We start from the raw sequence: 100,953 nt of genomic DNA, 5'->3' as shown, positions 1-100,953 counted from the left end.
ATTGGTGCTTTACAATTCCAGGCACATGTGAAGGCCCTGAAAACCAGCTGAAATATAAACATGTTGAATAAAACACAGTACACTGATAAAGTTTACCTGCAATTATTCACAAAAAATGAGTTGTACAGGCAGAGAATTTGAACTTTGGTGTGTAGACTTTTGTGGCAATGCTGTGTAGTTTATATATATATATATATATATATATATATATATATATATATATATATATATATATATATATATATATATATATATATACATACATACATATATATATATATATTTATATATAAAAACATACTAGATGTTATATTATATATCACACACACATACATGCTAGATTTATGTGCCAATATTTGTGTCCTGCTGGTCAAATTAATGTTTTGAAAATTACACATCCTCTATAAAGAACACTGTTCTCATCAATTTAATGCACAATTTCTGTTTATTTGTTGAATTTAACATATTCCTAAAAAAACACAACAACATGTGGCTTGTGCAAAGCCTGTGGAACATTTTAGATTTTTTGTTGAATTTAAAAAAAAAAAAATTACTAAAACTAAATCCAAACTCAGCAAATAAATAGAAAGTGTGCACTAAATATTGCCAGATAAACGTGATATTTAAAGCTGGTTTCTTGTAGAGGGTGTGTTAACTTAAACAAAAAATTGGACACCATATGTAATTTGGTGGTCAGTATTTAAATTTTTGCCCATGACTGCCATTTTTTTGCCGTATTTTTTGCAGTTCCTTTACATATATTTTTCTTACTATTCTTACTATTTTAAAAGTCTAACTAAATCAGCACCTTAGGTCAACCAACTGGAATAAAACTGTACAGAGTAAAACCATTTAGCTTTCCTACAGCATGGATTCTGTTAAAACGTCTTTGTAAAAGTATTTTTTGTGGGCTCACAGCTTAGTTTTTGCACTGACTCATTCTTTTCAAGTATTTCCTTGAGATTAAACCTACAGTACAAGGAAGAGAACACGAATGCTTGTCAAAAGACACAAAAGAGTCCCTTCTCATCACACATGAAACAGCATCCCATCAATGGTCCACTGAGCTAAAAGACAACGAGAGAAAATGTGGATGACACTGTATCTCTAAAAGCCGCCTCGCCCTGGCAGCATTGATGTTACTATTGAAAACAAAACCTAAAACAAAATCTAGAAAACTAGATTGAAGAGTGTAGAAACCACAAAGCTGAAATTAAAACTCAAAGTCAATGTCGTCTGATCTTTGTGATCTTTGGCATGACTGACTCCTTTTTTTAGTCCCATGCAGAAATCCACTAGTTTTAAATGGACATCTCTGACATTTTGGCGAATTTCTGACATTTCACTTGTTTTATTTGAAACAAAAAAGGTTACGGTACTTTAAAATGTTTTTTTCTATTCAAAATATTAAAGCAGTCTCTCGACAGTGACAGTAAGTCAGAGGAACTGAATGTCCATTCTGGAAAACGGACCGCAAACAAAGAGAGATGTCCTTGCAGAAATATACTAATATAATTTTTAGATACCAGTGTATTTGATATTCAGTGTCTGCTTACTCTGAAACTTTTGGGGGAAAAAAACACTCTGGTATATAACTTATACAATGCCCTATAATCCTCAGTGCACGACCGTCAAGTGAAATATTAGCTTATTTGCCAGAATGTCAGCTTTGTCCACTGAGATGAGATCTTCAAACCTGTCCAACAGACTTTTTGTCCATAAAAAGGTAGAAAAGGCACCACCATGAGAATTAGCTCCCTGAAAATGAAGTACTAATGTGTAGCACTTTACCAGCTTGAATTTGCTTCATGGTCAGAAAATGGCATCCTTGTCTTCCCTTCAGCAGGGCTTTTGAAAATAAAACGCAAGGCTCATTGGCTCACAGCTACAGCACCGCCTGCTGGACAAAAGCTTACTTGGGCTGCTTTAAAGTTATCCTCTCTCTGGAAATGAAACGGCGACGGAGCCTCACATGCTCCTCAGTATTTTGTGAGGCCGTTCAGTGCCCCGTTTTGTGATGTGAAAGCAGTGTGACATTGGGCTCAGTGGATGGGGATTTCTTTTTTCCGGGCAGTTATTCGCAGGCGAAGTAGTCCTTCAGTGGGGCGAACAGGTGCCGGATCACTGGCACACTCCAGGCGCGACCCAGCAGCTTCTGCCGGGCACCACGGCCCATGTTGGACACGTCTGTGTAATGCACCGGAAACCCGAAAATCCTAGAAGATAGAGAGAGGCATGTCTGTTAGAATTCAAGATTCTACAACAGCAGCGTCCAAACCCAACCAGTACAAAAATCTCAACAAATTCCTGGGTCAAGAAAAAAAATAGTTGTATTATAACCCAAACTGGCCACTGTTTATTAAAAATACGCAAAACCTTCATCAGTAAAATACAAAAAATGAAATATTCTAAATTTGAGTGTTCCCCGGAGCTCGGTCATTTAAACCTGTTTGCTTAATTTAGACACCTGGCATCTCTTTGCTGCAAGTTCGTTAATACTTGGACTCAATTCAATTCAATTCAATTCAATTCAATTCAACTTTATTGTCATTATACAATACAGGATAGTACAGTATAACGAAACACTATCGGGCTAACTTTCCAGTGCAGTAATAAAAGATGCATAGTAAACAGAGCAAAGACAAAGACAGTAAAAGACAGACAAAATGTGCAGTCAGTAGCTACAGGTGTCAAACGTAGACAAGATGTGCATAGGCAAGTGTTATAGGTGTATTGGACGTATAGACAGTTAGTGCACAGTCAGATATTCAAGTGTATCATGTATTTTAGTTCAGCTCAGTTTCTGAGCTGCTGAGCTGATGTTCATGTCAGTTGAACTGCAGCTAGTATTTTTGGTGATATGATGGTGTGGAACTGTATAAAACTGAGGTGTAAACGCTGTCCCATAGATTGATGTCTGGATAGGACAGTCGAAGTGCGTATTACGCTGCAGTGCATGCTGGGTACTGTAGAGCAATGCATCGTGAAACAGGCTAATATTAATAGAAAGTTAGAATACTTTTGCGGGCGGGATGGAACTGTGTCAAGGGCCTGACTTGGCCTGTGAGCCATGGGTTTGACAAAAATACTAAAATTGAAGAACCAAGCAACTCTGTTTACATTTGAAATATATCGGCAACATTTTCCTATGGACAGTTTTACTTATGAAGCAGTTCTTATCTATAAAATGTAGGCAAAAGTAAAGGCAGTATTCAGGCTTGATGGCTGCTGCTACTGTTTTTAATTGTCTGTGGTGACACAATGAAGTCTTTTTGAAATTATTTAACAATTCAACATGATTTGAGGCCAGTGTGTGAAGATTTACACACTTAGTTTGTTAGATGCTATGGTATCGGCTTACTTGTAAAACACTAACTGGTAAAGTATCAGCTTAATTGATAGCTACATTAGCCTCAAAGCTTTAGCACAATACTAAAGCAAACATCGCATTTCTAAACTTAGTTTGTCCAACTGACTTCTTTTAGGGAAAACTGATTACGTTTAAGGGGAAAGTTTTCTTTTTTTTTAGTTTAAGGAAATACAGAGCCATGTTACAAATGAAAGAATTATCTAATGATGATGATGTAGAAGCACTGAAGGAGGTCTTGTGGCTACTCATGCACAAAAGAACAGTCTGGATAGGCGTTTGTTGAGTTTGCTCTGCATTGGTGCATAAAAGCTGAAAGAAATCTAACTGGATACTGACAGAGGGAAAGACAGAGCGCACAGCCTTAGTGACTCACGTTGGAAGCTCATCTTGAGTTTGTCTTTGGTTTTGGCAGTTTTCATGAAGTTTTTATTTCAAAGAAAGAAAGTTCATGTACATATTTCAAAGTGTGCCTCATGAGTTCTTCAGATTTTTGGGTCTGCATCATGTCCAGTGGCCTCTCTTATGGTCCGTGCCTCTCGAAATTCGACCAGTCAAACTCATTAACATTATTTAATTCTGGGAGCAAAAAACTGACAATGCTACTGAATTAAGAGATGTTTGGGGCCCAAGAGGGTCTGTTCCTATTGGTGAGCTCAGCCAATTGATCTGACTCACCAAAAAAAGCTGGAATGCCCATCACTAATAGCCACATTTACAGAGCTATGCAGTAACATCACTTTATATCCTAAAATACTGCCAGAAAATGTGGCTTTTCATTATGATGAGCATCGCTCAACCTTTCCCATTTCCAACTATTCAGTGTAGGCCTGGAAGAGAACATGTACACACTCATGTGTTCCAATAAAAACTAATTTTATTTTGTTCTACTGTTAATTTTTTTATTGGTTCATATTTAGCAAGTAAATGCAGCTTCTTTTCTAATGAATAGAAATGAATACTAAAAGGTGATGGTCAGAGAAATAGTATGTCAACTGTAGCCCACCAAGGTACATTAGGGGCCTGCCTGAAATTACTTAACCATGGAAGGCGGTAGGTAGGCCAGCTGTATTGTTGTTTATATAAAATTAGTGAAAGTGATTTCACTGTCTTGATTGGTCTAACATGGCGCTCACCTCTCCAGCTCTGTACACCACAGGATGTCCTCTTTGCCGTTCATGATGACGGGGAAGTGCTGGTCCTTACCCTGCTTGATGGAGTTGGAGCGGGTTGTGATGGTACGCACCTTTCCAAACTTCAGAAAAGAAAAATAAATAAATAAAAAAAGATGAAATAGATGCACATGAATAGTACATAACAGTAAAAGTGTACATATCTTGTGGCAACGGTGGCATCCCATGACAGTACCGAGCTCTTCAGTATGACCCATTCTACTGTGAGTGTTTGTCTATGGAGCTATGGAGACCGCGTGGTTATGTACTTGATTGTGGCTGAAACACCTGAACTCAATTACAAATAAGTACGTCCACATACTTCTGGCCACACAAACAATAAAATGCCTGTAATTCTCATTTCTGAAGCTGGTCCTCTGTGTGCAGGCTGCTTTACCATATCTATAGTAAGATGGTATGCCGAAAGAAATGTTACCTTGGCAACGCGGCCATGCTCCAAACAGTCCTGCAGCTCAAGCTTATCCATCCCGGAGGCACAGAGAGGCCTGCAAACACATCATTGTCTTACATGTAGCTTCGCAGTAGTGTGCCATGTATGTGCTTTCAAGAAAAAGGCTGATCCAGGCTAATCTACAGAAGTCTTCCAGCAACCAGTCCATTTCAGTAATTCTTAAATTAGCCTGAAACCTAAGGGTGCAATGAGACTGAGATAACACTGAATAGCTGGAAAGTCTACACATACAGTACCTATTCATTCCTGGCAGGTTGCCCCAGAAGTATCTTGCTCTGTGAGCAGCTGACACTTCAATGGCGTCTATCATCACTGGATTACACTGTAAAACATACACAAACATGGTGTTTTAAATACACGCGCAATAGTGAAACCAGTGATTCTATGTAAGCATAACTGCTAAATATGGCTCTCAGATGCCAGTTCCAGGAGGCAAGTAGGGCTGCAATTAGCAAACCATTTAAATGGCTTTTCCAGTTTTTGAATATTTTAATAATGGAATTTTATCAAATTGTGCAAACTGGTTAAAGAGGTTCACTGCTAAGTCAATTACTTGGGAGAAACCCAAACCTCAAGGAAGCGGGAGATGTCTCGTTTATCATTGACGCCCATTGCAACCACATTCTCGAACATCCAGAAGAAGGGCCGGTCTTCTCCTTCCTTTGGCTTTGCTTCGCTCAGCAGACGATAGAACTCGAAGAACAGGCGGCCAGTCCCCTCTACAAACAGGAAACGGATATTGTCAGCTATAACTGATAATGAATGAACAATTCTTTGAGACGAATGGCTTAGCTGGTCAATAGAACCTTTTTAGCTGCACAACAAAAGTTCATGGCCAGCACTGCACAGGAACACTTATCTTTAACTCAACTGATGTCCATTTCTGAAATTCTGAAGTCCATTTATGAGACTTGTCAAAGTTTGTGCCCAAAACTGTCTTAATAATTTTTACATGACCATTTCTCTTCATCTCTTAGAATTAAACCATTTTCATTACTGTGCCTTTAACCTTTTCAACTCCTTGAGACCACCGGTGGTTCCAAAACGCAGTTCGTCATGTTCTTCATAACTCTCATATTTCATAAGCTACATTCAGAAGCTGGGCGTCGTGTGAGGCTGTAGCTCTTCTCTCCAGTCTAATAGATGGTGATGTCATTTTAAACCCTAAGAAGCTCAGCTCAGTTTGTTTTTCTGCTGAAAGTCGACCCGTTTTCCCCCAAATCTGGGCTCTAAACTATAAACAGCCGGCGTCTCTTCAGTGATCTGCTCTGGAAACATTACTTTTAGAAAATAAAAGAGAGATTTTTGGCATTCAGCTGTAAATTGTAAGCATATAGCGACATGTGTGATAATAAAAAACATTTTCTGTTCATTTGAGGGGAGATTTTACAAAAAAAAATAAATAAATAGAACAAAAATTTGCATTTATTTCATGCATTTACTGAACAATTAGCCTTACAGTTTGGGCATATAAAGTCAGATGGAAAAACCAAAATATACCCTGGAGAATAAGAATAAGAAGTTAAGATTGATGTATGTAAACTACATCTGTTTCTGATTGGCTGCCCTGTATTTTGCCTCATTAAATATGCATTCTGCTCTGAAACACTCCTTATTACTTCAATATGAACAGGCAAGTCTTTTATTACAAGTTTTTCATTTTTGTGTGATACATGCCTTTCACAAATTGTCTTTTGGTTACATAGGCCTACCAGTTCTGACAGAACAATAAATAATCCAAATCTGGTTATGAATAAATGCCTAACAATGGTACTTATTCAATATGCCAAGATACAACTACAAACTTCCTCACTTTAGACCATCACAGGTTCTGTGGCTGTTTTCTTGTTGAATGGGTTTAAAAAACTGGTCATGGCTCTTACAGAAACACTTACTGACCACAGCAGGCTATGTCCTGTGATCGGCTATGACTCTCAACCTGATGGTCAGTGGCAGGCAGTCTTACAGTTCTCACGAGGCATTTAAGAACAGTTGAAATGTCGTAGATTTCAGGATGAAGATCCAGGCAATGTGCAAACTTTTCCTCACAAGGTTAAGATCAAGATCTACCACTCAAACGAAGAAAGTGATGTGTTCTCACCATAAAGGCCTTTCCTGGCTGGGTTAACTATTGAGAGATCATTACAGGGGCTTCCACCAATCACCAAGTCAAACGGTCCCCACTCAGCAATCTGTAGAAGACAACAGCACCACCTAGTGTTAATATGAGTACAGCACATGCTCACCATCTCTGCCCAGCACGGGAGCTCTCCAGCTCACTGTGGCAGCTGATGACCCAGCCTGTTAATGTCTTTACTTAATGTAAACATATGCAAACCAGCATGTAATTATACAGTCATATGCAAAAGTCTGGGCACCCCTGGTCAAAATCTATGTTGTGTTGACCTTCTAGGTGAAAATAAGTTAATACATCATCTACATAGAACCCACATTTTTAACACACTGTTTATCTGCTAATTGTAGGTGCAGGACCACAAAAACAAGTGCATACAAATACATGCATGCAAAGCACACTGCATTGAGAACTGCCTGATATCAGAGTCACATCTGTCCATGTCTGTGAAAGAGAGTGTATGCAGCTGGGCCCTATTCAGCCTCTTCTAATGCTTTCTTTTCCTCACATACCTCCCCCCAACCCCTCCCCAGGCTCTGATCCAGCCCTCCATCTCCTCTCTTCTGTCTCAGAGCCTTTTCATTCCCCCCCTTTCTGCCCTCCCACCACAATCCTACCTCCAGTGTACGTTCACAATGGGGTGAATGGGTGACCGAGCGAGTGAATCAATGAACGAACGAAAGGCTGCACGGCTGAGTGAAAGGGTGAAGGAGTAAAGGGGGGATTTGGGATTGCTTTGTGCTCCGGCATTTAGACTTGAGCAAGCAGCGGGCGTATGTGTGTGTGCATGTTTGATGGTGGGTAGGAGAAAGGGGAGCCAGAAACTGAAAACCAAACAGAAGTAGAAGCAGGAGGGATTAGAAAGGACAGAATCTGCTCTGGTGGGGTCGCTTATCAAGAGCTGCTGGAACATGCACCTCACTACTAGAACTGCAAGAAATGGACAAAGTTATCATGCTCTATATCGTGATATTGTACAATTGTAATATGCCTTGCAATATATTTAAGGGCCTATATCATGGAAAACAACTTTCCCTTGCTTTTTTGAAATAAAGGAGTATGAAGTATTAAGCAACATGATAAGTTTCAAAACATACCATTCACTACACACTCCAATGCTGCAAAACAGCCCGTTTTGAATTCATTGCATCTATGAAGCCACAAGAAGCAACTAATTCATATATATCTGCCTATTCAGCCCATAGCAGTTCATCTCCACCCATTCACACTGAAGTTGCAAAACATTATTTACGTATATTACGCTGGAATTCACTGAGCTCCTGAGAGCGACCCATTCTCTCACTAATGTCTGTAGAAGCAGTCTGCAGGCCTAGGGGCTCGGCTTTATACACCTGTGGCATGGAAGTGATTGGAACACCTGAATTCAATGATTTGGATACATTTGGAAATATAGTATATGTAAATGACCTCTGTTCTCATTGGTTGCCCTGTACTGCGTTCGTTAAAAACTCCCCATATAACAAGTAGATATATAAAATTCAAATTTAGTTTTTTTGAGAGATCACGAAAGACAAAAAATTAAAAATAGGCTTTTTTGCAGGTTGGTTTCCATATGTGAACTGTATGCAGTGTGAAGCAGGCATTTTGTAGGTTTCTTTACAGTCTTTACATCAAGGTTTTGTTTAATCTCAAAAACAAATTTATTTTCACATGATATGGGCCCTATAAAGCCCTTAAAGGGCCCACTTCCTGCATTTTCCTTGTATTTTATTCATATTCCTTGAGTCATGCATCCCTCCAGCACTGAGACTCCCACATACTCCATCTCCCAGAACCCTCTGGGGGATCATATGACCGATGACACATCTCAGTGCTCCAATTATTGATCATGATATCGATTCACCTGAATACTAATCCTGTACACCTGTTTCTTCCACACATGAGTCTACAGCTGGATGTAGTATAAACCCCAGGCTTTGAAACTTTGTGAGGTATTCCTTCTTTGAGTTACTGAGCAGTTTTTTTTGGCTGCCCTCTTGTTAACGTTTTAGCCTACCTTTTTTGACTATGTTTCTGCCCCTTTGGACTTGGTTGTCCGGTTGTTATGATTTTTTTTGCCTTTGGATCTTTCTGGATTTGACCTCTGCCTGTGTCACGACCGTGAGGGTTGCCAAAGCCTTGAAAAATTGCAAGCATCTGATTCGTCTGGTTGCGCTACACCTTGTTTGTGTATGTGACCATTTTCCAACCTTTTCTTTAGTCCTCGAATTGGACAGGCTGTTTTTGTTACTGTACCTTTAAGACTATATGTAAATGAGGTCTGTCCCAGTTGTTCTGAATTGTACTTTGGAAAGAACTGTACTTTAAAAGAATTCTGGGCTGAAGTGCTATAACTTCATGGTGAATGTTACAGGGAGGCGGACCCAAATGCAAAACTGAAACCCAGAAAGAAGGGTAAGGAGATATATGGGGACAACTAAGCGTGCACCTAACGCAGCAAAAAAAACCCAAAAAACGGTGCCACCGTGAGCCAGGTCCGAAACTGCCGCTGTACGGATTGACGGTCCGTGATGTTACCGCTGTGCCACTGGGGCACACAAGCAGCCTCAGTTGAAGCCCTTCAAGGAAGGGAGAAAAAAAAAGGCAGGAACAAACGACAAACAAAGGAAACGCCACAACCGGCGTGCTCAAACAAAGGCTTAGTTGAAAAAGGGCCAAATAAAAAAACAATCAGAGAGCAGGACACCTCCTCTGCAATTTTGAGAGGAAGGTCAGCTTTAGGATTTGCAGGTTTGCAAACACTTTAGCATGGCTTGGAGCCTTCTTTTGAGCTCTTAGTAGTTTTGGGGCCGTTTCCCTCTTTTGTCTTTCCAGCTCTTTCCTTTTCTTTTCACTGAGCACCATCATTGGCGTTTGCTGCCACCTTAAATAGCCTGATTAGTCCATGGCGCCTTGCTGCCGTCGCCCTCTGCTGGCAGCAAGCGGTGAAGGCCGGGCGCCTTGCTGCTGTCGCCTCCTGCTGGCAGCAGGTGGTGCAGGCCGGGGGCCTTGCTGCCGACGCCCTCTGCTGGCAGCAGGTGGTGCAGGCTGAACCCTTACAGTGAATGGGTGGGGCTAAACTGCAGTAGCCTGAATAGGCAGATATATGTAAATATGACATGATATCAGAAAAAATATGAAATCAAAACGCTATTTATGCACCTTAGTGTCCACAAATGGACTGTGTGGACTGGAAGTGAATGTCTGAAAGTATGTTTTAAAACACTGTTTACTAAATACATCAAATTCTTTCAATTCAAAAATGAAAATGTATTTTTTCTTCATTTTACCATATACATTCATTCAGGCACCCACAGAAACCCATGTGCAACAGCCACATTTGATCAGAAAGCTCACAGCACACAATAAAAAACTGCACATCACAGCCTTCATCAACTTTGCAGATATCACAATAATGACTAACAAACACATTACGAAGCCCTATTAACTACAAAGAAAATAAAAGGCTGTAGTCTGTATGCGACATGAAATGAGTGCACCACTTCAACAGTTAGTGAGTCTGACATAAGCGGTGTAGAGTTCGCATTCAGGATGACTCACACAGTTCTCTGCTGATAGAGAATATCGCCAGAGGCACGTACACTTCTCCACTTACATTTTTCCGGGTGATGTTACGAACATCGTGCACATATTTGATTCTTCCTTCATGTCGGACAACCCCCACAGATATAGAGTCCTCACACACTTCTGAGGCGATGTACATGTCCACCTTAAAGCCCAAGTCCTTCAGCACCAGATAACCTGCAACAGTCAGCACATTAAAAACCTTTCTTTACAGCTTTTGCTTAAGTTTAACTGGAAACTAAGCGAACCTTGAGATTTAACAGGGCTATTACACCAATTTCTCAAAGTTTCTGCACGAGTAAAAGGTTAAGATGTAAACAGTCTGAAGTGATTAATTATTATTGTGACAAATTATTAATGTTAGAATATTAAATACTAGCTTGCTTTTGGCTAAAAGGAAGTACTGGATATATGCTACTGTGTTTCAGGTGTCCGTTCAGCCCACATAGTTTAGCTTCTTGTTTAAAAAGTCTAATAAATATCAGTAAAACTCAGCCACTGGCCAATGTTGCTTGAAAGAAAATTGAATTGGCCTTAAACTTCATGCTTGGTGCATCCCCTCTAACTAGATGGGTCAATATTTTACTAATCCTGAAGTAAACTGCTCTGTTAGCACAGCACCAAGAAAAAAAATGTACAAATCACTGACTTGTAATAGATGAGCTATAACATTGACAGAATTTATAAGACGCTCAAAAGAGACAAACACCATTATGGGTTGTCGAACATTGATATCTGATATGATCTGTGCTACGAACGAGATTTTTAAACATATCACTGTTGTCGGAAGAAAACCTTGCATCTCCAAAATAGAAACTTTACAGGAGAAGGAAAGAACATACTTCACATTTTACTTTACGTTCATCAAGACATTTACAAACAATGGAAAGAGCAACAGGCATTCTCAAAGGCCAAAAATTGAAAAATGGAAACGTGGAAAAAAAATGGAAATTCCAAAGGGAATTGTAGGCAGGATAACACTGTTTACATACGTTTAAATTAAAAGCTCAACTTACAGTCGCATGCAAAAATTTGGGCACCCCTGGTCAATTATGTCTTAAGTAGCAAATAGGTATGCAGACTTTCCAGATAATTACTTATTTGCTGAATTTAACTAATAAAACAAAACGTAAAATCTGTTAAACTCAAATAATTAGACGTTGTGCAACAAAATCTTTAGAATGCCACATTCTGAGTGAGTTCTCTGGGTTCACTTATTTTCTCTCATGAGGCATACTGACTCACCTGTGGCGATGCCGTCGAACAGAGAGAGAACTCTAATTGGACGTCTTTGCTCTGCTGGGACTGCTGGGTAAATTTTTGGGCTTTCCTAAAAAAAAAGGCAAAACCACAAAACGTCAACAAAAGCATAACAAAGCCAAAGTTACAGAAGCACAATAGGGTGGATGTCCTGTCTCAGTCTTTCATAATGTTGGTCCTGGAGTTCTGCACATTTTAGTGGGTTCTTAATGAACTGATAGGCTGATCGTGTGTTAGAGCAGATCAGGGTTTCTCCAAGACCCAGACTGAGAACCAGTGAACTATCCTGATCGAGTCATGTGGGACTCACAAACTCCTGTCCGTTGTCGTTGACGAAGAACTCCTGCAGTTTGAGGCTCCAGTCATGCCGTCTCTTCAGCACTCCGTACTGCTGCGGCGGCTGGCACATGTAACACAGCCACGGGTCCAAATCCCGCGCACTGTTTGATGCTCCAGCGCCCACCAGCAGGTCCAGACAGTCCACACAGAAACACCTGATAAGAAAGAGAGGATTGAGAATAAACAATGAGAAGAATATCACTGTTATTATAGTATCCTAATAATAATAATAATAATAATATTAACTGTAGTACATCAAGAGAAATGAAGAGATTCATATCAATATGCTGCATATAAGATTTTTCATTAAAATAAAGGTGGTATTAATCCTGACATTTCTGAAGTGCAGTGCAAAGCCTGTATATAAGAAATAATAATATTAAAAGTGATATGTGAATGAAACCCTTCAAATATGTCATGGTTAATGAAGGAACGCAGGCATGAAAGAGTGCATAAGAGAGTACAGGGATGAGAGAAGGGCAGAAACGAGAAAGAAAAAAGAAAGCAAAAAGTAGTTGGCCTTGGCAGAACTGATACTGCAGACGGTTGAAAGTTGCAGATAAGCCCTCAAACCAATCGTGTTGTGTGTGCTGAGCATCTTGACCATTCACAGTTCAATACAAGTGTTTCTGTGAGTCTTTCAATGAATGAAGGTTCATTTACTGCAACAAAATGAAAGATCACTGCTGTTGAAACAAAACCTCATATCTGCAAAATGATAACTTCACGGGAGACGGACCAAACATACCTTACTTTTAATGTAAGTCAACGTCCAAGTTATTTTTGGGCCATTTCATTTGGTCCATTCATCATGAAATTTACACATAATGTAAAGGACAACAGGCTTTTTCAAATTATGTCAAAAACTGAAAAACAACAAAAGTGGAGATATGAGGTTTTCTTCCAACAGTAGCGATACACTGTATACACGGGCAGCAAGAAAACAAAAAGATGCTGGATATATTAAAATGAACAATGATTTCATTTTTGTTGTCACACGGTAATGGTCCATCTCCACTGCCCCCGTTACATTGCTTAATTGAAGGGACTGACCACTGAACTGAGCCGCATTGAAGTCGCCTTTTTTTGTCAATCTACCCAATATGCAAATTTACTTTAATCCCTTAAACTTTTAATCCTTCAAAAATGTATCACACACTACTATAACCTAAGAATAGCTCAGACATTTTACACTGAAGTCCCTGTAATTACTGAATAATAAGCCTAAGTACGTAATAAGCCTGGAATTTTAAGTGACTAATAAAAAACTTTTTTTCCTTTTAGTCCAGCTGCAGCTCTGTCTCCCTCATTATTCGCCAACTTGGCTCCAAAAGGGACTCTGACGGTCCCTTTATCAAAAAACGTTACTAATGCTGCAGCAGTGGGAAACAAAGCTCCAAGCACCTAAAGAAGTAATTCAAACTGTAGCTGTTTTCTGTAATTTGAATGGCATGAAGGTAAAACGAAAAACGATTACTGTGTGAAAGTGTGTGTACGGATGGTGTTTGAGTGTTTGTGAGGGATCCGAGTGTGAAAGTGTGTGTATGGATGGTGTTTAGGAGTGTATGTGAGGGATCCGAGTGTGAAAGTGTGTGTATGGATGGTGTTTAGGAGTGTTTGTGAGGGATCTGAGTGTGAAAGTGTGTGTATGGATGGTGTTTGAGTGTATGTGAGGGGTCTGAGTGTGAAAGTTTGTGTATGGATGGTGTTTGAATGTATGTGAGGGGTCTGAGTGTGAAGGTGTGTATATGGATGGTGTCTGAGAGTGTTTGTGAGGGGTCTGAGAGTGAAAGTGTGTGTACGGATGGTGTTTAGGAGTGTTTGTGAGGGATCTGAGTGTGAAAGTGTGTGTATAGATGGTGTTTAGGAGTGTTTGTGAGGGATCTGAGTGTGAAAGTGTGTGTACGGATGGTGTTTGAGTGTTTGTGAGGGATCTGAGTGTGAAAGTTTGTGTATGGATGGTGTTTAGGAGTGTTTGTGAGGGATCTGAGTGTGAAAGTGTGTGTATGGATGGTGTTTAGGAGTGTTTGTGAGGGATCTGAGTGTGAAAGTGTGTGTACGGATGGTGTTTGAGTGTATGTGAGGGATCTGAGTGTGAAAGTGTGTGTATGGATGGTGTTTAGGAGTGTTTGTGAGGGGTCTGAGCGTGAAAGTGTGTGTACGGATGGTGTTTGAGTGTATGTGAGGGATCTGAGTGTGAAAGTGTGTGTACGGATGGTGTTTGAGTGTATGTGAGGGATCTGAGTGTGAAAGTGTGTGTACGGATGGTGTTTAGGAGTGTTTGTGAGGGATCTGAGTGTGAAAGTGTGTGTGTGGATGGTGTTTGAGAGTGTTTGTGAGGGATCTGAGTGTGAAAGTGTGTGTATGGATGGTGTTTGAGTGTATGTGAGGGATCTGAGTGTGAAAGTGTGTGTACGGATGGTGTTTGAGTGTTTGTGAGGGATCCGAGTGTGAAAGTGTGTGTATGGATGGTGTTTAGGAGTGTTTGTGAGGGATCTGAGTGTGAAAGTGTGTGTATGGATGGTGTTTGAGTGTATGTGAGGGGTCTGAGTGTGAAAGTTTGTGTATGGATGGTGTTTGAATGTATGTGAGGGGTCTGAGTGTGAAGGTGTGTATATGGATGGTGTGTGTGAGTGTTTGTGAGGGGTCTGAGAGTGAAAGTGTGTGTACGGATGGTGTTTAGGAGTGTTTGTGAGGGATCTGAGTGTGAAAGTGTGTGTATAGATGGTGTTTAGGAGTGTTTGTGAGGGATCTGAGTGTGAAAGTGTGTGTACGGATGGTGTTTAGGAGTGTTTGTGAGGGATCTGAGTGTGAAAGTGTGTGTACGGATGGTGTTTGAGTGTATGTGAGGGATCTGAGTGTGAAAGTGTGTGTATGGATGGTGTTTGAGTGTATGTGAGGGATCTGAGTGTGAAAGTGTGTGTACGGATGGTGTTTGAGTGTTTGTGAGGGATCCGAGTGTGAAAGTGTGTGTATGGATGGTGTTTAGGAGTGTATGTGAGGGATCCGAGTGTGAAAGTGTGTGTATGGATGGTGTTTAGGAGTGTTTGTGAGGGATCTGAGTGTGAAAGTGTGTGTATGGATGGTGTTTGAGTGTATGTGAGGGGTCTGAGTGTGAAAGTTTGTGTATGGATGGTGTTTGAATGTATGTGAGGGGTCTGAGTGTGAAGGTGTGTATATGGATGGTGTCTGAGAGTGTTTGTGAGGGGTCTGAGAGTGAAAGTGTGTGTACGGATGGTGTTTAGGAGTGTTTGTGAGGGATCTGAGTGTGAAAGTGTGTGTATAGATGGTGTTTAGGAGTGTTTGTGAGGGATCTGAGTGTGAAAGTGTGTGTACGGATGGTGTTTGAGTGTTTGTGAGGGATCCGAGTGTGAAAGTGTGTGTATGGATGGTGTTTAGGAGTGTTTGTGAGGGATCTGAGTGTGAAAGTGTGTGTATGGATGGTGTTTAGGAGTGTTTGTGAGGGATCTGAGTGTGAAAGTGTGTGTACGGATGGTGTTTGAGTGTATGTGAGGGATCTGAGTGTGAAAGTGTGTGTATGGATGGTGTTTAGGAGTGTTTGTGAGGGGTCTGAGCGTGAAAGTGTGTGTACGGATGGTGTTTGAGTGTATGTGAGGGATCTGAGAGTGAAAGTGTGTGTACGGATGGTGTTTGAGTGTATGTGAGGGATCTGAGTGTGAAAGTGTGTGTACGGATGGTGTTTAGGAGTGTTTGTGAGGGATCTGAGTGTGAAAGTGTGTGTGTGGATGGTGTTTGAGAGTGTTTGTGAGGGATCTGAGTGTGAAAGTGTGTGTATGGATGGTGTTTGAGTGTATGTGAGGGATCTGAGTGTGAAAGTGTGTGTACGGATGGTGTTTGAGTGTTTGTGAGGGATCCGAGTGTGAAAGTGTGTGTATGGATGGTGTTTAGGAGTGTTTGTGAGGGATCTGAGTGTGAAAGTGTGTGTATGGATGGTGTTTGAGTGTATGTGAGGGGTCTGAGTGTGAAAGTTTGTGTATGGATGGTGTTTGAATGTATGTGAGGGGTCTGAGTGTGAAGGTGTGTATATGGATGGTGTCTGAGAGTGTTTGTGAGGGGTCTGAGAGTGAAAGTGTGTGTACGGATGGTGTTTAGGAGTGTTTGTGAGGGATCTGAGTGTGAAAGTGTGTGTATAGATGGTGTTTAGGAGTGTTTGTGAGGGATCTGAGTGTGAAAGTGTGTGTACGGATGGTGTTTAGGAGTGTTTGTGAGGGATCTGAGTGTGAAAGTGTGTGTACGGATGGTGTTTGAGTGTATGTGAGGGATCTGAGTGTGAAAGTGTGTGTATGGATGGTGTTTGAGTGTATGTGAGGGATCTGAGTGTGAAAGTGTGTGTACGGATGGTGTTTGAGTGTTTGTGAGGGATCCGAGTGTGAAAGTGTGTGTATGAATGGTGTTTAGGAGTGTATGTGAGGGATCCGAGTGTGAAAGTGTGTGTATGGATGGTGTTTAGGAGTGTTTGTGAGGGATCTGAGTGTGAAAGTGTGTGTATGGATGGTGTTTGAGTGTATGTGAGGGATCTGAGTGTGAAAGTTTGTGTATGGATGGTGTTTGAATGTATGTGAGGGGTCTGAGTGTGAAGGTGTGTATATGGATGGTGTCTGAGAGTGTTTGTGAGGGGTCTGAGAGTGAAAGTGTGTGTACGGATGGTGTTTAGGAGTGTTTGTGAGGGATCTGAGTGTGAAAGTGTGTGTATAGATGGTGTTTAGGAGTGTTTGTGAGGGATCTGAGTGTGAAAGTGTGTGTACGGATGGTGTTTGAGTGTTTGTGAGGGATCCGAGTGTGAAAGTGTGTGTATGGATGGTGTTTAGGAGTGTTTGTGAGGGATCTGAGTGTGAAAGTGTGTGTAAGGATGGTGTTTGAGTGTATGTGAGGGGTCTGAGTGTGAAAGTGTGTATATGGATGGTGTCTGAGAGTGTTTGTGAGGGATCTGAGTGGGAAAGTGTGTGTATGGATGGTGTTTGAGTGTTTGTGAGGGATCCGAGTGTGAAAGTGTGTGTATGGATGGTGTTTGAATGTATGTGAGGGGTCTGAGTGTGAAGGTGTGTATATGGATGGTGTCTGAGAGTGTTTGTGAGGGGTCTGAGAGTGAAAGTGTGTGTACGGATGGTGTTTAGGAGTGTTTGTGAGGGATCTGAGTGTGAAAGTGTGTGTATAGATGGTGTTTAGGAGTGTTTGTGAGGGATCTGAGTGTGAAAGTGTGTGTACGGATGGTGTTTGAGTGTTTGTGAGGGATCCGAGTGTGAAAGTGTGTGTATGGATGGTGTTTAGGAGTGTTTGTGAGGGATCTGAGTGTGAAAGTGTGTGTATGGATGGTGTTTGAGAGTGTTTGTGAGGGATTTGAGCATCAGAGTATGTGTAAGGATGGTGATTGAGTGTTTGTGTGGAGTCTTAGCATGAGAGCAGGTGTATGGATGGTGTTTGACAGTGTTTGTGAGGAGTCTTGAGAGTAAGAGCATGCGCATGGGTGGGGTTTGGCAACGTTTGTGAGGGCATCGGTATGAATGGAGTGTTTTTGAAGGGTCTAAGCATGAGTGTGTGTGTGTGGTTGGTGTTTGAGGGTTATTGTGAGGGGTCTGACCATAACAGCATGTATATGAATGGTGCGTGTGTAGCATTCAACCTGCAGCAGTTGGCGTTCCCACACAGCAACACCTCTCGGCCTCCACAGCACACCGTGCAATACGACTGGTATCCATCATCATCGTACATGTAGGAGATCTCTAGATATATATCCTAACACAAACAGAAAGACTTAATTGCTTTCACAGCCAATGATTTACTACGATGACAGCACCCATACAACTCTTAAAATGACAGCCTGCTGTATGAATTACAGCAGGCATAAACTGGATGACTAAAAAGCTCTAGGCTATATATATTTCTTCCCTTCTCAGCTCACAACTGACATGACCCACTTTAATAACAAAAAATGATCATATTTAAATGTGTAATATTATCTAATGTTCTATTTTTCCTCTTGGATCGGTTAGCTGCGGTATCGTTGATGGCTCCTGTTTGTGCTTGTCTGAGTGCACGAATTCTCAGGGATCTGAATGCAGGGCTCAGCTTGATGGAGCTGTTACCTTGCACGCTTGGCAAAGGCCTCCTTCAAACAGCGGGTGGAAGGTTGCTGCTCTCGTCTTCCCGCAGGACAGGCAGAACTCTGATAGAGAGGGAGAAAGAGAGAAAATTAGCACTATGCACAGAAGAATTCAGTGTGAGTAGCACGTGAGTCTTTCGGCAAACATCTTACCTTCTATACTTCTGTGATTCTTCAAGACTTCATGAACCATTTGTTCTGAAAAGAAGCAAATGAACACCAGGTCAAGTAGCAGAACTGATTAAAGAAGGATTCTTCTGTATCATAAGGTGTTACATACCATAGATATCCCAGTTGCTGCCGACAATCAAAAGCGTGCTGTAGTTTTATGCTCATTTCATACCCATGAATTCGTTAAAACGAGTGGAACAAGTGAATGTTTTAAGTGACACTCTGTCACTGTAAGCAGAATAGGAGATATTTTATTGCGATATGAATTTAACTGAGACACACATTACTGTGTGTACCGTCTTGTACTGCAGATTAAGAGAGCATGCTTTCCAGTTTTACCAGGATTTTGTTCAGTATTGAAACAAACAGAAAAAAAAGACTCGAATTTTATTATTTTATTTGTAATCATAACTTTAATTATGTAGACACTACAATATACCTTTAGATGTTTCATTCAATATTTCTAGCATTTTGAGAGCAACAAGAATTTCTATAAAGATAAATAATCAAGTGTAATTCTCCATTTAGAGCCATTTTTGTAAGGTTTTCTGCTTTGAGATTTGCTCATCCCTTTTTTAAAACGGCGCATTCTGCACATTAATTTTATTAAAACATCAGTCTTATGCTAAAAAACTTATTTTAGAATAATTCACAACTCAATTCACTGTTCAAAACGTGAAGTTGCACAGGACTAACGTACCAGATTCATCTTATATACTTTTCTGTAACAAAAATGACTTTTATTAAACTTTTTTAATAGAAAAATTTATTCTAGTGAAGATGAACAAACAGTATTGAAATAAAATGTAATTCATTGTATTGTGGTGTAATTCACTGTAAACTAAATATGGAGCAAAATTACTTTATTTACTTGACTCATTCATCTGGCACCTTTTTCAAACTCAAGAAAGCTTTACAATAGTACAAAATACACCATCAACAGTAAACCAAACAACCTACGATATTTATACAATATACATACACACACAAGTTCTACCACTGGCTGGAGGGAAAATCCCTACATAACTAAGCATAGTTCTTGCTCTGTGTGAACTCTAACCTCTGCTGTAGATGTCCTCGTTGGAGGTCTTGGCCTTGCAGAGGCTGAGACGGGCTCTCTTGGCGGATGGCGCAAGTTCTGGTGGATTGGACTCCAGCAGCTGAGCCTGCAGCGTCCCACTCTCCGGAGCTGCCGGGAACAAGCAGCACTCAGCTGCAAAAGACACACACACACACCCAAACTTCATAACGAAGCACTCATGAGAGAAAACACACCTGGACCCTGACTGACCTCTCCAGTGCTAATCACGCAGTCTACAAGTCTAGACACTAGTTATCTCTGATAATTATACTACTAACTACTTATTTCTAATCCAGTCAGGGCTCGATGACAGGGCTAATGAACATTCTGTACTTTCATTGCTGGGTGCAGTGGTGTTTAGAGGCAAGACTAATTTTGCATTAAAAACATAAAATATAGAGATTTTTTTCAAGAAATATTTGACAGTACTTCTTTGTTACATGCTAAGGTGTTGAAAATGCAAAGGGGGGACAGCCTGTCTTGTGTGTACCACCCAACTGCCACACTCTGAAGTCACGCAGCATCACGGATTTGTCTGTGACAGAAAAATGAATGGGATTTTTTTTTAAAATTGCTGTTATCATGGCCTGTGGTACCTGAAAAGTTTCTAAACAGAATCAAATAATGCTTAGGTAGCTGCACCATTCGGGAGCCGTTTTTCTCTGTTTTCTGCTTTTTAAAGCAAGTTTTAGCTTCTTTAGCAACACTGAAAGCAAAAAGTAGCAAAGTGGTATTTTTTACTGTGGACAGTATAAGCAGCCATGTTGGTATGATGATATAACCTGATCCTGAATTTCGCTGTAGGAACTCCCAGATGAGGCTATTCTGACTTATGAGCTTCAGTCGAACATAGCATTTTCCTGCAGGGCTGCATTACAGCTATAATCATATCCACATGATTCTCATACTCAAAGGCTTTATTAACTGAATCATGTATGTTTAATTAGGCGTCTGTTAAAGCAATAAGCCACAAGAGGCCATGCGTTACTGTGATTTTTAACTGGAAGGGTGCTTTTAGCCACAATGTGAAGCTGAGTGCCTAAAACTCCCCTGTGAAAAAAAATCAGTGCTGGGGCTGGATCTCAAATGGCTCCCTGCTCCCTATATAGTGCACTACACAGGACTTTAAATACTGGATACTGAACTTCAACGGTGCAACGGTGCAAAATATAGCAAAAAAACAGTAATTTGGGAACAATATTTATTATTATTGGGACTCAATAATTATTAGGAAAGTGTTTATTAGTAAAGTGTTTATTTTTACATAAATGGCTGCAACTGTAACAACTGCAATTTCCCCCTGGGATCAATAAATGAATCTGAATCTGAATAAATGATGCAGTGTTTGGAGAGCCTGTAGAGCCTAGAATTTCTAAGCTTTCATAGCTAGCACACTATTTAGGGAATATGGAGCCGTTTGGGATTCAGCCTGGATGATACACAAACATCTGACGCATGTAAGACATTCAAGTGACATTTTTAGACTTTCATACTGCTGTTTTACAGTAAATCATACCGTAAGTGCGTAATATCAAGCCTGTGATACTAATGATGGAGTAGGTTAGGCTGTTAGCTATCTTTTAGCCTGTTAGTTAGCTGACCAGCCTAGTTCTAGTTAAGAATATAAGTCGCCAGCCCCTCAGTTTACACCCAGAATGGGTTCTTACTTCATCAATATACTCGGCAGTCCATGCAAGCGGCATGAGAGTCAAAGATTATTCCATTAATGGCACAAGGGCAAAGTAACATACTATTCAGCTGCTGTGAGGCATCATAGGTGTGCATATATTGTGGATTTTACAACAGCTTCAAACGCTGCTCAGCCAATTAGATTTTAGGACTGGAACTGTTCCAGTTTATTTTATACCAATAAACATGTTGCATTAGGTGTATTGTTGGCTAACTCACCTTAAACTTTAAAAATCACTATTTGCTTCCATACATTCGGCCTGTAGTGACGTCTTAATGGTATTAGTATTGAGTATAAGCATAGCAGTCCTCTTGTCACTCACAAGCACGCCGTTTCAACACACAGGCCTGGTGCTTCTTGTCAGTTTTCCTGTCAGCTTCAAAAGCCCCACCCAAACTCAGTTTGAGGACAACCCCACTCCCCAAGGCACCTATCGCGAAGACGGCATCCAAACATCTACAGCTAACATCTCACCACTGTTTAATTTCACTCAGTCAGGATTCGTCTTGTAAAATCAAACTATGTAACTGTGTCACAGCATGAATTAATGTATGTTTTAAAGCAGCGGACAGTTGCATCACACATCACACCGCCATACTTGTCTCCACTAGTGTGCAGATCTAGCTTCCTGTTCAAGGTCAAGCAGTGAAGTGAGAGTGGCTTTTTCTCACAGTGAAAGTTCCACGGCTTTAAACCAGACAGAATGTCTGAGTGAGTAAATCACAATTGGAACAAATTACTCTGCAACCAGAATACAAGCTAACTGTTACTTACCGAGAACTTAAAAGAGAATATGAGACGACCCATAGAGAAAAGCCAGCAGTCTCTGAGTAATCTCATATTTCAGCAGTGAATCATGCGTAAGGTAAGCACACTAAACAAACACAGGGTTTTTCCTACTGTTTGTGTTTCCTCATCTGCACTAGTCGTTAGTTGTGCAGCTGTTGGAGCAAAAGAGCAGCTTTGTGTGTTGGGGGGATGTATATGGTATGTGTTGCATGAGCAATTTCTGTGAGTTCAGAGGAAAAGTGGATAGATTCGTTAGATTTGCACAACCTGGTTTGCCCTCTCAGGACCAGGGCATTCTGCTGAAAGTGCAGATTGTAAGCATTGAATCCATACCACATTTTGTAGGTAGAAAAGTCATTGTTATGTGTCTTACATTGAGTTAGCACTTGTCATTTACTGACAGCAAAAAAGAAAAAAAAAGAACAGATTTTAAACAATTGATAGCAAATGTAAAAGTTTTTATGGTCTACCAGTGGCTGAAAAGTTCTGAAAAAACGGCTACGTTTTTATGCTCCGCCAGGGGTTTTGATTTTTCAGAGTTCGTTTTTCTGGTCCACCGTTCATTGTTTAAATATGCACTTACTAGGGCTGTCAAACAATTTACATAATTAATCCCGATTAATCATACCATTTTGTGTAATTTCAATGGTCTTATTTGCTCAATATGACCCTAAAGAGAAATTCTTTCCCATTTTAGTTTTATTGTGCACAATAAACTCAATCAGAATGCATTCATTACTTTAAGTAAGTTAACAATTCAATCATTTTATGATGTGAACGGCGAGTTCATACGAACCTAATCAGGAAAACAGGGTAAGCACATTTTCTACTCACTGACGTTCAGTGAGAGCAACATATTTCAGCTGCTCTGCGATCGCAGCCCTCTTGCTCTCATACTGCTGTGTTACATCTTGTTTCAGGGAAAACTGGAACTTTCCATTTGGCTATTTCTTTTGTTTTGCTCCTTGTCAGTTTATCCACAGCTCTCCTGAAATGCTCTGTCATTAGTGATATTACTGATGACATCAGTTGCGTTTTGCTTTCTGCTTTCTAAGAGCCACTCTGCCAAATGGAAATTGATTCTGAGATTTTATATCTGAATTACATCTGAAATAAAATTATGTTTTATATATATGTATATATATATATATATATATATATATATATATATATATATATATATATATATGTAAATATGTGTATATATGTGTGTGTTTGTGTGTGTGTGTGAATGAATATATACTTTCTCACATTAACACATTTTTAATGCATTAACTTTGACACCACTAGTAATCATGTATACTTTAAATTATTATGCAATATTAATGTAAAGTACAGCAAAATGTCAGTAAATCTGACAGGTAAAAGAAGAAGGACTGAAGCTGGATTTGACTGTGACTGGTGGTTTGACATGGTGACTCATACTCACCAGAGTTCTCTCTAGGTTTCAGGCCCTCCTTGCCCTTGGGCAGGAAGCCACTGTGAGCCCAGTCCAGCATGGGCTTCACCTGGTCCTCTGGATTATCAGATTCACATGGAGGAAATGTCTTTTCTGCACGTATACTGGCCATCTACCGAAACAGCGAGGGAGAGAAGGAGAGAGAGAGAGAGAGAGAGAGAGAGAGAGAGAGATTTGGAGATGATCAGTAATAACAGACCATCTGTATTTTCATTCATCAACAATTAGATTCAAGAGTTTTATTGTCATATGCACAGCAGAAACAGGCAGTTACACTGTACAATGAAATTCCTACTTTGCTGTTGCTCCATTCACCAAATATAATCTTAATATAATCTTAGAATAAAAAAAGAAAAAAATAGAAAAAGATAAGAATATATAGAAATAGATATTTTTAGAAAGAAAATATAAGAATAACACTAAAAACAATAGTAAAACAAGGAAGCTGAACACTGGCGCATATAAATCACATGTTCAGTGAAACAAGGCTCTCTCTGTGCCAAACCACCTGAGCATAGAACATTCTGGCACCACTTAAATCAATTCTATCCAATACACCTTTGTTGAAGCCTAATTTTTATTTGGAGCTGTCTTCGCTCTACAAGTGTTTAAAGGTGGTTCCAAAACAATAAGCATAACTTCACAGTAAAGCGCCTGAGCCCTGCTATATTAACATTTAACCAAAACATCCGACTTCCTTTGTACAGCAAAAGCAAGGAATTCCTGTTCATGCTCCCGTTAAAATATTCTAATCTTTAAGGAAACCCAACTGAGGTTTTGTCCAGCAGATAATGTTGCATATCTAAACCTGTGCAGTTTTCACAAGGATAAAATATATTACAAGAACTCAGTTCCTGTCAAATCTGTGTTTATGTAATCTGATTGATTCATGCGGAACTGAAGTATACATCATTTTCCAGTGAATGATACAACTTCAGATGAATAATGGCATAATAAGTCTGCAGTTTACAAAGTGAAAATAACAAAATCAACAGCCAGGAAGACCAAAAACCGACGGGCTTCATGAGACAAATGAGAAAAGTGACACCAGGGGCAGACGCATGCTGCAGTCCAAACACATGACTGGTTAAATGCAGACAAATTGTGCCTCGTGCATCACGGTGAAAAGCGAGATCGAGAGAGAAAGATAAGAGGCAGCGAGTTTCGCCGAAAGAACAACGGGCACAGCAGACGTGGTCCTCGAGCGTGTCTGGGCTTGGCCACTTCTGCGCTGTTTGGTAGAATTTCTAATTCTCTACAGGTAGATAATCAGGAGAACTGTTGGGGAATTCCAAACAGCTTTCAGATAAGTGTTTACCTCAGCTCTTATCTTTCCGTCTACAAAATACACATGCAACCGCACACACAGCTGGAGAAATAAAACCTGCTATGATCCCTGGGTTTAACACAGCAGGTACACTGCCACATCAGAGTCATCCATTAAGGCTACATTACAGATGTAACTCGCTTAATTCGCTGTCAATCTCAATTCTCACCAAACAATAAAGCCAATCTCACCTCCAGGGCCTGGAATATGGCTCTTCGGTATGATGCCAGCTTGGTGTAGGAAGACTGGTTAAAAAACTTGGAGAAGGCAGTGATGGAATCCAGCTTGTCCGCAGAAACCTACCGGTGACGCACATGCCATAGATTATTCACCACAAAAAAGCTCTTCAGCAATAATTTAAATCCTTATAATATTATCTCATAATCTGACTCACCTCTGAGAACTTGCCGTCCCCAAACCACTGAAGCCAGCGCATGCCGTGGGACGCCTGCCTCTTCCCCGTGGCTCTCCAGGGCACCACCATCCCGGGCCACCAGGAGAAGCCTTTAATTTTACCCCACACCAGCTCCCCTATTCCAAATCCCTTATTGTCCTACAGAAGAGACACATCGGTAAGAACAAACATGGAGAATGTGTTGTAACGTTTTACATTTTGAAGTAATATAACGATAAAACAATGCTTAAAAACTTGCATTCCAAAGTTTGGAATCACTTGTCATACAATGTTTTACACAAAATCACTTTAATCCAATTTTTTCAGACATTTTATTCAATTTAATGAATTCTGTAAACAATCTTTGAGATCTGATCTCCCCTTCTCAAATCTGATCAATTCTGGACACCAATTTTATCCTCGTTATATAGCTTACTCAGTCGTTTTAAAATCTTCTGTGGCTCCTTTCATCATGCTAGATGCATCAAAAATCCCTTCAATTGATATTCTCAACTTTCTAGGTTTTATATTATAGAAAACACGGTCTCCAAACATTTAAACAGCACGTTTCATTGTATATATTACACATTTGTGCACATTGCATAGTCCATAATGTACATACCCAGATAGCAATTAATTTTTGGCCCAAATGTGACTCACATCTGCAGTTCTCTTATGATCCACATTTGGCCTTCATGCATAGCACTGACTCAGGGTGAGTCTGGCTGCCTCAATTCAGCCACGGGTCCATCGTATATGGGCCAAATCCTTGCCAAATAAATTTACCATATGCTCATCTTACATGGACCATGCCTGAGTCAAATCAAGGCCAATACATTTACCATATTATCACCTTATGTGGGCCATATCTTGGCCAAATCAGGGCCAAATAAAATTACCATATGCACACCTTATATGGGCCATGCCTGGGCCAAATCAGGGCCAAAGCAATGCACAAAAACCCCAGCTTTGCCTAAAATAGGCCAGATGTGTGCCAGATCAGGTCCATTTCATACACCTATTAGAACTGTAAACAGCATTTCTTTCAAAACGTGCATTAAGAATGGCCAGCCTGGTTAACAGAGATCATGGGTTGAAAGATCTTCTACAGCACTTGTCTGAGCATGACTTTCATGATCAATTGGTTACTATGTCAACAAAGTTCCTGTTTGTGCATTCGTGTGCGTGTGGTTGTGACTGTGTGTACACATATCTACGGTCAATAGAGACGCTGTTAAACAGTCCAGCTCACAATAGCATCATTCAATAGCTAACGGTCTCTTTGTGCAAGTCGTCAATGCTCTCTGCAAACATATAGCTGACAGGCTTTGTAACATTCAGCCCTGAAGACAGACTGTAGGGCACAAAGCTGGATGTCTGCGCATTAAAAAGAGAGCTGAGGCGGAATAGGCTCTTGTTACTTTTCAAGGGCAGGTGGACAAACATGGGTTATGTTGATTATATACAAGAAGAAAGACAGACAAGATCAGACAAGTAGGGAAGCAGATGGATGCGCAATGCTCATGAATGTGTGCGAGAGCTTATACATTGTACTCAGGCTGGCTGGCCATGGAGGTGGATGTGGCGCTACTTTGAGCTGAGTCTTTAGAGTCCTGCTCCATCAGCTCCAGCCTGGGACCTTCAGGTAGAGAAGAGACCTACAGAAACACACAGACACACACACAAAGGGAGGCATGGTTAGGAGCCTTCAGGTAAAAGGTAGAGACCACAGCTGTGCAATGTAATACCTGTCAATAGTTTTTGCAGTTTTCAATACTGATAGCACTGAGCAAATCATTAAATACTCTTGTATCTCAATTTCATTCAACGGTTTTAAGAATGTGATGAAACACAAACCGCTGCTGTCCAAAAAAACATTTTTTTTAATCTTGGAATAATGACTTGGAATAAAACTTGCATTAAAACGTCAGAACATTTTGCCTTCTCCTGTAAATTTTTGGAGACTATTTAAATGCATTAGATCTATTTCTCAATTGACTCAGCATAGAGGAACCAGAATGAGTGACTGATGAATAATCAGTATTTATTTATTTATTTAGTCTTTAGATCTACTACTAGCCACTCAGTAACATGCCTAAAATTTGCTAGCCAGACAGTAGTTTGCTTGCTAGCTGATTTAGAATTTCTGATGATCTGTTTCAAAATCTCATATCATCTATTTTTCCAAAGAAAAAAGAAATGAGTAACCTTGCACTATCACATGGACCACATTACTATGACATCTGATGCCTGAAGCAAATTCTGAACAGCAATTGATACAAGACAAAACAGCCACGTTTACATGCAGCCTAATAATCCATCAATAATCTGACCAACAAACACCTCAATCGGAATAGAATACATCCATGTAAACACCTCAATCGGAATAGTCTAGTCCGTACTAGCCTTTCTATCTGATTGAACAAGGTAGGTAATCCTGTAAATAATCAGTTAAATAGAAGAATAATTGCTGTGTAAATGCCTGTATCCGATTACATTCCCTATCGGAAAATTTTATTCCGTTCTGCATGTGCATCACAGAGCTGAAACTGGCCTGCAGAGGACACAAAGTTTATGCTCTGATCTTCAAAAGACAGTGGTGGGACGGACGTCCAGCTTACGAGTCTCAGAGCATGATGTCTTCCTCTCGGCCTTCTTTAATAAGGACGTGTGAAGGATGTTTTCCTGAGTCCGACATCATTTTAAAGTAATTACAAACGCAAGCACTGCTCACTGCTGCTCATCTCACTGTGACTGGACTCGTGATGCTCGTTGTCAAGGTAACATTTACACTAAGTGGTTCTCTACACATGTGTGTCATTTTGGATCAGATTACTTGTAGTTTGCTTGTAAACAGAGATTTTCCATCAGATTGTTGAGAAGAGTGAGCATAAACACCTCAGTCTTAATCTATAACTAGAAAATATTAAATTGGATTGGCAAAAATCTTTGCATGTAAACACAGCCAATGAGGTATGGATGAAAGAGGACATGTTCTTAGAAATTAAATATTTGATAATCGTAGAAAATGATTTAAAAACAATGCTAGAATTATTAAAAAACATCAATCCAGGACAAAATCCTGTAGTCGATGAACTGACACTCTCACAAAGACAAGACAGTCATATTTAAAGTGTCTTTTTCTCAACATGAGAAAAATGAAGTTGACATAGTCATGACCATTTCTGAATCCATTTAATCCAGTGACTGTCAAGGAATAGAATATTCTTAATGACAAAATACAAAAGGGTTATTTTGACCCCCTTTATGAAGACGTGGGGTAGTGATGACTGACCCTGTGGCCAATAAATATAGAAAAGACATTCAGATTTTTAGGGATACCCTGAATGTCAGAGAATTATATGCTTTTGTGATAAAATATTCCAAAAATTGCACCCTATTTTGGTCAAATTGAGCCCCTTAATGCATTCTAGGATTAAGAAAGTTAAATTACTTTTTTGGAGATACAGGGTTTTGTTCTGACAGTGACTAAATGAACTCTAACTCTAATAACTAACAGTTAAAGCAGAATTTTCCAGTAATTCCAGATTTAGTCAGTCACTCTTGACTAAAGGTATCCATCATCCTCCTCGAGCATAGTGGCCAATACTAATCTATCTGCTCCGGAGACAAAAGAGCCCTGAGAGCCCCTATGCAAACTGAGAAGAGGAATCCAGTATGACTGCAGGGAGCCATACATCAAAAATAAACACAAAAAAACACACAGACCACATATGAGAATCAACAAGGGGGAAAGTGAAGGGAGGCTGCGTCGGTGAGACACTAATACGCGCATTCCAAGAAAAGTGAAGGTCATATAGAGGACGCCAGTTTTGCTGCAAGGCAACACCTTTTCTCATAATCGTATTCAGACACAATCAGGACAAGACAGAGAGTGAGTGAGTGAATTATTCGGCCGTTTTGACAACAAGGAACACAGACGGCTTCAGGTGACAGCAAACGGAAAACTCCTACAGCAGTATCCTGCATTCAGCCACACCTCTTTTTCACATAGAGGTGTTTCAGAAGCAGCTGTGTGATCTTTATAGCAGAGCAGTGACCCTGAAATGAGAATTTCTGTAAAGCTGTAGGTTCTGGAATCAAGAACCAACATTTTCTCTGCAGTATCTCAACATGCAGTAACATTAGCCCAGCTCAACCTTTCAATTTCTATGCAATCATTTTTATTCTGACATTTTATGTACTGTTTACCCTCAATAAGATTTCCCAACACTGAATTTGACCTAATTAGACATCCCTAATGCAAACTAAGAAGATAAACTATTTTATTTACGCAACAAAGTACCAGATGCCTTTCGTTGTTATTTAGTCTCCTGGGGCCCGACGTGATCTTGTAAAGACAATGTCTGGGGACAACCATGAGATATTTTTGGGCTAAATGTAGGCAGACTTATTAGGTTGGGAGTTAACTGAGTTTGAAATTTTTCAACCAATTCAACACCTATTACCATGCATCCTGGGTGACTTGATCATAAGTGGACAACACTAAGCACAAGTATGAACAGACCACAATGTGTCTTATAGATGACTGGGAAATCTGCTTAGGTCTCACAGACAAACACAAACACCAGCGTGAGTTAACCAACACGCTTTACATCACCTCAAAGGTGAAATAAACCAGCTCAGTCTGACACCTTATTTCAGTCTTTTTTAAAGTCTTTCATGCTCCCTCACTCCTTCCTTCTTCCTCATGCCAGGGAGAATGCCGGTCAATGTGCTACTGGTGCTATCTACATGCTACTGGAGGAGCACCCACCAGGACCCGGCAGGTACTCTCCTCCACCACAGCCCTCTCCACCCCTTAAGCATGAGGTGTGATCCAGTGACTGGGTTGACACCGAAGAAGATTTGCAGTTCACTGGCGTCCACCGGCTGGCGAACACCAGACAACACTGTCAACATAGCAACATAGGCAGCTCGGGGATTCTCTCTGGAGCACCAGGCAGTGCCCAAGGATCAGCTGTTTCAGCCAAAATGGCCACAGAACCTTAACAACCCTGCAAACCTGGCTCATAGCCAGTAGAGCAAAGACCAGATTCAGGGACAAGTGCGGGCAATGGATAAGGCACAAGGGGTGGGGTTCCATCGGCTGGAGTGCAAAGAGAGGGGGAGAGACCTCACGTTTGGTGGCAGAGGAAAAATACAGAGTCCAGGTTGCAGGGGACGGGAAACCCTGCCATATTAGAGTTCTGTTCCACCACTGAGAGTGATTCGGCAACCAGGGCTCAGGAGGAAACGGGTGGACTGGGGCTCTGGGATGCTGGACTCTTGGATTTTAGCTGCCGCTGTGTGTGGGTGGGCATCGCTAGCTAGAGGAGGGTGCACGTTTTTCATATTTTGAGTCATCAGGGAAGACACAGGGGCTTCAAAAGTCCGGGATCTTGCTGTAGTGCCTTGAGTTTAGGCACCACTCAATGAATGAAATGAAATGGTGTTTGAATAAATTCAGAAAAAAGACACGTGTATGTGTCACATATGTGGACATATTTCTATATTGTGGTCTATTTACACAAAGTTAGGTTAGTTCATCATTTATGTTGAACAGACTCTCCCAAAGTTTTACGCTGCTGCGCTGACGTTGAACCGCGTGCTGCACTGGGTCGGGATGACCAACAGGTCAAAACCAGCTCTAAACAAAGTGACCGCTGGGCCCTGATTGGTGCTCTGGCTTTGCGCTTCTTTTGTTTTGACATGTTACGTTTTTATACACACAGAAACCAAAAGGAACGACAGATTTCTCAGAATGTAGGAGGGAAAAGTTGGATATTAGACTCTGAAATGTAGTGGAGTGAAAGGAAAAAGTCGCCCAAAATGGAAAAACTTAAGTAAAGAACAGATACACGAAAAAACTACTTAAGTACAGAAACTAATTACATTTATTTAGTTACTGTCCACCACTGGCCTTAATCAGCATCAAAGCAAAAAGGGAAGCAGCTGCATTGTTTATTTTTTGTCTCCTCTCCAGTTTGTTTATAACATGCATTAGCAGTCCATGCAATCTAAACTGTAGTAACGGCCCTGACAAGTTTGAAAGACTTGAGAACTTCTGTCTAACAACAATGTGAGAAATATGTCATAAATGTGGATGGTCCCCTTTCTCCAGCCACATGTGGTCACAGGAGACACATGGAAATGACAGGTGTAAATGGCTACCCGTCTTGCTGTCCACTTAGAACCGGATCACTCGAGATGGATGTGAATACCAAATGTGAACAGATAGCCCATGGGTGTATTGTAAGCTAGAATGGCTAAAAAAAGACTCCAAAAACTCCCATTAAGCATGTAGATGATTGTTGCATGTGTGGAGACCACTGTGCAGATTTGTGGATTGCTACATATGACAATAATAAACATTAAGTCACGTTGCAAAGGAAAACATGAAAAAAAAAACTGTTCCATTTGCTAGCAGTAGTTAAACAACTGCAGTAGTCTAGTCTTCTACTGAAGATGTTTCTATAGACATCTGAGACAAGGTCTCTAGACTGATGTGCACGCAAATTGCACCATGCCAGTGGTGAGTTCAGACATGACTTAAATGCACTAAAACCTGGTGAATCAGAGGAAGAAGACTAAAAAGCCAGATTTTCAGGAGGTAGTGCTCCCCTGAGTGTGACTCTGACTCCAGCTTTCAATTTTCAAAGCATAACCTTAAGAATTTGATCTTCACCCTGGCCAAACATTCACCAGTTTCCAGTGTGTATATTGTATTTGAACTGTTATCTGCTATTGTTTTGTGATGCTCAACTTATCTGTATGTGACATGTCAAGAGCACCACATTGGACATGAGCTTTACTGTGCTTTAATCCTCGATGATGTAAAGTGTGTGCAATGGCTACTGTGCAGGGTTACTTGTATTTTTCATCATCAAATGAACTCAATCATTCATTCCATCTTCTGCTCTTCTGTGTAAGCCGTAACAGTGTGTCATGGAGATATATCAGTCCTCACTTAACACATCTGTGCTCAGAAGGAATGACAATAAAGCTGACACTGAGTTGACTTTGACACTTACTTTGACTTATCGCAGGTTCTCCCTGTTTTCTTCTGCTTTACAAAGGCGGGACATAGTTGTGTGAAATGTGTGAAAGCAAACCCAATGTATCAGAGCTGATACATATGACTGACACGGGCGCTTCGCAATGTTTACACAGACGGCTTGTGGTGAGCTATGATCAGTTTAGTCTTGTTTGATTTTGAGGGTGTATAGCTTCTGCACGTCATCCTTGATTTCTCTCTTATTCACAGACTCTACTCCACACCAGCTGAGTGCACTGAAGTGAAACTTGATGTGTAAGAAAAAGTCCATGTGTCTGAGTTCGGTACAGGTCTGTGTGAGTGTGTGGATTACCAAGCTGGTGGGCTCCTGCTTGCCACGGCCCCTCTCTCTGTTACGCCGTTTAGCGTGAGCTGTTAGTCCTGCCTGGAAAATGGTCCTGGGACGGGGTGTCTGTCTGAGTCCCGAGCCGCAATCTGAGCCCAGATCAGCCTTTTCCTGCAATGCAACACAGTTACCGCTACACGTCTGCTCTGTTCACACGTGCACACACACGTAATTTAATTTCTCATTGTTGACTTATCTGATGAAAGGATTCTATACCCATGACTGTGCTGTCAGGGGAACCTGTTCAGCCAGTCCAGCTGTCTCTTACTCACTCTCTCTCTCTGTCTCTCTCACTCTCACACACACACAGTGAAGTAGCGTCTAGCAAGTTTTTAATACACATACAGTTTTGGAGATCAAAAGGAAATCAACTATATGGGCCACTACAACAGAGATAACATTCCCATGGTGGACTTTCATAATCCTGTCCACTTATCAGTACTCTAAAAGATCTCTGATCCAGCATACAGGATGTTATTATAACATGTCAGGGGTTCATGAGGGCAAAACGAATTTCCCATCACACATAGAAATTTCCCATCACACACACACACACACACACACACACACATAATCGCTGAAACAGTAACCTTTAACCGTAAAGCGCAGCAATCTAAATATATACACTCACTGAGCAGGAATACTTCTGTGTGTCTACATCATTTTCCAATTTTTCTGCTCCATTTAACATAAATGTGCACGTTCTAGTAGTACAAATACAGACTGTATATATATATATATATATATATATATATATATATATATATATATATATATATATATATATATATAAACACATACACACACACTACTCACAAAAAGTTATGGATATTTGACTTTCAGGTGAAATTTCAGGATGAACCTAAAATGCACGCTAACTTTTGCAGGTGAACTTAATGTGACCTTCTCCAAACTTTTGAATGCACACGTCCAGCTGTTCAATGTTTCTTTTTGTACTTTTTGCACAACTTCTGTACTTTTTGCACAACTTGCTGTTCTCTAACAAGGAGCTTAACGGCAAGGTGGTGGTGGTAGTGTGGGCAGGTGTGTCTAGTCAACATAGAACTGCCCTACACTTTGTGAATGGTACAGTGACCCAGTGGCCCATACTACTGAATAACATTGTTAATCCCATAGAAAACCTACGGGATCAGCTGAGTCGCCATGTAGAGGCTTGTAACTGAGGGCCACCCTTCAAGAAGAGTGGGATGCCACATCTCAGCAGACGATAAGTCGACTTGTGAGCAGCATGAGACGTCGCTGTCAAGCTGTAATTGATGCTCAAGGGCACATGGCAAGTTATTGAGACACTGACATTTTTTGTTGCGGTATACCCACCACTGTTGTTTCAGTAAATTGTTTGAGGTGAGGAAATCACTGTATAATATCACTGTAGCGTGAACCTTTTAAGTTTTCTAAAAAAATTCACCCCAAAGCCAAATATCCCTAACTTATATATATATATATATATATATATATATGTGTTATCATTAAGTCTTCCAACATGTCTTTGTGACATTATCACAAATTTATGACCGGTTTTAAAAGGTGGAGAAGAATCTAAAATCCAGAACAGACCTCGCTGCAGGAGTCCCACACGCTGTCATACTCTGAATCAGAACGCTTCCGAGACCTCTTCCTCCTCAGACTGTTCACACTCTCATCTGAGAGAGAGAGAGAGAGAAAATATTAGCAAATAATAATTTAATTAATTTAATTAACTCGTGTATATTGTGGTTTGTCCATCTGAATTTACATGACCAAATCTTAAGGCAAATTATTCACACACTGCATGAAATAAATGTTTTTTTTTTTTTGTAAAAATCTTTGTTGATCAGCATTTTATGATCATAAACATAATCCGATATGCTTACAATTTACTGCCAAAAATCTTAGATACAGTGCAGATCACTGAAGAGATGCCATCTGAGATCCAGTTTATAGCTCAGATTTGGGATAAAAATGGTCAACTTTCAGTATCAAAGAAATTGAGTTCAGCTTCTTTTATTATAAAGTTTTAAAATGACATCACCATCTATACGGCTGGAAAGAAAACAATTACAGCCTCGTACGACGCCCAGCTTCTGAATGTAGCTTATGAAATATGAAAGTTATGAAGTAAAGAATATGATGACGTGTGGTGTTTCCAAGGGGTTAAAAAGGTTAATAATCCAGTATAAATCTGTGATGTCCATAGTTTTTACAAGTCTGGGTATCAATTCATATGTATATGCTCCATGAATTTAAGGAACCTAGAGCTCCCTCAGGAATAGCAGTGCTGTTCAATATGACCTCATGGTAATGTAATGACAAAATAGACAATGCCATGCACCGTGTTGTTATTATTATTGAGCATTGCACCTGTTAAGATTCCTTTCAATTTACATTGGAACACCTCCTCTGGTAAAACTAGCCCAGCCTGAATAGTGCTTGCATGTAAGTATGTCTGTTTGTACATGCACTGATTTAGTATTATATCAATGAGTGTATGTCTGCTTCAGTGAGTACGGAGTGTGTGAATGTATTCACCTGCAGGTGATGCTGCACCCCCGTTCTGTTTGGGGCTGAAAGGTGAGGGAGGCTCTGCCCCAGTCAGAGGGCTATTCTCATTGGTCATTTCCAGGCCACTGTTATTCTCTGATAACCCTTCTACTGCAGACGTGTCCCCATTCACAGCAGCCTGAGAAAGAAAGAACACAACATGTTTACACAGGCCCCCTAGTGGTGAACACCCAGCTCCACTTCAGCCTAACAGCATTATTATCAGCTGCCAACATGTTCCAAAACATGTACAAATCAGGAGGCATACAAACAGTTAGCTTACTGGCCAATTAATCCTCCTCGTTGGCTAGCAGCTAATTTAGCTCATGTAGGCTAAGTTTCCTGTGATTTCCTGTGTCTTGATGGCATTTTCTAGAGATAACGCGTACAAAAAGAAAAGCAAAAGCCCTAAAACTGAACCTTGTGGGACTCCACAAGTAAGTGATTTCTTTAATTAATTCTTTCCACCCTTGCTGAAGTCCGAAGTACATTTCTATGCATTTGTTTCTTACTCAAATTTCTTCTCTGCCATAAAAGTTTAAAACTCCTACACGCCCTGAGCAGATAACAGAACATCAGTAATCGGCTAGGCCATATTTGCAGTGAAATATTACAAATAACAGATCATTAAGTTAGCCATAGCTCCATCCAAGTTCATTCACTATCCAGATGAAGTATTTAAGTACAACTGATCATATATTATTTTAACATTGTGATTTCAGCCTTATTGCTTAAGGGTATTCTTGCTAAATTCCAGATAAAAGCATTGCATCATCCCAAACCCTCAGCACAGCGAATGAAACACAGAACACTGTGGGCAGGCTGTTAATCTAACATTCTGATTATGAATGATAATAGTCACACAAAACCGTGTTACAAATTCCAGGCATCCCTTTGGAGCACCATGAAAAATATACACAGCTCAAAAAAATAAAGGGAACACTCAAATAACACATCCTAGATCTGAATGAATGAAATATTCTCATTGAATACTTTGTTCTGTACAAAGTTGAATGTGCTGACAACAAAATCACACAAAAATCATCAATGGAAATCAAATTTATTAACCAGTGGAGGCCTGGATTTGGAGTCACACACAAAATTAAAGTGGAAAAACACACGACAGGCTGATCCAACTTTGATGTAATGTCCTTAAAACAAGTCAAAATGAGGCTCAGTATTGTATGTGGCCTCCACGTGTCTGTATGACCTCCCTACAACGCCTGGGCATGCTCCTGATGAGGTGGCGGATGGTCTCCTCCCAGACCTGGACTAAAGCATCCGCCAACTCCTGGACAGTCTGTGGTGCAACATGGCGTTCTTGGATGGAGCGAGACATGATGTCCCAGATGTGCTCAATCGGATTCAGGTCTGGGGAACGGGCGGGCCAGTCCATAGCTTCAGTGCCTTCATCTTGCAGGAACTGCTGACACACGCCAGCCACATGAGGTCTAGCTTTGTCCTGCATTAGGAGGAACCCAGGGCCAACCACACCAGCATATGGTCTCACAAGGGGTCTGAGGATCTCATCTCGGTACCTAATGGCAGTCAGGCTACCTCTGGCGAGCACATGGAGGGCTGAGCGGCCCTCCAAAGAAATGCCACCCCACACCATTACTGACCCACTGCCAAACCGGTCATGCTGAAGGATGTTGCAGGCAGCAGATCGCTCTCCACGGCGTCTCCAGACTCTGTCACGTCTGTCACATGTGCTCAGTGTGAACCTGCTTTCATCTTGATGTGCCATCCTGGATGAGCTGCACTACCTGAGCCACTTGTGTGGGTTGTAGAGTCCGTCTCATGCTACCACAAGTGTGAAAGCACCACCAACATTCAAAAGTGACCAGAACATCAGCCAGAAAGCAGAAAGGTACTGAGAAGTGGTCTGTGGTCCCACCTGCAGAACCACTCCTTTATTGAGTGTGTCTTGCTAATTGCCAATAATTTCCACCTGTTGTCTGTTCCATTTACACAACAGCTGTGAAATTGATTGAAATTGTGTTCCCTTTATTTTTTTGAGCAGTGTACATAACATAACACTCAGGGTTCATTTCTATAATTTCAGAGTTCATTTCTGTACTTCATAGGAGTTATTAAAATTGAAACAAACAATCAATACCACATTTGTAATTATAAGTAGAAAAGGAGATTTTGTATTGATTTGAATTTCTATTGAAGTTACAGGTGTGCATAGTCTTGTTTCGTAGAAAGACAAAAAAACCTTTATTGTTTTACCACATTTGATTTTTTAAAATCAAAACAAACAAAAACAAACATATTTACCAAAACAAAGGTAAATATAATTCATTTTAATTACATTAAAGTAGTAGGTAATGGCAGTATAAGCAGTTATTTAATAGTAATCATTGATTCTTAGCAGGGCAGGCCTGAACATCATCTGCTCATCTTCAGGCTTTCACTTCATTAAAACCCAAAACCATTTATCCAGTGATAAATCACCCCTGTGGCCAAGCCCTCCCTGAGAACTAACTTCTCCACACGCTTCTCACAGAACAGCAGCTTCCAGAGCAAGACACGAAACACCCTGGCCGGTTTTGTGGGTCTGGGAAAAAGCCAGGAAACCTGACTAACGTGTTTTTAAGACGAGAAGCTGTATCGGCAAGGTGGGATGGAGACATACAGACTCAGAAACAGCAGTTAGGCTGCAGGCCTAACAGTTACCTCTTAAAAACAACAGTTTTTAAGAAAAAGAACCACATTTGGTTCCCTAAAATACCTTTCAGCGGACCTTCCTCCAAGCTATGCAGATGTGTGGACTCTTAACCTTTACCGGATCACTACACCGGCACTGGCACACTTCCATCGAAGCGCTCACTTCCGTATTTTCAATCATTTTTTAGCACTGAGTCATCCGATGATATGGCGATGCAATGTACCGTTAGAAAGCTTGATATCTCAGGATCTGATTCCCGAAAAGACAATTTATGATTATTCACGGCAGTAAAAATCGTCTCATTTGCAACATAAGCAGCGAAAAAAGCAAATGATAGTAAATCTGTGGGTCTTTACCTTCAAAGCCTTGCCGCTACCCACAGACACACCATAATCCAAAACATCTGGTCTTGACAACAAAGCAAGAGTCAGTTTAGAGATCTATGAGACAGCCAGAAATAAGCTCCTCCATTCTAGCCTCTGTTACTCTGTGTGAGTAATTTATACAAACCTAATTGTGTTACCTTTCGAATACCACCAAAATCATAACTCTAACTGAAACAGTGCTCCTTTCACTTTAGGTAAGCCGGTTCAGGCCAAAATGGGGCGACAACTAAAATGTTTAAGTAAATAAACATAATTCCCACATATTGTTAAGTTTCTTTACAAATGAAAGGTTTTCAATTAACTGTACACTGTGAAAAATGAGTGGTCAGCTCAACTCAAAAGGATACAGTTAACTCAACTCAAAGACACACAACTTCACACAACTCAAACTTCCTATTTGAGTCAAAAATACTCTCAATTTTCTAGTTCTGTTTCTCACTGAGGTCAACAAAATAAACTTGTGTTCATCTTCAACTTCATCTTTTTTTCTCTTGGGTACACACTTATGGATGCAACCAACTTCTAAGACTCACAACCTCCTGCTGGACTGACGGCTTAGTCCACTGCACCACTCAGGAACACGTGACGCAGCTCAGATTTTGTAAGTACAAATGTTTAATACACTGGAAAATATTTGTTTTGAGTTTACAGCATGGCAACGTCTCATGTGGTGCAACTGTCTAAAAATTCATCCCAACATCAGGAGGTTGTGAGCTTCAATCCCAGCAGCACCATAGCTGTCCATACCCGGAAGCCTAAGAGGAAAATATGCCAGATGGCACTGTGTGAAAGAAGGAGCGCCAGCTAGTGGAGAAACTGAGTAGAAAACACAAATTCAGCTTTGTTTATTTAACTGAGATGCAGACCTAGAAACCACAGCTGGGAGAATTTTTGACTCAACTAAGAAGTTTGAGGTGGGTGACTTACTATATCTGTCTATACTGTATGAGTTACTATATCATTGTAAGTTGAGCAGACCTCTCCTTTTTCACAGTGTACTTCAGAATTTAGAAACCATTCATTTTAAGAGTGTAAGAGAGGGAAATTCATTATGCATGTTTACTACTAGTAGTAGCTGTAGCTGTAGACGTAGTAGCAGAATCGCATTACTGTGCAGAAACCACCCTTTATTCATTACATCTCCAGCCAAACTGGCCATCTAGCACAAGATCACTTAACATAATATAGTCCACTTGCATTAGGAAGGGGAAAGTCAAAGAAAAACAACTTTTTTTTTACTTTCAGGACTCTCAAACTAGAGTTAAAAAAAAAAAAAGATAAAAAGGGACTCCTACGACTGGTAGACCACCAAGACTGCCGTCATTGGACTTAAATCAAAGTAAATCAAGTTGTTCAGATCTGAAAACATCCACAGGTGTTTCTGTCCATCCATCCAATATGAAAAGAAAGTCTGAAAGGATGTGTAGCTGTCAAGAAGCTGTTACTGAAAAAAGGAAACAGATAAAAAAGAAAATCTGTCAATCAAACAAAGGAGCTGCTGGAGACCGTCCCAGAGTCCAGACCTCTCTATTGTAAGACGCAGAAAATCCAACCAACTTCTAAGACTGAACTTTGGAGGTGTGGAGACATATAAAAGAACAGAAGCTGTAATAAAGGCACAAAAGCGGACTGCTTTGCCAAAAAATGAATAGTGTATTAAATTTCCACTGGGAATTAAATGTCCGTTCTCCACTTATGATGTTAACATGATATTATATTGATATATATTTATATGATATTATATTAACATGAACTACTTCCAAGACAAATTCCTTGTAAGTAAATAAATACAAACAATAAAAGCAACCTCTGATTCGGATTCTGTACACCGTTAGAAATGAAGGTTCTGTGCAGGTACATTTTTTGTTCATCAAGGTACAAACGATGTAAATGTTCCCTCAAAGGTACAGCAGTGGTTTTAAGGCCCAGGTATGAACCTTAAATAAGTTTTTTCCTGGTGAAAAGTTCGTATTTGTACCTTTTCACAACCTAAAGCTTTAAAGCGGAACAATAAAATAAAGTCCTGGAGATGAGACGGGGTGTGTGGAGTCAGTACAACTTGAATTAGGTTGTAATTTAATATAATTTCAGGGGATTACGGTTCAGTTATGTTCCCCTGACTAAAGGCACTGAGATGTACCCTTGAGGGAACCACCCCAGTGACAAGAGGGAACTGCCCCAGTGACAGTTTACTGCCTTCTTCCTGAGAGTGTATAATTGTGACTATGACAGACAGCATAAACAAAGCCCAACAAACTGCCTTGCCGAATAACAGATCTGAGGGCAGGTACTATACGTGTATATACAGAAAGGACAAGCATGCATACATGAACATTCTAATCGGCATAGAAATCTGTGGCAGATCTTATAAAGTGTTATGTACCCAAACACTGTATTATGCAACACAATATTTTGCAAAACCATCAAGCCGCTGACAGCCTCTCTCTCTCTCTCTCTCTCTGAAACTATGGCTGCTAAGACCACAAGCTTAATAAAGCTGCCGTCACCGGCCCTGTTACGACTTGAAAAAGAGGCCGTACTTGGCTGTGTGTAGATCAGGTGCTGTTCTGCTTCTTGAGTTGCACACACTGTATCCACACACACACATGCACAGCTGTATAGGCATGAGGGGATTAAAGGCTGTATCCTCTGTTTTACGGGACATTAGGAGCCTTATGTGCAGGCGTGCCTTACACGGCTGTCAAAAGTTTGGGAACACCCCACTTTCAAAGCGCTTTTATCACATAAGAACAGGTTTTCTGTGTTTTACCAGGGTCTTAGGAATAATGCCATACCGCACATAGTTCACCCCTCTGATGCGAAGTCAACACTCATCAAGCTTTTCAGCTGTTCAAACCACCTTTGGACCAAAAGATGCTCAGCACGAGCTTTAAACAATAGTTTGGAAAAGTGGCATTATTTGGGCAAAACCTGCTCTTCCAAGACGCATGAAGCCCACGATCCAGAGGATCAGCAAATAGCTACGTTAGTTAACCTCGAGCAGATACTTTCTTACATAAAGCTGCTCTACGAAATATATGAAGAGTGTGCGCTGCTGTGAGTCTTTAAAAATCGGCGGTGTTGGGTTGGCCCTTGCGGGTGTTTTTCACACTGTGTCATATCTATTTACAGGCTATCATCACACAATTATTGACATTTACAGCATTTGGCAGACGGCCTACCTAGCAGGTGGAATTGGAGACGACTAAATTGGAGAGAAAATTGGGTAAAAAAATAAAAAAAACAACAACTTTGAAAAGCAATGATGAAAAAACAAACGGTAAAACTTAAAAAGTTAATTATGGGGCTCCCGAGTGGTGCAACCGTCTAAGCGCTGGCCCCTGTCATCAGGAGATCACGAGTTCGATCCCTGGTGATGCTACAGCCATCCATAGCTGGGAGTCTAAGAGAGCACAACTGGCCTCGCTCTCTCTTCTCCTCCCATCACTCAATGCGATGTTAGTCGGCGCAGGTGTCTGTTGGCTGAAATAACAGATCTGTCGGTTGCTGCTGTCCTTCAAGCGGGTTCGGCTGTCACGTGACGTTGCGTGAGCGGCAGTTTGAAAAGAAGCGGTGGCTGGTTTCACAGGTCTCGGAGGAAGCCTGTGCTGCCTTCACCCTCCTAGCATTGATAGTATCGTGTGATTGGGGGAGTCCTAACTAGCGTGTGGAATTGGAGATGAGAAAATTGGGTAAAAAAAAAAAAAAAGTCAAACGTTACTTGGACAACTTTACAGGTGTTACAATGATATTCTTTTTAAAAAAGGTTCAGGTAGACTGCTATTTTACAGCAACGTCATCTGCACCTTTTGACAGAAATCATACAGATATTTCTTGAGATAAAGTTCTTATAAATAAAAGGAATATATAAAGATAAATAACTCACAGTAAGAGCCAGGCTAAAGCACAGCCTCGACACATATCACTACCGAAACACAACAGCCGTGTCTGAAACTGTACCCTAATTCCTATGAAGTGAACTATTTTGGGGTTCTGCCTTTTTGAAGTGATGTCCAAAAACACAGTGGGGAAGATCCAGAACACTCAAACAACCCCACAATGCACCACAATAAGCAGTGTGCAACCGATGAACCCTAGCAGATAGGAGATACTTGACATAGGAGATACTCACCAATGTAGGATTAGTGAGCCTAGCTACAGTGGCAGAGTCTCCTAGGAGCTCTCTCCAGACCTTCTCACGTGTGCAGTCAAACTCAGGGGTTATACTGGAGGCATGATTTTTATAGTGATTACACGACAGGATTTGCTGTCGCACAGATATGAGCAAACGCGCATGACGTAGTGTCCGAAATTGTTTTCTACCGTCATCCGTTTTGTTCAGTATGTTCAATATAGTGGTCCAGATTTTCATATGTAGGCTACAGTGATTAGGGGACCATTTCAGATGTAGCAAAACAGTTTTAGTCCATGGGCGGAGCCTTATTTTAGCCACACCCCTGCATCTTAGAGCACGAAGTGAGACTGCATCCCCGTCCCTCATGGACACATCGTGAGCAGTTAGATCCCAGTGTTTTAATGTAAATGTGACCCAAAGTCTGAAAATCAGTGAGTGACCTTAAAAACTGTCACTATTAAAACATATTTTCTGCAATAAAGTAAATGTTTCTGTATTTCAACAAAAAATATTATGACTTCATGTCTGTACAACTGCTGTAAAAAAAGCTGTGCTTGCCTGTCATGTACTGTCTAGCGCAGGGGTCAGCATCACACAGCTCTGGAGCATGATGTCCTTTTCAGTAAAATAAAGCTCTGTTGATCGTTCAACAATAAATTGTCTTATACACTGGAGTTAATGTAGAACTGCTAATTCACCCTTTAACCCTGTAGACTGGTGCGCACACTGCTGGTCACCATAGCAACACAGCAACATCAATCTGGCCTAGTTAGTAGCTAACAAAAAAGCATAGAAAAAGATTTTAAGATGAAAATAAATCATTTGGAGATGAATGGACTCATTTGTGTTTATAATCACTCCAGATCGTTTCCTGATACGTTTAATCTGCAACAAGAAAATGGCAATGACCGTCTGTACAGGCCTCCTAGGTTAGAATGGTCATAGGAACTGTTGCTGAGTCAGCGAAAAGTCTTTCACTCGTTTGAATTGACATCACACTGCTGGAAACAGACAGAGTGACTAAAGATTCTACTAGGTTTTTCCTTATAGCATCATCATTTAGTCACAGGGCCATCACATCAGAGGATAGTCTTCAGAAGAGGTGGGTTTAGTGCAGACACTGGAGTGTGTATGTTTGTGGGAACAATGCAGGCCGCTGTCGCATTTCTGGAATCTTGGAATGCCAGACATCTTTCACGCCACAGCTGTGCTGCAGAAAACCACAGGACTTGCCAACTCTCGTACACACACACACACACACACACACACACACACACACACACACACACACACACACACACACACACACACACACACTCACTCACCCAGTATGAGTATACTAATATTCAACTGTGCCAGGATAGACTGCCAATGTCCATCCAACCCTGACACTGACAAAGTTTTCAAAAACAAAAGTTGTTTTACCAGTAATCATAAACAGGAAAATCATAAATTTATATAAGACTTTTACAGGTATACTTGCCCAACACACACAACAAAATCAGGCACCTAAGTACATTATTCAAAACTATTTATCTGGGCAATGTGTGAGTTTTGCATCTATATAATATTAGAATACTTTTTTGTATTATTGTATTCACTTTTATTTATTATTCTAACATTAATATTTTTTGCACAAATACACACTTACATATTTTAGCGCAAACAATTTTTTTTCCTTTAAAATGCCAAGGAATGTAAAACTGTGTTTACACTGGCATTGTTAAATAAGCACTACTTAACTAAATAAACACTTAAATGAACACTGTCTCCTAAATTTGCAATAAAGGACAGTAAACTGCCTAGTTCCAAAATCCTAATCTGTTACATAACAGTCTTGCCTCATTAATATTTATGCCCCTAAAATTCATGCCGGACTCTGCTCTAGCCCTCAAGTTTCATAAAGAACAAACGACAATGTAGCAACAGCAATGAAAATGGCAGACTATGTGCAGAAATGTACCGCTCCACACTGTGATGGGGATGCTTGTACCTTTTATATCCTTGAATCAAACTGTCAATGGTCACGGTTGATGTTCTTCTTTAAATGTTCCGTTCCACCTTAAATGCTACAGATTGTACAGGTGCCAAGATGTAACCATTTAAGGTGGAATGGAAAATTCGCTAAACAAGCTGGAAATAGGTAGCCAGTTTCAGCTCCTACACCTTTAACAGGATTCTGGACAGCTTCGATTTAAAGTTGCGAGTTTGATCTGCACATTTTATTAGAAAGTTTCTCAAACTTTGGACAGTATTGAGCAGGTTTCACTCCGCAGTTGACTCTGAAGACAGGACCAGTTCCAACTTCATTAGCAACGCAACATGCAAGTAATTTATCAAGTGATTCTGTCCACATTTTGCTCACCTTAAATGAAAGCTTCATAGAGAGCTAACAACAGCAATTTACTTTGTGTTGCTGTCGGGATCAAAAGCAAGTTGCTAGTATAGGTAAATTAGTTACCAGCGAGCTCCACGTAACTACCATAGCTAAGTAAACAGAATCTTATCTTATCTTATTTACACAGGTCATTACAACATGTTGCTTCTGTGTGAGCCATCACAGTGCCTCACTGTAAACCAGTGAATGTAAACCAGAACTCCACCAGAGAAAGGGGGGAACAGCTTGTTTGATTCTAGGGTGAAATCATAAGGTTGTAAATGGGAGTGAAAAACTGCATCTGGGCATTTTTGCCCTGACCAAAGTCACACACCTTCTCCAATTGTACTACAAAAGGAAATATTAGTCTGCCAGTTACATCATAATGTGTCTATTTCATCCATGCCAGGAGTTTGGCCCCCTGGCTTCGCGCACTTTATTTACAGTACGGGAAACACTGGATTAAAAGAAAACACAGGTCTCCAACAATCTACTCTCATTCAGTATCTCCTGCCTGTTTAACTTCGAACCTAAGCAGCCCACTATCTCCTAACACATCGCCTCTGCTTCAGTATTCCCAAAGCAGAATAACACAACACTCCCCAAACATTGCTGCTCCACACAAGTATCATCCTGTAGTAGCATAATTCATCAGTGCGCTGGTCAAGTCCTCACTCCTTTACAATTTGAACAATACGTCTCTATGGGTGTGAATGTGCTTCACTGGATTCATTTGCTGAATGGAACCATTCATAGACAACGACATCAAAAATGGCGTTTTCATATTTCAACATTCAAGTGGAAATCAGTTGCATTCTGTTGTAGCCATTGCTGTGCGGTTGGACGTTTTTCAGAACAACGGCAAAAATCCCATTCAACCTAAAGAGACATCGGAATTACCGCAACAAACACTTATACAAGTGTGAAAGGCCATAATTATACAGACACAGCAGTGCTGGAGTCTTAAACACTGTGTCCACTCACTGTCCACTCTATTAGACGCACCTACTTTGTTGATCCCATTTGTAGATGTAAAGTCAGAGACGACAGCTCATCTGCTGCTGCAGAGTTTGTTGGTCATCCTCTAGTCCTTCCTCAGTGGTCACAGGACACTGCCTATAGTATGGCTGGATAGTTTTGGACTATTGTCAGTCCAGCAGTGACACTAAGGTGATTAAAAACTCCAGCAGCACTCCGACCAGGGATCCGCTCCGACCAGGGAACACACCACCACCAGGTCAGTGTTCGGATAAAGGAGGTGTAATTTCTTTGGCATGCAGTCGAGCTAACGTTAGCATGAAGGCAAATTCATTGTCATTTCCCACCTTACTAACTTTGACTTTCTACAACAGTCCAGCTCAGAAGTGCAGCATTTTATTTTCTGAATAGCTGAATATATTTATTACAAAGCTTAATAGAACTACAAACTAGGCCGGTCATAATCAGGAACTACTAACTGACCATTCATTGCCATATAAAAAACTGCTATTAACAATTTAACTGTCTTTTATGCCCCTGTTTTCAAGTATTACAGTAGTGGGGTGTATATTTTGGTTTGTCCATCTGAATTTACACGACCAAATCATAAGGCTAATTATTCAGTAACTGCATGAAATAAATACATTTTTATTTTATTTTATTTATTTATTTTTTGGAAAAGCTCCCCTCAAATTAACAGAATTAGCCAAAAATCTTTGTATTGTTTTATAAAAATAATGTTTCCAGAGCAGATCACTGAAGAGACGGCGTCTGTTTATAGTTTAGAGCCCAGATTTGGGGAAAAACGACTTTCAGTAGAAAAACAAAGTTCAGCTTCTTTTATTATAAGGGTTTAAAATGACGTCACCGTCTATTAGACTGGAGAGAAGAGCTACAGCCTCACACGACACCCAGCTTCTGAATGGAGCTTATGGAATATGAAGGTTATGAAGAACATGACGCAGTGCGTTTTGGAACCACCGGTGTTTTCCAGGAGTTTAAGAGGCTACTAACTGCCAATACTCAATAGCTCCAAACAAAAACACCTCGAGCTCAAACAAACAAACATTCCTATCTGCTGCCCTCTTGAGGGGGTTTAACACCCGTCTGAATTTAGAACCTTTGTTTTGGTCTTAATGAACGTGTTTTCTGTTTTCTTTTATTTACATGTATTTGCTTCAACCTAACTGATGAAACGAAGCCTAATGACATAAACACTAATAATACATCACAGTAAAAGCTGACAACTAGGAAAAATAACCACAGTCAGTGTAAATAATCAATCAGACGATTATGTAATAATACTAGTGGTAGCATTTGTGCAGTATTAGGCCTGTGCAGTACTGACATTAAATGCAATGTGCATTGACGTCATCAAATATCATGAAGACTAGATATAGAAATTATAAAATTATAATGACAAATAAAAAAATGATAAAATAATGTAAAGTGTGCTTTTCTCTGGACTTCCGACTTTTTTTCTGGTTGTGAAAACAGAAACCCAACTAACCTCTCCTTTAAGCACATAGCAAAATATTAGATTACTCCTTTCACTGTAAAAGCTGACAACTAGGAAAAATGACCGCAGTCAGCGTAGAAAATTGCAATCAGGCGATTACGTAATAATTGTGAAAAGCCTAATAAAAGGTAAAAGTATGTTTGTTATAAAGTCTAGTATTAATCTGATGCACACTGTGACAGATGTACCTGTATTTGTTGACAACTGTGTCCGTCACATTCACAGCGCACTGCTTCAAATGAGGGGCTGAATGCCATTCAATTATGTTGCCCTGCACACATTCGGTTTTAATGTGTTTTGAACACAGTCAATAAAATGTATTGGACTTTGGCCTGTTGTCTTGAAGGAAATGAATTTGGATGAGTTTGAGCAGTGCTTTCATTTGAGGCATCATTCTGAAGAATCATTCTGAATCAAATCTGAAGATTTTTTGTTAGTTCCTATAATGTCAGTATACCACCAACTGTGGGCCCAAGCAAATTCCACATGAAAGCATAGCATTTTGACGCTTTGAGGCAGATACAGAAAGTGGCTATTTTGGCAGTTATTTGCTGTTAATAATAGGATTCCTCAGTGCTGTTGTTAAGCTCGACAGCCAAAAATGAACAGATTTTTATTTAGTTTGCCTCACAAGCGTTTTTGAACATGAAAACAAAGATACAAGAATATACACTGACTGACCACATCATTAAGTAGACCTAATGGTTCTTCAAGGGTTCTTCAGTAAGGACTATGCTCCTATACACCACCAAAAGGGTTCACTGTTACAAGCTTGACAACAGAAGAACCCTTTTTGGTGCTGTATAGAACTTTTTCCAAAACGGTTCTGTATAGAACCATACACAACATCTGAAGATGTTTCCACAGGCAAATGGATCTTTGAATCTCCATATTTCCATCCATCTTTTTAAAGAGTCTAATTGCATCTACACTCAGTATCCTGTTAATCAGCTCTATTTACTGTACAGATGCACTTCGTAGCTCTACAGTTACAGACTGTAGTCCATCTGTTTCTCGGCATAACTTGTTACACTGTTCTTCTGTGTTAGTGTGTGTTGCGCTGGTATGAGTGGATCAGACACAGCAGTGCTGCTGGAGTTTTAAACACTGTGTCCACTCACTGACCTCTTTATCAGACACCCCGATCTTTTAGATAGTGATAGAAAACAGAGTAGCATGTGAAAAGCTCCTATCCTAACGTTTCACTCTCACTGGTGCCCACATGCCTGCTGTGTAACTCCTCAGGCGTCTGATTTATATATATATATATATAGACACACACACACACACACACACACACACACACACACACACACACACACACACACACACACACACGTATGTTAGAACTTACTTTGTTTTAATAACCCCCATGATGCCTCATTGAATGCATTCACTGCTTTCTTTTATTCACATTTACTGCCTTAACCTAAAGCACTCAAATCACATTTAGTTTGCTGCTGCATGGCATTCAAATCTAACAATTGTGGAAAATGACTGCAATCATTTTAAATAATTACTAGCATTTCAAATAATTGAGATCATCTTAAATAACTGCAGTTACATGATCATGTAACAGCTGTGACCGGCCTAGTAAAGTATATATAAATATAGTGCTGCTTTTAAAACATTTTAGAAGTTCTTGTCACGCCAAGTGAGTAAAGTTCAGACACAAGGACTCGGGCCATGATGTTCCGACGCACATTCTGTGCCACACAAACACACTTCAGAAAGGCGGAGAGAGCGAGAGCAAGCGACAGATGGGGAGTGTGTGAGAGAGAGAGGAAGAGAGAGAGACGGAGAGAGCAAGGGTACAGTTGGACATTCCCCATTAGAGTAATTAAGAAGAAAAAGAGATTGTAAAAAGAAAACTCCTCCTTCTGTTAACCTCCGCGCCCCCCCTCACTCGAAACGAGAACTCTGTGGAGGGGAAATGCCCCCCCTGTTTCCAGTATGCACCCGTTAACCCTGTAACCACACACATAAACACACACACACACACACACACACACACACACACACACACACACACACACACACACACACACACACACACACACAGCAATCACTACGCTCCTACACTCCCGAAATCTGAAGCCACTGGAGCTAGTCCGGTTTGTCAAACAGACAGACACACACACACACAGTCCCGTCAGACGGATGACTGCTGTGTATTGTGAGTCAGACAGATTAGGTTCATAAGGCTAAATATCAAAGACTGCGATCAACAGAGCATGAAGTTTTCTACGAAAGCACTCCAAAGCACTTGGGAGTGCTTTCTGCACATTGGGACTTTTACTTTGTAACAAATTTTGCCTGAAACAACCTCCAGTGCACTACTTGCAGCATTTGTGAGGCACAAGCCCAATTCCAATGAAGTTGGGACGTTGTGTAAAACATAAATAAAAACAGAATACAATGATTTGCAAATCCTTTTCAACCTGTATTCAATTGAATACACTACAAAGACAAGATATTTAATGTTCAAATGGATAAACTTTATTGTTTTTTGCAAATATTCACTCCTTTTGAATTTGATGCCTGCAACACATTCCAAAGAAGTTGGGACAGTGGCTTGTTTACCACTGTGTTACATCACCTTTCCTTTTAACAACACTCAGTAAGCGTTTGGGAACTGAGGACACTAATTGTTGAAGCTTTGTAGGTGGAATTCTTTCTCATGATTTTCCATGATTTCCAAAAACAATTTGAAATGTGGACTCCTCAGACCACAGGACACTTTTCCACTTTGCGTCAGTCCATCTCAGATGAGCTCGGGCCCAGAGAAGCCGGCGGCGTTTCTGGGTGGTGTTGATATGTGGCTTCGCGTTGCATGGCAGAGTTTTAACTTGTACTTGTAGATGGAGCGACGAACTGAGTTCACTGACAGTGGTTTTCTGAAATGTTCCTGAGCCCATGTGGGAATATCCGTTACAGAATGATGTGGGTTTTTAATGCAGCGCCGTCTGAGGGATCGAAGGTCACGGGCATTCAATGTTGGTTTTCTGCCTTGCTGCTTACTTGCAGAGATTTCTCCAGATTCTCTGAATCTTTTGATGATATTATGGACTGTAGATGATGAAATCCCTAAATTCCTTGCAATTCCACATTCAGAAACGTTGTTTTTAAACTGTTGGACTATTTGCTCACGCAGTTGTTCACAAAGTGGTGAACCTCGCCCCGTCCTTGCTTGTGAACGACTAAGCCTTTCAGGGATGCTCCCTTTATCATCATCAATCATGACACTCACCTGTTTCCAATTAACCCGTTCACCTGAGGAATGTTCCAAACAGGTGTTTTTTGAGCATTCCTCAACTTGCCCAGTCTTTTGTTGCCCCTGTCCCAACTTGTGAATGTTTTACAAGTTTCTGTAGCGTCACTATTTCACTGACAGTGGACAGAAGCGAATTCCACATGTAATCCCAATGAGGAGCTCAACAGTTGTGAAACTGTGCAAACCCAAACATTCAGAAGTGGACTGCTATGAGCAAGAGTGCAAGAGTTTGTGTACTGCGGGTCACTTCGCTGGACATCTAGCTAATAAGTCTAGCAGATAAACCAGACAAAACTAAACTGCCATGAGTTTATGTCATGGCGAATGATTAAGAATACATTCTTTCAAGAAGCGAGCAGAGTTCTATGAGAGGAGAAGAGGTGGAGGTGGGGTTAAAGGGTTTAGGGGGTCCTCGTTTCCTTCATTTGTTTTTCCTAAGGGACTGGAAGGGCCCCTCTGAAAAAAAAAAAGCCAGAGAGAGAAAGAGAGAGAGAGAGCGAGAGAGAGAGAGAGAGAGCTACTAGGAACAAACTGGAGACCCAGTGACACTTCCTTAGAGCTCCCAGCATTCCTTGCATGTTTGCAGCAATGTCTTTCAACTACAAGACCACTCCCCCTACACACACACACACACACACACACACACAGTGATACAGCCAGGCCAGGGGGCTCTTCTCAGAAGTAAATCACACAGGGGTCATTTTGTACAGGACACAAGAACCATGAACAACAGGAAGGAAACCTTGCAGTTATCTGGCCTTTCATACTGACCACTGCACACTGATAACACCCTAACTACTCCATATATGCACAGCACATACATACATACACAGCTGGATTTTAAATTTCCTGCACTTTAACCCCTTTGCCTTGGAGAAGCTATGCCTAAAAGTGGCTGGTTGGCTATATTTTTATATCTCAGACTATTTTCTATTTAATGAATTTGTGTAAAACATAAATAAAAACAGAATAGAATGATTTGCAAATCCTTTTCAACCTGTATTCAATTGAATCCACTACAAAGACAAGATATTTAATGTTCAAACGGATAAACTTTATTGTTTTTGCAAATATTCACTAATTTTGAATTTGATGCCTGTTGGGACAGGGGCGTGTTTACCACTGTGTTACATCACCTTTCCTTTTAACAACACTCAGTGAGCGTTTGGGAACTGAGGACACTGATTGTTGAAGCTTTGTAGGTGGAATTCTTTCCCATTCTTGCTTGATGTACAACTTCTAACTATATATATAGTTAAAAAGCAGCTCCTGGTTTGACCAATCAGTGCTCAGTAAATTGAGCTAATGATATAATTGATGATATTAACGAGTCTCTGTGGCGGCTGTGAAGGTGTCAAGGAAAAATATGGACCCAAGAAATTCTTGTTACTTTTTATTGTTTTTATGTTTAATTGAATTATGAATACGACTTTATTCTAAGGTATATTGTGATAAACTCACTGCTGAGGTAAACCGTTTAAAAATTTGCTTAAATTTTCGCATAGTACTGTATATACATATACACAAAACCAATTTTCAGTTTTTGACATCATTTGAAAATGCCTGTTGCTCTTTACACTGTGTAAATTTCATGAAGGATCAAAAGAAACAGCCCAAAATGACTTGGAAAAAAGTCTGGTCCCACTGACTTACATTAAAACTAAAGTGTTTTTCCTTTTCCTGTAAATCATTTTGCAATATAAAAAGTAAAATAAACAGAAGATATGTGGGAGAACAGTGAATAAAATCGCTACTTTTGCCTTGTAGACATCACAACGCCTGGCTCCTGTCAGGCCCACTGTATTGAAATCTGAGTCGATAAGTTTGTCTACAAAGCACCAAACCACATCAAAACACAAACCTTTTGAAAAATCAGTGGAATTCCCCTTTAACACTGCAGGTGAACTGTAGTTTATGTATAAGATCTAGTAAAAAGGGGTCCCAGAAAAGATGGCTAGTTATAATCAATATCACTTTCCAAAACCTATGAGGTTAGAATCAGGAGTACAAGACCACTGCAGGGTGTTGTGCATCTTTGCGGTAATATAAATACTGCAAAGAACAAGCTAATAAAGCTGTGCTCATATCACAGTATGCAGGTTTCCTATTACTGTTGCAGATTTCTGTAAACAGTCATGCTTGGGATCGAGCACATACATAAAGTACTGCTTCAGTTATTCAATTACTCCTCCAGCAACCCCTGACCACATCCTCAAAGCGTCAATTGAGGGTACATGTAGAGGCCGTTCATCAATGCCAGCGCTAGCTAAAGAGCCGCACGGCCCTTCAAAAGCACAGCGGGATCATGCAGAACAGAATCTACATTATGGAGAAGTGGTAAGAACGAAGTTGCATAGAGGCCACCTGTCAACTTCTCTTCAAAGCTGCGAGTGTGAAAGAGCCCGACGTATTAGCATCTCTCGCTCACAGTAACCCGGAGAAGCACACATGCTGAGTGAATCCAGTCCATGCTAAACTGTGGGCAGCCAGTGCTGCTGAGGGCAGACCAACATTATTATGAGCAAGAAGAAAGTGGTGGAGTCCTCCTCTTTTACTGGCACAAGGAAAATACAAGGAGGAATCCCACTGAAAGAGCTATTATCGAGGTTGTTAGTATTTTCCACATTTTAGAACAACGGAAATACTTCATATCGCTGCTGTCGGAAGAAAAATCTTGTATCTCCATAAGTATCTTCATGAGTTCTCAGGAGAAGGAAAAAAACTTACTTTATATTTAACGCAAGGTGCTGCAAGAAAATCATATTGTTTAAAGATGAAAAGATCCCAGACTCGACGACAATGTCACGATTGGCCCCTCCCAGACATCCATGTGCTTGTGTTTCTTCGCAGTCGTCCACGTGCTTCCTTGTTTTGAGTTCTTTGTCATGCCCCCTTGTTTTCTTGACTCTGCCCCTGATTGGTTACACCTGTTTTCCACCTGTGACGTGTTTTCTGTCGTTATGTGTTGATGTGGTTTCATTTAGGCTGTATATTTGATTTACGAGATTCTCGTGTAGTGTTTACCCGTTTCCGTTTACCATGTCTAAATCCCATTCGATCCGTGCTGGCTATACGACCCTGGACTGTTATGACTATGACCCTGGATTTGCCCTGCTCGATTATCTCAGCGTATGCGTCCGCCTCATCATCGCTCCCCAGCGTTACAGAGAATACATTTACAACCACAGAACCTTTGACCACTGGTTCAATGGTTCTTTGTTTCAACGTTTATTTTCAATGTGCATTGCTATGATTTTTATGTCCACCAGCAAGTGAGCACCTCGTGTTACATACGTTATGACAGGCTCTAGGCTCAGGCCGTGAATGTGTGTGTAATGTATAATAATGAGACCATAACTGCATAAAGTTATTAATAGCAAATTCAATGTATATTATACAACTGTATGGTGAAATCACCAGTTTGCTATCAGGCTTGGCCAAGTACTGTGCAAACATTTAGGCTCCTGTGAAATTGAAATTAAGCTGAAATTAAAGCTGTGAAGCTGAAATTAAAAGCAATCTGGGAATTTAATAAGCATTTATTTGTTTAGACATAATAATAAGTGGTAGGTTTATGTATCTATCCAGGATAATCTATAGTTGTTATCCAGTACCTGGTTAGTCTAATCAATAGATTGATAGATTGATCTCTATTGTCATTGTTAAAAAGCATGAAAAACCATTTAGCAGCTCTAGAACTGACAGCAAAGACATGAACAAAAAGAAATAAAGATAAATAAGGCCACATACATGAATATAAATACAGTAAGATTGAAAAAAAAAACATATTTCTCCAAAATGGTAACTTTACAGGAGAAGGAAAAAATCAATGTAAGTCAGTGGAACCAGACTTTTTTTCCCAAGTCATTTTGGGCCATTTCTTTAAGCCCATTCAACATGGCACACAATGATCAGGCACCATCAACAGGCATTTTCAGATGATGTCAGAAATGGAGATACGAGGTTTTCTTCTGACAGCAGCGATATACAAATACACTGGTGCAAAATTAAATGATATGTAGTGAAAAATGAAAGATATCTCAGTCTTGGTCTAACCCCAGAGAGGGATGGGAGGAGGGACATACACATAGAACTACCTGTGGAAAGAAGCTGTTTTTTAATCTGTTTAAGCTGTTTTTCCTCTAATCGGAGAGAACAAGTGATGTTCAGGGTGAGTAGGGTCAACTGAAATACTGCTGGCTTTATTTAGGAGTCGGCCAGTGTAAATGTGATCAATAATTAATTACATTCATTTGTGATGGCGATGGAATTTAACAAATCAATGCAGTGGCTGGGGACAACATCTGGAACCAAACTTTGTCCCTCAAACAAGCTCACAAGATATAAACTATCCAAAATAAGAAACGTTTTTCAAACTTTTCCAAAATAAGAAATATTTGTTACTTTTTAACATTATTCATGTTTATCTTAGGGGTGGGCAATATCACAATATTTTATCGTTAATGTGATTAATTATGAGTATACGGTGTACATTATCAGTACTTAAAGAGCACTGCCAGACTAAATTTCATTACAGATTCAGCATTATTAGGCCTGTTTAATTGGATTTAGTGCAGGGCAGCTTGTAAAACATTGATTACAAATCACTGCAGTTCGAGGTTTATTATTATGACTATTATTATTATTATTATAGTATTTTTGTATGTCCCACTATAGATTCTAATTTGGCTGTTCCAACATATTAAATCTCAGAAAATTACACAGTAAAAAATCAAATCAACTTGAAAAATGACTTCATCTGGTAACAAGTAAAATGAACTAGTTTGATTCAGCCTAAATAAACACTATGAATGATCTTTTTTTTAAAAATCAAAGTCAAGTCAAAGTTTATTTATATAGCACTTTTTACAACAGGTGTTATCGCAAAGAAGCTTTACAGAAAGATTCAGGTCTGAGATCTTTTTACAGTGTATATATTGTGATGTATGTCATGTAAAAATGTCTTGATCGTGACACGGATATGCATTTTGCCATATCGTCCCTAGTTTATCTGCATCTGTTCTAATGTTATATAATATTGTACACTGCTATTGCCAAGATAGACAATGTGCTTAGGTGCCTTAGACTTTTACATACAATGAACATACATTAGCAACCAACAGAATCTACTGAACCTTGATTGTGTTCAGCATCAGCTGATAAGCTGGTAGTTTACAGAATGTGTGAAGTAGCCGCACACAGTTCAGGAGGTTCAGCGTGAAAATGAAAGAGAGACGTCAATGATTGACACTGTTCAGCAAGGCCATCTGAGCTGCAAAGGCAAAATCACACACGCACACACACAGTAGATCTACTCATTTTCTTTTGGACCAAGACAGCGGAAACCAATGCACACACACACTCTCTCTGTCTATCTCCCGCTTTTTCCAAGCAGCTGGCCTACATGCTGCCAAGCCTCACTGGGCCAGGTGCTGCTCTCTCTCTCTCTCTCTCTCTCTCTCTCTCTGCAGATGGGAAAAGAGGAAAGGGCTTCATTTCTTTAGTAGTTGCTAGGACTGTCCTGTCTACTGTCTCCCCTCTAAGATACTGTCAGTTAACCAACAGCAAGCATTTTACTGTTGTCGGAACAAAACCTCCAAAATTGTAACTTTACAGGAGAAGGAAAAAACCGACTTTACTTTTAATGTAAGTCAATGGAACCAGACTTTTTTCGAACTCATTTTAAGCCGTTTCTTTTGGTCCCTTCATCATGAAATTTAGACAAAATAATGTAAATTAGGTCAAAAACTGAAAAATGACAAAAACAAAAAAACCTGACAAAAACGGAGATACAAGGTTTTGTATCGATTTATCGATTTATTTCTTTATGCATGTATTTACGTATCTCTGCAAATGGAAATTTGGACCATGCAGCTCGTGACTTAGCACATAATGTTGGACATAACCTGCACATAATGCATAACATGTTTATGTTCAAACATCATCCGAAATTTGTAAAGCTGACTCTGCAAATAGTCAGACAGAGTTTTGCTTACAGTAAGGCCTGTGTGTGGAAAAAAACACAATATATGGTTGAACTGACTTCACTAACAACAATAAAGCTCTAACTGCAACACTATTACTATGTTCGCTCCCATGTCCGCTTCGGAGTTAGGAAGTGTCTAAAAATGACAGGAAGAAATCTACTTCTACTGATGCTTCCAGCAGCATTCCGGATATGCTTAAAGAGATACTACTACAACTACTGTACTACTAATTATAACACAAGGAAACCCTAAGGCCATTCCAGACTCGGAACTTAAATGAAATTTATCCTTATAATAATGTTTGTATTTTACCTCTGGAAGTATTACAGCACTATTCTTGCTTCATTGCTAAGTTAAGGATTGAAGCAGAAGGGTTAAATTCATGAAATGCCCAGTGGAAAATTGGCCAATCAGGAATTGTTTCTGTGGTATCTAGGTAGATATAGCTAAGTGAGTTCCCCCATTGGTTAAGACTTGAACACACTAGATTAATCATCACCATAATTACAAAATCACAGAGGAATCAATTAATCACATTTTGGATTTTCAGCAGGTGTGAACACACACACTAGGGGGCAGTGAGCACACTTGCCCGGAGCGGTGGGCGCCCGGGGAGCAGTTGGGGGTTAGGTGTCTTGATCAAGGACACCTCAGTCATGGACTGTCGGCCCTGGGGATCGAACCGGCGACCTTCCAGTCACAGGGCCAGATCCCTAACCTCCAGCCCACGACTGCCCCACTTTATACTGTTTCACCCTTGTTACTATCACTGTCCTGTGCTGTGTGACTGCTACATGTCCTTCGGGATGCATGAAGTATCTATCTGTCTGTCTGTCTTGTCATCATTTAACCATACGAACTGGGTTTAGGCTGCTTTACCCACCTCTCTTTCTATTTTATACCTGAAATGAATGTTTTTTATGAACCACCAGTGAATGAGCTTTTCCCATCACTTTGGCTGTTACCGTGGGAAATCAGTTAACTTTTGCCGGACACAGGCCTGGGTATGGATGGCCCTAGCAGTCCCTCAGCTCAGTGAAGATGGTGCAGGAGGCACCAAGGATTCTTGTTGTAATAGAAACATCTGTGCTGATACCACAAACCTGATTACCCACATCCTCGTAGTCTAACGCAACACCCATATTATTACTAGCTGTCTCTGTCTCTGTCTCTCTCTCGCTCTCTCTCTCCTGTTGCTATCTGGTGTTGGCTGAATTCCACAGCACTATCAGCCTCTTACTGAACCCTTCACTCTCAATGCTGCAGAGACTTGCTAGTGAAACTGGAATCCGCTGCAACCATGCGCATGTTTGTGTGGTTTTGTGTCAGTGCCTGAAAGAGTGCTTCAGACTAACGTTGATAATTAGGCTCAAGTTCATGTGGACGTCGACGTTCTCTTACCGTGGCTGTCATCTTGTCACTTTCCGCCATGATAGCGGAGGAGTACTTGTTGGATGGCATCACGCTTCTCTTTGAATTTCCTTCCCTTTTCTTGTTCTCAAGCCTGTAAAATAATAAGCATACATAAATAACACTAATAACAATACAAAAATAATATATTATAATAAACATCTAGAGCTGAAAGCTACTATTATAGTCAAATCCTCAGACATACAATGGCCCTTAAATGTAGAGTTGTTACCGTAATTTTGCAATACTATGTGGACGCAATTACAATGAAACAATGAATAATAAAGTCATAATTGTGTAACATGCTATGGAATTAACTCATTACATAGTTAATGTAATTATACTTACACTTGACTTACTTTATACATTTGTATCATCTAAGCTTCCAACTTCAAACAATGACAAAAACATGGCAAAAATGTTAATGATGTTTTTTCTTTCCATTAAATTTCTCCTGTTTCATTGAACTATGAGTGATAAAAGATTAATATCTTTTTTGAGCTTTGCATTACTGATTCATGCTGATACATTACATTACAATACGCCATAATACGCTTTTCTAGGCATATCGTGGACTTAAAAATCACTTCCCGACTGCACGTTTGCTCCTGTTTGACTGAATTGAAATGCTGAATACAAGTAACTGATGTAATAACTGCAACTTCTAACAGTCAAGCCTAGTTCTGGAAAACTTTGGCAGATTTTCCACAGAAAACGCCTTTTCATATCTATGTTTAGAAAATCTTTAAGCCCTGCAGCTATTTCCACATCTGACCAGTTAACAGAGTGCTCAAGGCCACAAAGTCCTTCAAATACAAGCTGAGGGGAAAAATCACACAAACAGAAACCAGACGTTTCAACCTCAACCTGCTAGAATGTCCTTAGAAGTCTATCAGTGAGTGCTGGGACTGCACCTGAGCTGTAAATGAGCAGACCCTCGGATTCACAGGTATGCAGAGGTCACCAAAGCTACTGACCTGAGAAGACATGTTTCTTCCCTAGGAATGTTAATGGTAATGATTTGCCCAGGCAAGGCTGCCCCCCGATCAGCCCATGCGTGGCCTCTACCTGGAGACCATGTTATTTCAACTAAGTAAACACTGCTCCTAAAGACGCCTACTTAAAATGTACATTATTCATGTCTTCTGCTGGCAGACAGGCCTCGCCTGGCCCATCAACCAACGTCAGACATGAATAACAATTGACACAGTGAAAGAAGTCTGTAAATGAGTCGGAGTCGGGGTGGAGTTGCTAGGCCACCACCCCGAATAACAATCACACCGCTTTGCCAATACAGATCTACCTGATAAGGAGGGATTGCAATGACGGCTAAAATAAACTGATAACTTAAATCACAGATTGTTAAACTTAATAGTATGCAAATAACAGATGTATGCAAAAGTTTGGGCACCCCTAAGCAAAGGAGATGTTTTGTGAAAAATAAAAAGAAGTGAAAAATAAGTTAACACATTCTCTACAGAGAACACTCCTGCACATTTTAACCCACAACTGCTGTTAATTTGCTGAATTTATCATATTGGTAATTAATTCAAATATAAGAAGTGGCCTGTGCAAAAGTTAGGGCACATTTATATATATATATATATTCAAACTCTGATATATCAATAAAAATATATTTTAGACTGAATAAAACAAAAATAGAGAAAGTTTAACTTTTGTTTATTCTGTGTGGCTTGCATAAGGGTGACCAGTACTTGATCATTTGGTTGATTTCCTGACTTAGAATGTTTCTGCTTTATGTGATTAAACATACTATCCACTAAATCACCTACAGAACAACACTAAGTAGTCATGAATGTACACTTTATGCCATCTTTTTTGGTGTGAAACACTTACACAGTGTCTTAACACTAAGTGCGGCTAGGCGATATGGCAAAAATGTCATTGAATCCCTTAAAATCCCAGACTTATTACATACCAAGGCTTATTATCCAGTAACTACAGAGACTTTAACGCAAACTAGCTGAGGTTATAGAACATGCAATGAAACCTTGGGTCCACCAGTGGGCCCTGGCCATTTATGGGGTTGATGAGGTTCAATAAGTTGGAGCAGTTCCGCAAGATTATTCTCTTTGTAATAACTAACAACATGTTCAACATGCTCAGGAAAGTATTGTGTTTTAATTTATGACGATAGCGATAAACATTGCCATACTGCCTAGCTTTATTCTTCGTTTCACGCTCGATCAAAAAACAAAAATCGGTTTACTCCACACTACACATGCTTTGTTCTAACACCTGATTACTAATACTCAACAAATACTTCATAAATACTAATTATTGAGTACTATGAGCTACTTTGAGTTCAGGTATCTCTGTATCTGCGCCTGTCACTAAAATTAATGGCATTACGCTGTCTGAGACAAGACATCTGATGAAACAGGGCCTGTTAGCTCAAGAAAAACAAGTCTGCCCGGCTGAGCGTCTGAGGTGCTGAAAGTTTTAGCTGGCGTGCTACTGGTACTTGTCAAGGTGAAGAAGTGCCAGAGCTGCAGAGCACAACAGAAAGGAGCAGCGCTTCTCTTTGTGTGCCTGGGCAAACCGTGTGGGGGGCTGGGTGGGCAGAAAGCACGCGTGATTGGTGACTGTGTAGAACTTCAAACCCTTTTCGCTCCTCTGCCTGTGACACGGTCGAAAAACAGATCGTTCGTGAACTTCGTTCAATTATGCTGCACATGTCCCATATCATAGAGTTACCATATGTACTCAACATAAAATGCGCTTGGAATTATGCTGAAGTAACGTCAACATAATTGTAGTTAGTAAGTCAGAAGAAATGTTACACACACACACACACACATGGTTACCTTAACAAACCCCTACACCCTGCCAAAACACAGGACATAAAGCAACCAGGTACATTCTGTAAGCACAACATAAACACTAACTCACACAAACATACATACAGAGCGTAGTCTGGGCAGCTGGAGCTCATTACATGACTTATGATGTTTAAGAATTCTTTATGTAGATGCATAAACACACATAAACCAGCCTTGGGGGATTTAGTTTCCAGAAATGTTGGGATGAACACCGTAATCCACATTTAGTTATGAAATACTGCGTGTGAGCATCGCAGCATAACCACATAGCGCACAAAGTTAATACAATTACTAGACCTGGCATTTATGATCATATTTACTATTAACGTGATACAATACATCACCATAAGTCACAATACACTCTCAGAAATAAAGGTACTAAACTGTCACTCTTGCCACTGGAGTGGGACCCTCAAGGGTGCATCTCAGTACCTTTAGTCAGAGCATAACTGAACCATAATCCACCTAAATGATGTTTTCTAAGCTGGACTCCACACACCACGTCTCGTCTCCAGGCGTTTATTTTATTGATCTGTTTTAAAACATTCGCTTATGAAAAGGTACAAATACGAACTTTTCACCTGGAAAAACTTATTTAAGGTTCACAATCAGACCTTAAGACCACTGTTGTACCTTTGAGGGAAAACTTACATTATTTGTACCTTGATGAACGATAAATGTACCTGGACAGAACCTTCATTTCTAACAGTGTATGCTTTTCTGAGCATGTCGTAGATATCGCCAGTACTTAAAAATCTCTTCCTAACTTCATATTGGATTAAAAAGAGAGTACAACCAGTTTAATTGGATTTAATGTGGCAGTGCATGAAATGTTCAATAAGAGTAGTTGGATTACTATTTTTTGTGGAACTATTTTTTTCTGTTCTAACTTATTAGATGTCATAAAAAATGAATATGATGCATTGTGTATTGTAGAAAACTTTCTGAAGTATTGTGATATTACACTTTGCCAGAGCTCCTACCAACAATAATTACCATGTAATTACCTTGGCTAGCTTGTAACATTACTTAATAATTTGTAATTTGTAATGTGTACTGTATTCTTCCCAGGCGACAAATAACACCATTAACCACATGAACCTGAAGGACCTGCCTCATTTGAATATGCCACCAGAGTAGTTATGTCATGTGTGCATTGCCGCCGGCAACAGGAATATCGTTTTATCAATTTCAGCATGGAGCTAGAGGTTTCTATGCACTTCTGCACCACAGCGCACACACACACACTCACATACACACACACACACATGCTCCTTGGCCCACAGCGAGAGAGCATCTGTGAAGGTGAATGAGTGAATGTGAGAATACAATGAGAGGCCACATCAAAAGGTGGAAGCCTGAGTGACAGAGATTAGGGGCTGAACCTAAAAGGAGGGGTTTTCTGTGAATGCAGTGTGTGTGTGTGTCTGTGTGTGCGCGCGTGAATGTGTAATCACGTGTAGGTGTGTGTGCGTGTAAGAAGAAAGGTATAAAAAACAGAGACATTTAGATCCAGGCCGGCATCTCCTGCAACAACCAGGAACATCTAAGAAATGAGGGCTCACTCAAGGAAAACTGAAATCCTGCACTGAAAGAAGTTCAAACTTCATCTCACAATTTCTTCTACTGTTATACTTCCATACTCCACTGAACAGAGTTGAAATCATCTAAATGCCTTAATTCAGCCTCGGCTTTTCTTAAACTAGTGGCCCAAAACTTCCAGAAAACTTCTGGAAATCTTCTTAAATAATGTCTTGCAACTTGGGCTGCCTGATCTTGGAAGCACTAATGACCCCCCCCCCCCCCAATAATAAAATGAGCTCCACTTCAGGATCACAGAGAGTTTCATAACACATGAATGTCAACATGAAGAAAACAGGAAGGTACTAAGTATGCGCTTAAAGGTAAAGTCCCTGAGCACCGCTTCTTAAGAAGTGCTCTCCGCACCTGGCCAACAGCCACCGTGCAAAAGCAGTAATTCCCCAGTGCCCCAACTGCACTGCACACTGTGCATAATTTCACAATAATACCATAATTTAATTTTGTCCTAGTGTTTGTTAATTAGATGGATTCATATAAAAAAACTAAAGTGTTTATCTTTAATGCTATTCAAAGTAAAATAGTGGTAAACCCAACAAAGCATGTTTTCTCTGGGGGATTAAATGGCCTTAAATGGTCAAGCCCCACAAACGGGCACATAGTTTTACTACACACTTCTATAATGACTTCTATAAGGACAGCTCAACCAGTTTGCATTGGAGCCCCTGTAGTTACAGAATTAAAAGCTTTAGTATGTAATAAGCCTGGGGTTTTAAGGGGTTAAAATCCATTCATGGCAGGAGTACACACAGGTTTTGGGCCAAGACCTCTCAAAACTACTGTAAAAAAAGTGTAGGGGAGCTTTGGGAGGCATTAAAAGCTTCGGGTTCCTTTGACCACCACTGTACACAGACCCATTAAGAACCTTCTAGAGAAGAAGTCTTCTCTAGAATGATGCATATGACATCAGACTACTCTGAATGGCCGTTTACACCTTAACAAATTTTGAAAAAAAGTAAAAAAAGAGGAATTCCCCTTTTACAGTAAAAACTGAGAGTGCACTCCACGTTGGCCCAAGTGTTTAAAGAATCGAGCGCCCGGTTCACTGACTCCCAAGTCAAGTTCAGCTTCTCTGATTCGGTGCAGTGAGGGAGTCTGATGTCGCAGACTTGGAAAGCAAAAGGCACAAAGACATAAAGAGGAGGCCAGTTAGAGGTCTACACAGAGGCAGACGCCAGCCTGTGGACGCTAACGTTACACTTAGGCTCCGTTTTGATCGGATCATCGAGAAGAATCGGTTCAAGCAAGCGATTCGAGATTCGCGATTCGCGGCGCGTCAGCAGCCGACCAATGCAAAACTTTTGCACGGGTTTAAAACTTTGACTTGTTGTTTTTTTCTTGGTTTGCTCATATGTTTACAGATTAAACTGCCTATCTAGACTGATAAACGTGCTAAATAAAGCGGGGGTGTTTTCAGGCATTGTTTGAAGTGAAAACATCGCCTTTTATCTCTGTTTTACCTCTGAATTGCGCTGAAACAGGGTCACCTGCCCATAGTAGCTGTGATCAGCCTGCCAGCCGCGCAGACGCACTGACTTACAGCAGGACAATAACTGCATGCTGCAGCACGCGCTTGCATCTGCGCCCCAAACGTATCCGCACGCGCGTGCTCGAAGAGTTTTTGACGCCCTACGATGACATGGCGATTATTTTTTAATAAGGCATGGTCGTAAATTAATATATCGAGGCTACCTGATACTATATTGAGGCCACAAGTCATGATATTGAGGCATAATGTGTTAAATCGTGGCCCAATTAACTACACTGATGCCGCAGTTCAATATACTAAGGCCATGAATTACTATTTCACGGCCACAAATTACTATATCGGTGCACAATCTATTATACTGAGGCCCAATGTACTATACTGAGGCCACAAGCCATGCATTACTATTTCAAGGCCACGAATTACTATCTTGAGGCCACAAATCACTCTACTAACACCACAAATTACAATATTGAGGCACAGTTTATTACACTAAGCCCAATATGCTATACTGAGGCCACATTTCTCTATACCGTGGCCATGAATTACTATTTCGAGGCCACGAATTACTATACTGAGGCCACGAATCACTGTACTGACACCACAAATTACAATATCGAGGCACAATTTATTATACTCAGGCCCAAAGTGCTACACTGAAGCCGTGAATTACTATTCTGAGGCCACGAATTACTCTATTGAGGTCTCAAATGACTATACTGAGGCCACGAATTCATGCGTTGAGGTCACGAGTTATGAGAAACCTCAATATATTAATTCGAGGCCTCGATATAGTAACTCATGGGCACGCCTTTAAAAAAAACAATCACGATGTCAGACTTAGGTTCTCCGTAAGCTCGCGCGGCGCTAGCACGCCTGTCCAAACGCACACAAGTAGTTACACTTTGACCGAAGTTCCTGAACCACATGTCCGTGCTGGGGGGTGGGGGTGCTGCACATGGAGCACCCCGCAAACACCCTCAGAGTTTAGTGGAACTTCTAGGTAAAGCCAAGACTGTCGGAACCTGCCGTTCGCTTCCACTGGACTCCTCACTCACGACCAAGTAGAAAACATACCTCCAGTGAAAGTCTGCACAAGTCACGCCGCTCCACTCCGCGCGTGTCGCGTACACACTCGCAGTCGAGGCTTGCGACCTTAATGGGGCTCGATCGGGACCCTGACGGTGCGCCGCTTTTCTACAGCGTTACAACTTTTACCGCACTGGTCAAGTTACCTGGCACGAGGACCGGCAGGTAAACAGCGCGCCTTCAGGAACGCGTGAGGTCTCGCCTGCCCTCGAGCTGCTCGCTCCCGGAGCGCCCGCAGCGCAGCGGTAGAGGCGCAGGAGGAGGAGGAGGAGTGGAAGCGAAACTTACCTGTTTGCGCAGAGTTTGGGCGAAAAAACACACGAGCCGGACCGAGACGGACGACTTCGTTCTTGCTAGTCGTAAGGTGTCCGAGGTGTCGCGCCGAGTCGCTCTGCTTCGCTCTCAGCCACGCATATAAGCCCCTGGGGGGGATATGGAAATGGGCTGACGCTCTCAGGCTCAATCGGCGCGCTCCGGCGCCTTGGCAGTCAGGCGTGACTTTTCCCGGGTCTCGAATCGCGCCCTCTATGAATGAGCACTACATTTACCTTCTCGCGTTTAACCCCTTGGCTGCTGCCTTTTCTTGCCTTGGTAGGAAACACCTGTGAGGAAGTGCCTGTTCTGCACGTGCAGATGAAGTCAGACCCACGCTTTAGTTGGGTATAAATAAAGTTGGGTAAATTTACTGCGCAGGGAAGATGACCACTAGACCCACAGGTCACCCACTCTCAGCCGTGTTTAGTGCAAGAAGAATGTTATTTAAGCTGTTAGTTAACATATTTGACACTAACAGAACGGGTCCTGGTGTTTTGGGACATAATAGAGAACAAGAACGAGAGACTCTTGTTTATTCCAGTGTCAGCTGTTGCTTTAAATGGGCTAATTCAGTTAAGGTATTCCTGTATAATACACTGTCTTTATTACTATATAACACACTGTACCACAAGACCACGTTACAGACTGTACCATATTACCACATAACACACTGTACTATATACCAAATTACAAAGTACTATATGACAATATTACACACTGTACTACATTGTTCACTGTACTATTGTAATACCACAGTATACTGCACCATATTACCACACCACGCACTGTACTGCAGTACTATATAACACACTGTGCCATATTACCATATTAACCACTGTATCATAAGTCATATATAAGACATCCTGTATAAGTAAAATAATGTGTGGCCACAACTCAGTAAGGTGTGGGAACGAGATCCTAATGCATGGCCAGGGCTTAGTAAGGCAGGATCTCGTTCCAACGGGATTTCACCATGCAAAGAACTATTAAAGCATGCGAATTGTTCTTTGGGTGGTCATGGTTCTGTATAAAGCCGCTGAATGAGCCAGCAGTGCTGCATAAAGCTGAGCCTTACACCATGCTGGGTCCTGCTTTAGGCTATGATTCATAAGACCTGAATTAATAAAATATAATAACACGTGGAACTACCATATTTCAAGCTATTCATCCAGAAATGTACTTATTTGATCACTGGAGCATCTTAAACCTCTCTGATGGTGAATAAAGCTCCGCCAGGTCAAACCGCACAGCGTGTGTCGAAAGTTGTGAAATGAATCCGGCGCTGGGGCGACAGACCTGCAGATGTGGGTTCGTGTACAGAAGCTGTGAAGCTAACCGAGAAAATGCTGCAGTTACATTTCACTAACGACGCACTGCCTGACAGTGTCAGCAATGACTTCCAAACCCTGAATAAGTTCAGCGAGCAGGTAGGGAGTCGGAATCCGCAAACGCCAAAACGAACGAATGTTTATTTCTGGTTTTGGGTTTTAGCTGAAGGCTAATCCGCTAGTTAGCTGTTCAGCCTGTGTGTTGACATGTTTATCTCCCAGTCTTTCCAACCAGTGCGACTTCCAGAGACTCGTTGTGTGTGTTTTTAACGCATTTAAAATTTTATTACATTATAATAAAATGACCTCGCACGCTGAAATCATGTTCTCAAGAGCCACAGGCAGATATACACGGCAGCGACGAGGCTGCTAGGCTACGTGCTAAACGGTGGCCGGGTGGTCATTGATTTCTGCCCGTTTCATGCAAGTTAGTTAGTTAAGCGAGGTTAGGTATTAAATTCAAAACTCTAGCTATAAAGCAAGCATTTTAAAGGGAAGTTTCCCATTTCTGCAGCCTCTCGGTGAAGTTTAAAGTACAATTTTCTGATATCAAGAGTCTCTTAAAGGGGAACCCCACAAATGTAGTGAAGAAGTCATGAGATGTGAGCTTGAGTCATTCAGAGTGATGTGATGTGGTTCATCGTGAAGAGACTTAAAGACTCTGATTTCTTAACAGAGGAACCAGTACAACACACACACTCACCGGCCGCTTTATTATGTTTAATTGCTTGTTAACACAAATAGCTAATCAGCCAGTCACACGGCAGCAACTCAATGCATTTAGGCATGTAAAGGTGGTCAAGACAACCTGCTGAAGTGCAGACCGAGCATCAGAACGGGGAAGAAAGGGGATTTAAGCGGCTTTGAACGTGGCGTGGTTGTTGGTGCCAGACGGGCTGGTCTGAGTATTTCAGAAACTGCTGATCTACTGGGATTTTCACACACAACCATCTCTAGGGTTTACAGAGAACGGTCCGAAAAAGAGGAAATATCCAGAGAGCGGTCAGTTGTGTGGACGAAAATGCCTTGTTGATGTGAGAGGTCAGAGGAGAATGGGCAGACTGGTTCGAGATGATAGGAAGGCAACAGGAACTCAAATAACCAACCAAAATCTCTGAGGAACGTTTCCAACAACTTGATGAAAGTCTGCCATGAAGAATGAAGGCAGTTCTGAAGGCAAAAGGGGGTCCAACCTTTTACTAGCAAGGTGTACCTAATAAAGTGGCTGGTGAGTGTATAGCCATGCTATTTACTATCCAAAATCACTAGTGCAGCTACACTTGTCTTCTGAGTTTTCATATGTAATGTTAATTATGGTAAAATAGTCATAAATCTGGAAAAAAGTTTTCTTTGGGGACTGTTTTGCTGCACAACACCCAGCCTATGCCCATCTGCCATGAGTGGGTTAAAATAAATGGCTTAAAGGATATTTTAGGCCAAAACTTTGTCATAAAACAACAATGTATCCGGAACCAAGCAGCATATCTCTAACAATTTCATGTAATAGTCTAACTTTATCTGAAGGGGCTTTCAGAGGCATTAAACTCTTCAGACGTCTGGTTCCTATTACCAGCATGAACAATTCTCACTCTGCAGGTTTCTCTAGATCTGAGCATTTCAAATCAAACCACTGAATGGTTTTTGTTTGCATCTCGCCCATTTAATCATGCAGAAAATATGAAAAATTGGTGAGGTTCCCCTTCAGGAAAATACTGTTAGATTTAAAGGATGATGGATAAGTAAAGGGACACTGTAAGCTGTAAAAATGGTCTTTTTTAATCAGCTTGTGTTACGTCATATGAAGGTAAACAAAATCCTAAGAATCTGCTCAGTCGAAATACATGGTCATTTGGTCATTTGTGTGTACTGCAGGCACATTATCCTCAAATCTATCAAGTCTGTGTTGGCTTTGGCTCTCGTCAACCAATTATAGCCATATTGAGATGCTGTTGATTCCATCTCTGTAGACGAAACAGTCTATAAGATCCTGTATTATCTTGTGTAGAGCAACAGAATGATTAAACACATCAAGTTTAGACTAATCTTCCTGATCCCTGTTCCTTTCCAGCATCCCATATGCTACATCTCACTGTTTGTTCACTTAAACCGACAGAGTCCGAAGTCCAGCAGGAAAACATTAATAGCCACTCGGAAGCATTTCACTTTAGTAACATTCTTCGCTGATATTTCCTCATTGCCATTATAAAGTTCAAGACCTGATAAACTAAAGATTAAATTGACTTTGAAATCCCTGTCTGTGTTTTCAACGAATTCTTACCGGAAAAATCCAATTTACACATGTTGTCCATTATTCCAAACATCAGCTAAGACAAAGCTGGCCACTGAGGTTTTGCACTGGAGCTATGAGGCTAATGTAGCCAACAAGTAATGGAAGTCTACACTCACCAGCCACTCTATGTTCAGTTGCTAGATAATCAGCCAATCACACGGCCACAACTCATTTAGGCATGTAGAGGTGGTCAAGACAACTTGCTGAAGTGCAGACAAGCATCAGAACGGGGAAGAAAGGGGATTTAAGTGACTTTGAACGTGGCGTGGTTGTTGGTGCCAGACGGGCTGGTCTGAGTATTTCAGAAACTGCTGATCTACTGGGATTTTCACACACAGCCATCTCTAGAGTTTACAGAGAACGGTCCAAAAAAGAGGAAATATCCTGTGAGCGGTCAGTTGTGTGGATGAAAATGCCTTGTTGATGTGAGCGGTCAGAGGAGAATGGGCAGGCTGGTTCCAGATGATAGAAAGACAACAGTAACTCAAATAACCAATCAAAATCTCTGAGGAACGTTTCCAACACCTTGTTGAAAGTCTGACATGAAGAATTAAGGCAGTTCTGAAGGGAAAAGGGGGTCCAACCTTTCACTATATAAAACCTTTCACCTAATAAAGTGGCCAGTGAGTGTATGTCCATAGACGCAAAACTAAAGAGGCAAACTTTGTGTGAAATGTAGTTTTCCGATAAATGTTTTTTTTAAAAGGAAGTTGTCTAGATTGTTAGTTAGGGTTGGGTAGAATGACCATTTCTCATTATCGTGATAAATTACATCACAAAATGTTTTTTAAGAGTATATTGTGGATCTTGTTGGTGCTTAAACAATTCCCAACTGCAAGTTTCATTACGAAGAGAGTATAATCAGATGAGTTGGATTTAGTGCAGCACAGTATGGGTAATGCTGAATACAAATAAATGGATTAATAGATTTTAATAGTATTTTTACTTGTGGGACTGCTTTATCAGATAGAAAAAAAAAAGAATATTTTACATATTCTTCTTCTTCTTTTGGCTGCTCCCGGGTTACCACAGCAGATCATCTGCCTCCATCTTGCCCTATCCATTGCCTCCTCTACTTTCACACCAACCATCTCCATGTCCACCTTCACTACCTCCATAAACCTTCTCTGAGGTCTACCTCTTTTCCTTCTACCCGGCAGCTCCATCTCCAACATTCTTTGACCAATATATCCACTATTCCTCCTCAACACATGTCCAAACCATCTCAACCTGGCCTCTCTGGCTTTATCTCCAAACTGCTCCACCTTCACCGTCCCTCTGATCTGCTCATTTCTAATCTTGTCCATCCTTGTCACTCCCAACGAAAATCTCAGCATCTTCATCTCCGCCACCTCCAGCTCAGCCTCCTGTCTTTTAGACAGAGCCACAGTCTCCAAACCAAACATCATAGCAGGACGCACTGCTGTCTTGTAAACCTTCCCTTTCACTCTTGCTGCTATCCTTCTGTCACACATCAGCCCTGACACCCATCTCCACCCACTCCATCCTGCCTGCACCCTCTTCTTCACATCTTTTCTACACTGTCCATTGCTCTGGATGGTTGACCCAATATATTTGAAGTCATCCACCTTTACGACCTCTACTCCTTGCAATATTTTTACATATAATATATTGTTAAAAAAAAGTGTCATACGCAGCTTTATGGTTAGTGTAATGCAGTATTAATGTTAAGGATTTTTGTTTTTTCTATTGTACTGTGCAGGGTACTAGCTAAGGGTTCTGCTGCAAAATAATAATTTTGCATTTAGCATGTAATTCACATTTTACAGAAGTGATTCCAGTCAAGGATTAGAGTGACCCTTGATTCCAGTCAAGGATTAGAGTGACCCTTGTTTAACAGAAAGGTGTTTTTATAGATATATTGTGGGCCAGATTTACTAATAGAGGCACTATTTACCACTTTGTGCCTGTGGGACTGGCTGATCTAGAGATCTGTTAAGAACCTCTATGCAAATGAACACCGGCGCAACTTCATCATTAACCTTTGACCAAAGCATTATAACCACGTGTTAGCCTGCAGCACTACTACAGTACAGTATTACATATTAAGTGAAAACTAGCAAAAGACCATTAGAAGTGCATTACTTAGTGTAGTGTGTAAATTATAGAAGTGCATGACTGGCTGTTGGGACAGCTGTGGGGATTTGATTGCATTCAGCCACAAGAGCAGTAGCGAGGTCAGGTACTGATGTTGGATGCTTAGTTCTGGAACACGGAGACCATTTCGACCTACCCCAAAATGCTCCATCACTCCAGAGAATGCAGGTCCACTGCACCACAGCCCAAGGCAAGGGGGGCTTTGTACTTCTCTAGCAGATGCTTGGCATTAGACATGTTGATGTTAGGCTCGTGTGAAGCTGCTCCAGAGGGGTCCTGTTGTATTTACAGTGATTTTCTTTTGGGAGGGTGTACAAGCTGTGTGAGAGCATTTAAGCGGCTGTGTCAGATATCGGTACACCTTCATTTTTTTTTTGTTTTTCTTTTTGTCTGTATTTAGTTGTCATTTTCTATTTCTCCTGTGAATTGTCGTTGTAATGTATTACATCATATCCCTCAGATTTGTGTCTGTGTGACTTCCTCTCTGCCTTTCTGTGCCTAATAAAGTCCTCATTAACCATTAATCAGTGATTTTATTGAAGTTGGCAAGCCAATGTTAACTCTCTTTCTCTTCTTTACAGCAATTTGTGAGCTTGACTGAGTTACTATACCAGTTCCTGCTGGAGCCTAAAGAGGTGAGTGAAGCCTGCATGTACCTTCCCTTGATCCACAGCCATGACTGCTGAGGACAGATTTCTGACACTTTGGTCTGATGGATATGTGTAAAATTAGAGGTTGATGATGTCTGTGGGTGTTTTCAGTCGGAGCGGTTCCTGGCACAGCTGAGTGAGTTTGCAGGAGAGCATAGCATGGGTGCAGGTCCACTAAGAGGCCTAATGAAGAGCATTCTCCTGCTTCCACATGGTAAAAACAAAACACACTGTCAGCTCTGTTGCTGACCCCTGATCTTCAGCTACCTTCTACATCCAGTCTTGGATTAGACATGGTCAACATAGTCTTATTGGTGACAGTAGACCGCAACAAACACTAGAAGTCAGTAGTCACCCAAATCATTTCAAAGAATACATCCTCAAACCTTCTCTAAACCAGCTCAAAATGCTTCCACTTCTTAATAAAGCCAGTGCAGAATGTGGTTTAGAGCGCAGTATGATTATAAACTATACTATACTTTTAATATAAAACTATAAAAATGAACAAATCTTTACGCCCAACGCAACGGACGGCTGTTTTAAACAAAAGGAGTTGTGCTACACTCTGACCCTCCTTTTTGTGCAAACTTCTTACAGCTCAGTCTACTCCATTTGCGACTTCTGTTGTTTCTATTTATAAGCGTGTGTTCAGTTCAAGAATACATATTAAGTTGTTTATTAAAAGAAACAACAGAAATTGCAAACACCGTCTGTAATATTTATATGCCTCCAGTGATCAGCTACACTTTGTTTTATTTTTTAATTTATATTTATTTATTTTTTTGACAAGTCTGTGCAAACTTAATGAAGCCTGAGTGAGTTGAGAGAAGTTTTGCGCATGTATTTATAAAAAAGATTTAGGTGACTATTGACTTCTAGTGTTTGTTTCCAGCATTAGCATCATAGCTCTGGCGATAAACTAAAGATGCAAAGTTTGGACACCGGACGTTGGCTGATCAACTGTATCTGTGTTAAGTAGAAAAATTCTTTAAGTTTCTGTTTTATTTGGGGGCTCTTTTGCCTGACAGTGCTCTGTATGTAGCTTTCTGTCATGAATTTGTTTCAAAAATACATTTTAGGCCAAAGTCCTAATTTTTATCTCCACCGTATCAACGATTTAAGTATGCAGACATTCAAAACGAAAACATGGTGGAATGCCCGCCAGCGAATGCCTGTCACTCCTGGAGCTGTCAGTTTCGTCTTTGTCAGCATCACAGGCGAGATTATGAAGTTCCAATAGTTGACAGCTGGGCTCATCACCTACATTGTGTTCGAGTTCACCCGTAAAAAGGGCGTGTTATTCGTCTCAGCAGCGCAGAATTATGACGAAGGTCAAGTTGCACTTATGTAAAAGTCGCCCAAATTGCTCTCTGGATGTTCAGACTGAATTGCATTGCTGCAGATGGGATATGTATCGGATTCCACTACCACATATGAAGGCGTCTCAAATCGGAATTGAAAATGTCAGATTCAGTGGGTCTTTTTTGCTGTTCACATCTGTGTGACATATGAGGGAAAAGATCGGGTTTGGGCCACTTTTATGTGCTGTGTAAACAATGCCTGAGATCTGTTTTTCTCTCAGGTGCTCTGAAGAAGAACTTGACTGCTGAACAAGTGAAGGAGGACATGCTCTCACTGGGTATGACCGTTTTTGCTCTGTGATTTGTGATCTCTAAACTGATAACCCTGACGACTTATAAGGGATCAAACTGAAGCAAGGAGTTGTAGATTTGTTGTCTCCCTTACATTCATGGACAGAACATCAATAATGAGAAAACTTTGTGAAATATTGTGAAACTTCAGTTATTTCTACACCACTGATGATCTGATTATGTTGTCTGTTAACGGCTAAGAAAAGTTCTCTGAGCTCTTAGGACATTTATAAGGAATTCTCTTCCAGAATAACTATTAAAAAGCAAAAAATTATGCCAATAATAAAATAATCCACATAGTGGATGTTAACTAATATTTCTCTGTCAATCTCTGATCGCTTTGTCATTTTTAGGTTTGAATGAAGACAAGGCCATTCACTTCTCTGACCAGGTACGTCATAACCTTCCTTCGCAAAGAACCATTACTTTAAAGCAGAACTCTGTTTATTGTAATGTTTGTGTATATTGTCTGTTTGCATGTCTCAGTGGAGGGTCCACTACCCAATTTTGTCCAGATTGGCAGTTGGACAGACACTTATGGTCAACCAGCTGGTGGATATGGAGTGGAAATTTGGCGGTAAATAGTTCACTTCTTACATGAACATTACTACTGTACTTCCCACTGGAGCTGCATGATAAGCTATATTTTTTTTGTCTTCCATGTGGAGAGCAAGTAAAAATCATTTGGCTAAATGGGCAGTTATAAACCACACATGCAGCTCTATCCTACTGACTTCTAAAAGGCTTCAAATGTGATGACCATTCTCACTCAGTATTGTATATAGAGTGTATAGTGAAATATATGAAGCAGAAGTGGCTACTGTCACAACAAACTGCATCATAATAATATTGAAAAATAGAAATACACTGACTGCAAGCACGTATAGGAAAAACTGTTCATGTACTTTCAGCACGTTCAGTCATAGGCAAAGTATTTTAATTATAATATTTCACCTCCAATAACACCTTTGTATTATCCAACAGCTTTTTTGAATAATGCTTTTTATGTTCATATTGCACCCCTGCTTTCACACTTTTGACACTTTTAACATAACACTGTTTGCCACAGTATCCTGGAATGATATTTATAGAAGAGAGTGCTTTTTTTAAAATTCCTCAAACATGTATTTAGACAATCTAGACCCCATGTGTCGAACACAAGGCCCATGGGCCTACTCTGGTCTCACAGTCCAATTCGGCCTGCAAATATAGTTTAATTTTCTACTAATATTAGCCAGTTTCACAGTTGCACCTCAGTTCTACACAGTTCTGTGAAATTTAAGATCTGTCATGTCACCAGACATGCTAACTGCATTTCGGATGCAGTTTAACCTCTATAAACACCTAATGTTATCTCAGCACCTCAGAAGCTGAACCCAAGTCTTATTGAACTTGGCAAAGGATGCCAGGTGTCTAGTTCAAGCAAATGGCACCTGGTGACATTTAGATTTTGAATATTTCAAGAATGCACATGTAATAGTTCAAGGTCTGTGTTATACAGCTGAGGTTTTTACATATTTGGAATAAACAGTGGCCGGTTCCGGTTATTGCACAACATTAATCAAAAAAGGAAGTAAGAACTTTTTTTTTTTTGGTCCACAGATTTGAGATTTTTTTTAAACGGCCCCTTTAGTAGTTGAGTTTGACACCTGCGATCTAGTCAAAATAACTACCCAAAGTCCAACAACTTGACCTTATGAGAACTCGCCTACAAAATTCACCAGCTTTGTAGTGTGAAGGAGGCTACAGAGGATATCACTCTGCATGCTGTACGATGTTGGTGGCATCCTGGTTTTTTGTTTAAGACATTTATTTCAGCGTCTTTGTCAGTATTGATGAATTTCAACGTTGAGCTTCTAATTTCCGTCATTGTTGAGTCCCTGTTTAAACATATCCACTAAAAAGCTTTGAGGTTTTGAAAATGACATACAGCTGTATGGAAACGTTTCAACACCCTTGACCAAATTCGAATTTCAATGGATTTTCTAAGTAAAATAAGTACACATTCTCAACAGGTAACAAGATGCAGAAATAGGGCATTTTGACCATTTTAAAGCACAATTTCTGTTTATTTAAGAGAATATAACTCATGGTGTTATTTTTATGTTTTATTTCTTACCCGTTTGTGTTAAATTTTGCAAATAAATTTTTAAATCAAATTTTAACTTTGTCAATTTGTAATCAACATGTACTTTGTGTGAGACTGTACTTGAGAATTTGGGAACCAGTAACCTCACCAGCAACTCATTACATCGCAGACCTGACAGCCTAAGACAGACAACGCCATGCCACTAATGGCAATATTAATTTGATAGTTGAATCCAGCTTTTTTCAGCTTTCTGCTTGTGTAACATGCAGTTAATTATTTGTATATAATAATTTCAGTGTGTTTCCATGTATTTTTCCTGAAAACAACAGAAATGCCATTGTCTTAAAAGCATGAGTTCACTAGGCTCCCCAAATACAGGAAAATGTCAAAGTAATTGTCCCTGGTGGCGGGCCGTGTGCTACAGACACAGCAGCTGGAAGAATCTGTGGTACATGAAAGTTAATTATAAAATGTTGCCCTACATTGACAGTTACTGTGGGAACAAGTGAGCTGCAGAAGGCTGGAAACATCTTCTTACAGGTGAATTACTTGCTTATTATTTATGCCTTTTTGAATAAATTATTTTGTTTAAATTAGATATTTGTTATACTTATGCATTTATATGTATACATTTGCTGTGTTAATAAAAATACATTTAGTTGTGTGTGTGTGTGTATATGTATATGTGTATGTGTGTGTGTGCGTTTGTGTGTGTGTGTGTATGTGTGTGTGTGTGTGTGTGTGTGTGTGTATATATATATATATATATATATATATATATATATATATATATATACACACGCACAAAACAGATACAAGGTTTTGTTCTCACAGCAGCAATATGTATGTATATGTGCATGTGTGTGTGTGTGTGTGTGTGTGTGTGTGTTTGTAATTTTATTTATAATTTTGTGTTAAATGTTTTTCAGTTTTTAGCCAGTAAAATAGAGAACGGTTTACCAAAGATCTTAATAGACTTCTAAACCCGAGCCTTTCTTGTAAGTCAAATAAGAATAGCTATAATATACTGAGCCCTGGAGGGGACGGAGGTAAAAAAAAAAGAAAAAAAAAAAAAGAATTAATTAGAGTGAACGTTTTGCAGTTCGTACACACGTGTTCTCTTAAATCGTTCTCTTGTTTTCTTTTAACGGTTGTGATATTCTATTTTTAACTGAATGCACGTTGTTTTTATTTTGATAACAGCTCACTGAGACTGTCTGATGGGTTTTGATGTGTTAGATTGATGAGGTGATGAACAGAGACGCATCGGGTCTGGTTTTGATTTGGGGGGTTAAGAGGAAACTGCAGCTCCTCTTCACAGCAAACGGCCCACGGTGTTTCTGCTCCCGGTCAAACGGCGGTGTTAGAGACCGTCACACAATTACAGGAAGAAATGCTCAGCGTTTCACCAAGCTCACATTAATATATTTACATCTAATCCATAGATCTATTAAACTCTCTTGCTGTTTGACCGCATCCCACATGAATGTTTCTGTGTGTGTTTTGGATTTGAGTTGGTTGAAACGTTGACGCTTATCATTTCTTCCTGTAATTGTGTGATGGTCTCTTACACCGCAGCTTGTAAGCAGCCGCTCTGCGTCTGCATCTTTGTTAAATATGATCAGCAGAAAGTGCAGAAGGTTAGTGAATAAAAGAAAACGTGCGTACAAACTGCACAACGTTCGCTTGAATTAATCATTTTTTTAACTTCCGTCCCCTCCGGGGCTCCGTAATGATCTGAAGGTTTTGGAGAGAAAGAAAACAGCAGAGCTTCTGACAATCTGTGTTTTTGAGATGCAGGTCTGAATGGCCGTCTGTCCTTCTAACCCCTGAAGACACACAACACACATGCTATTTGTATGATCGATCACACAGTGCTCTTGTACCGATGCCAAAGGCTCTGTCTTCTTTCCTTTCTCTGCTGTTCTTAGAACAGTGTTTCACCTGTCAGTCAGTCATCACCCTGCTCATGGTAGCCCGAGGGCTTGCTTTTTAACACTTCCTATTTTGGCGCACTGTTGCACTGACACTGATGTTGAACAAAAGGCCAGCCACTGCTGTTAACGTCTAATGCATTTACTTACTGGCTGATTGACCTCACTTAAGTTTGTGTCTCAAGTAATGAGGGTTTTTTTATCCCCTGCAGCTTAAGCTGGTGGTCAGAAAGGGGAACACTACAGAAAACGTGTACATGGGTAAGATCAGAATTTAGAGTGGACTTTCCCCACGACTTTAACTGAAAGTGTCTGTTTTTCAGTGTTAAAGGGGCCATATCCTAGAATTTTGTTTATAATTGTTTTCCCCTTAGCTCCATTTGTGATGTTTGTAGCTGTAAGTACAGCTTGGGGGGCAGTCGTGGGCTGGAGGTTAGGGAACTGGCCCTGTGACCGGAAGGTTGCCAGTTCAATCCCCAGGGCTGACAGCACATGACTGAGGTGTCCTTGAGCAAGACACCTAACCCCCAACTGCTCCCCGAGCACAGTGGATAGGGCTGCTCACTGCCCCCTAGTGTGTGTGTATTCACTAGTGTGTATGTGGTGTTTCACTTCATGGATGGGTTAAATGCGGAGGTGGAATTTCCCTGTTTGTGGGATTAAAAAAGTATAAACTTAACTTACCACAGACAGTTAAAATTCATTTTTATGTGACTGTTTTGTTTTATAACTAAACAGGCTGGTTTTGTTACTGTGGCTTTTAAGACTAATATACATCTACTGTTGCTGTTCTGATCTGCTGAACTGTATTGTGCAGCATTCAAAAATGAGTCAAGGCTGAAACACTCTTTATAATTTCAGTGTAAATGGGCAGAGCTAAACTACTAAAAGCTGAATGAGTGGATTATTGTAAATGTGTTGGGTGTAAGTGACATCACAAGAACAGTCATTTCAGAATGGGCTGATTTTTGCAGCTTAGTTTCCATGATATGGGCCCTTTAACCTACATGTTAGTATCGGTCTTATTAATTGATTAGATTTATTGTGCCATATTTGTCCTTAAGTACAATCATTCCAGAATTGGTGTTGGCAGATTCAGACCATAAACGTCAGCTTTCCGCAATTGCCACAAATTTTGTTCAATAATCTATGGTGCTGTGCAAAAATCAGAGACTACACACCCCTCATTTATTTAATTTCCAGTCAAAATGGCCAAAGGAAACAAGAGGAATAAACAGGACTTTTTTTAAGTGGAATTTTAAAAAAAAATTATTAAAAGATATAGAGACAATGGGTTTCCAAACAACTGTGCAAGACCTGATATACCACCAAAACTGACACCATCTGATAAACAGTATTTAAATCTTTCATCTTTGAGAGAGAGAGGAGAAAATAGGTCTCCACTCTTGATTCAGATCTGAAAAATCCACAGGTCTTTGTCCATTCTTCCACTGGGAGAATCAGCTGTGCCAATCAAAGGAAGCTGCGGAGAACAATGGACTGGCCACTCCGAAGTCCAGACCTTAACATAATGGAATGTGCTTGGGATTGTTTGAACTGTGAGATGCAGAAATCGCAACTTCGAAGACTGAACTTTGGAGGTGTAGACACATTTCTTTGAAAACAAGCAAATCTCTTGGAACAAAAAGCTGTAATAAAGGCAGGTGATGGAAATATTACATTACATACTTATTTGCTGAGGCTTTTGTAAAATGTCCTGTTAAATATATGGTCTCAGCCCAAGCCACTATCCAACTATACATCTAATCCTATTGTGAAATATTCCATAAACATCTGGATACAGTTTAGAAATACCTTCTCACTTAAAAATCCCTCCAGTTTAGCTCCTATAATTGGTAATAATATGTTTACTCCCTCCGTAACTGACACAGCTTTTATTAAATGGAGGGACATGGGCTGTCATACAGTAAAAGATCTTTTTATTGCTAACAATTTTGGAACATTTGAACAGCTGAGTAGAATTGGAAATATCCCACATTCACATTTTTTTAGGTATTTACAACTTTGTAGTTTTATTTCATCACATTACCCTTAATTCCACACCTTGCCATCAAAAAATCTTCTAGATGTCATTTTAGAATCTGTAAAGTCACCAAGAATTGGTACAATATATGCTTTAATTAATTCAGAAGAGTCTGAATCTCTACTTTCACTGAAACAGCAATGGGAAGAGGAGTTAGATATACAAATATCTGAAAAATATGGGAGGATGCTTTGAATAGAATTCACTCTTCATCAATATGTTTGAGACACACTGTGATGCAGTTCAAGGTTGTTCATCGTTTACATTGGTCTAAAGTAAAGCTGGAAAAATTCATACCGGATATTGACCCTATGTGTGAAAAATGTAAAACGGATCTAGCCACCCTTTCACATGTGTGTTGGTCTTGTTTTAAATTAATGACATTTTGGCATTCAATATTTTCCTTCCTTTCAAATGTTTTAGCTTTTATTCCACCTTCACCACTTGGGGCTATATTTGGGGTGATGCCTCAAGATATTTGTATAGGCAAACCAACAAAAATTGTGATCGCTTTTACAACTTTGTTAGCAAGACGATTGATATTGCTCAAATGGAAAGATACACACCCGCCTACTTTTAACCACTGGATTAGGGATTTAATGTTTTTCTTGAATCTCGAAAAAATCTGTTGCATAACAAGAGGGGATAGCTCAAAATTTTATGCTATCTGGCAGCCTGTCATTACATATGTGGACCAAATGGACTCTGTAGATATTGAGGCATGAGATTGTACTACCACTGTTTCTGTTATTGCCGCTGCTTTTTTCTTTTTACACTGTTACAGCCACCTTTACTATTTTGTATTTGTCTATATATGCATTTATTTTTAAAGAAGAGAATTTATAGGTGCAGTTGGGAGTGGGAGGGTTTGGGGTTATCTTATTTTTTAAATTTTATTTATTTAATGTAATAACTCATTCAAAATAATAAGACCTCTGACAAAAAAATGGTCTCAGCCTTTTTCCTGGTACTAAAAAAATAATAACTTTGTACTTAATGGCCATTTTGACTGGAAATTAAATAAATGAAGGGTGGTCTCTGACACGCAGTGCTATATTTTTCATATTTTACAAGAATTCCAAAGCTCTGTTTATTTATTTATTTATTTTTTCTTCTATTTCATTTCAGAGCTGACTCTGCCCCAGTTCTATAACTTCCTTCATGAGATGGAGAGAGCCAAAGCTAGTATGGACTGCTTCAGCTGAGAGGCAATAGCACTTGGAGGACTACTCTTATACGCTCTGATCAGGAGCGGTGCTGAATCACAGTAACCTCTGAGAGCGTGTGAATGAATGGATGAACGAATGACTTTGTGCATATGTGTGTGTTTATGAATGATTGGGTGTATGGCTGTTATGGTTCCACACACAAAAAAATCCATTCCTTTGTGATGAGCCTGTCTTTTGTAAGATTAAATTGATTTACTGTATAATGCACTTTTAAAATAAAACACGCTAATATTAACCTTTCTCTAAAATCATGGCATTATTCATTTATCTTTGCCTAACATGTATTTTCTCATCAGTAATAGCCGTTTCAAGGAAGCGAATGACAGGTCAAATTACAAAGAGTCTGTATGCAATCGAACTCGTTCCTGTGCTTAAATGCAGCCGCTATCTTGCACTGAAATTTTCTTTTTTTCTCTGCAGCGTTTAACTATGTTGAAATGGAATTTGTGTCCTGAGGGCTCTTTTGTTGGAAGACAACAGAGAGAAAGAGATTAGCTTTGCTATTTATAGCATTCAGAACTCGGGTTTATGTTCTGTCCAGAGGTCTTGATGTTTCCCTGTTGCTTTTCTTCATCTGAAACTGTTACGTTTTGTCCTCTTCACCTGGAGGTTCTCTCTCAGCTTTCTGTCTCTCTTGCATGCCAGGGCTTGTTCCATGGAACACGCAACAGAATCAGGTGCAAGAGATTGTGGATTTCATCAAGTCAGTGACGGTGAGAAAACAAAGCAGTGAGACAGAACCAGAAAGGAAAAAAAGACTGTGTCCACTGTGCCTTTGTCTCTTTTGTCCTGTGTTTCTTTCTCTGTCTCTCACCATGCTTGCCTTTTTTAGCTTCTACAGCTGGAGGTCTTCTGAGTGTTCAGGGCTCTTTTGATGGCCACCCGCAGACTTTGTTTGCTGCTGCTGTTCATGAGTGAGTGTGAAAGCGTACTGTAGGGAGCTTCTATGAGCTTTATGAAAGAGAAGGTACAGTCGAAGTCATTAAAACTCATTTTTATCCCCTCTACAGATTGCATGTCAACAAGCTATAGTTCTAGCAAGTTATTTAAAGTATCTACTTTGTACATGAGACAGCAATTTTTCCAACATTCTAGTGGGTCAGAAGTTTACACACACCAGATTGGCTGTGCCTTTAAAAAGTTCCAAAAAACAATATAATGCATTTAGAAGCTTCTGATAGGCTAATTGACAATTTTAATTAATTGGAGGTGTACCTATGACAGTATTTTAAGGCCTACCTTCAAGGCCAACTTGCCTCTTTGCTTGACATCATGGGAAAAGCAAAAGAAATCAGCCAAGGCTTCAAAGAATTGTGGACCTCCACAAGTCGGGGACATCAAACTAGACTTGTGGAGGTCCAAACACCAAGCGTTCATCAGTTATAATCTGCAAGTTTAAACACAATGGGACGATGCAGCCATCATACCGTTCAGGAAGGAGACATGTTCTGTCTTCTAAACATGAACGTACGAATCAGTCCAAGAACAGCAGCAAATGACCTTGTTAAGATGCTGAAGGGAGCAGGTACAAAAGTTTCTATATCAACAGTAAAATGTCTATTATCGACATGATCTGAAAGGCTGCTTAGCAAAAAAGAAGCCACTGTTCCAAAACCAGCATAAAAAAAGCCAGGTTATAGTTTGCAACCACACATGGGGACAAATGTCTAACTTTTTGGAGAAATGTCCTCTGGTCTGATGAATCAAAAATGGAACTGCATGGCCATAATGACCTTTGTAATGTATGTAGGAAAAAGAAGCTTGCGAGCCAAAGAACACAATCTGAACTGTGAAGCATGGTGGTGGCAGCATCATTCGTGTGGGGGAGTTTTGCTGCAAGAGGGACTATTGCACTTTAAAATAGATGGGATAATGAGGAAGAAAAATTATGCTTATCTACTGTAGCAACATCAGATGATCAGCCAGGAAGGTAGTGCTTGGGCACAAATGGGTCTTCCAAATGGCCAGTGACCCCAGGCGTACTTTCAAAATTGTGGTAAAATGGCTTAAAGACAGCAAAGTTCAGGGAGTGGAGTGGCCATCACAATTCCCTTGACCTCAGTGCCATAGAAAGTTTATGAGCAGAACTGAAAAAACGTCAGCAAGGAGGCCTACATACTTGCCTCAGTTATGCCAGTTCGGTCAGGATGAATGGGACAAAATTTCAGCAACTTATTGTGAGGAGCTTGTGGAAAGTTACCCAAAACGTTTGACCCAAGTTAAACAGTTTAAAGGCAATGTTACCAAATATTAAACATATATATGTAAACTTCTAAACCACTGGGAATGTGAAAATCATTGTAGTGTTATTCTGACATTTCACATTCTTAAAATATAGTGATTCTAACTGACTTAAGCGAGGGAACATGTATTGGGACTAAAAGTCAGGAATTGTGGAAAAAAATGAGTTTAAATGAATGACTAGGGTGAATTTAAACTTATGACTTCAGCTGTCTGTAATGTACTCAGACCAGTCAGACCGGGTAATGTACCCAAAGATACATAAACACAGTGTGACACTTGACTGATTTAATAGATACACCTACCATACAGGTGCACTTCGAATTACAAATGACGCTTGTCAAATTTATCATATTTTATTTCAAAACACTGACTTTCAAAATGAATTATTGTAGTATATATGAAGTTTGTAGTATATGCAGAGTTTAGTGGCTGAAACTGGAGTGAAGGTGCACCAGTCAATAATATCGAGCTCTGCATGCAACTGGCCTGTATGGAAGAGTGGCTAGAAAGAAGCCATTACTGAAGTGAAAGAAAAACGTATCAAAGCACATCTGGAATTTGCCAGAAAGCATCAGAGGGACCCAGCTAAATATGGGACAAGGTTTTGTGGTAAGATGAAATGAAATTTGAGCATTTTGGCCAAAATTCAAAGTATGTGTTGTGCAAATCTCTGCCAATTCCTCAACAAACACTATCCCAGTAGTAAAGTATGCGGGGGTGGCAGCATCTTGTGGGGATGTTTTTCCTCAATGCGGACTGGGCGTCTTATTAAAATCAAAGGATGGATGGTTGGTGCGCAGTACAGGGAGATACTGCTGAACAACCAGCAGTAGGGGTGGAGATACGGCAAGAATATTTTATCACAATACTTCACCCCTTTGAGGTCCGTGAATGTGCTTGTACATTAAATTCGATGTTTCTCGATGCTTCTGTGTGTGTTTCTCTATATTTTGCACAGGACAGCGCAGAGAATCACTTCAAACGGGTTCTTTCAATTCCATTTCATTGCGAGGTCATACGTGACGCAGTTCTGGAGTTATGAGGCTGTGAAGAGGGCCTGAGATACACATCAGCATCGGAGACACTTGAAATGGTGTGCAAAATGTTTATAGCTGCAGTGGTTTTGGACTGTAGCAACGAAGAAAGCAGAGCGTTTTGATATAGGCAAGTGCCTTTAAAGTCTAATTTAAGAAGATATGCAAAAATGGAGAAAATGACCTTTGTGTATTGTGACAGTATCTCTGTGTGCATCATGATATAAATTTTTTCTGAGATTTAATTAGTTGAAGCAGACAAAATAAAACCTGTAGCATGACATTTAATCAATACTATAATAATAATTAATAATAATAATAAAACCTACAACTACAATGATTTTATTCAAAGTTTTAGTCTGTGTTCTTTAAGTACTGACCGTATCCACCATGTGCTCAGAAAAGCCAGGAAGAATAGGCGAAAATCTCCACCAAACAGTATGGAAAGCTGGTAGAAACCTACCCAAACAGACTTGGCTCTAAGACTTTTCTGAAGGGATTGAACACTTATGCAAGCAGTGTTTTTCATCTGATGGCAAATAATCAATTTTGACTTGAAATTTTACTTTAAGAGCACATTGGCTTGCAATACAAATACTAACTCGAACAATCAAAGTTTGTAATCCAGAATAAGCTGATGACTTTAAAGAGGATTGAATGCTTTTGCAAGGCCCTGCACATTGTTGGGAATGGGCATTACACATACAAGAAATATCAGTGCTATATTATTATTAAAAACACCTTTATTAGTTATTAAAATACTCTTTCCGTTATACATCAGCTGTTATTCCTTTCAAAGACATCATATCCAAAATTGTTCCACATGGATGTCCAGCATTTGGGAATAAAACGTCAATTATTGACTGTAGCCCATCTGTTGCTGTGTAATTTATCAGACCCCCTCTACTCCACCCATCAATGGAAAATGTCACCACAGCAGTGACAACGATGGGTGTTGTGCTGATGCACATGGAAAAATGAGCTGTTGGCTCCAACTGTGCATCTACAAAGTTCATTAACAAGATAAATATGTCAAAGTGGCCAGTAAGTGTAAATAGTGTAAAAAAAAACAACAACAAGCAATGCTGCGTCTGACACAGCTCAATGTGCACGTGTTGATACCACTGCTGTGTTGTTGATGGCCCATCTTTCATAACATCTGGTCAGTGGGGGTCCTATGGTGGTCCTTTTCCATTGAGGGATGGGGTAGAGGGCAGACTGTGCATCAACAGATGTGGCAGAGCCAGTAATTGTAAACCTACAAGGTGCACTTATGTGGTGAGTGAACCTGAAAAGATCAACTAAGTAGATTTACAACATAATAACTGCCAACTTAAATTGATGAAAAACATTTTTTTAATCATTTATTAAATGTTGCATTCTTTATCTGTTTATATGTCAGCATGGACCGCCCAGCTTATGGCAGATATACCTTTTTATCTGGGCCATTTGCCCTAGCTTGAGGATAAGTGTTCCAAGTAGATACAAAAACACTTCTGTATAACAGTGTCTGCCAAATGCTATAATCATACATGCATAAATCTCTGACTGAATTCACAAGGTGTCATTATAATCTCCAAGTTTGTTCTCTCTGGTCTGGTACATCTGGAAACACCTGGAAACCTGTGCCTCTGGATTTCTTTTCTCTGTGCATGTGTGTGCCTGTTTGTGTATACTGGTTTTACTGATGTACCGCAGTCCAAACCCCCATTGTAGTCATACAGTTTCATGTTTGGATAATTTTGATTACCACCTGGGATTAGCTTCTTTTAAAGAATACACTGGAAGTAAATAGCCTGCTGCTCCAGTTACTCCACAAATCATGTGACAGGCCAGTGTGTTACCAGTTCCTCACTCAATTCACTCAGTTTCAATAAGTCACTCTGTAATAATAAGTATATTTTACAAAGAATACACCTCTGCACCTTTTAAAGCACCGTTACTGTTTATTTGCTGAATTTAACACATTGGGAGGGGGGAGGGGGGAGGGGGGAGGGGGCAGCAGAACACTGGCATTACTGCTGCTAAGTACGAGTGGAGTAGCTCATTGGCTGGCTGCACTCACAGATGTCATGGACGTACAAGAGGCGATGTTTTAAACTCTTGTTAGTTGAGTTTAAAAGCTCTTGATATATAACAGTAGTTTTAAAAGGTTTTATACTATTCTGTGTTCAGGAAATGAATGTATTCAAATACTCCGTCTTAACCCATTCGGTTTTGGACTTGCTCAGGAGCGCCCTCTAGTGTTTGAGAAACCCGAGTGGTAATTCTCCTTTCTATAAGTTCTCTGGTTGTAGCTTTTGAGAGTGCCTAGCCAGCCAACAGTAACACTATTCCCTAAATCCAGTAGACCAAAACCTTGACTTTTCTAACTTTCTTGAACCCTCCACGTTACATTAATTTACATTTTTAGCTGAATTTTTGATGAGATAGGAATGTAAAACACATATCAATTCAATACCTATGGTGAAAAAAGTGAGAGCTTATCAGAATTTCAACACTGATATGAAATTGTATTGACAAATTCTATCATAAAATAGGACATTTTCATAGCACCACTTCTCTAGTGTACACACGTGTTTGTGTGTGCATGAGAGAGAAACCGTTAGACTATAAAATTAAAAAGGGAAGTTGCGTTTCTAGGAGATTTTGTTAGAGGCCCTACACCAGTTGGGCATGCATTATGTGCATTCTGAGACGTATGATTAAAAAGGAAACTGTACGTAGCCTATACATGAGTGCCTGTGTGGTCCATAGATCCTATCTGGCTTATCCATGTAATAAATAATGCTATATTCCCTGAAAATGCTGAACATCGCCTGAAGCTGTTTGTGTGTGTGTGAGTGTAAAGTGTCAGATACTTCCACCTGCTTCAAAATGTCCTTTGAGAACTCCTACAACAGAAAGTAGACGTGAGAGAGAGAAACCCACCACCTTCTCCAGCCCTGCAGGTTTGGGCTCTTTGAAAGCTTAAGAGACCATCAATCAATGAAACCTACAGGCCAGTGAGCAGTGGCTTTATGTATGTATGTATGTATGTATGTATGTATGAATGTACATATTTATTTATTTATTTACTTAACAATCGTCAAGTTGCTGACAACCAACGCATCATGATCTGTTGATTGACATCCAGTGTAACCCTTTAAAATTCCAGTATTATTACATACTAAGGTTTATTATTCAGTAACTACTAGGACTTCAATGCAAACTGGTTGAGCTGTTTATGAGACACTCAAATTCAGATAAAGGTAATTGTGCAACTGCCTCACCGTCAATTGACGAGCTTCTGCCCTTGGTATTCAGCACTAGCCTGCCTCAGGGTGGCACTCTAGCAAATTGGTTGACCCAGTTGGTCCTTCATAGCTGAGCAACTGTAACTACATCATATTTGTAAATCTGAAAACTTGGCCAGTTTTCCAAGAGAGTGAATTGTTGCTTGTTTCTCATACCCAAGGCAACAAAGTAGATTTATAAGATCTCAATTAATGAGTGAGATACGGCATTACCTAACAAGAGCATTTCCAAAAGAATCAGCGGGGCTTATCGAGTGAGTTAGCAGCCAGCCAACATGGGACCCCCCAAATACCAGGGGGTATTTTGCACACTGGAGTGGTCTGATGTGAAATGCTTGGTTTTACAGAAACTTAGTTTAATGCCTCTAAACGCCTGATGCCCAAGACATTGTCCCACTAAACATTTTTTTAAAATTCAGATTATTCAGCCGTAACTCCCGCCACCCTAGAACCTGCCCCTCCCACTAAAGCTGCTCCTGGTGTTCTGACAACAATAAACAAGATATCAAACAAGGTGGTTCAAAAACTCTTGGTCAAGATCTATATGTAAATAATAAACTGGAATATGTACAAATGAATAAACAAAATGGGGGGCATTCATTAATAGAGGGTTTATGCAAGATGTTGTAAGGCTAAAAAGTTCCCAAAGGAAACTTTTCAGATGCACCACTATTTTCCAATGAAGCCCCTAAGGGGCCTTGGTTAAGAAAAAAAGTCAGTGACATTGCGTTCCCTCACAAATGTTTTGCGTTCCCTTGCAAAAAAAAAAAAGCGTTCCCTTGCAAATGTTTTGCATCACGATGCAGCAGTTTGCATTCGCTTGCAAAAGCTGTGCTTTGCTTAAGGGCAGACATGCAGCTCATTGAATTATTACCTTGATCTTGGATTGAAATATAAAGACAGTGTCGCTTCTCAAAGTCAAACATGATTATGTTATTAGTGACTCAAACCAAACAGATCGAGTGTGTTCGTATTTTAAAAGCCACACTTACAGAGACTGTAGAGAACAACTGTTGAATAAACTCAGCACAGACGGGCAAAACTGGGAAACAGCTTTTAACATGAGCTATGCTAAAAACAAAGCTCTAATGTAGGCAATGTCGTTGGGCTCCTCTGGTCCTACATTTGCTTGCTGTCTAACAAGCATTTTTTTTTGCGAGGGAATGCAAAACATTTGCAAGGGAAGACGATGTCATTAACCCCTTAGGATTATGTCAATAATCATTTATTTTATGCTTTTCACAACAGGCATCATTACAAAGCAGCTTTACAGAAAATCGGGGTCCAAGCTCCACATGAACAAGATTGGCGAGGAAAAACTTGCCCAGAGCAAGCGGAAGAAACCTTAAGAGGAACCAAGATTCAGAAAGGGAACCCATCCTCCTCTGGTCAGATGTAACAGGGAAATCAAACCAATAACACAACGAGAGCAACATGACTAGAGGACAGGATTTTACAGTTCATATACAATAGTGAATATAGAAAAGAAAGGAGCCTGCCATTGGACAGAAGTATTTAGATCAGCCGGTGATAACCGATGACTGTCGTTGGAGCACAAATAAGAAATACATCTGTGAATATCAGTGACTACTCGCAGAAAATATCACATGAGAAATGAGAGTTAAAGGAAAGTGAAAGGACATGCAGGTAGATCAGCAACAGCACCAGACAGAACAGGATGGACAGTTGATCAGGTCAACAAAGAAACACAGTTCTGTTTGGGGTGACTGGACACCATGTATACAATTAATAGAGTGCAAGCAAGGTAGGAGTGATGTAAGCCTGAGAAAGTCAACTCCCCTCCGCTCTATTGTTAACAAACCTGAGTGAGTGCGTGAGAGCAGCGGCACGACAGTCTCAGTTTACCAGAACTAAATGTGACAGAGCTCAACTGACGTGTAGCCTCACTAGTGCTTTCGGATGGTAAGCAAAATGGCTCTATTTGCATTGTAGACATAACAAGCCCTGGTTTCCATCTGCACCACTCTACAATGAACCATTTCACATCAAACCCCTCCGAATGACTGTTTTTACACCTTAACTACTGAATTCTTGAGAAACTTTTAAAAATTTGCGGAATTTCTCTTTATAATCCAAAATATTCCACTGGTTTGCAGTGATGTGTTGTTATGCTATTAAATGCGGAAAGACGTTGTGGTCCTTGTTCAGAACAGTGACTTACACCCCGTTCATTGTTTAATTTAATCAAACCAAAGCAGGAGCTGAGTGTCAGAGTCTGGTGGATATGTATGGGGCCAATCAGGGCAGCGAATCAGAACAGACATCATTTCATCATTTACATATTGTTTCCGTCACGTATCACCAAACTGGCAGCTTCACAGGAGAAGGGAAAAATGTTTGGTCCACACCAAAATAGCAGGAGTAAAAATGCGCCTCGGACCTCAGTCTGGCCAGTCTGGTTTGCAGTGGGAAAACACTTTTTTGGATGGCTTGGACTTTTGAACCAACTACAGGATGTTGAGGCAGGATATCATAAGCCATTAAACAACAGAAGAAGAAGAACTGGAATAGAAATACACATGAGCCACTGTAGTACACGAGGAGAATAAATATTTTACTGTAATTTGGTCCAAAAAAAACTGAAAAGTCAACTGGGAAAAAAACATTGGAATTTCTACCTTATTTTTAGGAGGATGAGTGAGAGAGGATATGACAGGATGGGAGAGCAATGCCACCTGAAGATCGTTCATTTCTCCCTATTCAAACGGAAAAGGCCACCCACTGAACTGACAGCCTGCTAATGCCAGACGCACGCTCCCCTACAAACCAATCAATGCCAAGTATTGCCAAGGAAGATGCAGTCCACATAGGCGATGATGACTGGACGTAGGTTTGTCTTGCAAAGTTCTTCGGTGCACAGACTAAATTGCAATGTGAATCCAAACCTAACTGCATCTGAAGTACACAGAATAACACCTTGGACTTTCGGGTGTCAGAATGCCCTGAAACAAAGAGCGATTGAATTTTTTTCTGTTTTTGATGCATAAAATCACACAAAAGTTAAATAAAAAAAAGATAAAAAACAGTAAAAATGTAGGATGTGGGCCTTTAAAGGACCGTGCATGGTACTTTGAGGAAGCATTTGTGGAAATAGATGCATGAATGTGAAGAAACCTTTCTGAAGTTCCAGAGAACCCTCTCATAATGTGAAAGTTCTAGACCAGGGGTGAGGGAGTTGGGGTGCTGAGAGGGCTGCAGTGCCCCCTGATTTCAGGATTGCAACTGTTAATAATAATAATAATGACTTTCCGGACTTCATTTGAGCAAAGTTAAGACCCATGTGTGCTTGATTTGGAGAGGAGTTGGTATTTTTATGTTTTCAAAATGTGCAGCAGTCCTGCTTTGTTCAAGTGAACGTCATCTTTTCATTAAGGTGAGCTGCAAGTTTGTCATGTGGCTCAAACAAACATAGGTTGAAGTCCAAAGAGGGAAAGTCTATGCAAAAATTATAGATGAGTTTTGAGGCCCAAAGCAGCCAGCATTATATCTCTAACTCTGTGCGCTCCAGTGGTAAAAAGACATTTGTCCAAGACAATGTAACATGTTCTGTGTGATGTAAGTTGGCAAAAAGAAAAACAAAAGGCACATCATTTTGCAAGAAGTCATTGGTCATGTAACATATATGCTTCTTAAAGTGTCAGCACCCCAACTTATGCATCCATGCTTGATGCCACCTTTGCTTTTAGAGCTCTGTGAACACCATCTGAATGCAATTTAAATCTTGTTCATTTATTACTTTCTAAGCGAAAGCTTATTTTGATTCATTTGTATTCATCAGAAAGGTTATTACAGCCAGCAAAAATGACCAGGCTTACTAACTTAAACCCTAAATGACCATGGCAGATGACTTAAGGAAGGCAAGTGAAACTGCAGCAGTACAGACATTACTGTCTCTTTTCTTTATGTAGGTTAATATTTGGAATTTTATTTAGGTTAGTATTTTGTTGTGTATCCCTTTTCGATGACAGCTTGTTGTCTTCCAGGCATGGAATGCGTGAGATTGCGCAACTGATGCTCAGACAGGCTTGTTGTTTTTCCCAGAGCACGGCAGGTTTTGGACATGTCCCGTCTCTTTCCACAACTTCAGTACAATTTTTCACTCTTGATTTCTTAAAATTTTCTAGGTACGCGATATGGCCAAAAGTATGTGGACACCTGACCATAACACTTATATGAGCTCATTAGATACCCCATTCCAAGAGCATATTGTGGAGTTACCCCCTCTTTGCAGTTATTACAGCCTGCACTCTTCTGGGAAGGCTTTCCGTGAGATTTTGGAATGTGCCTGTGGGAATTCAGTGAAAAGAGCGTTTGTGAAGTCAGACACTGATGTTGGATAAAGAGGCCCAACTTGCAATCGACATTCCAATTCGTCTCAAAGGTGTTACGTTGGGTTGAGGTCAGGGCCCTCTGCAGGCCACTGGAATTCCTCCACACCAAACTCATCAAACAATATCTTGGAGCTCGCTTTGTGCAGGGCTCAGTCATGCTGCAACAGGAAATAGGCTTCTCCAAACCGTCGCCACAATGTTGGAAACATATAATTGTCTGAAATGTCTCGGTATGCTGAAGCATTAACATTACCCTTCACTGGAACTAAGGGGCCCAAAGCCTAAAAACAGCCCCAGCTCATTATTCCTCCTCTACCAAACTTTACTGTTGGTACTGTGCATTCCAGTAGAAAGTGTTTTCCTGGCATCTGCCAGGACCCAGATTTGTTTATCAGACTGCCAAATAGTAAGCTTGACTCATCTTTCCACGGAACATGTTGCCATGGCTACAGAGTCCAGTGGTGGTGTGCTTTACATCACTCCAGCTAACGCTTGGCATTGTGAATAGCGCTCTAAGGCTTGTGTGCAGCTGCTCAGCCATGATAACCCATTCAGTAATGTTGCTTCTAGAGGCAATTTGGAACTTTGTAGTGAGTGATTCAACAGAGGATAGAAGACTTTAATACGCTATGTAGTTCAGCACTCGGCAGTCCCGCTCTGTGAGTTTGCGTGGTCTGCTGTTTCGTGGTGGAGCTCCTTTTCACATCAATAACACTCACAGTTGACCAGGGCAGACCTGGCAGGACAGAAATTGTCTCGTGGCAAAGGTAACATCCCATGAAAGTGGCACATTAAAAGTCACTAAGCTCTTTTTATGACCCATTATACAGTGTTTGTCTATGGAAGCTGCATGGCTATGTGCTTGATTTAATAAACTTGTCAGCAATAAGCTGAAAAACCTAAATTCCATAATTAAGAAGTGTCAACATGCGTCTGGCCAGTTCTGTTTCTATTATGAGAGAGAAGATTTTTTTTCACATTAATTCAACTTAATATTCAAGTTTTTTTTTGTTCAGTTTTCTTAGTTTTCTAAATCTATCATTCAGAATGTTAATGAAATTCAGGGTTGGGTGGATGGTATGGTGGATGAGTTAAGCATGTATGCATTTAGGTGAAAGTTTTCTAGTTTGTTATTGTTGAGTTTGACCCAAAATATTAATCTTTAAGTCATAATTATTTAGTTTTTATTGTGGTGTAACACACATTCCACAATACATTGACAAATCAAATAATTCATCCATCCATCCATCCATCCATCCATCCATCCATCCATCCATCCATCCATCCATCCATCCATCCATCCATCCATCATCTTCCGCTTCTCCGGGGTTCGGGTCGCGGGGGCAGCATCCTGAGCAATGAGGCCCAGACCTCCCTTTCCCCAGCCACTTCCACTAGCTCCCTGGGAGGGATTCCGAGGCGCTCCCAGGCCAGCTGGGCGATATAGTCATGCCAGCGTGTCCTGGGTCTTCCCCGGGGTCTCCTCCCCGGTGGACTTGCCTGTGACACCTCCCAAGGGAGGCGTCCAGGAGGCATCCTAACCAGATGCCCGAACCACCTCAACTGGCTCCTCTCGACGTGAAGAAGCAGCGGCTCTACTCCGAGTCCCTCCCGGATGACCGAACTTCTCACCCCTGTCTCTAAGGGAGAGTCCAGCCACCCTGTGGAGGAAACTCATTTCGGCCGCTTGTATTCGCGATCTCGTTCTTTCGGTCATTACCCAAAGCTCATGACCATAGGTGAGGGTGGGAACGTAGATCGAACAGTAAATCGAGAGCCTTGCCTTATGGCTCAGTAATTGTAAATAATAATAATAATAATAGTAATAATATTTGTAATGAAAGTGTCAAACTACTTTTGAGCATTTTATGTCCAACCTGAGCACCATTTACAAACCTTTGTTTATTGGTTTAAGCTTAAGAGACAAAAGTACTGGAAGTAGGGAGACACACAGACCATATTGCATAGTGCTGAAATGGGCCCCATCATAAGATACAAGTAAGATACAAAAGCTAAATAGTCCATTCTTAAAGTGCGTAGTTAAGTCAGATACGTGTAACCAGCACTGAGCCTTCTCATGCTGTGTTGGTGAGGTGTGATGTGAGACAGTTGCAGGTTGTTTTTGGCTCAGAAGTTGTGACTGGGGTGGAAAGTGGTGAGTCTGGACCTGCTGCTTGTCAATAAAAGCATCTTTGATCATTTCCTCACCTAATGCTGCCGGTGGAAAGAGCCAGCAAGAGGTGTCCCTTCATTCCATCGCTCCAGCAGGCAAGGCTGTTAATGTTCTTAAGCACAAGACTTGACAGGATGATGTGGGGGACATTTCTCTCTCGTTTGGCTTAATTATCTGCACAATTTACACTGTAGGAGTTAACGCTGTCTAAAGCTTTCATCTGCGGGTACTGATTCAGAATATTATGGTCGCAGTTGGGTAGTAACTCATTCCATTTAGAGTTCTACAGTGAGAGGGAACAGACATTCAGACACTTTAGTTTGCTTATTTAACACACTTCCAAAGCATATATCCACTTCAAACCTACACAAAAAAATGTCTTTTGACTTTGTATTTATGAATGAAAACCTACAGTCACCGGCCACTTTATTAGGTACAATTGCTTGTTAACACAAATAGCTAATCAGCCAGTCACACGGCCGCAACTCAGTGCATTTAGGCATGTAGAGGTGGTCAAGACAACCTCCTGAAGTGCAGACCGAGCATCAGAACGGGGAAGAAAGGTGATTTAAGGGGCTTTGAACGTGGCGTGGTTGTTGGTGCCAGACGGGCTGGTCTGAGTATTTCAGAAACTGCTGATCTACTTTTTTCACACACAACCATCTCTAGGGTTTACAGAGAACGGTCCAAAAAAGAGGAAATATCCAGTGAGCGGTCAGTTGTGTGGACGAAAATGCCTCGTTGATGTGAGAGGACAGAGGAGAATGGGCAGACTGGTTTGAGATGATAGAAAGGCAGCAATAACTCAAATAACCAACCAGAATCTCTGAGGAACGTTTCCAACACCTTGTTGAAAGTCTGCCATGAAGAATGAAGGCAGTTCTGAAGGCAAAAGGTGTACCTAATAAAGTGACCAGTGAGTGTATATGCAAGATAAACCAAGATATGATTGAAAAACTAAATTGTTGGGGCAAAATATATCCAGACAATATTAAAATGCACATATAAAAATAAAAATGTTTTACAAATTATTGATAAAGTCTTTATAAAAAACATTGGTTGGGAAGATTTCATGCAACAATTAGCAATTACAGTGAAGGTGACGGAGCTTCCTAAAGCTCTCAGGACAGCATTAGTTAACAATACTCGAATAAACAAAGTCCTTGAACATCCCTGTGAAAACAACTGGTTTGACAATATGCAAGTGGAAAGTTCTTGGAGCTTCAACTAATCGTCCCAGGACAGATGCACCACACCAGATTTTACTACAAGCTCTCAGACTAATGATGAGGTAGTTAAAACAGAAAAGCCAGCAGTCACTGGCAAAGAGTTACGGCATGAAAGCAGCAGGAATGGCACGTACACAGAGAACATATGGGAAGGAAAGTTCGGATGATTCTAGGGACCTGTGATATGAACTGCACTGCAATCATCTCCATTTCTACACCTCACACAAAAATCCTTGGCAACAATTCAACTTGTCATGTTGGGAGAAAGAAGAGGTAGAAGATCCCAAGAGCATCACATCCACCACGAAAGTGCTTTCCTGGCCCAGAAAGTCTCCTGACTCACAACCCCATTTCCAAAAAAATTGGGACGCTGTGCAGATTGTAAATAAAAATAGGATGCAATGATGTGCAAATCATGTAAACCAAAGAAAATACGACAAAGAAAACAAATCAAATGTTGAAACTTGAAATGTTATTATTTTTTGAAAAATATATGCACATTTTGAATTTGATTGCAACAACATGTTCCAAAAAAGTTGGGACGGGGGCCTGTTTACCACTATTTTACATCACCTCTTCTTTTAACAACACTCTGTAAGTGTTTGGGAACTGAGGAGACGCTGCTGTAGTTTTCAAAGTGAAATGCTTTCCTGGTCTTGTTTGGTACAGGATTTTGGCTGTTGAACACTTCAGGGTCCCCTTTGTCATATTTTTAGTTTCATTATGTGCCAAACGTTATCAGTGAGAGACAGATCCGGACTGCAGGCTGGTCAGTTTAGCACCCATACTCAGAGCAATGCTGTTGAATGTGGTTCAACACAATGCAGTTTTGCATTGTCTTGCTGAAATAATCAAGGCCTTCCCTGAAAAAGACATAGCCTGGATGGCAGCATATGTTACCAAAACATATGTACATTGTCCACCATTAATGGTGCCTTCTCAGATGTGCACATCAACCATGCCATGTGCACTAATGCCCCCCTATACCATCATGAATACTGGCTTTTGAACTGTGCACTGATAACAAGCTGAGTGAAGAGTCCAGAGGACACAGTGTCCATCATTTCTAAAAATTTTGATTTGTCGGACCTCAGGACACTTTTGCACTTCACCTCAGTCTGTTTTAAATGAGCTCGGGCCCAGAGAAGGTGGCAGTGTTTCTGGATTTTATCATTGCATTTTAGAGTTAACTTAGTTAACTTACATTTGTGGATGAAGCGCCGAACTGTTTTCACAGACAGAGGTTTTAAGAAGTGATGCTGAGCCCAATGCAATTATTTCCACTACAAAATCATATCTGTTTTCAAGGCAGGGCCACCTGAGGGCCCAAAAATCGCAGCCAGCAAATAAGACCAAATACATACTCTACTTTTAATGCAAGTGAACAGAACCAGACTTTTTCCCAAGTAATTTCAGGTCATTTCTTTCGGTCCATTCATCATGAAATTTACACACAATGTAAAGGGTAACAGGCGTTTTCAAATGATGTCAAGCCATAATAAAGGGTGGTCACATAAATACTGATATTGATATTATATTTAGTGTTTGGTTGTTGAATTTTCTGTGAAACAGCGTGGATGTGGGCTACTTTACACATCTTTAATTATGGCATAGGGAGAAGTCATCAAATTTTGTGGTAAAAGTCACTGTTGAAGATGAATCCGACTCACAATACTCCGAGCTGCTGTCTTTGTGAAGCCCTGGGGCAGAAAAAGTTTAAAGTGCTTGTGCAGCTGAGCCTCCTGCAGAGCAGAGCTCATCTGTCAAGTATTAAGCACTCTCACTGTTCTCAAAGCACAGCATCATTGACGTAGAAGGGATTAGGCTCTTCAAGGAGCCAGAGAACGTTAGGTGTGTCATTAGCGCAATGGCACGAGTCTTCACAGCATTACGCTGAAGACACACCTAATGCTCTCTGGCTGAACTCCCATATTCCTTCCTCACAGAGAGTAAAACAGGGACATGCACAGGGAGTCATGGCAACCAAGCTGCATTGCCTCAGTTACATTTATTACTTTGTAATTATAGATGTAAGTAGCTCTAACTGGGCTTATGATGGATTTCAAATATACTTATGGGCAAAGGAAGTAGCTCAGAAATACGCCTCTTTTTCTTTAGGTCTCTACATAAAAAAGTTTGTGTTCTAGCATGTTCTCATGTTAATGTTTAGGTTTGGATATATTTTAGAGTATGAAGCAAAGTAAGACGCAAATTTTACAACATGATGATAGAGTTTATATTTGTAATCTTATTTTATGTTTAGTTTTAGTATATATTGTCTATATAGTAACAAGTAACAAACTGTAATAAACCTTGTTAAGTGCTTAAAAAAGTTAATGACTTGCTTGTTAATTCTGTTATTGTTACTTCTCTTTTTTCATTGCTGTCCCTTTGCTGCTGTTACACTGAGAATTTCCCCATTATGAGACTAATAAAGGTTTATCTTATTTTATCTTAAAGACTCAGTGGCGGCTATTTTCCTCATTTAATTTGCAGTCAAAACAGCCTTTAGGCCATTTAGTTTTTCATTTTTCAGCAGAAATCATATTTAGCGTATTAATGTTGCATTACACACAAGCCTCAATGACTAAATATAACATCAGGTTGTTTCAGTATTTCGTGGGTCCATATTTGCCTTTATTACAGCTTCCATTCTTTCCAAGACGCTTGCTTTAGGTTTTCATAGAAACCTGCAGGGATGTTTTTCCACACCTCCAAAGTTCAGTCTTAGAAGTTGGTTGCATTTTCTGCTCTTACAATCCAAATAATCCCAAACACACTCAGTGATGTTGAGGCCAGGTCTGCCCAGGTTCAGTGTTCTAGGGCAGATTTGAACCAAGAACGAGGTTTGATCTCTCCTCTCTCTGAAAGACAAAAGCTTACAGTGTTGGTGATCTACCAGATAGTGTTGGTGATCTACCAGACAGTGTTGGTGATCTACCAGATAGTGTTGGTGATCAACCAGTGTTGGTAATCTACTAGATTGTGTTAGTGATCTACCAGATAGTGTTGGTGATCTACCAGGCAGTGTTGGTGATCTACCGGACAGTGTTGGTGATCTACCAGATAGTGTTGGTGATCAACCAGACAGTGTTGGTAATCTACTAGATTGTGTTGGTGATCTACCAGATAGTGTTGGTGATCTACTAGATAGTGTTGGTGATCTACCAGACAGTCTTGGTGATCTAGTAGATGGTGTTGGTAATCTAGTAGACAGTGTTGGTGATCTACTAGATAGTGTTGGTGATCTACCAGACAGTGTTGGTAATCTACTAGACAGTGTTGGCGATCTACCAGGCAATGTTGGTGATGTACCAGACAGTGTTGGCGATCTACTAGATAGTGTTGGCGATCTACCAGGCAGTGTTGGTGATCTACCAGTGTTGGTGATCCACTGGATAGTGTTGGTAATCTACTAGATAGTGGTGTTAATCTACTAGATAGTGTTGGTGATCTACTAGATAGTGTTGGCAATCTACCAGGCAGTGTTGGTGATCTACCAGACAGTGTTGGTAATCTACCAGTTAGTGTTGGTGATCTACCAGACAGTGTGAGCGATCTACCAGAGAGTGTTGATGATCTACCAGATTTTGAATGTCTGTTTTTAGTTTTATTTTCTCTGAACCTTTAGGTCACGCTTTTTGATGGTCCTCTATATATGACCTACAAAATGATCAAACTTTCTGGAACGTTTGTTGACTATTAGTTGAATATTAATTAAAGACAGATGGAGCATCTACAAAACATCAACATAACATTAAAATAAAGGGTAAACCTTTTCTCCACCTGTTTCTTCACTATTCTTCTTTCCTCTTTCCTTCTTTGTCTCTCTCTCTCTCTCTCTCTCTCTCTCTCTCCTCTTTTTCCTCTCTCATCCTCTTTTGCTTTCTTTTCTCTCTCTCTGCCTCTTTCTTTCCATTACCACCTTATTCCTATTTTCTTTCTTTCTATTCTCTCTTCTTTTGTCTTTGCCTTCCTTTGTTTTTCTCTGTCATTTTTTCTTTCTCCCTCTTTATTTCTCTCTCCCTTTCTTTCAATGTTTTTCTTCTTTTTTCTTTGTCTTTCTTTCTTGATCTTTTTCTTTCTTTTCTCTCTCTCTCCCTCCCTCTTTCTTTCCTTCACTGCCTTTTTCTCTTTCCTTCTTTCTTTCTTTATTTCTTACTATTCTCTCACTTCTTTTGTCTTTCCCTTTCTTTCTTTGTCTTATTCTCTGTCATTTTTTTCTCTCTCCCTCTCAGTTTTCACTGATTTTCCTTTTACCTTCTCCTTCTTCATGCTAATGGGTTGATCTCCTCAGAAATCTCTCCTTTAGCCATATTAGATGCACCTGAGAAAGAAATCTGCATGGCAGCTGAGGTGAGTTTAGGTAGTGGATTGTGTGAATGTTAGTGTCTCTTTAAAGGGGAACATGGTGTCAGTGAAGGCTTTGGGTGAACAAATGAAGCTGGACAGGCTGAGTGGTTGTGATGGTGAGGTGGTTCTGTGTTCATGCAGGAAGAGAAGGCTTATGCACAGTTCATCAGGTTCTCTGAGGGGTGTAGCCAAAGGGGCCCAGCTAATGGTGATGCTTTACACTCTCTCTCTCTCTTTCTCTCTCTCTCTCTCTCTCTCTCTCTCTCTCTCTCCCTCTCTCTCACACACACACACACACACACACACACACACACACACACACACACACACACACACACACACACACACACACACACACACACACACACAAACACATTATTCCTGCACTCCTGTGTCTCAAGTGTGTGGTTTTGAACAGGAAGTCAGCTCAGCCTGAGCCCTGCTGTCTTCCTCTTTCACTTATTGCTCTGTGCTAATAGGTTCTAACTGCTGCTGTCCTCTGCGGCCGCTGCCCACTCAGCATTTTGAAAATACTTTACAGTGGGTGAACTTTTTATTTCATAATAAATGGACCAATTGCAATGATACAAGACTGCTTGGTATAAAATCTTGTTATATTTATCTACATTAAAGTATAAAATGTTTTTTATGTAAGCAGTAACGATACGGCCGGGCTGGATTTCTCTGCCGTGCCCCAAACGCCCACACAGCCTTTCGATGCTCTTATTCACAGGGGGATAATTGATGGCTTCTTGTTCTCATTCCCTGTAGGGAGAGACCACAGTCCAGACGTTGGTGTGCGCTGGCCGGGCCCTGCGGTGGACGAGGGGACTTCCTGCAGTATTTCAGTGCAGGCAGAGCAGCCCTAATCTGGTCCGGGCAGGCGCGGTGAGAGGGGCCTCTCTGGAGGAAAGGAGGGGCCCACATTCGAGGCCCGGAGAGGAGCAGAGTGTGTGAAGCTTCCGGAGGTCATAGACACAAACACTTCACTACACAGCTGCACTGTTAACATCGGCGCCTCATTATCTGAGGTTCAGTAGAAGAAAAACACACGTTACCCCGACCCCTTATTCTCTCTCTCTCTCTCTCTCTCTCTCTCTCTCTCTCTCTCTCTCTCTCTCTCTCTCTCTCTATCTATCTATCTATCTATCTCTCTCTCTCTCGCTCTCTCTCTCTCTCTATCTATCTATCTATCTATCTATCTATCTATCTATCTATCTATCTATCTCCCTTTCTCTCTCTCTCTCTCTCTCTCTCTCTCTCTCTCTCAAAAACACAAGTTACCTTGACCCTTTATTCTCTCTCTCTATCTCTCTCTCTCTCTATCTCTCTCTCTTTCTCTCTCTCTCTCTCAAAAACTCGTTACCTCGACCCCTTATCCTCTATCTCTCTCTCTTTCTCTCTCTCTCTCTTAAAAACACACATTACCTCGACCCCTTATTCTCTCTCTCTCTCTCTCTCTCTCTCTCTCTCTCTCTCTCTCTCTCTCAAAAACACAAGTTACCTTGACCCTTTATTCTCTCTCTCTATCTATCTATCTCTCTATCTCTCTCTCTTTCTC

General features: G+C 40.4%; 2 protein-coding genes across 2 annotated transcripts; one reads left to right on the top strand and one right to left on the bottom strand.

The window, feature by feature from the left end:
• Window positions 1-325: 325 nt before the first annotated feature.
• dnmt3bb.1 (DNA (cytosine-5-)-methyltransferase 3 beta, duplicate b.1) lies at window positions 326-65,573 on the bottom strand. The gene is made up of 22 exons (XM_017710904.2): window positions 65,351-65,573; window positions 58,037-58,139; window positions 35,294-35,444; window positions 34,343-34,428; window positions 32,732-32,875; window positions 26,909-27,019; window positions 25,362-25,520; window positions 25,159-25,266; window positions 23,611-23,752; window positions 19,682-19,834; window positions 18,604-18,648; window positions 18,434-18,513; window positions 17,971-18,083; window positions 12,301-12,484; window positions 11,976-12,060; window positions 10,762-10,907; window positions 7,113-7,203; window positions 5,582-5,730; window positions 5,248-5,333; window positions 4,976-5,045; window positions 4,504-4,622; window positions 326-2,216 (listed from the first exon to the last, which is right to left on the bottom strand). Exons 2-22 carry the CDS (start codon window positions 58,094-58,096, stop codon window positions 2,075-2,077), a joined length of 2,424 nt encoding a protein of 807 aa, XP_017566393.1. The 5' UTR covers window positions 58,097-58,139; window positions 65,351-65,573; the 3' UTR covers window positions 326-2,074.
• Window positions 65,574-66,636: 1,063 nt separating this feature from the next.
• On the top strand, window positions 66,637-80,959 carry commd7 (COMM domain containing 7). The gene is made up of 9 exons (XM_017710906.2): window positions 66,637-66,804; window positions 71,695-71,748; window positions 71,875-71,977; window positions 73,346-73,402; window positions 73,769-73,806; window positions 73,902-73,992; window positions 75,995-76,044; window positions 77,651-77,699; window positions 80,611-80,959. The coding sequence occupies exons 1-9, from the start codon at window positions 66,721-66,723 to the stop codon at window positions 80,685-80,687; spliced, it is 603 nt and encodes a 200-aa protein (XP_017566395.1). The 5' UTR covers window positions 66,637-66,720; the 3' UTR covers window positions 80,688-80,959.
• Window positions 80,960-100,953: the final 19,994 nt, after the last annotated feature.

This window comes from Pygocentrus nattereri, chromosome 9, assembly GCF_015220715.1.
Source record: "Pygocentrus nattereri isolate fPygNat1 chromosome 9, fPygNat1.pri, whole genome shotgun sequence".
Classification (NCBI taxonomy): domain Eukaryota; kingdom Metazoa; phylum Chordata; class Actinopteri; order Characiformes; family Serrasalmidae; genus Pygocentrus; species Pygocentrus nattereri.
The sequence above is the reverse complement of the archived record's forward strand: the minus strand, read 5'-3'. Positions and strand labels throughout refer to the sequence as shown.

Bases quoted from the DNA above. Each gene is read 5' to 3' on its own strand.
- dnmt3bb.1 (XM_017710904.2), bottom strand. From the start codon at position 58,096: ATGCCATCCAACAAGTACTCCTCCGCTATCATGGCGGAAAGTGACAAG. The intron at 32,876-34,342 runs GTCTGTTCTGGA...GTTGCATTGCAG, and splicing joins TGTGGGACTCCTGCAGCGAG to GAAAAGGCTGATCTGGGCTC. The intron at 5,046-5,247 runs GTACTGTATGTG...ATGTGTTTGCAG, and splicing joins AACCTGCCAGGAATGAATAG to GCCTCTCTGTGCCTCCGGGA.
- commd7 (XM_017710906.2), top strand. From the start codon at position 66,721: ATGCTGCAGTTACATTTCACTAACGACGCACTGCCTGACAGTGTCAGC. The intron at 71,749-71,874 runs GTGAGTGAAGCC...GGGTGTTTTCAG, and splicing joins TCCTGCTGGAGCCTAAAGAG to TCGGAGCGGTTCCTGGCACA. The intron at 73,993-75,994 runs GTAAATAGTTCA...CTACATTGACAG, and splicing joins TATGGAGTGGAAATTTGGCG to TTACTGTGGGAACAAGTGAG.